Here is a 106,432-nt window from a genome sequence, read left to right as displayed (position 1 = left end):
CTAGAGTGCAATGGCACAATCTCAGCTTACTGCAACCTCCACCTCCCCGGTTTAAGTGATTCTCCTGCCTCAGCTGGGATTACAGGCGTGCGCCACTTGCCTGGCTAATTTTTTGTATCTTTAGTAGACATGAGGTTTCACCATGTTGGTCAGGCTGGTCTCAAACTCCTGATCTCAGATGATCTACTTGACTCAGCCCCTCAAAGTGCTGGGATTACAGACGTGAGCCACCATGCCTGGCCTAGATTTTATATTTCTTCTTAAGTTTGGTGTTTAAATTCCCCTAGGAATTTGTTCCTTTCATCTAATTTGTTGGCATACAACTGTTCATAGTATTCCCTGATAATTCTTTTACTTATCTAATGTTGGTAGTGATGTCTCCTCTTTTGCTCCTGTTTTGCAGTTTGAGTCTCCTCTGCTTTTTTCTTGGTCAGTCCATCTAAAGGTTCATCAATTTTATGGATTTTTCAAAGAACCAAATTATTTTGGTTTTACTTACTTCCTCTATTTTTTATTCTCTGCTGCATTTATTTCTGCTCATCTTTATTATCTTTTTTTTTTTTTTTTTTTTTTTGAGACGAAGTCTCTTGTCGCCCAGGCTGGAGTGCAATGGTGAGATCTCAGCTCACTGAAAACTACGCCTCCTGGGTTCGAGCGATTCTTGTGCCTCAGCCTCCTGAGTAGCTGGGACCACAGGCATGTGCCACCATGCCTGGCTAATTTTTTTATTTAGCAGAGACAGGCTTTCACCATGTTGGCCAGGATGGTGTCAAACTCCTGGCTTCAAGCTGTCTGCCCGCTTCAGCCTCCCTAAACTGGGATTACAGGTGTGAGTAATCCTCTGCCTCTGGGAGGCAGAAGTTGCAGTGAGCCAAGATCACACCACTGTACTACAGCCTGTGCAACAGAGCGAGACTCCACCTCAAAAAAAAAAAAAAAAAATTAGCCGGACATGGTGGCACATATCTGTAGTTCCAGCTGCTTGGGGGACTGAGGCAGGGGGCTTGCTTGAGCCTAGGAGGTCAAGGCTGCTATAACCCATGTTTATGCCACTGCACTGCAGCCTGGGCAACAAAGTGAGAACCTGTCTCAAAATAAAAATAAAAATAAGTAAATAGGCCAGGCATGGTGGCGCATGCCTGTAATCCCAGCACTTTGAGAGGCTGAGGTGTGAGGATCATGAGGTCAGGAGTTTGAGACCAGCCTGGCCAACATAGTGAAACCCTGTCTCTACCAAAAATACAAAAATTAGCCAGGTGTGGTGGTGGGCACCTGTAGTCCCAGCTACTCGGGAGGCCAAAGCAGGAGAATCGTTTGAACCCGGGAGGCAGAGGTTGCAGTGAGCCGAGATCATGCCATTGCACTCCAGGCTGGGTGACAGAGTGAGACTCCGTCTCAAAAAAAAAAAAAAAAAAAAAAAAAAAAAGGAAATAAATATAGCTTCCTAGGGGATTCTGTTTGCAGAGTGTGTCGAGAATATGAAGCCCAGAATTCAAGACTGCATTATGGACTGTGAAGGCTGAGGAGGGCTGTGAGGAAAGAGTGGGTAGGTTAAAGGAGCAGAAGCAACTGTCATGCCCTTTGGCTCTTCTATAGGAAAAGAGGAAAGAGTGAGCCTTGGGCTGTGTTTTGTGAGGGAATAGTGCCCTCCCTTTGTGGGTAAGCAAAGTTGGCTCGGAAGATGAAGACAGATGAGTCAAGAACGTCAGGGTGTCAGGGGAAGCACAAAAAGAAGGCGAAATATGCCCTTCTACACTCAAACTTGAAGGTATTCAGGGCCTGGTGGCTGGATCTGAGGCCATGCTGAGTCCTGAAGAGGGGACCAAAGTCTTGCTTTGTGAAAACTGTCTAGACTGTCCTAGCAATTCCATTTGTTTTTGACTGTCCTAGCAATTCCGTTTTTTTTTTTTTGACAGCATGTCACTCTTGTCACCCAGGCTGGAGTGCAGTGGCACGATCTCAGCTCATTGCAACCTCCACCTCCTGGGTTCAAATGATTCTCCTGCCTCAGCCTCCCAAGTAGCTGGGATTACAGGCACCTGCCACTGCGCCCAGCTAATTTTTGTATTTTTGGTAGAGACAGGATTTCACCATCTTGGCCAGGCTGCTCTTGAACTACTGACCTTGTGATCCACCCACCTTGGCCTTCCAAAGTGCTGGGATTACAGGCGTGAGCCACTGTGACTGGCTTTTTTTTTTTTTTTTTTTTTTCTGAGACGGAGTCTCGCTCTGTCACCCAGGCTGGAGTGCAGTGGCGCAGTCTCAGCTCACTACAAGCTCTGCCTCCCGGGTTCGCGCCATTCTCCTGCCTCAGCCTCCTGAGTAGCTGGGACTACAGGCGCCCGCCACTGCGCCCAGCTAATTTTTTGTGTTTTTAGTAGAGATGGGGTTTCACTGTGTTAGCCAGGAGGTTCTCGATCTCCTGACCTCATGATCTGCCCGCCTCGGCCTCCCAAAGTGCTGGGATTACAGGCGTGAGCCACTGCGCCCGGCTGCCTTTTTAAATTTAAAAAACTTTTTTTTTTTTTTGAGACAGTCTCTCTCTGTCCCCCAGGCTGGAGTGCAGTGGCGGGAATCTCAGCTCACTGCAACCTCTACCTCCCAGGTTCAAGCAATTCTTCTGCCTCAGCCTCCCAAGTAGCTGGGATTACAGGCACACGGCACCACACCTGGCTAATTTTTGTATTTTTAGTAGAGATAGGTTTTCACCATGTTGGCCAGACTGCTCTCGAACTCCTAACCTCAGGTGATCCTCCTGCCTCGGCCTCCCAAAGTGTGAGTACAGGCGTTAGTCACCACTGCACCTGGCCTCCATTCTCATCTTTTCTGATTGGAGAACTCGGTTCTCCAGAGCACAGAAGTAGCACTTCTTTCCCCTGGTCCCTGGAGAGTAAGGTCTTGTTCACATCTGTGCATGGGGCTCAGATCAGGGCCTGGTGCAGAGAAAGTGCACAATAAATGGGTGTTTAAGTCTGGGCATGGTGCCTCATATCTGTAATCCTAGCACTTTGGGAGGCCAATGTGGGAGGATCACTTGAGCCCAGGAATTCAAGACCAGCCTGGGCAACAAAGCAAGACCCCGATCTCTACCAAAAAATAGAAAAATTAGCCAGGTGTGATGGCACATTCCAGCTACCCGGGAGGCTGAGGTGAGAGGATTGCTTGAGCTGGGAGGCTTCAGTGAGCTGTGCTTGTACCACTGCACACCAGCCTGGGAGACACAGTGAGACCCTGTCTCAAAAAATATAATAAAAGTCTAAAAAATAAATGGGGGCTGGGCGTGGTGGCTCATGCCTGTAATCCCAGCACTCTGGGAGGCCAAGGTGGGCAGATCACCTGAAGTCAGGAGTTCAAGACCAGCCTGGCCAACATAGTGAAACTCTGTCTCTACTAAAAATACAAAAATTAGCTGGGCATGGTGGCGGGTGCCTGTAATCCCAGCTACTCAGGAGGCTGAGGCAGGAGAATTGCTTGAACCCAGGAGACGGAGGTTGCAGTGAGCCAAGATCACGCCACTGCACTCCAGCGTGGGCAACAGAGCAATACTCTGTCTCAAAAATAAATAAACATAGGCCAGGTGCAGTGGCTCATGCCTATAATCCCAGTACTTTCAGAGGCTGAGGCAGAAAAATCACTTGAGGTCAGAAGTTCGAGACCAGCCTGGCCAACATGGTGAACCCTCATCTCTACTAAAAATACAAAAATTAGCCAGGCGTGGTGGTGCATGCCTGTAATCCAGCTACTTGGGAGGCTGAGGCAGAAGAATTGCTTGAACCCAGGAGGCAGAGGTTGCAGTGAGCCAAGATTGTGCCACTGCACTCCAGCTTGGGTGACAAAGTGAGACTTTGTCTCAATTAAAAAAATAATAAGATAGCCAGGCGTGGTGGCTCGCGCCTGTAATCCCAGCACTTTGGGAGGCCAAGGCGGGCGGATCAGCTGAGGTCAGGAGTTCAAGACCAGCCTGGCCAGCATGGCGAAATCCCATCTCTACTAAAAGTACCAAAATTAGCCAGGTGTTGGGGTGGGCGCCTGTAATCCCAGCTACTCAGGAGGAGGAGGCGGCAGAATCACTTGAACCCAGGAGACGGAGGTTGCAGTGAGCTGAGATCACGCCACTACACTCCAGCCTGGGTGACAAGAGCAAGACTCCGTCTCAAAAAAATAAAATAAAATAAATAAATAAAATAAAATAACAAATGGGTGTTTAAATGAATGATGTTCATGGAATCTCTCCCCAGTGCTTTGCTTTCCACAAAGTTCTGCATGGAAGTCTCAATAAATTGTGGTTGAATGCTTGACAGTAACTGTGATGAAAGCAGAATTCACCTTTCATCACCTGGCCAGCAAATGTTTTGTTGTCTTATTATTATTATTATTATTTTTTGAGATGGAGTCTTGCTCTGTCGCCCAGGCTGGAGTGCAGTGGCGTGATCTCGGCTCACTGCAAGCTCCGCCTCCTGGGTTCACGCCATTCTCCTGCCTCAGCCTCCCAAGTAGCTGGGACTACAGGTGCCCGCCACCATGCCCGGCTAATTTTTTTTTGTATTTTTAGTAGAGATGGGGTTTCACCATGTTAGCCAGGATGGTCTCGATCTCCTGACCTTGTGATCCGCCCACCTCGGCCTCCCAAAGTGCTGGGATTACAGGCTTGAGCCACCGCGCCCGGCCTGCTTGTCTTATATAGTATTGACCAGTAAAATGTTTTTTTTTTTTTGAGCCAGAGTCTCACTCTGTCACCAGGCTGGAGTGCAGTGGCGTGATCTCGGCTCACTGCAATCTCCACCTCCTGGGTTCAAGCGATTCTTCTGCCTCAGCCTCCTGAGTAACTGGGACCACAGGCTCCCACCACCATGCCCAGGTAATTTTTGTATTTTTAGTAGAGACAGGGTTTCTTTTTCTTTCTTTCTTTTTTTTTTTTTTTGGAGACGGAGTCTCGCTCTTTCACCCAGGCTGGAGCTCAGTGGCATGATCTCGGCTCACTGCAACCTCCACCTCCCAGGTTCATGCCATTCTCCTGCCTCAGCCTCCTGAGTAGCTGGGACTACAGGTGCCCGCCACCACACCCGGCTAATTTTTTGTATTTTTAGTAGAGATGGGGTTTCACCATGTTAGCCAGGATGGTCTCGATCTCCTGACCTTGTGATCCACCCACCTCGGCCTCCCAAAGTGCTGGGATTACAGGCTTGAGCCACCGCACCCGGCCTGTAGAGACAGGGTTTCACCATGTTGACCAGTATGGTCTCGATCTCCTGACCTCAGGTGATCCACCTGCCTCGGCCTCCCAAAGTGCTGGGATTACAGGAGTGAGCCACCGGGCCTGGCCAAGATGTCTTTCAAATAATTAAAGCCACATCTTTTTGTAGTTCATAAACGTGATGACTGTGTTTTCATGCTCATGCGTGAGTTGCACCTCCCTCAAACCTTGTTTTGACATTGACACATTATCTGCCTGATGTAAAAATAATGAAATCCAATATACTAAGATCAGGAGATTTCACAATAAAATCCCAATTTCTGTTTCTTTTAAAAAATCAGGCCAGCCATGATGGCTTATGCCTGGAATTCCAGCACTTTGGGAGGCCCAGGCAGAAGGATCACTTGATCCTGGAAGTTCAAGATCAGCATGGTTAACACAGGGAGACCTGGTCTCAATTTAAAAATTAGCTGGGCATGGCACTTTGGGAGACTGAGGCAGGTGGATCACCCGAGATCAGAAGTTTGAGACCAGCTTGGCCAATATGGTGAAACCTCATCTCTGTATTAAAAAAAAAAAAAAAATTAGCCAGTTGTGGTAATGAGCGCCTGTAATCCCAGCTACTCGAGAGGCTGAGGCAGGGGAATCACTGGAACCTGGGAAGTGGAGGTTGCAGTGAGCCAAGATCTCGCCATTGCATTTGAGCCTGGGTAACAGAGTGAGACTCTGTCTCAAAACAAACAAACAAACAAACAAAAACATTAGCCATAGCCCCAGTTATCTGGAGGCTGAGATGGAGGCTGAGAACCCACGAGTTCGTTCAAGGCTGCAGTGAGCTATCATTGCACTCCAGCCAGGATGACAGAGCAAGACCCTGTCTCAAAATAAAATAAATACTTTGGGAGGCCAAAGTGGGCAGATCACCTGAGGTCAGGAGTTCGAGACCAGCCAGGTCAACATGGCGAAACCCATCTCTACTAATAAAATACAAAAATTAGCCAGGCATGGTGGTGTGTGCCTATAATCCCAGCTACCCAGGAGGCTGAGGCAGGAGAATCACTTGATCCCAGGAGGCAGAGGTTGCAGTAAGCCGAGATTGTGCCACTGCACTCCAGCCTGGGCAACAAGAGCAAAACCCCATCTCAAATAAATAAATAAATAGAAATAAATAAATAAAATGGTTACTTTATGTTATTTCACCTCAATAATTTTAAGTAAAATAAAATTAGATAACTGATAGCCAGGCATGGTGGTGGATGCCTGTAATCCCAGCTACTCAGGAGGCTGAGGCAGGAGAATCGCTTGAATCCGAGGCAGAGGCTGCAGTGAGCCAAGATCACGCCACTGCACTCCAGCCTGGGTGACAGAGCAAGACTCCGTCTCAAAAAAAAAAATTTAGATAACTGATTAGAAGGTACTGAAGTTTGCCATCCTTTGGAAACGATCCTCTTCATTAGAAAGATGAGGATCCTGAGGCCCTACAAGGGAAGTGTCAGGTCAGTGGAAGAGACTGAAAGGGAAGTTTGGTTCCCACCCCGGCAGCACAGTCGCTGCCTCCTCTCCCCTTTACTTAGGCTATGAACTCTGGTGTGATACAGACCACAACCCGTTCACCATAGGTTACACCCCACATCTTTTGGCTCGGACCCTGGCACTTGAACTGTCAGCCTCCAAGTAGCTGGGACAATAGGCCAGCTCAACAAATGCCCCCTGCTCATTAAAATTTTTTTTTTGTAGAGTTGGGGTCTTGTTATGTTGCCCAGGGTGGTCTCAAATTCCTGATCTCAAGCAATTCTCGCCTTGGCCTCCCAAAGTGCTGAGATTACAGGCATGAGCCACTGTACACAGTCTTGATGTATTACCTTTTATTTTTTAAAAAATTTTTATAAAGACGGGTGTCACCATGTTGTCCATGCTGGTCTCAAACTCCTGGGCTCAGGCAATCCTCCCGACTTGGCCTCCCAAAGTGCTGGGATTACTGGTGTGAGCCGTGCCTGGCTTGCTTTTTTTGTTTTTGTTTTTGAGATGGAGTCTCACTGTTGCTCAGGCTGGAGTGCAGTGGCGCAATCTCGGCTCACTACAACCTCCGCCTCCTGAGTTCAAAGGATTCTCCCGTCTCAGCCTCCCGAGTAGCTGGGATTACAGGTGTGTGCCACCACACCTGGCTTATTTTTGTATTTTTAGTAGAGATGGGGTTTCACCATGTTGGCCAGGATGGTCTTGATCTCCTGACCTCATGATCCACCTGCCTACGTCTGGCTTTTTTAATTAAAAAAAAATTTTTTTAAGTACTTTTTTTCTTTTGAGATGGAGTCTCACTCTGTCACCCAGGCTGGAGTGCAATGGCACAATCGTGGCTCACTGCAACCTCCACCTCTTGGGTTCAAGCAATTCTCCTGTCTTAGCCTCCCAAGTAGCTTGGACTACAGTCATGCACCACTATGCCTGGCTAATTCTTGTATTTTTAGTAGAGATGGGGTTCCACCATGTTGGTCAGGCTGGTCTCGAACTCCTGATTTTGTGATCCACCTGCCTCAGCCTCCCAAAGTGCTGGGATTACAGGCATGAGCCACCATGCCCAGCCTAAAGTACTTTTCATTAGAGACAGTACTTTATTCAAACTGCTTCTCTTCTCGTGCTTTTGTGTCTTGAGACAGTCTGTCTGTCACCCAGGTTGGAATGCAGTGGTGTGATGACAGCTCACTGAAGCCTCGACCTTCCAGGCTCAGGTGATCCTCCCACCTCAGTCTTCTGAGTTGCTGGGACTATAGTTGTGTGCCACCATGCCTGGTGGATGTATGACTGTTTATGTAGGAACGTCTGTTAATTGTAAATTTCCTCCAAAACCACCCTGTTGTTGCAGAAATGACAGGCTGTGAGCACTGTAGCCACCTATACATTCCTTCCAGAGCACTATGCTTTTGCTCCAAGACATAAGCGGTAGGTCTTGGGGCTGTGGTGTGGAGATCTGTCATGGCGCAGCCCAAGACCATGCTTTTGTGTGTAAGTTCCTTAATAAATCACCCAAAACTGACAAACTGGATTTGTCTGCTTCCTTTTTTTTTTTGGCTCCTTTGGCATGAGGGTCACTTGGCATATACGGCCCTTTCACGGAATGCACAGCAACTCCAACAAAGAGAGATGATCTTTCACAGATGAAGCCGCTGAGGCTTAGAGAAGCGAGATTGTCCCAAGGGTGGCAGCTTCTAAGGGAAGGGCTGGAATGTGAACCCAGGCATCTTGACTTGAGCCTTGTCCTTTTGGCCCCTATGCCCTCCCACCTTCCAACCCAGGGGATTAGCTAAAATTTAGGAAAGCAGTTCATGTTATTTAAAGGGAGGGGAGGCCGGGCATGGTGGCTCATGCCTGTAATCCCAGCACTTTGGGACGCTGAGGCGGGCAGATCACTTGAGGCCAGGAGTTCAAGACCAGTCTGGCCAACATGGTGAAAACCCATCTGTACTAAAAATATGAAAATTAGCCGGGTGTGGTGGCGAGTGTCTGTAGTCCCAGCTACTCGGGAGGCTGAGATTGCAGTGAGCTGAGATTGCACCACTGAACTCCAACCTGGGTGACAGGGCAAGACTCTGTCTATAAAATAAATAAATTATAAAATAAATAAAATTTCAGAAAGCAGCTCACTTTATGTAAAGGGACAGGAAACAGCAACAGATGACATAGATATAGGATGATTCCAGTCTAGTAATAAATATACACACACCAGAAAGAGAGGCATTAAAATGTTAACGGTAGTTAACAGCCTGGGCGACAGAGCGGAGACCCTGTCTCAAAAAAAAAAAAAAAAAGTTAAGAAAAGGAGTGACAATCCACGTGTGGCCCACAAAGCTTAAAATATATACTATCTAGCCCTGGGCAGAAAAGGGTTTGACAATGCTGTTCAAAGGTCACCATTGGTAGATTGGAAACTGAAAAAGGTATATACCCTGGCATTGGACAACACAATGGCTGTGCCTCCTGCCTAAGAATGCTGAACTGGCCAAGTGAGGTACTTGGCAGCCCAGCCCTGAAATGCATAAGCTCTCCAGCCTTTTCATCACTGCTCCTCCCTGGTTCTTAACCTCTGGCCACTCGATCCTCTGGCTTCCCTTCCACCAAGCACTCGCACGTTGAGTCCAGTCCCTAGGCCTCTCCTCTAGGCTGCCCCCTCTGGAAATGTAAGCAGCACCAGGTATAAGAGCCAGGCACAGGCTGCCTTGACGTGCACCTAGCCCCCTTACTTCCCCATTGTGTGGAAGGTAAATCACTTCTCTTTGGGTCTGTTTTCCCATCTACAAGTTGGGAATGACAATAGGGTTATTCTGAGATTAAGTGAGATAAGGCAGCTAAAGCACGCAGTATGGAAGTGGTCAACATGCTGGCTCTGATGTCAGCCACGACCAGACTTCGGGTAACTATTTATAAGTCATTCCCTTCAAAACCTTTCTCTCTGTTCTTTCTCTTCTGTGACAGACTAATACTTGTGCCCCTTCCCTTCATTTAGAAACAAAATGACCCAAGTTTAAATGAACATGTAACTATCCAGCTAGAGGCATTTTAGTCTCGCATATAGGGTGGTAAGAAGGTGAGACTAAGTTCTGGCCAATGGGATCAGTGTAATTTCCAGGCCCTGTATTTCCGCTTCCTTTTACATGGGCTTGAACGAGGACTTGGGGCTGGTGAGCCGCTTTAACCACACAGATGACAACCTTGGGGATGCAAGAGCAACATGACAGCGCAGCCCTGGGTCCCTAGATGATTTTGCATAACGGTTGTTGTCTAACCCTAACCCTGGACCAATCACCTCTGAACTGTCACATGAGAAATAAGCTATTTTGCTGAGTCACTGTTTGGGGCTCCTTGTGACAGAAGCTGAGTCTAGAATCTAGTTAGTGCACATCAGAAGGCTTCTCTTCAACTTCAGTATCAGTCCGCCCTCCATATGTGCTGTTCTTGTACTTCTGAACACAAAGAATATTCCAGCTATTTCTTGAAAACAGTCATATTTGTTTATCCTCCAGTCAGGAGAATGTGTCATTCTTGACTCCTTCAACTCCCGAATCCACTGGTCACAGTAGCTTCAGTTTTTTACATCTGCACCTCTTCAATCCTCCCCCCACCTCTGACCCCAGGCACCCTGACTTCAGATGGTTTTTTTTTTTTTTTTGGGCTTCATGCTCTTTGCTTCCAATTTCATAGTCTTACACAATGATGCTTCATTCTCTTAAAATGGAATCCATTCATGTTATTTTGTTACCTTTTTTTAGAGACAGGGTCTTGCTCTATTCCCCAGGCTGGAGTGCAGTGGTATAATCACAGCTCACTGTACCCTTTACTTAAATAGACCTTAAGTTCCTGGGCTCAAGTGATCCTCCTGCCTCAGTCTCCCCAGCAGCTTGGACTACTGGCACACACAACCATGTCCGGCTAAATTTTAATTTTTTGTCCTCTCCCTCCCCCTCCCCCTTCCTCTCTCACTTTCCACAGTCTCCCTCTGATGCCGAGCCGAGGCTGGACTGTACTGCCACCATCTCGGCTCACTGCAACCTCCCTGCCTCATTCTCCTGCCTCAGCCTGCCAAGTGCCTGGGATTGCAGGCACGCGCCGTCTGTGTTTTTTGGTGGAGACGGGGTTTCGCCGTGTTGGCCGGGCTGGTCTCCAGCTCCTGACCGCTAGTGATCCGCCAGCCTCGGCCTCCCGAGGTGCTGGGATTGCAGACGGAGTCTCGTTCACTCAGTGCTCAATGGTGCCCAGGCTGGAGTGCAGTGGCATGATCTCGGCTCGCTACAACCTCCACCTCTCAACCGCCTGCCTTGGCCTCCCAAAGTGCCGAGATTGCAGCCTCTGCCCGGCCGCCACCCCGTCTGGGAAGTGAGGAGCGTCTCTGCCTGGCCGCCCATCATCTGGGATGTGAGGAGCCCCTCTGCCTGGCTGCCCAGTCTGGAAAGTGAGGAGCCTCTCTGCCCGGCCGCCATCCCATCTAGGAAGTGAGGAGCGCCTCTTCCCGGCCGCCATCCCATCTGGTAGGTGAGGAGTGTCTCTGCCAGGCTGCCCATCGTCTGAGATGTGGGGAGTGCCTCTGCCCGGCCGCGACCCCGTCTGGGAGGTGAGGAGCGTCTGAGAAGTGAGGAGACCCTCTGCCTGGCGACCGCCCCGTCTGAGAAGTGAGGAGCCCCTCCGCCCGGCAGCCGCCTCGTCTGAGAAGTGAGGAGCCCCTCCGCCCGGCAGCCACCCCGTCTGGGAAGTGAAGAGTGTCTCCGCCCGGCAGCCACCCCGTCCGGGAGGGAGGTGGGGGTCAGCCCCCCCGCCCGGCCAGCCGCCCCGTCCGGGAGGGAGGTGGGGGAGTCAGCCCCCCCGCCCGGCCAGCCGCCCCACCCGGGAGGGAGGTGGGGGGATCAGTCCCCCGCCCAACCAGCCGCCCCACCCGGGAGGGAGGTGGGGGGGTCAGCCCCCAACCCGGCCAGCCGCCCTGTCCGGGAGGTGAGGGGTGACTCTGCCCGGCCACCCCTACTGGGAAGTGAGGAGCCCCTCTGCCCGGCCGCCACCCCGGCTGGGAGGTGTGCCCAACAGCTCATTGAGAACGGGCCATGATGACAGTGGCGGTTTTGTGGAATAGAAAGGGGGGAAAGGTGGGGAAAAGATTGAGAAATCGGATGGTTGCCGTGTCTGTGTAGAAGGAAGTAGACATGGGAGACTTTTCATTTTGTTCTGTAGTAAGAAAAATTCTTCTGCCTTGGGATCCTGTTGATCTGTGACCTTACCCCAACCCTGTGCTCTCTGAAACATGTGCTGTGTCCACTCAGGGTTAAACGGATTAAGGGTGGTGCAAGATGTGCTTTGTTAAACAGATGCTTGAAGGCAGCATGCTCGTTAAGAGTCATCACCACTCCCTAATCTCAAGTACCCAGGGACACAAACACTGCGGAAGGCCGCAGGGTCCTCTGCCTAGGAAAACCAGAGACCTTTGTTCACTTGTTTATCTGCTGACCTTCCCTCCGCTATTGTCCTATGACCCTGCCAAATCCACCTCTGCGAGAAACACCCAAGAATGATCAATAAAAAAAAAAAAAAAAAAAAAAAAAAAACATGGTTTCTCCATGTTGGTCAGGCTGGTCTGGAACTCCTGACTTCAGGTGATCTGCCCACCTTGGCCTCCCAAAGTGCTGGGATTACAGGCATGAGCCACTGTGCCTGGCCCCAAATGTGTTTTACATTTTCTTCCTATTTGATTCATCTTTGTCCTGCAACATAAATATGCTACTTTTCCACCGATAAAAAGACAAAATGGAATTTAAATCTGGCCTGGACTTCTCAAAAAAGTCAGTGTGATGAAAACATGTTCTAGATAAAACAGAAATGAGACTGGGCATGGTGGCTCATGCCTGAAATCCCAGCGCCTTCGGAGGCCAAGGCAGGAGAATCACTTGAGGCCAGGAGTTTGTGAACAGCCTGGGCAACATAGTGAGACCCCAGATCTACTAAAAATTTAAAAATTAGCTGGGCATGGTGGTGCATGCCCATATGTCTGGAGGCTGAGGCAGGAGGATCGCTTGAGCCCAGGATTTGGAGGCTGCAGTGAGCTATGATTGTGCCACTGCACTCCAGTGTGGGTGACAGAGTGAGACCCTGTCTCTAAAAAAAAAAAGAGAGACGAGATGATCAGGATGAGCGCAGTGGCTCACGCCTATAATCCCAGCACTTTGGGAGGCCAAACCAGGTGGATCATATGAGGTCAGGAGTTCAAGACCAGCCTGGCCTAGATGGTGAAACCCCGTTTCTACTAAAAATACAAAAATCAGCTGGGTGTGGTGGCGCACACCTGTGATCCCAGCTACTCGGGAGGCTGAGGCGGGACAATTGCTTGAACCTGGGAGGCAGAAGTTGCTGTGAGCAAGATTACACCACTGTGCTCCAGCCTGGGCAACAGGAATGAGACTCTGTCTCAAAAAAAAAAAAAAGGGGGAAGATCAAACACAATGCATCAACCTCCCGGAGCCATATAAACCCTAACCCTAACCCAGGAAGCAGGCAAGCCTGTGTGTGAGTTTCCACTCTATTGCTGGTACCACTCGGCTCTGGCAACCCGGAAGGCCACCTTCCCCTGTTGTTACTGTGTAAGGAGGAAGGAGCACTGCTTTGCAAGTCAGAAGCCTGGGTTGAAGCCTCTGCTTGGGTTCCTGCTGGCTGTGGGAATGTGGGGTTACCTTTCCCAGCTGGCCTCGTTTCCTTCATGTCCAATGCAGGGGTTCCAGTCACATGCGTTGGGCACCATTACATGTCCAAGCTGTGCCAGGATCTAGAAAAATGGCTGGACTCAGGCCAAGGGGCCTTCCTGTCTGGCAGTGAAAATAAGAGGAGATACCAAGGGCCCTGAGTCTGGAGGGGAAGTCATGAGCACAGGGCAGTGCCAGGGCCCGGGAGCTGCCACAGAGGAGCCCATCTTGGTGACAGACACCTGTAGGCACATCCGTGATGCCCAGTGCCCAACACAGGGAACTGGACAAACGTTTCATGCACGACTCTTTTTTCCCTTCTTGGCTACCTTGAGGACCTTGATTATAATAGTTATCCTTTTTTTCTTTTTCTTTTTTTGAGACTCTTGCTCTGTCGTCCAGGTTGGAATGCAGTGGCAAAATCTTGGCTCACTGCAATCTTCACCTCTCAGGTTCAAGTGACTCTCCTTCCTCAGCCTCCCTAGTAGCTGGGATTACCGGTGTGCACCACTAGGCTCAGCTAATTTTTGTATTTTTACTACAGATGGGGTTTCACCATGTTGGCCAGGCTGATCTTGAACTGCTGACCTCAGGTGATCTGCCCACCTGGGCCTCCCAAAGTCTTGGGATTACAGGTGTGAGCCACTGAGCCCAGCCGGATTATAATAGCCTTTTCATGCACCAGGGGCTTTATACTCATTATCTCATTTCATTCATATGAGTTGAAATCAGCTTATCCCCCATTTCACAGATGAGGAAACCAAGGCCCAGAGAGGTTAGGAATTCATCCAAGGTCACACAGCTAGGAAGTAGGATTCAAACCCAGACAGCCAGGCTGTAACACCTAGGCTCTTCTCAGGCTCATGCCCTTCCCAGGGGTCTGGGAAGCCCTGACCTGCAGCCTGTCACCTTTGTTTACCCCCCAGCCTCCAGGATATTATGTGTGCACCGGCGTGGGATCCTGGAACTGGCAGGAATTGTGGGTTGTGTTGGTCCCTAGACTCCCATCACCTATACGAAATATGGTTCCTTTTGTGGCTTGGGAGGCCATGGCCAGCCCTGCGATGCCATTGACTGGTGAGTGCATGCCTGGGACCAGGCTACAAAATCCCTCACACTCTGGGGTAGTCAAGGCTTATGAGGAAGTACCCAAAACTGAAGCTGGGATTTGGTCCAGGGAGATCCCAGTGTGCAGTACTACTTTGCAGGCAGGCAGAGGCCTCTTGGATAACATGGCCAGTGAAGCCAGATCTTGGTACCAGCTGCCCCTTACCCTGGCCATGGGCTGAAAACGTTGCCTTAAAAAATTGGCCAGGAGCGGTGGCTAACTCCTGTAATCCCAGCACTTTGGGAGGCCGAGGCGGGCAGATCACTTGAGGTCAGGAGTTCAAGACCAGCCTGGCCAATATGGTGAAACCCCATCTCTACTAAAAATGCAAAAATTAGCTGTGTGTGGTGGCAGGCGTCTGTAATCTCAGCTACTCGGGAGACTGAGGCAGGAGAATTGCTTGAACCCGGGAGGTGGAGTTTGCAGTGAGTTGAGATTGCACCGCTGTATTCCAACCTGGACAACAGTGCCAAACCCTGTCTCAAAAGAAAAAAATAATAATAATATAAAGTGGCCAGGTGTGTTGACTCATGCCTGTAATCCCACCACTTTGGGTCGAGGCAGGAGGATCACTGGAGCCCAGGAGTTTGAAACGAACCTAGGCAACAGAGTGAGACCCTGTCTCTATATTAAACACAAACACACACACACACACACACACACACACACACACACACACACACACACACACACACACACAAAGGCAGCCAGACTATGCACTAGGAACTGCCCTGGGAATCCCTTTGTGTTCTCACAACAATCCCATTTCACAGATGAAGAAACCTAGGCACAGAAATATTCAGTAACGTGTCCAGGTGCGGTGGCTCACGCCTGTAATCCCAGTACTTTGGGAGGCTGAGGCAGGCAGATCATGAGGTCAGGAGTTCGAGACCATCCTGGCCAACATGGTGAAACCCCGTCTCTACTAAAAATACAAAAATTAGCTGTGTGTGGTGGCAGGTGCCTGTAATTCCAGCTACTCAGGAAGCTGAGGCAGGAGAATTGCTTGAACCCGGGAGGCAGAGGTTGCAATGAACCGAGATCACACCACTGCACTCCAACCTGGGTGACAGAGCAAAACTCCTTCTGAAAAAAAAAAAAAAAAAAAGAAATATTAAGTAACTTGTCTGAGGCCACTTAGTTACCAAGAAGTGGGAGCTGGGACTTGAACCCAGGCAGTCTGGCTGGATTCATGCCTGCAGCCTCTGCACTCCTGCTACTTACTGTGTGAGAAGCGCCTGTTCTGTGGAAGGTTGTGGGCTGAGATCTTTCCATGAGTTCCACTCATTTACCCCCAAGGCTGTTCTTAAAGACGGGCATGACAGTTATGCCCATTTTACAGATGGGGCCCTGAGGCTCACAGGGGCATGCCACTCACCCATTTCCACAAAGCTATAGTTAGTTAGCAGAGGGCAGAATTCGGCCGCCTCTCCCCTAGCTTGAAGGCTGTGATTGACACAGAGGTTTTTTTGTTGTTGCTGTTGTTTGTTCCTTTTTCTTTTTTTTGAGACAGGGTCTTGCTCTGTCATCCCGGCTGGAGTGCAGTGGTGCGATCTCAGCTCACTGCAAACTCTGCCTCCAAGATGCAAATGATTCTCGTGCCTCAGCCTCCCAAGTAGCTGGAATTACAGGTGTGCACTACCACGCCCAGCTGTTTTTTGTAGAGATGGGGTTAGTAGAGATTTGTTTTATAGAGACGGGGTTTCACCATGGTCTCTACTAAACCCTGTCTCTACTAAAAATACAAAAATTACCCAGGCGTGGTGGCACATGCCTGTAGTCCCAGCTACTCAAGAGGCTGAGGCAGGAGAACCACTTCAACCTGGGAGGTGGAGGTTGCAGTGACCCCAAATCATGCACTCTAGCCTGGGGTCTCGCTTTTGCCCAGGTTAGAGTGCAGTGGCACAATCATAGTGGCTCACTGCAGCCTCAAACTCCTGGGCTGAAGGGAATCCTCTCATGTCAGCCTCCCAAGTAGCTAGGACTATAGGCATGTGCCATCATGGCGAGTTAATTTTTTGTGTGTTTTTATTGTCTTGAGACAGAGTCTTGCTCTGTTGCTCAGGCTGGACTGCAGTGGCATGATCTTGGCTCACCGCAACCTCCACCTCCTGGGTTCAAGCAATTCTCCTACCTCAGCCTCCCGAGTAACTGGGATTACAGGTGCGTGCCACCATGCCTGGCTAATTTTGTATTTTTAGTAGAGACAGGGTTTCGCCATGTTGGTCAGGCTGCCCTCGAACTCCTGACCTCGTGATCCACCTGCCTCGGCCTCTCAAAGTGTTGGGATTACAGGCATGAGCCACTGAGCCTGGCCTGGTGAGCTAATTTTTAAATTTGTTATAGAGACAAGAGTCTCTCTTATGTTGCCCAGGCTGGTCTCGACCCCCTGGCCTCAAGTGATCCTCCCACCTCAGCCTCCCAAAGTGCTGGGATTACAGATGCGTGTCACCGCACCTGGCCTCTGAGGAGGATTTCATTATAAACCTGCCCTGAAGGGAGGGAATCCAATTTTACGAGAGGTTGTAGCCTGGTGAGGCCTGGATGACCTCCGGAGGCAGGGGCTTGTGCCTGGGCTGAGGCCTAAGGGACAATGGGCAGACATGAAGTTGCCCCAGGCAGAGGGTACAGTGTGGGCAAAGTCAGGAAGTGGCAGGGCTTGGATCACTCCAGGAAGAGAGAGGAGTCATGTGTCACAGGAGCTCGAGACCCAGAGAGTGAGGCAGGCAGGCAGGGACCAAGCTTGGGCACAGCCAGGAAGGCAGGACAGGGCATGGTGGGGCCAATGGAATCATTATCGAAGTCGGGGATTTTCAGGGAAACAGCTTAGATAAGGCCAGGCATACAGTAGCTCCCACCTGTAATCCCAGCATTTGGAGAGGCTGAGGTAGGAGGACTGCTTGAGCCTGGGAGTTCAAGACCAGCCTAGGCAACATAGACCCCATATCCACAAAAAATTTAAAAAAGGAGTTTGTGTTCCTGTAGTAGCATACTTGGGAAGTTGAGGTGGCAGTATCACTTGAGCCCGGGAGTTCAAGGCTAAAGTGAGCTGATGGAGCCATTGCACCCCAGCCTGAGCAACAGAGAGATACGCTGTCTCAAAGGAAATACAAATTAAAAAACCAGCCGGGCATGCTGGCGTGTGCCTGTAGTCTCAGCTACTTGGGACACTGAAGTAGGAGGATCGCTTGAGCCCAGGAGTTCAAGGCTGCCGTGAGCTATGATTGTGCCTCTGCAGTCCAGCCTGGGCGACAGAGAAAGACCCTGTCTCTTAAAAAAAAAAAAAACAAAAAAAAACAAAAAAAACTTAGATAAGAGGATGCTGTGCCTCCCTGGGGGTCTTCAGTCACCCATGGTCCTGGCAAGAGAGGAGGGCCAGGAGAGAGCTTCACCCACCTGCTGTCCTGCCCATGTGACATCCGCAGGTGCTGCCATGGCCACGACTGTTGTTACACTCGAGCTGAGGAGGCCGGCTGCAGCCCCAAGACAGAGCGCTACTCCTGGCAGTGCGTCAATCAGAGCGTCCTGTGCGATGAGTCCCCAGCAGCACCATGCCACCCACCCCGAGTATCCCCTGGGCACCCTGGCATAGCCAGATGACTTCCGTGCCCCTGTTGCAATAACCACTGCTTCCAACTCTCTATAGAACACCCCTTGGGTATATCTAATGTAAGTGATATTTATTTTATTTATTTTTTGAGTCAGAGTCTCGCTCTGTCACCCAGGCTAGAGTGTGCTGATGTGATCTTGGCTCACTACAACCTCTGCCTCCTGGGTTCAAGCGATTCTCATGCCTCAGCCTCCCAAGTGGCTGGGACTACAGGCATGCACCATCACGCCCAGCTAATTTTTGTATGTTTTTCAGTAGAGGTGGGGTTTCACCAAGTTGGCCGGGCTGGTCTCAAACTCCCCACCTCAAGTGCTCTGCCCGCCTCGGCCTCCCAAAGTGCTGGGATTACAGGCATGAGTCGTGGTGTCTGGCCCTAATGTGAGTGATCTTTAACAATGAGGACTTGAAAAAGAAAACCCTGAAGAAACCTAATTCTTTGATGTCTGGACGACAAGGAAGAAGATAGAAATGGCATCAGATAATAAACAGTGTAAATGTTTATCAGAAAGAGGCTGGTGGTCGGGACCAGTAGGAGGATCGCTTGAGTCCAGGAGTGCATCTCTACAAAAAAGTTAAAGGATTTTTTAACATTGGCCAGGCGTGGTGGCACACATACATCTGTGATCCCAGCTACTTGGGAGGCTGAGGCAGGAGGATTGCTTGAAGCCCAGGAGGTTGAGGCTGCAGTGAGCTGTGATCGAGCCACTGCACTCCAGCCTGGGTGACAGAGCAAAACCCAGTCTCAAAAAATAATAATAATAATAATAATATTTTACATAACCAACCACTTCTAAAGATTAAAAAAAAAACCCTACAATTAATTAAAAACCTCAGGTCCCTCAGGCAATCATACCAGATATTGAAACAAAGCAATAACATAAGGACTGCAGTATTTATTTTATTTTTATATTATTTATTTATTCTTCGTTAGTTTGTTTTTGGAGCGTGGGTTTTGTTTTGTTTTTTGATTTTTTTCTTTTTTTCGACCTACGGATTTATTCTTATTGCCCAGGCTTGAGTGCAATGGCGTGTTCTCAGCTTACTCAACCTCCGCCTCTTGGGTTTGGGTAATTGTTGTGCCTCGGCCTCCCTCTGCCTCTTGGGCTTGGGCGATTGTTCCACCTCATCCACCCTCCACCTCTTGGGTTTGGGTGGTTTTTCCACCTCGGCCTCCTGAGTAGCTAAGGGAGGAGTCTTGAGATTATCATCCACTGAGGGTGGAAGAGGAGAGGGTGGAAGCGGGACAAAGAGACATTCCTTCAGATTATCATCCACTGAGGGTGGAAGAGGAGAGGGTGGAAGCGGGACAAAGAGACATTCCTTCAGATTATCATCCACTGAGGGTGGAAGAGGAGAGGGTGGAAGAGGAGCAAGAGGACACTCCTTGATATTATCATCCACTGAGGGTGGAAGGGGAGTGAGCAGACACTCAGGAGGTGTCTTGAGGCTCAGGGAGTTATCAGTTATAGAATGTTGTTGAGTTGGAGGAGGTGGCTGGCGGCCCATCCTGTTTTTTAAAGTTTCAGCTGTGAGGTAGAGCCAGTAGGGCAATCCTGAAGAATGACGATGCTCCGCTGCCGCCATTCTGACCTGTAGGGCCAAAGGAGGGAATGTTTTCACACATATTCATTTGATGGACAAAATTACCACCACCAACACAGTCTGCACCTTCTGTTGCTGGTGATAGATTTTTGCACCTTTCCATCCTCCAGGTTTCAAAATAGCAGTATCAGTGTCATAATATCACCCTTCCACTGAGTACTGCCGACAGCTGGAGGGTAAAGGAAAGTCATTGGGACACACTGTTGTCTCCACATGCCACTGTGTCTGTCTGCAAATGTAGGCAGGCTGGGGTCCTGCCCCAGGGAAGACAGAGTCATAACAGAGTAATAAAGAAGCATGTTTGAGACACAGGAGTGTCTATGTCTATCCTCATTCCTCCCTCACAGCCATCACCAGAGCATGTTTCTTGCACCAGGTCAACAGACAGTAAGAGACAGTAAGAGAGGCATGAAAAGCCCATTGTCCACACATGTTGCAGCTTCTTTTTGGAGAATGTTTTCCAGGCCTTTTATGTTCTGTCTCTGACTCTCAGAACTCTGCAAGGTCAGTGTGACCACCCTGCTCCAAATCTAAGAAAACAGAGGTTTCCAGAGGAAGGAGAAATTGTGCCCAGGGTCACACAGCTTGCAAGAGGCAGAGTGGAAGTTGATTCCAGCTCTGCCTGAAGGACCCTCTCATTTCCCCTCTGTTTCCCTTCTTGACAAAGGATCTTCTTCACTCTGGAGGTGCCACCCATGAGAACAAAGAGCTCTGGAGAGATGTGGATTCCTGAAGAGCTGCAGGGGAACTGGGAGAGGGTTTTCTGACAGAACAATCTCACCTCAAGAAGTCACTTAGGCATGGCTGTAATATTTCTTTTCACTCCCAGGTAATACCAAATTGTAAGTGCACTAGGACATAAAGAATACTTTTGTCCATGGAAAAATGAGGTGGAAATTCTAAACAAAGCAAGTTTTAAAACTGTGTTTCACTTCAAGTGTACAAGTCCCATCACGTGTAATCATAGGACTCGGCAGCTTTTGAAGGTACAGAGGCCACACAAGAACCAGCTTAGCTGAGCATCATTTAAGGCCTTCATTTGGAATTGTCCCTGTGGGTAATAAGTTACATTCACTCTTCACTAATTTACAGTCAGGGCCCATTTGCTATTACAAATATGGAACCTCTGACACTTTGAATTTAGATCAGGGGCCCCACTGGGTGGGGATGAAGGTGTTTTTGCACAACACGGTTACCAACAGGGATGGGACTGTGATGCCTGTAGGCAGCCTTCCTCTCTGCCATCTCCCTCTGCAGGGCTTGAGCACAGAGCTGTAGGGAGAAAAATGTATCCATGTCCTGACCTGGCAGACTATGTTCAAAAGCAAGGAAAACAAACAAACTTACCCAGTTGCAAAGAGGCTTTCTTGCAGAAGGGGGGATCTGAAAAAGCCAACACATGAGAAATTGAATGTTGAGAGAGTCTAAGAGCCGTGGCATCATCTGCATCAGCACTGAACTATCCTGCAACTGCGGGGAGGAAGCTCCTTACTTTGCATTTGTGGTAGTCCTCTGCCCGCCGCCGCAACTCTTGCGCACGTTGAAACATTTTCCTATGGATTACAATCACTTTCATCAGATAAAGCACCACGTTCAGGATGATTTTAAATAATCTGCCATGTTTCTGTTATCCTCACAACTGTACCCTTACACAATCTATCTCTACCTAGAAAACGTATTTCAGATGGCTATAAGAGTACAGTCTGAGCCGGTCACGGTGGCTGATGCCTGTAGTCCCAGCACTCTGGGAGGGCGAGGCGGATGGATCACGAGGTCAGGAGATTGAGACCATCCTGGCTAATACGGTGAAACCCCGTCTCTACTAAAAATACAAAAGATTAGCCGGGCGTGGTGGCAGGCACCTGTAATCCCAGCTACTCGGGAGGCTGAGGCAGGGGAATCACTTGAACCTGGGAGGCGGAGGTTGCAGTGAGCCAAGATCACGTCATTGCACTCCAGCCTGGGTGACACAGCGAGACTCCATCTCAGAAAAACAAAAACAAAAACAAAAACAAAAAAACTGTACGGTCTGATCCAAACTGTTGCTGTATTGATTCCTCCTCTTGCTTACTGCCTGTTGACTTCTGAGATGATAGTTTCCTTCCCCATTCTCAGTATATCCCTAATTCATCCTTCATTGAGCATCTTTTATCATAAAGCTGTATTCTCTTTGTATTAATATCCTTACCGTGTTTCACAGGGCAGAAACAGCTGGGCTTATAAACAGGCATAGTCCTTTTGAAGGATGTGGTTGATCCTACAACAACACACTTTCCTAAGGATGACAACAACTCACCCCACCCCTAGAATGGCTGGTATGAACCGAGTTTCCACACAGTCTAGCTGGCAATGGGGTCAGGAGCCGTTTTGCTACTTCACATCTTTTGGTCACTGGTAAATATTAAGGTACTTTGTTTTCTGTTTTGTGAACTCTCTCTCGCTCTCTCTCACGATATGTCTTCTGACCGTTTGTTTCTATTTCTGCATTTACCGGGTCTAAACATTGTACAGAGGTTAAAAACAGCACTCCAATGGGCGTTTCCCAGGAGGGTGGGGTTCAGTTTCTGAACTCACTTGTAGGTGTGTATTTCTTTCATATCCAATTTCCCATTTTCCTCTGCCTCTGATACCTGCCTCTCCTTTTCTGCGTGCTCACATTCTTTCATGCTTAGTTTCCTCAGGTTAGAAGGGAGAGAAATGCACACACATGATCCACCAGTCCATGTGGGATTCCCTCTGCCCTTCTGGCATCTGAAGGCTGTGATTCAAAGATCCCCCCTGCAACCTTCCCACAAATGAACCAACTGATTCTCACAACCGAAGGGAGAATGGACACCTCCCATTGAGGGACCAAAAAAAATCACACTCTGGCCTGCTGGCAAGTCACCTGTCATTTCCAGCTCATCTTCATAGTTCCATAGTTAGTCCTATTCTTTAGTAAATATAAAGACTATTAAAAGCTTCTATGAGGTGCACTATGTGTGTCTCTGGGGTCAGTCTTGTGCTTGACACAGCGAAAGATCATTTTAGTTCAGTGTGAAAAACCAGACCTCACCAACTCATCACAACTAACTCCATCGGAAGCAGAGGATTGCTCCTCATCTGACTCTTCCTGTGTGAGACCTGCTTCTCAGTCAGAGGCTGATGCCGGAACTGAGACCATCAGCCATAGAGAGATCCTTCCAGAATATGGTGTCATTAACCCCGCAGTTCACTACTGCACTTTGCCATGATTCAGGACTGGAACTCTTGTCATCGACTTTAAAGATCCTGGTTGAGAGAAAAGGCAATCTGAATGCTGGGCGCATCTATTGAATTAGAAATGATCGGAATGGCTCCTAAGTCAGGGTGTTATGTCCTGAAAATAGGTGACAACGGCAAACCATCCACCCTGGTGTTGACTGACTTTAACAAGGTTCACTTCACGGACATTGAGGGCAGAAAAAGGAAATGGCCTAAAAAGGGTAAGTTTGCTGTGTTGCCCTCACACCACTTGATTCATGGTCCTGATCCTAAGGATCTCACCTGATACTTGGTTTTATAGGAAGGATGTGTAAAATTCCCAGAACGCTAGGAAACAGGGGCGAAAACACTTCAAAGAGAAAGTTAATGAACTTGTTTCTGACCACAGGGCATCCTTCAGCACATGCTGTCTGGAGTGGCCTCCAACAAGGAGTGTGTGGTGTGGTGCTGAGAATGCAATGGGAGCAGGGTCCTGTCCCCACGGTAAAGAAGCTCACAGCTTAATGCAAATGAGAAGCCAGTGAGGACATCACTACTCCTGCTGTCCACTTGGGAACTAGAAACACAAAACCTGACTCTGGAGGGAAGCTAAGGAAGCATTCTACTCTTGAGTTGACATAAGTGCATCTGAAGCTTCTGATCTCCGATGAGAACAATGGGGGACACCAAACAGAATATAAAACCCATGATTGAATACATCAAATTGCTAACATGGCAGTAAACAGACATGAGGTGAAGATGGAGAAGAAGGAAACCCAGGACGAAAGTCAGCCTCGCATTTGGAACCCATTTCCCTGAGTTTCATTGCTGAATTCCAGAAGGAACTACTGAGATGCAAAGAAGCACAGCAGCTTTTGCACACATGCGTGGGATTAGATGGAAAACAAGTGGATTGAGGGTCTGCCAATGAAAGCGACCCGTACTGAAGTCCACTGGCTCTGGTTGAGACCCAGAAGAGTCATGCATCAGAATAGAGGTGGACAGGAAATACCCTGGCCTTTGTAGGGACTGAGCCTGCACCGACGACCTCAATTGCAGCCTGTATGGAGGACCCGTGACCATCCCCCAGAAGTAGACTCCCATCTCTTCTGCAGCAAGATAACATGCCACTAGGCCTCAATTCATTGCTAAATATTTTTTAACGAGTATCTCACATTTAACAAAAAGAGATCAGTCATATGGCAGCAAAATACAATGTAATATGACCAAAACATGAAAGACTGTGAAAATGAATCTGGAGGTGACCCAAGCATTGAATTCAACAATCCAGGCTGGGTGCGGTGGCTCACACTGGGAGGCTGAGGTAGGCAGATCACCTGAGGTCAGGAGTTCAAGACTAGCCTGGCCAACATGGTGAACCCCTGTCTCTACTAAAAATACAAAAATTGGGCCGGGCACGGTGGCTCACGCCTGTAATCCCAGCACATTGGGAGGCCGAGGTGTGTGGATCATGATGTCCAGAGTTCTAGACCAGCTTGGCCAATATGGTCTAGAACTACTCTACTAAGTCTATGCCTCTACTAAGAATACAAAAATTATCCGGGCATGGTGGCATATGCCTGTAGTCCCAGCTACTCAAGAGGCTGAGGGATAAGAATCACTTGAACCTGGGAAGCAGAGGTTGCAGTGAGCCAAGATCATGCCACTGCACTCTAGCCTGGGTGACAGAGTGAGACTCTGTCTCAAAAAAAAAAAAAAAAAAATTGGCCGAATGTGGTGGCACACACCTGTAATCCAAGCTACTCAGGAAGCTGAGGCAGAATTGCTTCAAACTGGGAGGCAGAGGTTGCAGTGAGCCAAGATTGCACCATACCACTCCAGCCTGGGCGACAGAGCGAGATTCTATCTCAAAATTAAAAAAAAAAAAAAAAAGCCTGGGTGTGGTGGCTCACACCTCTAATCCCAGCACTTTGGGAGGCTGAGGCAGGTGGATTACCTGAGGTCAGAAGTTCGAGACCAGCCTGGACAACATGGTGAAACCCCATCTCTAGTAAAAATACAAAAATTAGCTGGGCGTGGTGGTGGGCACCTGTAATCCCAGCTACTTGGGAGGCTGAGGCAGGAGAATTGCTTGAAGCCAAAAGGCAGTGAGCTGAGATTGTGCCATTGCACTACAGCCTGGGCAACAACAGCAAAGCTCCATCTCAGGAAAAAAAAAAAAAAAGAGAGAAAGGAAAACCAATGCCAGTACTAGCAACTCCTCTTCCCCCGAAAAAATTACAAACAAGAATGTAGGAAGGGAAAGGAATTATACAGCTTAAACTAATGAAGCAGAAAGGACAAACTCAATTTTGAGCCCACTGAATTTGCCACAAATATTGTAGAAAATATTCTCAAGGAATTTACAGTTGTCTACTTTGATTGGCACATGGTTCATACAACAGTATTTGTGTCAAGGCACATCTTACTGTTTTCTGGCGGTCTTCCTCTTTCCATTGATTTTGTCATGACGGTTGATTTTCGTTGTCACCTTCCTCTTACGGATTTTAGCTCTAACTTTTGTTTCCACATGCCTCCGTAGAGTAATGACGTCTTTCAGGCCAATTTTATTTCCTCGAAAGGAAGAAACTCTTTTCTTTGTGTGCATACAAATGGACCTCAGCCCTTGGTGAGAGTGAGGAGAGGAGAAGGTGAGAAACCTGAGGTCAAGAAGCTGTTCTTTCCCTTTCCAGGGCAAACTCATTTCCACACTATGGGGACTCCAACAGAGCCATACCTTTCTGTCTACTGCGGTTGGACCTCCAGGCTCTCTGCTGTACATCCATGGATCCATCATGTCCATTTCGAGACCAGAAGATAGTCTTCAGGAAAGACACCTAGGAAATAATAATATAAGAATGACGGCTGGGCACGGTGGCTCATGCGTATAAATAATCCCAGTACTTTGGGAGGCCGAGGCAGGTGGATCACGGGGTCAGGAGTTCAAGACCAGCCTGGCCAAGATGGTGAAACCCTGTCTCTACTAAAAATACAAAAATTAACCAGGCATGGCAGCGGGCGCCTGTAATCCAAGCTACTCGGGAGGCTGAGGCAGAGAACCATTTGAAGCTGGGAGGCGGAGGTTGCAGTGAGCCGAGATCACACCACTGTACTCCAGCCTGAGCGACAGAATGAGACTCTGTCACACACACACACACACACACACACACACACACACACACACACACACACACACAAGAATGACATGAGGCTGGCACGGTGGCTCACTCCTGTAATCCCAGCACTTTGGGAGGCCGAGGCAGGCGGATCACCTGAGGTCGGGAGTTTGAGACCAGCCTCACCAACATGGAGAAACGCTGTCTCTGCTAAAAATACAAAATTAGCCAGGCATGGTGGTGCATGCCTGTAGTCCCAGCTAGTCAGGAGGCTGAGGCAGGAGAATCACTTGAACCCAGCAGGAAAAGGTTGTGGTGAGCTGAGATTGTGCCATTGCACTCCAAACCTGGGCAACAAAATTGAAACTCTGTCTCAAAAAAAAAAAAAAAAAAAAAAAATAGCCCAGGTGCGGTAGCTCACGCCTATAATCCCAGCACTTTGGGAGGCTGAGGCGGGTGAATCACAAGGTCAAGAGATGGAGACCATCCTGGGCAACATGGTGAAACCCCGTCTCTACTAAAAATACAAAAATTAGCTGAGCATGGTGATGCACGCCTGTAGTCCCAGCTACTCGGGAGGCTGAGGCAGGAGAACTGCTTGAACCCAGGAGGCAGAGGTTGCAGTGAGCCAAGATCCCACCACTGCACTCCAGCCTGGTGACAGAGTGAGACTCCGTCTCAAAAAAAAAAAAAAAAAAAAATGACATGAATATACTTCACACAACTGAACTGTACACTTCAACACGGTTAGATGGTAATTATCATCTTATAAGTATTTTACCACAGGTTAACATGTTTCACAACTTGAAAAGGAAGTAATTACCTTCAGCTCTCTGAGTTCTAGAATTTGTAACATTTCACCCCCTGCTCCTTCCTGATCTGCACTGGAGCATCTTCCTTCTGTCCCTGCTCTACTCAGAGTTCACTTTCCCTTCCCTCACATCAGCTTCATTGAGGCTGGTTTGAACTTAACGCAAAACATTCTCACTAATGACTGAATTCCCACCAAGATTTCCATATTATCACAGTATGCTTTTAATCTTCTAAGATATTAAATATTTGTTCTCATCATAGCGAAAATGCAATGCAAATCCCATCTCAGATGTGGGTCAGATACCTATGAATCTCCTGAGGTAGTCATTGAAATGACTTTTTTCTTGAGATGGAGTGTCACTCTCAACCATGCTGAAGTGCAGTGGCACTACCTTGGCTCACGGCAACCTCCACCTCCCAGATTCAAGCGATTCTTGTGCCTCGGCCTCCCAAGTAGCTGGGATTACAGGTGCCTGCTACCATGCCTGGCTAATTTTTGTCTTTTTAGTAGAGATGGGGTTTCACCATGTTGGCCCATCTGGTCTTGAACTCCTGACCTCAAGTCATCCACCTGCCTCAGCCTCCCAAAGTGCTGGGATTACAGGCATGAGCCACCACACCTGGCCTGAAATAATATCTTTCAAATTCTTTGTAGAATTTGTTTTTTCCTGATTTCTGCACATAGGATAAAAAAAAAAATCATGTACTAGGATTTCGAGAGAAGCAATGGGTAATCTAAAAAGATGAAAAGAGCAACCACGTCAATCCCACAGCTACTACTAGATTTCACAGGAAAGGTAGCTGGCCCAGTTTGGAGCTAGGAGAAATGTCAAACACATGAAGAAATGACAAGCAAAGAAATGCCATCACGCATGAATGCTTCATGGCACCCATGATGTCCCTGCTTAGGAGGTAATGGTATAGATGACTAGATGACAAGGACAAAGATGAGAGGTGCGAAGTTGTCCAAGTCCAGCAGCTCAACTGAACTTTCCTAAATGGAACTGTTAAAAAGTGGTAAGTTTAAAAACTTCCCCTGGCTCACGTGGTGGCTCACGCTTGTAATCCCAGCACTTTGGGAGGCTGAGGCGGGTGGATCATTTGAGGTCGGGTTTTGAGACTAGCCTGGCCAACATGGTAAAACCCCGACTCTACTAAAAATACAAAAATTTGCTGGGCATGGTGGTGGGCACCTGTAATCCCAGCTACTTGAGAGGCTGAGGCAGGGGAATCGCTTGAAGCCAGGAGGTGGAGGTTGCAGTGAGCCGAGATCACACCATTATACTCCAGCCTGGGCAACAGAGGGAGACTCGTCTCGGGGGTGAGAAAAGGAAAAAAAAAAAAAAAAGCTTCCTCCAATTTATACCAAAAATTCTCTGTTCAGGACTAAGTGGCATAGAGAATGTTAAATGTGCCTAGATATCTTCATAACTCATATATTTTCTGTTTTCTACATATCTTGAAAGGCAGTGCCAAATGACGTGTAATTATCTAGGTGGTAAAACTGAAACATACTTCCTCTTCCCTTGAATATAAAAAAGCATTGTGGTATTAGTACTTTTATCTTGGATCATTGTTCAGAAGGAGGTTCAGCCCCCAGACAACCACATTTTTACTGTCATGAATGGCAAGACAAAATGTAGAGCTCAACTTACCCAAAGGAAAAAAGGCTCAAAAGACAAATTATGGCACAACTTAGCAGCCAAATTCTTACCAAGTACAGACTTTTGACATACTGATCTCTCTCCAGTTGCAAGTGGGAACATGCACTTTGAATGATGTCATTCAAAATTACCCTGCCCAGACACACTTTTCATTGATTCTCTTGGAGGGCAGTTCTAAGAGATTCTCTGGGGCTTTCTCTGCATCATGAGACGCAGTGCAGTTCTGCCCTTCACCTTCCGGCAGTTTGTCACCTCGTCCCTATGACCTCAGAGGAACTTTGTCTCAGGCCAATTGTTTGTTCCTTGGCCTCTTTCATTTCCCCTAAAAATCATTTGCTGCCCCTCTAAATGGCCTACATCTCCATCTATCTCCCTCTCCCCTCAGAAGAGGGTGCTCTTTAAGCATCAACCATCCGGCCCTTCTAGCAGTCTCATTTTTCAGCTGGTTCCCATGTTTATGCCTGTTCTATGTGTTTCTTTTCCTGTTAAGCTGTCTGTTGTCAGCTCATTTCTGCAGTGAATCTTCAGAGAGGAGATTGGAAGCTTTCCTTCCACCCATACGATAGAACTATAAAGCAGAAGAGTTTAGAAAGAATTTCCTATTTAAGTGACGAAACCTCATACTCCATTTGTGATAAATAGCACAAAGGCTAAAAAAACTTATTTTTGACCAAAAGCTCTGTTGACATTCTATTAAACAAACACCGACCTATTTAATTTTCATAATGTAAATGGCAGACATTTTCATAATTCTTATGCTAATAAATCATTTCCCTGATTTTTTGGGTAAAACCACATATTCATAATGAAGTCCAGAAACGTGAATTGTTTTATATAATTTATTCTTATTTGTGATTACAAGTATACCTCTACAGAAAGTTAGTATACTCACACAAAGGCAACTTGTGCAGAAGAGAATGTTAAATGTGTAACGTCTCAGAAACCCAATAATGATAATTATCAAATTATCCAATTTTTGTGGAGATGGGGTTTTGCCATGTTGGCCAGGGTGGTCTCGAACTCCTACACCAAAGTCAGTCTCACGATGACGATAGACAGCCAGACTATTGATAACCTGGAATAATAATAGTTGAAATAATGAAAAGGTCAATGACACCGACAATATTTCACTCAGAAAGAATCATCCTTAGAAACCGTCAACCTCCTCCAAAAGGTAACCACATCCCTCAGATATCACCGTGGGATTCCACTGCTACAAAAAAGAACAGAAGTTAGAAGTCTCATGTTTTTCAGATGGCTGGTAGTGTTTTTAGGCATTGCAAATGTGGGGTGTTGTCTTTCTTGGTATAAAGCAGGGATATCCAATCTTTTCACTTCCCTGCCTATATTAAAAGAAACAAAGTTGTCTTGAGCCACACATAACATACACTAACACTAACAATAGCTGATGATCTAAAAAAAAAACTCTTTTTTTTTTTTTTTTGGAGACAGAGTTCCGCTCCACTCAGTCGCCCAGGCTGGAGTGCAGTGGTGCAATCTCGGCTCACTGCAACCTCCAGCTCCTGGGCTCAAGCCATTCTCCTCCCTCAGCCTCCCGAGTAGCTGAGATTACAGGTCTCTGCCACCATGCCTGACTCATTTTTGTATTTTTAGTAGAGATGAGGTTTCACCATGTTGGCCAGTCTGGCCTTGAACTCCTGGCAGGCGATCTACCTGCCTCGGCCTCCCAAAGTGCTGGGATTACAGGTGTGAGCCACCGTGCCCAGCCATTTTTTTTTGTTTTTGTTTTTGTTTGGTGTTTTGTTTTTGAGATGGGGTCTCACTCTGTCACCCAGGCTGGAGTGCAGTGGCGTGCTCTCGGCTCACTGCAACCTCGGCCTCTCAGGTTCAAGTGATTCTCCTGCCTCAGCCTCCTGAGTAGCTGGGAGTACAGGTGCCTGACAATGCACTCAGCAAATTTTTGTATTTTTTGTGGAGATGGGGTTTTGCCATGTTGGCCAGGGTGGTCTCGAACTCCTGACCTCAGGTAATCTGCCCGCCTCAGCCTCCCAAAGTGCTGGGATTACAGGCATGAGCCACTGTACCTGGCCAAAATCTCCTAATGTTTTAAGAAAGTTTACAAATTTGTGTTGAACTGCATTCAAAACTGTCCTGGGCCACATGCAGCCCGTCACTCATGGCTAAGACAAGCTAAGTATAAAGTAATTATCTTTTCTTTTTGTTTGGAGACAAAGTCTTGCTCTGTCACCCAGGCTAGATTGCAGTGGCATGATCTCAGCTCACTGCAACCTCCGCCTCCCGGGTTCAAGCGATTCTCCTGCCTCAGCTACTGAGTAACTGGGATTACAGGCGCCTGCCACCGCACTCGGCTAATTTTTGTATTTTGAGTAGAAACAGGGTTTCACCATCTTGGCCAGGCTGGTCTCCAACTCGTGACCTCTTGATCCACCTGCCTCGGCCTCCCAAAGTGCTGGGAATACAGGTGTGAGCCACTGCACCTGGCCAGTAGTTATCTTTTCTTTAAAGTTATTTACTTGTTTTTTAAATTGATGTATAACATTGGATGCATTTATTATATATCACATGGTAAAAGAATCCCTCTAAATAATACTTCTCTCTTGGATTATATGAATCTTTGTCATTTGAAGCTCAGCATAAGTAAAAAAAAAAAAAATACAATGAAGAGATTACTTCATTCACAAATAAGTGTCAAATTTTAGTGCTTAAAAATTAACAAGGTGGGCTGGGCGTGGTGGCTCACGCCTGCAATCTCAGCACTTTGGGAAGCCGAGGTGGGTGGACCACGAGATCAGGAGATTGAGACCATCCTAGCTAACACGGTGAAACCCATCTCTACTAAAATTACAAAAAATTAGCAGGGCATGGTGGCACGTGCCTATAGTTCCAGCTACTTGGGAGGCTGAGGCAGAAGAATCACTTGAACCCGGGAGGCAGAGGTTGCAGTGAGCCGAGATCGCACCACTGCACTTCAGCCTGGGTGACAGAGCGAGACTCTGTCTCAAAAAAAAAAAAAAAAAAAAAAAAAAAAATTACCAAGGTGGAGATCATGAAAATGGCATGAATAGTGTGGGATTTCTCTAAGATTGTTGATATTAATTCCAGTAGACTCTTATGTGAGTGAAGACGAAGACTTCCCCTGAGTAAGTTCAGACAGCTTGTGATAACATTTCTACGTCGATTCCTCAGGATTTAACTATATATTCTTGAAAACATCTCAATTTTAAATGTTTCTTTCAAGATGGTGAATTAAACAGAGATAGCCCTTCAACAGGTTGAACTCAGCATATGCTGAGTCTGAAATGGAAATGATGGAGTTAGAGAACCATACAACAATGGTAATGATTTCAGAAACATGGTGTTGAGCAGAATAAAGCAGACACAAAAGAGTACCTATGGCATGGCACGCATCTGTATACGCGAAATTCCAGAATAAGCAAGCTAACCTATGATAAGAAAGAGACTGGCTGGGAAGAGTGAGAGTTCACTTTCTGGGGTGACATAATAGTGTAGATCTTGGCTGGGCACGGTGGTTCACGCCTGTAATCCCAACACTTTGGGAGGCCGAGGCGGGCGGATCACCTGAGGTCGGGAGTTCAAAACCAGCCTGACCAACATGGAGAAACCCTATCTCTACTAAAAATACAAAATTAGCTGGGAGTGGTGGCACATGTCTGTAATCCCAGCCACCCGGGAGGCTGAGGCAGGAGAATCGCTCGAACCTGGGAAGCAGAGGTTGCGGTGAGCTGATATTGCCCCATTGCACTCCAGCCTGGGCAACAAGGGAGAAACTGTCTCAAATAAATAAATAAATAAATAAAATAATGTAGATCTTGAAAGGGGGTCGGTTTATGCTGGTGTAAGTACTTTCCAAAGTTAGTAAACTTACACTTAAGGTTATATATTTTGGCCAGGCGCGGTGGCTCACGCCTGTAATCCCAGCACTGGGAGGCCGAGGCAGGCGGATCACGAGGTCAAGAGATGGAGACTATCCTGGCGAACATGGTGAAACCCCGTCTCTACTAAAAATACAAAAATTAGCCAGGCGTTGTAATCTGAGCTACTCAGGAGGCTGAGGCAGGACAATTGCTTGAACCCCGGAAGCGGAGGTTGCAGTGAGCCGAGATCTTGCCACTGCACTCCAGCCTGGGCGACAGAGTGAGACTCTGTCTAAAAAAAAAAAAAAAAAAAAGTCATCAAACCAGATGACACAAATCAAATGACATTTCACTTTGTTTTGGTCCATTTTGTTTGTTAGAGACAAGAGTGCAGCGGGGCCATCTCGGCTCACTGCAACGTCCAGCTCCTCGGCCCAAGCGATCCTCCCACCTCAGCCTCTCCAGTAACTGGGATAACAGGTACGCACCACCAGGCCCGACTAATCTTTTTTGGAATTTTTTGTAGAGATGGGGTTTCGCCATGATGCCCTGGCTAGTCTTCAACTCCTGGACTCAAGTGATCTGCCCACCTCGGCCCCCTAAAGTGCTGGGATTACAAGGCCTGAGCTGTGTAATTTCATGCCGCGTGACACAGCCCAGTAAAAAGGAAGAAACCCCGCGGGTCCAGCGTCTACTCACAGGGGTGGGCTGATGGCTGATAAATCCCAGCAGGAGCCAAATGAGGAGCCAAAAGCGCAGCCGCATGTCATGATCCTTTCAGGGTGCCCTGAGGCGGCCAGGACAGAGGTGGAGGTGGCTTAGGGCAGGGGGGAGGGAAGGGGACGGGGACCGGGGCCGGATCTGAGTTGGGGAGGGGCAGGGGAGGGGGAGGGGAAGGGGAGGGGGAGGGGAAGGGGAGGGGGAGGGGAAGGGGAAGGGGAGGGGAAGGGGGGAAGTAAGGGAAGGGAAAGGAGAAGGGGGCTGTTGGGCACCTGGAGGAGGTGGAGGAGGAGGAGGAGAAGAAGAAAGGGGTCTGGGAAAGGATCCGGTTCAAATTAAGTTCTCAAGCGCTGGTGGAAGGTTTAGCTACAGGTCACGGAGAAGATCAGGGAAGCAACAGGACACGCGGGGCAAGGGAGCGTGAGGCTTAGGAGCAATTAGAGGGAGACAAAAAGGTTCTGCTATCCGCCAAACCTTCTTCGGTCTGGGCCCTCCCTTAGCAAACCTGGGGCTTTATACTCCCTCTCCACCAATCCCTGATGACCCCGGTGGTGCCTCACAATGGACAATGCCAAGTAGCGCCCGCATCATTCCAATGACCCCTCCCCCATCTCAGTCTCCCACACTCCTCGCAAGGACAGGTCCTCTCTGGAACCTTCACAAACCTGATTTCTGGTCCTCCCCAACCAGCTCCCTGTCCCTGCTTCTGGGCGCTCCTTCCTTCCTGAGCTCCCAGGGTTCCTCAAGGTCACTTTTGGTGACAAAACATAAAAAACAAATGATGGCAGGATGGCAGGAAGAACCTCATACCCAAGCAGAGTGCCAGGTTTTACAGCCTCCGCTCAGCCATTCATATCCTAAGCAACAAAACATCAGCAGGATGCGGAAGGTCCCGATAGTAAACCATCTCCATCACATCCATGTAGCCATCCGTCCATCAACCTGTATCTCAGGAACAAATGTAGATACATTCATTTTAAGCATGCATGGTACATTTACAAAAATTAACCTGACTTATTTTGTTCCAGCAAATCTCAATATATTTGAGAGCAATCAAATCACACAGCACGTTTCTGATCATATAACTGTGCTAGAAGTCAATGATTAAAAGCTAATTCAAAATTATTATTTGCTTGGAAATTCAAAGTGCCCTTATAAGACATAAACATAAGAAAGAATCCAAAATGAAACAAGATTGCCTTTCAACTCAATGATAAGATCATAACATGGCAATAAAATGTCTCCCTCTGGCCTGGGAATTCCTCTTTGTGGCACAAGGTTGTGTGATCTCAAATCACCCCTAACCCACCTAGACATTTTAACATCCGAAACCGAGTGATGATGTCCTTATCTATAATCATCTTACTGCCTGTGTGTGTGGACTTTAAATTCTGAACCCAAATGAGGGGGAGAAAACCAAGTTGACCTTCATGATTGACCTCTCAGGGATGTCCAAGGAATCTGTGCATTTCAAGAAACAAAGTTCAGCAGCTTCTCTCCTAAGGTATTTGCCCACAATACCCAGAGGGCTTGGCAGCATCATGTGTGATGGGTGGGGAGCTCCAAGCAGGTGGGCAGGACGCAGGGGTCTGGTGACCAGGACAGACCCCCACTGTCCATCACCTTTCCTGGCCCTGTCCTCAGCTAAACTTCCCACAGGCCTTCTGCCTGATCACACAGAGTGTGCCCAAACTCACTCAGGCCTCTGGGAGCTGAAAACCACTGCTTTAAATCCCTTTACCATTTACTATGACATAAGGTTATTGTAAACAGGAAATATTCTATTGATGCTACAAATGGAAAGCCAATGCCTTTACCATAAATAGAAAAACAACCCTAAGAAACAAGCAAAACAAAAACAAAACAGGGGCTGGGTGTGGTGGCTCACGCCTGTAATCCCAGCACTTTGGGAGGCCGAGGTCGGCGGATCACAAGGTCAGGAGTTCCAGACCAGCCTGGCCAATATGGTGAAACCCTGTCTCTAATAAAATATAAAAATTAGCCGGGTGTGGTGGTGGGCGCCTTAGTCCCACCTACTTGGGAGGCTGAGGCAGGAGAATAGTTTGAACCCGGGAGGCAGAGTCTGCAGTGAGCCGAGATTGCACCACTGCACTCCAGACTAGGCGACAGAGAGAGACTCTTGTCTCAAAAACAGCAACAACTACAAACAAACAAAAAACAGGGTTAACAAAACTATGGAATTCAATTCTATTTATATGCTGCAGCCATGTTCCAGCCCTAGATTTGGCTGGGCATGGTGGCTCACGCCTGTAATCCCAGCACTTTGGGAGGCTGAGGCAGGCGGATCACGAGGTTAGAAGTTCGAGACCAGCCTGACCAACATGGTGAAACCCTGTCTCTACTAAAAATACAAAAATTAGCCAGGCATGGTGGCACCCGCCTGTAATCCCAGCTACTCAGGAGGCTGAGGCAGGACAATCCCTTGGACCCGGGAGGCGGAGGTTGCAGTGAGCCGAGATCGTACCATTGCACTCCAGCCTGGGTGACAGAATGGAATGAGACTCTGTCTCAAAAAGAAAAAAAAAAAAAAAAAGCCCTAGATTTCGGTTGTGTTGGTTGTAAAAGGAGAGACCAAGTAAGTGGGGGTTGAAGTCAGATTAGACCAAAAGTGAATGGCAGAGAGTACTATAATGTCCATGAAGGGTTGCTAGAGTCACCGTGATCATAGCCCAAGCAGAGACAGGGAAAGGAAGATGTGAGCAGAGTTTGGGGTCTCGAACAATGGAGGTTATTCGTGCAGCCCAGGAAAGGCTCCCCAAAGCCAGGATCAACCTCCCTTGCAGGCGGTCCCTCATGGAGGCATGGCCAGGCACCTTAGATTTGAGACCAGCTATGTTGCTGCTGACCAGCTGTGTGACCCTGGGCTGGTTTCCTTCCATACAATGGGAGTGCCAATGGCTGCATGAATGCAAAGACCGTCTGAGGATAGGAGGAAGCAATCTGTTGAGCACCCGTGTACCTGAGTGTCATCACCTCCCAAGGGCATCTTTCGTTCCAGAGCTGGCACCTTGGAAGGCCCTTGGTCACTGAAGGCAGTGATGATGGTAACAGCAGTAAATCATCATTTACGGCTGATGAGGGAAGGCCAGGGGTAGGGCTCCTAGGTCCTGGATAAGAATGAGGGTCTGGGCACTCCTGGGGACAGCTGAGTGGTAGGACTCCTGGGTCCCCAGGGTGCAGGTCCATCTTCAGTGGCATTGGGCCTAGGCTGGGATGCTGAGTTATCCACTGGAGCATCAGCAGTACAGGCAGGCACAGAGGCAGTGGATCCATTGGAGGTGGCAGGTGTAGGATCATCTGGTGAGCAAGTAGAGTCACCAAGCCTGGCTGACCACTACCCCCACTATCCCCACAGACGATGCCCTGTCCCTTGCCTCATGCTCCGGCAGGGTACAGGCTCGCACCTGGGGCCTCATGGAGCATCTCTCTAAGACCTCTGTGTCCTGGTCATTGAATGGGCACTTGAGTCACCCAGGGCCATTGGAACAAAGAGGAAGAATCAGGCCCCACGCTGTTTTGGGAGAGTGTTTAGCACAGGAAAATGCACAGAATACATGCACGACACGGGGGCACTGTCAGTGTGGGAGCAATAGTTTACAACCTCCAGCCCTAATCTGAGCACTCTCACCTGTGCAATCTGAAAGGAACAGGAGACTTGCAGGAAAGACAGTGCCTGGATTTAACTTAAAGGAACTAAAAATGTTGGAATTTTTACTCTTGATATCCTTCCAAATCAACTCTCTCAATGTTCCCATCCTCAAAACTATCATATGGGGTAACTGAGGCAGTCAGAGATTTACTGACTCAATGTCACTCAATTGATTCTGAGTTCACTGCTGATTACATCCGACCAAACTGCTTTTTCTGAAGTCTACTCTGTTTCATCATGTTGGTGATGATTTTGTGCAGCTCTGGGACAAACTCCACCTGGCTGAGGATAAAGCAAATCTGCGGTGACTTAGTCCTCCTGTCATTTCCCATCAGTTCCCCACTCTCCTCCTCTGCCCCTCCACAGTCTCCCATGCAGGCTGACACCATATGACAGCCTTAATGGAGTCCACCGAGTATTTCAGGTTCTCTCTTGGGCCACTTGAAAGTGGATGTACCCATGGGATTTGCTTTGACCCAAGAGATGTGAGTGGAAGTGAAGCGTGTCACCTCGAGGCAAAAGAGTTGGGAGCCATTGAGACTGGCCACCCTCTCCTTCATCTCTTAGAGCAGCTGACAGCTCCCATATGGAGGCTGCTCCTTTATTCTCGTGGCAGGATGAGGGCATGTGGGGCACAGGGCACAGGAGAGCCATGGAGGATGTGCAGCATGGGCAGGAAAAGAGCCTTCAGTGGTGTACATTTCCATCGTTTGGGGCTGTTTCTTACCTACAGTGATACCTAGCCCATCCTAGCAGGCATGCACCATCTACCCCACACTCTGTGATGCAGACTAGCCTGCCGTCAGAACAGGAACTGGTGGTCAGACACACGTAGGTTTCAGTTCCAGCTCTGCCTCTTATTGACTGTAACCTCAGGCTTAACTTTCAGTCTCTGAGCCTCAGTTTCAACTCTGTAAAATGAGGTGGCTATACCATCTCAGGTTGCAGAGAGAATTAAATGAAATATAAGTGCATGTAGAGCATTGAACCCAGGGCCTGGCACACACAGTCAGTACTCAATGTTAGCCATGTAGCTTCATGATGCATACTGATTGTCAATATTCAGACAATCCAGTAAAGTATTACCAAAAATAAAAGTAAACTTATTTGCATATGTATTCTTTCAATCTTTATTTTTAAACAGGGTAAAACTATGCATATTCTTTCATAGCCAGTGTTTTTCTCTTCATAGTATATTGTTAAAATAATTTTATCTTGGACCGGGTGCAGCGGCTCACACCTATAGTCCCAGCACTTTGGGAGGCCACGGTGGGCAGATTACGAGGTCAGGAGTTGACACGAGCCTGGCCAATATGGTGAAACCCCATCTCTACTAAGAATACAAAAATTAGCTGGGCATGATGGTGCACACCTGTAGTCCCAGCTACTCAGAGGCTGAGGCAGAGGAATTGCTTGAACCCGGGAGACAGAGGTTGCAGTGAGCCAAGGTTGTGCCACTGCACTCCAGCCTGGGCGACAGAGTGAAACTCTGTCTCTCTCTCTATATGTGTGTGTGTGTGTGTGTGTGTGTGTGTGTGTGTGTGTGTATGTATGTGTGTGTGTGTGTGTGTATCTATATAAATCTCAAAAATAAAAGATCATTTTTGAGATTATCATTTTAAAAGACAAGATAATGTTCAACTTAATGACTAATTTAATTATTACCATTGGACTTTTTGTAGACTGCACAGAGCATTCAAAACAAATGAAGGAGAATAAAAAATATGTATTACATGTAGTAAAATAAATGTGATGTGGTTAATTCTTTTATTCAAAATTATAGAACATATATATGTACTATAGAATGTATTTCTTATTATGAGTCATGTTAAAAAGTAGTTTAGAAGCTGTTGATTTGAATTTCCTTTTCAAATTTTGCAGGATAATTTTTTTTTTTTTTTGACAGAGTCTCGCTCTGTCGCACAGTCTGGAGTGCAATGGCATGATCTCGGCCCACTAAAACCTCCACCTCCTGAATCTAAGCAATTCTCCTGTCTCAGCCTCCTGAGTAGCTGGGACTACAGGCTCACACCACCATGCCCGGCTAATTTTTGTATTTTTAGTAGGGACGAGATTTTGCCATATTGGTCAGGCTGGTCTTGAAGTCCTGGCCTCAGGTGATCCACCAGCCTCAGCCTCCCAAAATGCTGGGATTACAGGCATGAGTCACCATGCCCAGCCTAAACTTGGCAAGATAATAAATAAACTTTTTAAGTGTCGTTGGGCACTTGTCTGGTTGTTTTTCTTTAGGTTACCATGCCAGCAATGATTCCTTTTGAGTTTCTGACAGAAGATAGTGGTTTTCATCCAAATAAGTCAACTACTCTACCCCATCCCTAAGCCACTTGTATGGAAAGAAAAAGAGGAAGAAGCCAGTACTGTGACTGCGTAAGCTTCCCCCAGCATCACCCGCTATGAGATGTGTGGCAGCTGAGACCCGGGAACTGCTCAAGGGCACCAGGCCCCATCTGTCTGCACTCACTCACCTTCCTCAGGTACTCGCATGGGCATGTCACTGACTTTACATGCTGCTGCAGCTCCTTGGTGAACTGGCTCTGGTCATGCGACAGGAACTGTGGGGTCAGGACAATAGAGAGCTTCACCATTTGCAGAATGAGAACAGGGGCTCATCATGAGTGCCAACCTATTAGATAATTTAAAAAAAAAGTGTTGAATGAGTGGAAAAACAAGGTGATGTTTGAGTCTATAGTGGTCAAGGGCTTCAGAAAAGGACAGAACCAAGTTCAAATTCCTGTACTTTGAATTTCTACTTCATGCCATGCAAAATTACTTTACCCCTTTTAACCTCAGTTTTCTTCTGTGTGAAACAGGAACAATAGTTTCATTCGTCATTCAGTTTCTCTCAAGGTTTCACGAGATCATACCTATAAAACATCCAAGTCATTTAAATGTATCATCATTTCTGTCATAATTAGTGGGATCCATTTCACTATTATTGGATATACAGTTCTGTGCCTGAAACCTACAAAAAAAGAAAATGTTAAGTCTAAAAAGCATTAGTGATTTCTCATTTTTATATTACTAATTATAACCCTATTTAATCACACAAGGCCTTGTCCGTGGCAGGTGCTCAATAAACACTTGTCGAATCAATGCATGTGGGCTCCGGAGCCACACTGTTTAGATTCTATTCTGCCTCCACCACTTATCAGCTGTGTGATCTGGGTAAGACAATTCACCTCTTTATGTCTGCACTTCCCTCTCCATAAACTATATATAATGAGAATCCTTAGCTCATTCGGTTGTGGTGAGGGGTGAATGATTTGGCACACAATCCCAGCTACTCGGGAGGCTGAGGCATGAGAATTGCTTGAACCTGGGAGGCAGAGGTTGCAGTGAGCCAAAATTGTGCCACTGCACTCCAGCCTGGGCGACAGACTGAGACTGTGTCTCAGAAATAAAAATAAAAATAAACAAAAATCAATGAACTAAAAACCAATTTCTAGTGGTTTCTAATAAGGAAAAAATGGTTCAAAAAACTGCTAAGCGAGATCAAGCAAAACAAAAAAATCTATTACGATAATGTTTTTATAACTGGTATTTAAAACATTGTTGATTCATTCTTTATTTTTATTTTGAGACAGAGTCTCACTCTGTCACCCAGGCTGGAGTGCAGTGGCAGGATCTCCGCTCAGTTCAAGCAATTCTCCTGCCTCACCCTCCCGAGTAGCTGGGATTACAGGCGCCCGCCACCACGCCCAGCTAGTTTTTGTATTTGTAGCAGAGACCGGGGTTTCACCATGTTGGCCAGGCTGGTCTCCAACTCTCGATTTCAGGTGATCACCCCCTGCCTGGGCCTCCCAAAGTGCTGGGATTACAGGCTTGAGCCGCCGCGCCCGGCCCTTGTTTTGTTTTCTAGATTGAAGAAAGGTTTTTCTCAGAAGTTATCTAGAATTTACACCGATTTGGTAAAGCACACTTTTGTGAACAAAGGTGGGTGGAAGCGTTTGTTTTTCCTCCCTATCTGATCCTTCTAAAGTTTGGAAACTATTCATAAATATTCTTATTTTCATGTACATATGTTCTCTTTATAAGCAGGCTACAATCAGAAAGATTGGTTATATTATCAAGGCTTTGACTGAAACATCCTATTTAAGAATATGCAGAAAATTCCTGGCTTCGAGTTTGCAGCCTTACGTTACAGTCAGGGGGAAACTGTCACTCCCTGCAGGCCTGAGAACCTTAGAGCTTTTCGGGGAGCAACTTGGCAAGGGGGGGTCCCAGCAGCTGCTCGCGGGCCAGGAACCATGGGGCACAGCCCCGGGCGACCCTCGGGCCGGCGGGGGCCTTCCGCTTCCTGGCGTCTTTCTTCCCCGCCCCGCCGGCTGCTGGGGAAGCGGCGGGCGCCCAGTGCCTGGAGGTCGCTCCCTCGCCTCCTCTGGCTGCGGGAACGGAGAGGCGGCGGCGGCCGGAGCAGGGTGGGCGGCCTGAGCCGAGAGCCCGGCCGGCCCCCGCGAGGAATATGGCGACCTGCGGCGACCGGAGCAGCAGCGGCGTCAGTTGCTGCACCGCCGACTTCTTGGAGCAGCGAAAGCGACTCGCGAGAAGACGCCGCCAAGTGGAACCCGGGCCCTGCGGCCCTGGGAGGGGGCAGCAGCGACACAGCCATGAAGCCCCGGGCGCGGCGCTGGGCGCCAACGAGAGCCACGGCAACCTCCAGACGGCGCCACAGCAACCTCTAGGCAGTGCCCACACCAGCCTACAGGTGGCGCCCCTCGCACTGCACCTGCCGCGGCCGCCCCGGGTGTGAACTGCGCTGTCAGCAGGGCCGCGCTGACACGGGTGGCCCAGGCCCGCAGCAGCCGAGGAGCCCAGGGGCACTGCCCGGGGTGACGAGAAGGAGAAGACGGTGCCCCAGAAAAAGGCAAGAGCTCAGAGCTCGGGTCCCCGTGCCAGGAATGGCCAGGAGCAGAAGATGGAGAGGTGGAGATGGAGAAGGAGAAGCAGCAGGTGGGAAGGAGCGGCGCTCCACCGGTGGGGTCAACATGCGCTGGCTGAGCTTAGAGTATGAAGAGGATGAAGCAAGTCAGAAAGAGCGGAAACGAGAAGGTGCAATGACACAGCAGAGCACAATGCAGAATCCAGCCCTAGGACTCCAATAAAGGCTGGGTTTAATTCCAACTCACACCCTCCCACCCCTAATCAGAGAGGATCACAGGAGAGAGAGGACCCAAGGAACACTGGAACCTGAAGGACAGGAATCTGAGGCCAAGACTGATTGCTGGAAATTGTGGGAATCAGGAAAGGAGAAACTGAGGCAGAATGGGGGGATGGAGGGTGGTGGTGGGGGGCAGTGAGCTGGGTTAGGAAGGATTAGAAATCAGAACCCTAGGAAGGATCCAGAAAGGAACTGTCCTTAAGAAGGTGCATGCTGCGGCTGGGTACTGTGGCTCACGCCTGTAATCCCAGCACCTTGGGAGGCCGAGGCGGGCAGATCACCTGAGGTCAGGAGTTCGAGACCAGCCTGGCCAACATGGCGAAACCCCATCTCTACTAAAAATACAAAAATTAGCCAGGAGTGGTGGTGTGCACCCGTAATCCCAGCTACTTGGGAGGCTGAGGCAGGGAGAATTGCTTGAACCTGGGAGGTGGGAGTTGCAGTGAGCTGAGATCGTGCCACTCCATTGCAGCCTGGGCAACAAGAATGAGATTCTGTTTCAAAAAAAAAAAAAAAAAAAAGAAGAAGGTGCATGCTGGGGATGAAGGAATGGGTTCTAAGACTCAGGGAGTGAGGGAAGGGGAGGGACAGGGGTTGGGGGTGCAGTGGGGTGCTAATGCAGCACCCAAACAGAAGAAGACTGGAGGAAAGCAGGGCCCTTCTCCTCCAACTCCAGCTGCTCCTCTGAGTCCCAGGCCACCTGCTCCTGTGTCTGCCGACCTACTGGCCTATCTCTGAATCCTGCTGGAATGCCATTCCTCCTGATCTCTGCCCTGCCTCAGACCTTTCACTAACACCACCACCCCTACTGCCCAGGGCCCACCACCCCCACTGTCCCCGACCATAGCCTGCCCCTATCCAGAAGCCCCTGCTTCCAGCCACATGCCCTAGGTGACCTAAAGGGGACCTGGACATGCAGGGGAAGAGGGTGCTCTTCTGGTTCCTCCTGCTTAGGTATCCCAGTCTCGCAATCATGAGTGTGAGTAAATGTTGGATATGACACAGATTCTATTTCTCAAGCTGTTTCACACTGTGGTTTACCTAACAGTGTTTTGTGGGGTCATCGATGGGGATTTGGTTCTCCCTGCAGACCAAGGACCTCAGCGCAGATTTCTTGAGCAGCCTAGAGAGGCTCTGGCCTCACCTGGCCACATCAAGTTCTGGGTCCTGCCTGCCCTGCTTGGCCCAAACACAGCAAGGGTGACAGGAGGGAAACGGGAAAATGGTGACTTTATAATATTGGAAAGGAAGGATTTCATGGCCCAGTGGAACACAACAGAGAACCCAGAAATAAATCCATGCATTTACAGCCAGCTCATTTTGCACCGAGGCACCAAAAACATACCATGGGGAAACAGATGGTGTCTTCAATAAGTGGTGCTGGGAAAATGAGATATATCTATGTGTGAAGAATAAAACTAGACCCCTGTGCTTCACCATATATAAAAATCAAATTGAAATTAATTAAAAACTTATATGTAAGAAACTACAGGCTGGGCACTGTGGCTCACACCTGTAATCCCAGCCCAGGCCGAGGCGGGAGGATTGCCCGAGCTCAGGCGTTCGAGACCAGCCTGGCCAACATGGCGAAACCCCGTCTCTACTAAAAATACAAAAATTAGCCAGGCGTGGTAGCGCACACCTGTAATCCCAGCTACTAGGGAGGGAGGCGGAAGAATTGCTTGAACCCAAGGGGTGGAGGTTGCAGTGAGCTGAGATTGCACCACTGCACTCCAGCCTGGGTGACAGAGTGAGACTCCATCTCAAAAAAAAAAAAAGAAAAGAAAAGAAAAGAAACTATGAAAATATTAGTAGAAAACATTGGGGAAATGCTTTATAACACTTGTCTAGGCAAAGATTTCTTGAGTAAGACTTCAAAAACACAGACAACCAAAGCAAAAATTGATAAATAGAATTACATCAAGCTAAAAAGCTTCTGCACAGAAAAAAAATTTGTTTAATTAAAATTAAAAATAAACAAAGTAGACCAGGCACGGTAGCTCATGCCTGTAATCCCAGCACTTTGGGAGGCCAAGGCGGGCAGATCACTTGAAGTCAGGAGTTCTAGACCAGCCTGGCCAACATAGTGAAACCCTGTCTCTACTAAAATACAAATAATTAGCTGGGGATGGTGGTGGGTGCCTGTAATCCCCAGCTACTAGGGAGGCTGAGGCAGGAGAACTGCTTGAACCCGGGAAGCGAAGGTTGCAGTGAGCCGAGATTGTGCCACTGCACTCCAACCTGGGCCACAGAGTGAGACTCCGTCTAAAATAAATAAAAAAACAAAGTGAAGAGACAACCCACAGAATGGGAGAAAATTTTTGCAAACTATTCATCCATCAAAGGATTAATACCCAGAACATATAAGAACTCAAAAACAAAAATCCCAAATAATCCCATTAAAAAATGGACAACAGCCACGGCGGGCCGGGCCAGCAGGTCCACGCCTCGTCTGGGGCCCAGGCCCGCTGCCCCCAAGCGCGGCGCCCAGCCCGGACCGCATGGACTCGGCCTCGCCCGGTGCCGCCCGCGGCTTGGACCCGCAGGACTCTCCGCGCTCGCGCTTCTGGTCCAACTTGTGTCCCTCACCAACTGCCCTGCGGGGCCCAGGCTGGCCCGGGGCGGGGCGTCATCCAGACCAAAGCCCTGTCATTACGCTGCCCCGGCCGCCAGCCCCTCAAGAAGCTATAGATGAGACGTAGGTAGCCGTAGTCGGACTGACTACACTGGCCGGGGAGCAGTCCCCTCCGAGCCCCCGGCCGTCCCCCCTCATCGCCCTGCGCCCACCATCGCCCCTGCCCCTGGCGGCGGCCTCGCGTGCGAGAGGGCTTCCTTCACCTCGGTGCCTCAGTTTCCCCAGCTGTAAGATAGGGACAGGGCGACCCAGTGGCGGAGAGGAGCCGGCTGTGGAGCCCTGCCCGCCCCCTGCCCTCTAGGTAGCCCGCCGTCTGATGAGGATTGTTATTCTAAGTGCAATACTTGGCCCTCCGGCTTCCCGCTGCTCCCACCGTGCTCACGCAATAACCTGCCCAGCCGCCGTCCACGCGCGTCCCGCGGTGACCTCCTGGAGCAGTGCCCCAGCTCCCTCCAGCACCTGCGCCGAGGGGCGGGCCGTCCTGGCTGCGCAGGGCGCGTGGGCGAGGCTGCAAAGGCTGGAGTCCCGCCGCTGTGATTAATGTACTGACGAACCGAGGCAGCAGTGCCCCCATCACGACCCCCACGCCCCACTAACCCCCACGCCCCCACTCCGCGCAATAAACGACAGCATTGGCAAAAAAAAAAAAAAAAAAAAAAAAGGCAAAAGATCTCAATGGCTATTTTCCAACAGAAGACATACAAGTGGCCAACAGGTATATGCAAACTTAACATCACTAATCATCACGGAAGTGCACATCAAAACCCAGTAAAATTTCATCTAACCTCAACTAAAATGGCGACTATCAAAAAGTCAGAAAACAACAAATGCTGACAAGGACGCAGAGAAACAGGAGCACTCAAACACTCTTGGTGGGAATGTTTTTTGTTTGTTTGTTTTGAGACAGAGTCTCTCTCTCTGTCGCCCAGGCTGGAGTAGTGCGATGGCGCGGATCTCGGCTCACTGCAACCTCCGCCTCCCGGGTTCCAGCATTCTCCTGCCTCAGCCTCCCGAGTAGCTGGGACTACAGGCGTTTGCCACCATGCCCAGCTATTTTTTGTGTTTTTAGTAGAGATGGGGTTTCACCATTTTGGCCAGGATGCTTTTGATATCTTGACCTCGTTATTCTCCCGCCTCAGCCTCCCAAAGAGCTGGGATTACCAGCGTGAGCCACCACGCCTGGCCGGTGGGAATGTAAAATAGCTTATCCACTATGGAAAACTGCATGGAGGGTCCTCAATAAGCTAAAAATAGAACTACCGTATAATTCGGCAATCACACTGCTGGGTATAAGTCCACAAGAAAGAAACTCAGTATCTCAAAGACACATCTGCACTCCTATGTTTATTGCAGCACTATTCAAAACAGCCAAAATACAAAATCAACCTAAGTATCCATCAACAGATGAATGGACAAAGAAAATGTGGTACATATACACAAAAAGAAAGGATTTGTGAATATACTAAAAGCCATTGAATTGTATGCCTTAAATGGGGAAGTTGTATGCTACGTGAATTCTATTTCAATAAAGTTGTTTTTAAAAAACGTAAGGGGTCAGACACAATGGCTCATGCCTGTAATCACAGCACTTTGAGAGGCCTAGGCGGGTGGATTACGAGGTCAGGAGTTCAAGACCAGCCTGGCCAAGATGATGAAACCCCGTCTCTACTAAAAATGCAAAAATTAGCCAGCGTAGTGGCGGACGCCTGTAATTCCAGCTACTCGGGAGGCCAAGACAGAGAATTGCTTGAACCCAGGAGGCGAAGGTTTCAGTGAGCTGAGATTGTGCCACTACAATCCAGCCTGGGTGACAGAGCAAAACTCAAAAAAATAAATAAATAAAATAAGGAGCCGGGCACCATGGCTCATGCCTATAATCCCAGCAATTTGGGAAGCTGAAGTAGGTGGATCTTCTGAGGTCCGGAGTTTGAGACCAGCCTGAGCAACAGGGTGAAAGCCTGTCTCTACTAAAAAGACAAAAAATAAGTCAGGCATGGTGGTGCACACCTGTAATCCCAGCTACTCGTGAGGCTGAGGCAGGAGAAGCACTTGAACCTGGGAGGCGGAGGTTGCAGTGAGCTGAGATCGCACCATTGCACTTCAGCCTGGGCAACAAGAACGATCACTTTGGGACTGTGATTTTTGAGATTTTAGATGTGAGGGATTTTGATCTTTCAGGATTTAACCTATTTTACAGTTGAGCAGACTGAGCCACAGAGAGGGGATGTGAACTGCCCAAGGTCTCACAGGTGGTAAGTGTTTGTAGCTGGAACCTGAACTAAGGAAGGAGACCACTACTACTCCGGCTGCCCTCCTCCCACCATCTTGCCTAGTTCACAAGACAGGAGGAAAGAGAGAAAGCAAAAATTTAGAAACAAAAGTAAGATAAGTAGCCAGACACCTTGGCACCACCACCTGCCACAGGAGTTAAAAATAATAATAATAATGACATCAACCCCTGACCTAAACTACTTGTGTTATCTGTAAATTCCAGACCTTGTATGAAAAAGCATTGCAAAGCTTTCTGTTCTGTTAGCTGATGCATGTAGCCCGCACTCACCTTCCCCATGCTTGCTCGATTTATCACGACACTTTCACGTGGACCCTTTAAAGTTGTAAGCCTTTAAAAAGGCCAAGAATTTCTTTTTCGGGGAGCTCGGGTCTTAAGACACAAATCTGCTGACGCTCCTGGCCAAATAAACCTTTTCCTTCTTTAATCCGGTGTCTTGAGGAGATTTGTCTGCGGCTCGTCCTGCTACAGAACCAGGGTCTACCTTGGCAAGGGATTCCACACTGAGTCTCCTCCTGAGAAGCCTGCTCTCTGGGGTTTTGAGGAAATTCATGGTCAGTAAACTGTGTCTCAGGAAATTGTTCCTCTCATGCCATTAGTACCTCTAATGCATCAGTCAGCATAAACAAGATTATGATGCAGTAACAGGCAACCTCCATTCTCTCTCCCTTTGTTTTGCTTTGTTTCATTTTATGGAGATAAGAATCTCGCTCTGTTGCCCAGGCAGGAGGGCAGTGGCGTGACCTTGGCTCACTACAACCTCCACCTCCTGGTTCAAGCAATTTTCCTGCCTCAGCCTCCTGAGTAGCTGGGATTACAGGCATGCCCCACCACACCTGGCTAATTTTTGTATTTTTAGTAGAGACGGGGTTTCACTGTGTTAGCCAGGCTGGTCTTGAACTCCTGGCCTGAAGTGATCCACCAGCCTTGGGCTCCCAAAGTGCTGGAATTACAGGCATGAGTCATCCTGCCTGGTGCACCCCCCATTCTCCATAGAGAAATAGACAAAGTCGATTTCTCTCCCATAGGACACATCCACAGCAGCCTTGGATTAGTCTGCATTGGAAACATCCAGAGTCCTGTGGCACAAAAAAAAGAGAAATGCCTGGCCACTTACTGACTCTGAAAGTTTCTGCTAAAAAATGACAGGGGTTCAGGCCGGGCGTGGTGGCTCACGCCTGTAATCCCAGCACTTTGGGAGGCCGAGGCGGGCGGATCACAAGGTCAGGAGATCAAGATCATCCTGGCTAACACAGTGAAACCCCGTCTCTACTGAAAACACAAAAATTAGCCAGGCGTTGTGGCGGGCGCCTGTAGTCCCAGCTACTCAGGAGGCTGAGGCAGGAGAATGGTGAGAATCCAGGAGGCGGAGCTTGCAGTGAGCCAAGATTGCGCCACTGCACTCCAGCCTGGGCTACAGAGTGAGTCTCAAAAAGAAAAAACAAAAAGTGACACAGGGTTCCTCCCAGCCACATTTCACTGATCAAAGTGGGACACCAGCAAACATTGTAAATGCCAATACAAGCCAGACAGCTGGAAGCTTTTGTTTCCTTTTGCTTTCCTTCTTTTTCCTACCAAGATTCACGCTCTTTCTTCCTTCTTTCAACAACCCGTGGTTTCACTTTCTTTACTATAAGAAAATGCTGGCCGGGTGCAGTGGCTCACGCCTGTAATCCTAACACTTTGGGAGGCCGAGGTGAGTGGATCACTTGAGGTCAAGAGTTCAAGACCAGCCTGACCAACATGGTGGAACCCCATCTCTAGTTAAAAAAAAAAAAAAAATACAAAATTAGCCAGGTGTGGTGGGGTATGCCTGTAATCCTAGCTACTTGGGAGGCTGAGGCAGGAGAACTGCTTGAAGCCAGGAGGCGGAGGTTGCAGTGAGCTGAGATCACGCCATTGTACTCCAGCCTGGGCAACAAGAGCGAAACTGCATCTCAAAAAAAAGGGGGGCCGGGTGTGGTGGCTCATGCCTGTAATCCCAACACTTTGGGAGGCCAATGCAGGCAGATCATGAGGTCAAGAGATGGAGACCATCCTGGCCAACATGGTGAAACCGTGTCTCTACTAAAAGTACAAAAATTAAGCCGGGCACAGTGGCTCAAGCCTGTAACCCCAGCAGTTTGGGAGGCCAAGGTGGGTGGATCACGAGGTCAGGAGATCGAGACCATGGTGAAACCCCATCTGTACTAAAAATACAAAAAATTAGCCAGGCGTGGTGGCTCATGCCTGTAATCCCAGCTACTCGGGAGGCTGAGGCAGGAGAGTCGCTTGAACCCAGGAGGCAGAGGTTGCGGTGAGCCGAGATAGCACCATTGCACTCCAACCTGGGCAACAAGAATGAAACTCTGTCTAAAAACAAAAAATAAAAGGCTCCGCATTCCATGACTCATCATGGAAAAGATAAAATGATCCAAATTAAATATGTATTTCTATGCTGACTTATAAATTGCTAAAATAGTTCATAACCAATGTTTCGTTTGTCAAATCCATGTTCCTGGGAAGACAATCAAAGCTTCAGGTGCATTTGGCTACCTCATGGGCAATTTGAACATTTCAATTGTCAACTGTCATTTTCAATGCATGTTTTCTGGTTGCTTTCCCATGCAAGAGGGCTGATATTATAACAGTAGATCTATGGTATGGTGTATTTTCACCAGATACTGAAAGCTTTTTATGGCTCACTGACTGGGGACAATCAATTCCTTCACAATCTAGAACCTGAAGATTGGATCTTCTGAGAACATCAGAGAAAGAATGTCCTTGCCATCCACACTACAGCAGAACTTCAGGACCTTGAACTTTGGGTTCATAATCTCACAAGAGGGAAGTTTTTCACTGGAAGAAGATGGCATCCTTGATGTGAACAGCTTTTCCCAAGATCACAGATCAAGACTTCTGGTTTTTATTGTTTTTTTTTTTTTTTTTGAGACAGACTTTTTTTTTTTTTTGATATGGAGTCTCGGTCTTCTCGCTCCAGCTGGAGTGGAATAGCGCAATCTTGGATCACTGCAACCTTCACCTCCCAAATTCAAGCGATTCTTGTACCTCAGCCTCCTGAGCCGCTGAGACTACAGGCACATGCCACCATGCCTGGTTAATTTTGTGTGTGTGTGTGTGTGTGTGTGTCTGTGTGTGTGTGACAGGGTTTTACTCTTGTTGCCCAGGCTGGAGTGCAGTGGTGCGATCTTGGCTCACTGCAATTTCTGCCTCCTAGGTTCAAGTGATTCTCCTGCCTCAGCCTCCTGAGTAGTTGGGTTTATAGGCGCCCAACACCATACCCAGGGAATTTTTTGTATTTTTAGTAGAGACAGGGTTTCACCATGTTGGCCAGGCTGGTCTCAAACTCCTGACCTCAGGTGATCCACCCGCCTCAGTGTCCCAAAGTGCTGGGATTACAGGCGTGAGCCCTGTGCCCAGCCTCCGTTCCCCCCCACCCTTCTCTCGACTGAGAGAGACTGACTGGGGACAATCAACTCTCTCTAGACTGACAGAGAGAGAGAGAGAGGGAGGAAGAGAAAGAGACGGAGTCTGGCTCTCACCCAGGCTGGAGTGCAGTGGAGTGATCTTGGTTCACTGCAACCTCCACCTTCCGTGTTCAAGCGATTCCTGTGCCTCAGCCTCCCAAGTAGCTGGGATTGTAGGTCCGCACCACCACGCCCTGCTAATTTTTGTGTTTTTAGTAGAGACGGCTTCGCCATGTTGGCCAGGCTGGTTTTGAACTCCTGACCTCAGGTGATCCGCCAGCCTCGGCCTTCCAAAGTGCTGGGATTACAGGCGTGAGCCACCTCGCACCCGGCCAAATGAAATAAAATGCTAAAGTAAATTCAGGACTACCCCTCCTCCAAGTCTTCTGTCCCCTTTGGGCGCCCAGGTGAGCGGGGGAGGGGCTGGGGGAATAATAACATCAAAAGAGCGCCTTTTCCTCCCTTATTCCGAGGAGACTTTCCTGGGCCTGACTCCCGGTCCTGTCCCCAGCGCCCCGCGGCCTCTCGAGCCCCTTCAGTGACCAAGATGCAGAGATCAGGATGCCTTTGCGCCACCCCAGGTGCCCACCCCTAGCTGGTTCCGCCTGGGCCCCGAGGGAAGGTGAGGTCGAGGGCCGGGCCGAGGCGTGGCATCCAGGGTGTGTGTCCGCTGGGCTTGCTGCCTCCGGCGGCCCGGCAGCACCGCCCCACCTCTGCCACCCTCCGATGGGGCCGCTACCTGTGCGCCTGCCAATCAAGCTGCTCCTGCGGCTCCCGTAGCTGCTGCTGCTGCTGCTGCTGCTTGAACCTGGCCCCAGGTCCGGCGAGGGTAAGTGAGGAAGGGGCTTTCCCGGAACTCAGGCGTTCCGGGATTCCTCCAGCCCTTCCTAGGGACCCAGCAGCCCTGCCTCCCATCCCTCTTCAAGTTCCTAGTTGCCCTAGAGCCCCCAGCTCGCTCTTCTAATGCTCACCCACACTCTGGGTCCCAGCCCTCTGCAGGGCCCCCAACTCACTCCTCCCAGGGACCCAGAACTAGCCCAGCCCTTCCCCGGGGCCACAGAGTCCTCTCCTGGCTCCCTCCCCTAACCGGCTGTGACCCTCTCCAGCAGCCCGGAAGCTTCCCGCTTGTCCTGATCTGGGGTCCGCGAACTTATCCTTCATTCCACCTATCCCTGAGATGTGAGACACCAGAGGGTGGGAGGAGCAGGGGCAGAAAGGGCCCGGCTTGGGGGTGGGAGAAGAATATATTGTGCCCCTGTACAACAAACCCCTGTGACCAAAAAAAAAATATAGATCATACTGTCCCTATCTCACTATCCATCATTTGGGGTCACTGTAGAGAGGTCTCCTGGGTGACTGCCCATTTCTGGGGTGCACAGATACATGTAGCCACAGAATACTATGCAGACACCGCCAGCACACAGATGCGCAGGCACAGGACCAGCCCCAGACTCACCTGGCCCTCAGGTGTGCAGCTCACGGTGTGCAGCTCCCACAGGCAAAAATACTGAGATACCGCTAGGGGGACACATGCACACACAGCTCAAGGATACCCGAGACAGCACTCAGGACAATTCAGATGCGCCGTGTATATACACACACACACACACACACACACACACACACACAGAGCAGCACAGACACACATATGTGCACATAGACCCTGGGGCTCACAGGATGCACAGACAACCCTGGCCCTCCCCGAGGAGGCTGCAGCGGGCAGACAGGGCAAACAGACCCCAGAGTGACCTGCCCCACCTATGTTGGCACAGAGGGAGTGTTTTGCTTGGTTATAAGCAGTGCTCATGCCTGCCCCATACCTAGAACCCTCCCTCTATAGGGCTGTTGCTAGGGCTCTGAGATACCAGAGTGTGGTCAGGGAGTGTGGCAGGGGAAACTTTGGGGACAGCTTCAGGGTACTGTGTTGGGACTGGGACATTGTCAGGGTGCTCAGAGTGGGCGTGTTCCCTGGGTCTTGGTGGATTTAGAGGTCGAGGGACCATTTCTGGAAGCTCACTGTGTGCCAGGGGAGCTTATATCAGAGATCTTTTTTTTTTTTTTAAGACAGTCTCACTGTTGCCCAGGCTGGAGTGCAGTGGCACCATTTCAGCTCACTGCAACCTCCACCTCCCGGGTCCAAGAGATTCTCCTGCCTCAGCCTCCTGAGTAGCTGGGACTACAGGCGTGCACCACCACACCTGGCTAATTTTTGTATTTTTAGTAGAGACGGGGTTTCACCATGTTAGCAAGGCTGGTCTCGAACTCCTGACCTCAGGTGATCCACCTGCCTTGGCCTCTGAAAGTGCTGAGATTACAGGCATGAGCCACTGCACTAGGCCAGAGATCTGCTCTGGAAGACCCCCCAGGCCGGAGGGCACTGCCACAAGCAGACAGTATGGCGAGGGTCCCTATGGCCACCTGGCAGGCAGGGTGGATTCTGGAGGGAGGTGGCCTGGGAGCAGGCTGAGGATGGGGTGAGGGCACTTGAGCAGCAGAGTGTCTGCGTGACCAGGCATAACTGGAGGAACAGTAAACAACTCTTGTGTGAGAGGATGAGGGAGGGGTGAGAGGGGTTGACTACCCCCAGGACTTGGGGTGCGTTGAGACTCCTTAGCTTTATCCAGACTCTTGGGAGCTATGGAGGTTTGAGGCAGAGGTGTGGGCTGCTGGGAGAGTGAGGACTCACCATCCAGAGAGGAAGGCGAAGCTTTCAACTCTAAATGCCGTTTTATTTTCGTGTTTTTTTTTTTTTTTTTTTGAGATGGAGTTTCACTCTCGTTGCCCAGGCTGGAGTGCAATAGCACGATCTCAGCTCACTGCAACCTCTGCCTCCTGGGTTCAAGCGATTCTCCTGCTGCACCCTCCCAAGTAGCTGGGATTATAGGTGCGTGCCACCATGCCTTGCTGATTTTGTATATTTATTAGAAACAGGCTCTCCCTCTCCCTCTCCCTCCCCACAGTCTCCCTCTCCCCCTCTTTCCACGGTCTCCCTCTGATGCCGAGCCGAAGCTGGACTGTACTGCTGCCATCTTGGCTCACTGCAACCTCCCTGCCTCATTCTCCTGCCTCAGCCTGCCGAGTGCCTGTGATTGCAGGCGCGCGCCGCCACGCCTGACTGGTTTTCGTATTTTTTTGGTGGAGACGGGGTTTCGCTGTGTTGGCCGGGCCGGTCTCCAGCTCCTAACCGCTAGTGATCCACCAGCCTCGGCCTCCCGAGGTGCTGGGATTGCAGACGGAGTCTCGTTCACTCAGTGCTCAATGGTGCCCAGGCTGGAGTGCAGTGCCGTGATCTCGGCTCGCTACAACCTCCACCTCCCAACCGCCTGCCTTGGCCTCCCAAAGTGCCGAGATTGCAGCCTCTGCCCGGCCGCCACCCCGTCTGGGAAGTGAGGAGCGTCTCTGCCTGGCCGCCCATCGTCTGGGATGTGAGGAGCGTCTCTGCCAGGCCGCCCATCGTCTGAGATGTGGGGAGTGCCTCTGCCCGGCCGCGACCCCGTCTGGGAGGTGAGGAGCGTCTCTGCCCGGCCGCCCCGTCTGAGAAGTGAGGAGACCCTCTGCCTGGCGACCGCCCCGTCTGAGAAGTGAGGAGCCCCTCCGCCCGGCAGCCACCCTGTCCGGGAGGGAGGTGGGGGTAAGCCCCCTCCAGGCCAGCCGCCCCGTCCGGGAGGGAGGTGGGGGGGTCAGCCCCCCCGCCCGGCCAGCCGCCCCGTCCGGGAGGGAGGTGGGGGGCAGCCCTCACGCAGCCGCCACCCCGTCCGGGAGGTGGGCACCTCTGCCCGGCCGCCCCATCTGGGAGGTGAGGAGCCCCTCTGCCCGGCCGCCACCCCGTCTGGGAGGTGTACCCAACAGCTCATTGAGAATGGGCCATGATGACGATGGCGGTTTTGTCAAATAGAAAAGGGAGAAATGTGGGGAAAAGAGAGAGAGATCAGATTGTTACTGTGCGTGTGTAGAAAGAAGTAGACATAGGAGACTCCATTTTGTTCTGTACTAAGAAAAATTCTTCTGCCTTGGGATGCTGTTAATCTATAACCTTACCCCCAACCCCGTGCTCTCTGAAACATATGCTGTGTCCACTCAGGGTTAAATGGATTAAGGGCGGTGCAAGATGTGCTTTGTTAAACAGATGCTTGAAGGCAGCATGCTCGTTAAGAGTCATCACCACTCCCTAATCTCAAGTACCCAGGGATACAAAAGCTGCGGAAGGCCGCAGGGCCCTCTGCCTAGGAAAACCAGAGACCCTTGTTCACGTTTATCTGCTGACCTTCCCTCCACTATTGTCCTATGACCCTGCCAAATCCCCCTCTCCGATAAACACCCAAGAATGATCAATAAATACTAAAAAAAAAAAAAAAAAAAAAAAAATTTTTGTGCCCTGCTACTGGCCTCAAGTGATCGTCCTGCCTCGGCCTCCCACAGTGCTCGGATTTCAGGTGTGAGCCACTGCGCCCAGCCCCAGCTGTGAATTTGTTTATAAAAACCCAGAGCATTGAAAGTTTTAAGAGACGGCCCGGGTAAGTCTTCAGTGCATCTCCTGCACATGCTCCACACCTGCGTTACACTAATCATGCCACTATCTCACTTCTCCAACCCTTTGAGCTTGCACTTTTTCCCTCTGCCTACATCAGTGCTTCTCAAATGTGGTAAAGGATCATTTAAAAAAAATTTCCAATCTAGACCAGGCATGGTGATGCATACCTGTAGTCCCAGTTACTTAGAAGGCTGAGGTGGGAGGATTGCTTGAGTCCAGGAGTTCAAGACCAGCCTGGGCAACACAGCAAGATCCCATGTCTTAAAAAAAAAAAACAATCTACTGTGGACCCATACTTATGTAAAACACAATAAGGCTGGGCGCGGTGGCTCACGCCTGTAATCCCAGCACTTTGGGAGGTGGAGGCGGGTGGATCACGAGGTCAGGAGATGGAGACCATCCTGGCTAACATGGCAAAACCCCGTCTCTACTAAAAAAAAAAAAAAAATACAAAAATTTAGCCAGGCGTGGTGTTGGGCGCCTGTAGTCCCAGCTACTTGGGAGGCTGAGGCAGGAGAACGGTGTGAACCCGGGAGGCGGAGCTTGCAGTGAGCTGAGCTCGCGCCACTGCACTCCAGCCTGGGCGACAGAGTGAGACTCTGTCTCAAAAACAAACAAACAAAAAACAAGCAAACAAAAAACACAATAAACTTAAATGATCAGAAAATAACCACATGCTTAGATATCAGAGCAAAGGCCCAGTCTCTCAATGCACCCTCTTACTGATGGCACCTGTCTTGTTATGAACAGGTAACAGTGCATCCACGCTGGTCTGGACCAGCTCTCCCTTCTCCCTGCCTGGTGAACCCTCAGGGTCCAACTGTCACTACTGTCTCCACTATGTCTTCCTGATGTTCCACCCCCGGTCACATCCTCAATACATCTGTGACTTTCTTTTTAAAACGGCGTCTCGCTTTGTTGCCCAGGCTGGAGAGCAGTGGTGTGATCTTGGCTCACTGCAACCTCCACCTCATGGGTTCAAGCGATTCTCCTGCCTCAGCCTCCCAAGCGGCTGCGACTACAGGCATGTGCCCCCATGCCCGGCTAATTTTTGTATTTTTAGTAGAGAGGGGGTTTCACTATGTTGGCCAGGCTGGTCTGAAACTCCCAACCTTGTGATCTGCCCACCTGGGCCTCCTAAAGTGCTGGGATTACAGGCGTGAGCCACTGCGACTGGCCTTTTAAAACACCCATTATAACTTATGTTACTATAATTTTCTGTTAAATGTCAAAAAGCAGCAGGCTCTTTGAGGTCAGGAACGTGTTCAATTCACCTCTTCATCTGAGCCTTGTGTCTGTCATGTGGTAGCAGCTCAGAAATATAATCAGCAAATGAATGGGCTCAACACACCTTTGTGGCAACAAGCAATCAACCAGAACAACTTTAAACAGACCTTTAGTGACTGAGGTGTGGTTTAGGACTTCAAGGTTGGATGGCCCAGGCGGGAAACAGAGTGGAGAGCTCAGTAGGCCGTCTGAGACTGCTGCTGGCGGTAGCCACCGCGGCGCATGTAGCCCTCGTTTTTGCGGTAGCCGTCCTTCTGGTCTGTAGGAGAGAGATGGGAAGGAAGGGCAGGGAATGCCAGGTGAGAGGCGGTGAGGGCACCAGGAGTGGGCAAGGAGAGGAGCCGAAGTACTCACCTCGGAAGTAGCCCCCGTAGGTGCCCTGCTTGTGGTCAAACACCCGTTCGTTGTTCTCCACCAGGCTGCCCAGCTTCTCGGCCAGCTGCAGAGCCAGGTTCTGCTGGGCAGTGGGCTCAGTGCGGTGCATCACCACTGTCTGTGTTGGCTGGTCCAGGGAGGCCTGACAGGCGCCAAGGCAGAGGAGGGGACACGACACAGATCAGGCCCCTCTGCTCCAATCCCTCCATGGCTCCACCTGCCCGCTTCCCACCCCGGCCCCTACGCTCCAATCCCTCCATGGCTCCACCTGCCCGCTTCCCACCCCGGCCCCTACCATCAGCTCCTCATTAATGATCATTTTGCTGATGATGGAGTGCACAGTGGGCAGATCCAGCTCAAACATGTCTGACAGCGTCTCCATGCTGGGAAGAAAGAAGGCAGAGGGCAGGGGCAGTCAGGACACTTGCCCACAAGGCTGGGGCCCTTCTGTGTCCCCAGGGCCCCGCCTACCTGATGGAGTCATAGACACTGCTGTAGGTGAAGAGGTAGGTCCTCAGTGACTCTTCCTGGATCTTCCTGTGGGAAGAGGGGACAGAAGACACAACAGGGCCTCAGGGAAGGGGACCAACCAGTCTCTTCTTCCCCGACCCATCACGGCCTCTCTGTCTGCTCACCTAACCAGCATGGTGCGGACTTTGTCAGCCTCGGGGAAAAGGTCCCACACTTTCCCATTCATCTTCTCATTGATGATAAAACTGTGACAGGTCTTCCAGTCACCCATCTTCATGGCCTTGGAGGCAGCGACCACATGTTCCCGCATGGACTCAGGGGGACCTGAAAGGGTGGGAATGAGGCAGGGCCTAGGGAACTTGGGACAAGTTCCATTAGCACTCTTTAAGGAGGAACAGAGGCTGGAGGAGCAAACCATACTAGAGACTCTCCCCGCCTCTCCACCAAACAGCCACGTAGTCGCCCAAGCCACTCCATCTGCACAAATGTTTGAACTCAATCAGTCCATAGATGCACTTCAGGGGACTGCCGAAACCCTCAAAAATGTTGACAAATTGTGCACATGTCCTCATGTACATTCTTCCTAGGAAAAAGGCCCATGGCTTTCATCAGATTCTCGTAAGCTTCCTTGACCTAAAAACACCTCTTCCAGCCAGGCGTGGTGGCTCACACCTGTAATAATCCCAGCACTTTGGGAGGCCAAGGCAGACGGATCATCTGAGGTCAGGAGTTGGAGACCAGCCTGGCCAGCATGGCAAAACCTCGTCTCTACTAAAAATACAAAAATTAGCCAGGCATAGTGGCACACGCCTGTAATCCCAACTACTCGGGAGGCTGAGGCAGGAAAATTGCTTGAACCCGGGAGGCAGAATTTGCAGTGAGCTGAGATCTTGCCACTGCACTCCAGCCTGGGCTACAGAGCGAGACTCTGTCTCAAAAAACAAAACAAAACAAAACAAAACCACCTCTTCCAGCTCAACTGGAATGGAATTTACCAACCCTTCCTCACTCACATCACCTTCATGAATGGTGCCATGCCCATGCATCAATTACACTGTTGCCAGCTTATTATTCTTCCAAGCAGCTCACTTCTTTTCCTTAAAAAACTTAGCCCCGGTCAAAATTATCTCTAAAATCACAAGTTTATATATTAATTATGAACTCAGGCCCCCAAATACAATCCTAAGACAAGCCAGGAAGGTAAGACATGGTACGCCATAGTAACTGGAATTCAGGGTAGACAAAGTGCAAAAGTTCTACGGCTAGAAATGGGTGGCAGACAGTGAAACACAAACACGCAGACTCCACAGCAAGAACGGCAAGCTCAATGCGAACGGGGATCAGGTCCAAATGGAACCATAGGAGCAGGGCTAAGTGTTAAGAGTGTAAGGAGAGGCACACAGCCCTCCTGGATGAACCTCCATTTTAACCATATTAACACTTGCAAAAGGCAAGGTTGGTCTGGGCGCAGTGGCTCACACCTGTAATCCCAGCACTTTGGGAAGCCGAGGTGGGCGGGCCACCTGAGGTCAGGAATTCGAGACCAGCCTGGCCAACATGAAGAAACCCCATCTCTACTAAAAATACAAAAAATTAGCTGGACATGGTGGCGGGGGCCTGTAGTCTCAGCTACTCGAGAGGCTGAGGCAGCAGAATCACTTGAACCCAGGAGGTGGAGGTTGCAGTGAGCTGAGACTGCGCCACTGCACTCCAGTCTGGGCAACAGTGAGGCTCCGTCTCAAAAAAAAAAAAAAAAGAAAGAAAGAAAGAAAAAGGCAAGTTTAGGGGCTCAAAGAATATTTCTCTATAGGCCGAACAACAGTGCAGGGCTGATGGAAACTGGCTTTTGGAACCACTGTAGGGAGAAATTGAGAGGCAGGGACTGTGGAGAAGCAGACAGCCCTTTCCCATCGCTGCTACTTCAGCTCCAGCCAAGGCTAGCTCTGCAGGAAGGCAGGGCCAGGAGCGACAGACTGCCAATATTCTAAGACATGAAAATTCCGATTTTCATGGGAAATTTCCCCACAAAGTAAATCTCACTACATAAGCCAAACAAAATGTGCCTAAGGGAACTTGCCCTTTAGCCCAAACATATACATGACCAGGAGAGGACAAATCTGTAGGGGGATGTGGCTGTGGACACTGGGCTCAGCTCACTCGTCAAGCCCTCCTGTGGGCCAATGTCACAGGAAGGGCGCAGCTCAATTCCTTTCCAGTGAGTCACCACTCACTGCAACCCTGCAGGATCTGTCTTTCAAAAGGGGCCAAAGGAATCAACGTTAGCCTCTTGAACGATAAGGCTCTATGATAGTTGGTTTGGCTGGAATATAATGTACATGAAGGGAAGAAAAGGGAAAGAAAGATCAGAGGTACACATGAGCTGCATTAAACTCGGGCAAGTCACTTAACTACTCTGTGCCTCAGTTTCTCCACTGGGAAAAAGGGTATTACTAGTACCTACCGGCATAGGGTTATTACTAATGCAGATTAAATAATTATTTGTAAAACACTTAGCACAGTGCCAGGCAGAGGAGGTGTCATTAAATCAGATGGAGTCGAGTGGTGGGAGAGTTACTCCCTTCACTTCTCTTAATCCTTATGTGTAATCAGGGAGCAAGGCAGCCTGCTGAACCCTGGAGCTCCACACTCACCCAGCAGGGGCTGTCGCTCGCCCACGCGCAGCTGGTGGTGGAACTGCTTGCTGATCATGCGTCGGCGGGCATCGCTCTCATGGGCGGCCATGTAGGGGATCTCCAGGAGCATGGCAGACACCAGGTAGACACACTCCAGCAGCTCCAGGTTGATGTGCAGGTGGAAGGGGACCTGACGGCGCCGCTCCACCTTCTCCTGCTCCTGGTTGCGCTCCTGCAGGCTGCGCAGCAGCAGGCCCTGGCCCAGAAGCTCCTTGGCTCGGCCACTCGACTGGATGTCCAGCAGGGCGTTGTGTGCGTCCTTGGTCAGGCCTTGGCGGAAGGCACAGATGCCCAGCTGCACCATGGTGCGGTTGTAAAGGATCTGGGGGCAAAGGGTCATAATGCACTCAGAGATGACAGCTGCAAGACAAGTCTTCATTTATTCCATAACTAAGCCGGGTGCAGTGGCTCACGCCTGTAATCCCAGCACTTTGGGAGGCTAAGGTGGGAGGATCACTTGAGCCCAGGGGTTCAAGATGGGCCTGAGCAACATGGAGATACCCCATCGCTAAAGATAAAAAACAAAAACAAAACTAAACAAATCTACTTCAAGTGCCTACTATGTGCTGAGCACTAGGCTGGGGAGGGAGAGCAAAACAGACAAGTCCCCAGTCTGCATGGAGCTTATGTCTAGGGGTGGGGTGTGGTGGGCAAGAGAGCTGCACTACAAGGATGGTGACTCATGCTGAGAAGAAAAATAAAGCAGAGGACGGAGCCAGGAAGGCAGTCTGCGCAGTGGTGGAGGCTCAAATGTTCATATAACTACAGAAGGCCTCATTGGGAAAGAATGTTTGAATAAAGACCTAAAGAGAGAGCAAGTCATGCAGGCATCTGGGGAAAGAATATCCTATAAAAAGGAAAAATAAACGCAGTGATCCTGTGGAAGAACCGGGCCAGGCATATTCAAGAAACAAGGGGCGCAACACAGCTAGGGCTGGGAAAAGATGCCACCACAAGCTGGGGGATGGGCGAGCACCAGCCATTTATGAGTTTTTTTTTTTTTTTTTTTTTTGGAGACGGAGTCTCACTCTGTCACCCAGGCTGGAGTGCAGCGGTGTGATATTGGCTCATTGTAAGCTCCGCCTCCCGGGATCACGCCATTCTCCTGCCTCAGCCTCTCCGAGTAGCTGGGACTACAGGCGCCCGCCACCACGCCCGGCTAATTTTTTGTATTTTTAGTAGAGACAGGGTTTCGCCGTGTTAGCCAGGATGGTCTCGATCTCTTGACCTCGTGATCCACCCGCCTCGGCCTCCCGAAGTGCTGGGATTACAAGTGTGAGCCACCGTGCCTGGCCTTGTTATGAGTTTTAAGACAAGAAACCATGGGAAGGTTTTGAGCAAACAGGTAATATGATCTGACATAACTGAACAGGGTTAATCTGTATTATGAACAGAACAAAGGGACTGAAGGGACACAAAGGCAGATGATGGTGGCTTAGAGCAGAGGGTACAAGCAGAAGTGACAGAAGTGTTCTCATAATGGACTGTAAACAGGAATGGCTGGGGAATCAGATACAGTATATGAGGGAAAAGTTCAAATCAAGAATGACTCCAAGGTTTCTGGTCTAAGCAACTGGGAAGAGGGACTTGGCACTAATTAAGACAGGGGAGACGGTAAGTGGTACAAATCTTGGGGGAAAAGGCTAAGTGTAGTCATAACAACAAAAATGTGGAGATCAATACCAGTCATAAGCTTACATGCAAAAAGCCTTAAAAATGTTAGCGACAGAATCCAGCAATATATAATATAAAAGAGACAATATACATGACCAAACTGGATATACTTCAGGAATAAAAGGTTGGTATAAAAATGTAATGAACTCGGCTGGGCGTGGTGGCTCATGCCTGTAATCCCAGCACTTTGGGAGGCTGAGGTGGGTGGATCGTGGGGTCAGGAGTTCAAGAGCAGCCTGCCCAATATGGTGAAACCCCGTCTCTACTAAAAATACAAAAGTTAGCCGGGTAGTGGTGATGTGCACCTGTAATCCCAGCTACTCGAGAGGCTGAGGCAGGAGAATTGCTTGAGCCTGGGAGGCAGAGATTGCAGTGAGCCGAGATCGCGCCACTGCACTCCAGCTTGGGTGACAGAGTGACACCCTTTTTCAAAAAACAAAAAACACACAATAATGAACTCATAGTTATTCATTATATGAATAGAATGAAGGAGAAGTAACCGGGTATTTCTTTTCTTTTTGAGACAGTCTTGCTCTGTTGCCCAGGCTAGAGTGCAGTGGCGTGATCGTGGCTCCTGCAGCCTCGACCTCCTGAGCTCAAGCAATCCTCCTACCTCAGCCTCCTGAGTAGGTGGGACTACAGGCGTGCACCACTATGCCTGACTAGTTTCTGTATTTTTTGTAGAGACAGGGTTTTGTTATGTTGCACAGCAATGAAGATAGTATGGGACTTGCATAAGGACAGACAAAAAGGTAAATGAATGGGACAGAGGGAATGACCTGAAAAACACCTACTCTTATAGGTAATGTGGTTTTTCATATTGTTTTCCACAAAGACACCAAAGCAATACAATAGGGGAAAGGAAGTCTTTTCTACAAATGATGCTAGAACAACTAGGTATCCATATGGAGGAAAAAGAAACCCTGATCCCAACCTCAGCAGATGCAAAAATCAAACCAAGACCAACTATAAGACTAAATGTAAAAGCTAACACCCATAGCAACTTACAAAAAAAAAAAAGAGAGAAATTTAAAAAGTCTTCATGAATTTCAGTTAGGCAAAGGTTTTTTAGACAGGATCCAGAAAATAATTACTATAAAAGAAAAAACTGGGCCGGGCGCAGTGGCTCATGCCTGTAATCCCTGCACTTTGGGAGGGTGAGGCGGGCGGATCATGAGGTCAAGAGATCGAGACCATCCTGGCCAACACAGATACTAAAAAATAAAAAAAATTAGCTGGGCATGGTGGTGGGCGCCTGTAGTCCCAGCTACTCGGGAGGCTGAGGCAGGAGAATTGCCTGAACCTGGGAAGCAGAGGTTGTAGTGAGTCGTCAAGATCGCGCCACTGCACTCCAGCCTGCCGACAGAGCGAGACTCCGTCTCCAAAAAAAAAAAAAAAAAAAAAATTCTGACACAGGACTAGCTATCCAGGATAGATAAGGCACTCCTACAACTCAATAAAGTGAACAATCCAATTGTTTTAAATGGGCAAGAACTGACTAGATATTTATTATTTCATGAAAGATAAATGGCCAATAAACATAAAAAAGTAAAAAAGTAGCCAATATCAATAGTCACCAGGGAAATGCAAACTAACACCACAATGAGATACCATTAGACAACCAACTAAAATTTAAAAGACCTTTGAGTGGCCGGTTGCGGTGGCTCATGCCTGTAATCCCAGCACTTTGGGAGGCTGAGGTGGGTGGGTCACCTGAGGTTCAAGACCAGCCTGGCCAACATAGTGAAATCTTGTCTCTATTAAATATACAAAAATTAGCCTGGTGTGGTGGCACGTGCCTATAATCCCAGCTACATGGGATGGTGAGGGAGGAGAATGGCTTGAACCTGGGAGATGGAGGTTGTAGTGAGCCAAGATTGCACCACTGCACTCCAGCCTGGGCAACAGAGCGAGACTCTGTCTCAAAACACACACACACACACACACACACACACCCCTAAAAGATACACACACACACACCCCCTAAAAGATACACACACAACCCCTAAAAGATACACACACACCCCCTAAAAGAGACACACACACACCCCTAAAAGATCTTTGAGACCAGCCTGGGCAACATAGTGAGACCCTGTCTCTACAAAAAATAAAAAATTAGCCAGGCATGGTGGCACATGCCTGTAGTCCCAGCTATGGTGGCACATGCCTGTAGTCCCAGCTACTATGGAGGCTGAGGTGGGAGGATCACTTGAACCTGGGAATTTGAGGCTACTGCGGGCCATGATCATGCCACTACACTCAGTCTAGGTGACAGTGCAAGACCCTGCCTCAAAAAACAAAAACAAAAAAAAGTTTAAAAGACCAATACCACCGCCGGCATGATGGCTCACTCCTGTAATCTCAGCACTTTGGGAGGCTGAGGCAGGCAGATCACTTGAGGTCAGGAGTTTGAGACCAGCCTGGCCAACATGGTGAAACCCTATCTCTACTAAATTACAAAAATTAGTCGGAAGTGGTGGCGGGCACCTGTAATCCCAGCTACTCGGGAGGCTGAGGTAGAATCGCTTGATCCTGGGAGGTGGCAGTTGCAGTAAGCCAAGATTGCACCACTGCACTCCAGCCTTGGCGACAGAGCGAGACTCCCTCTCAAAAAAAGACCAACACCACCAAAAGTTGACAAGGAACTCCCAAACACTAACAGGAGTGTAAAATGGTATAACCACTTTTGAGTTTCTTACAAGAATGTTCACAGCAGCTTCATACATTAGAGCCAAAAACTGGAAATAAACTGGGTGTCCGCCAAGAGGAAAACAGACACAGTGATATGTTCATACCATAGAATAGAAACACAAATAGGAGGGCTGTTTAAAAACCAGCAGTACCCCCAGACAGGTTCACCAGGTGCTCTACACATAAACATTTCCTAGTTGCCTCAAATATACTTTTACATGATCTACACTTCCAGACACAGCTTTTTTTTTTTTTTGAACAGTCTTGCTCCATTACCCAGGCTGGAGTGCAGTGGCACAACCTCGGCTCACTGGAACCTCTGCCTCTTGGGCTCAAGCACTACCAAGCCTGGATAATTTTTTTTTTTGACACGAAATTATGTGTTTACATGCAGGAGGACTGCAGGATGCTGGCAACTGGGAAAGACCAAGTGTCTACTTAAATTTGCACCGGCCAGACAGGTGGCTGTTCTGGTTAAGCCAGTTTGCCAAGAGGCCAGGGGCCTGGCACTCCTTCACCTCCAAGGCCTCCCCATCCTACCTGCACTGGCGGGTCTGCATGCTGAATGTTGTCCTGCAAGTGGCTCATGAGCATGAGGTCGCGGGCCTGGTACCAGCGCGAGTGCAGAGCATGGTGGTAGATGTGGCAGAGGATGGCACATGTGCGGATCCGGTCTGTGCGGTCCTTGGCGTAGATGTACTTGCACAGTCTCTCCATCAACACAGCCGAGTCCTCGCCCTCATTTTCTGCCTGGTCTTGCTCAGACTGGGGAGGAAGGGAGGTTATTTGCAAAGGAGATCCAGCTTTAAAAGGCACAGGCTCTAGCAACTAAAGATGAGACTCTATCCAGTCTCATTCTAATACCTCAGTTTCCCTCCCTGCTCCACCTGCGGAAGTCTAGAGAGTAACAGATTTGCTGTCAAGTCCTGACAGAAGTGGAGGACAGGTGGACACACCCATTCCCCTCTGCCATGACTGCCACGTGCTCACCTTTGAGGAGCCCTCAGGCGGGGTCAGCTGTCGCTGATGGGCCTTGTAATCAAACTTGTAGTAGGTGTGCAGGATGCGCAGCAGGTAGATGCGGCAGACCTCCTCGGTAGTGCCCTTCTCCTCCAGGTAGCGCTGCACACGCTCGATGATGGCACACACCTGGGCCTCATCCTTCAAGTGCTCCACGTACTCTGGCAGGGAGAGCACCCACCCTTGTCTCAGCTGGGCAGCCAGGCTTTCCCATCTGTCCCCACTCATTCCAATCAACCCGTCCCTCTTCTGCACCCGTCAGAAAAGTCTAGTCAGTGTGCCCCAGAAAGGCCATCTCCCACTCCCAGGACCCAGAACCTTCCAGTCCCACAGCTTAGGAAAAAAATCCCAACTGCCAACCTCTGCCAATAAGGGTCTGCCAGGCCTGGCCCTTGCCTGGTCTCCCACGATTCTCCCTCTGGCTTCCTGTGCTGGAGTCCCACTGGCCTTTTTACTCCTGGAACATCAAGCTCGCTCTCTGCTCCTCCTGTCAGGCGCTGTCTTCAGCTGATTCTTCCCCTAACTCCTCCTCATTGGATCTCACCTCAGGTGGTCCCTACTTAAGGGTGCTTTCTCCAGCTGTTAGCTACAGCAGCCACCCCTCCAGCCACTTCTTACCACAGGGCCCTAGTTTAACTCTGAACTTTATATCATCTAGAATTATTATTATTATTTTTTGAGATGGAGTTTCACTCTTTCGCCCAGGCTGGAGTGCAGTGGTGTGATCTCAGCTCATTGCAACCTCTGGCCCGCTGGGCTCAAGGGATTCTCCTGCCTCAGCCTCCCACATAGCTGGGATTTACAGGCACCTGCCACCATGCCTGGCTAATTTTTGTATTTGAGTAGAGCCAGGGTTTTGCCACGTTGGCCAGGCTGGTCTCAAACTCCTGACCTCAGGTGATTCACACACCTCGGCCTCCCAAAGTGCTAGGATTACAGGCGTGAGCCACTGCACCTGGCCCAGAATTATCTTAACATCATACTATTTTTTTTTTTTTTTGAGATGGAGTCTTGCTCTGTCGCCCAGGCTGGAGTGCAGGGGTGTGATCTCGGCTCACTGCAAGTTCCGCCTCCTGGGTTCATGCCATTCTCCTGCCTCAGCCTCCCAAGTAGCTGGGACTATAGGCGCCCAGCACCACGCCTAATTTTTTTTGTGTGTGTGTGTGTATTTTTAGTAGAGATGGGGTTTCACCGTGTTAGCCAGGATGGTCTCAATCTCCTGACCTCGGGATCCGCCTGCTTCGGCCTCCCAAAGAGCTGGAATTACAGACGTGAGCCACCACGCCCGGCCATATCTTACTACTATTATTTTTCAATCTGCCTTTCTCCATCCAGCACAAAAGGTAAGCTTTTGGCTGCCTTGTTAATCACTACACCCTTGACTTGATGGGCACATTCACACTTTTACTGAGTAAACTATGCTGCACTTTCACACCCCAATGCCTCTCATCCAAGCTAAACAAGAGAAGTGAATAGATGCCTTACCCCAAAGGTTCTCAAAGTATAGCCCTGAGACCAGCAACCTGGGAGCAGGCTAGAGGTGCAGGTTCTCAAGCCCCACTCAGACCTATGGAATCAGAAACGATGGGACTGGGAGCCAGCATCTCATCAGGCCCTTCCGTGTGAACGCTAGGTAAGTTGAAAGGCTGGCTTTTCAAGCACTCTGACTTAGTATAATCCTCACAAAGCTCTAAACCTAGTAATATTCCCCACAATTTTCCTCTCAGCAAAGCCCACGCTTGCTCAGGCTCACCTTGGGAGTGAGGGTCAGTATTTTGCATTATTTTGGTAAATTCTTCATCCATTCGTTCCACCAGAGTTAGGATGCAGCCACGGACACGCAGTGGCTGAAAAGGAAGGCGAAGGAGGAGTCAACAAATTAGCCCAGATCTCAGTCTCAAACCTCAACCCTCGGGTCCCACTGAGCCTTCCCAAAGCATAAAATACACACCTCCAGTTATCCTGCCAACTCCTCCCTTTACCTGGTCAGCGTTGTGCAGGTTCTCACTCTCTTCCAGAATATTCTCTCCAACAAAAATGTTGGGATTTGCAAACAGGATATCCATCAGCTCATTGATGCAGTCCAGGCACTTCCCCCACATCTCTGGCTGCCAAGATTTCAGGCCACATCAGAGTCAGAGGTGTGAAGGTAGAGTAAGCGGATGCCTCCCCCTTCAGCAGGAATCATGGGGCCTTCCACCACCAAGACTGCCTCCATAGCCCCTGAGTCTTAAGATGCTAGGTACCTTCTTCCCCCAACCCACCAGCGATGCCCTGAGATGAGCCTCTTCACTGCTCTCACCTTCATGTAGGTTGCCAGGTTGGGGTTGTAGTCATAGAGAGAGGCGATGATATTGAACTTGATCTTGACAATGACGCCCTCTCCCAGGTTGTTTTCCGCTGCAATCTGAACCAGCAGTTGCAGCAGCTCAATCTGGGCAGCACTAGAGGGCCAGAGAGCTGGGTGAGGCTTTGGAGACAAATCACAAAGTCTCTCCCAGCATGCCCGCTTCGGATAACGCGCCCTCCTCATCACCCATATCCCTGCTTCTCCTTTATAAATTCCAAACAGAAGCAACAATAATCCCAACCATCCTGGAATGCTGTGAAATGCTTCACACCTACCACCATCCTCTGTTACCTAATAACTAAAGAAGGTAAACACTCTTTTACTTTTTTAATCTTAAAAAAAAAAAAAGCCAGGTGTGGTAGCTCATGCCTGTAATCCCAGCACTTTGGGAGGCTGAGGCAGGCGGATCACTTGAAGTCAGGAGTTCGAGACATGGTGAAACCCCATCTCTACTAAAAGTACAAAATCAGCCAGGGATGGTGGCGGGTTCCTGTAATCCCAGCTACTCAGGAGGCTGAGGCAGGAGAATCGGTTGAACCCAGAAGGCAAAAAGGTTGCAGTGAGCCGAGATCGCGCCAGTGCACTCCAGCCTGGGCAACAACGAGACTCCATCTCAAACAAAAAAAAAAAAAAAAAAAAAAAGAGGAGAACATTATCTCATTGTATAGATGGGAAAACAGATCCAAAACGTTAAGTGATTGGTTTTAAGTCACAAGAAGAGTAAACAGCAGATAATGGACGGGGATGCCCCAAGCATACAATTCCCTCTACTACAGCCACACACAGACCCTCCCAACAATCCCTTCCCCCAACCTCCACCCTCTGCCACCCTGCAATCCCACTGCCCAGGCCCACGAATCTTACCGATCAGTTCCCTTCTTGCCTCGTGCCTGTAGGATCTCATTCAGTTTCTTGATAACAACAGCATGGGTGATCTCAGTTCCCTTGGCAAACATTTTTGGCTTCTCCTGTATCAGCACATATCCCGTCATGTACATGCCAGCGGGAAACTGTCCTTGCCTTTTCCCCACAAGGGGACCTTTATGTCCTCCCAAACTGTTCCCCAATTCATTTTACCTCTGAAACCCTCACCTTAACCAACGGCACTCCGCCCCGGACCCTTTCCCACTCCCCGCCTTCATTGTCCTCCTCCTCCTCATCCAGGCGCTTGGATTTCCTGTCGTGCTTCTTCTTAGCTTTGTCCTCCCGTTTCTTCTCGGCTGCCTTCTTGTCCTCATCTGTGGTGGGTGCCCTGCCGACAGACATGGGAGAAGATGACAGATCAGCCCCTCCCCACCTCTAAGGCTTCTTCCTCCCATCAACTTCCTCTTTTCCTCCAGCAGCTCCTGGGTCCAAGTTATGCTCTACAACAATGACCTAGAGGGCACAGTGAACCATAACCATAGCCATCTCTAACAAGACAGAGTACTAACCAGGCCACTGTAGACATATTAATAGAAACAACCTGTCAGCTAAGCATGGTAGATCACTTGACGTCAGGAATCCAAGACCAGCCTGGGCAACATGGTGGAACCCCATCTCTACTAAAAGTACAAAAATTAGCCAGGCATGGTGGTGCACGCCTGTAGTCCCAGCTACTTAGGAGGCTGAGGCACGAGAATCACTTGAACTTGGGAGGCAGAGAAGGCTGCAGTGAGCCACAATCATGCCACTGCACTTAAGCCGGGGTGACAGAGCAAGACTCAGTCTCCAAAAAAACAAAACAAAACAAAACAAAAAAAAACCAACCTGTCATTTTGCTCCAAAGCTAACATCTACAGTTTTCCAAAGAATCCACAAACAACTTATTTTCTTTGATACCAGCTGCTTTCTCCAGACTGACCAACTAATCAATGAATCAGTTCCCCCAAATATATAAAAACATTTTTTTCTTTTTTACTATTCCTAAACTGTTTTATCGCTTTCTCTCCTCTCTTGACAACCGATTAATCTAAATTCTGAATTTAAAAAAAATGTTCATTACAAAAAAGGTCCCCACAAAACAGAAAAAGATCACCAGCTACCTTAAAATGGTCTTAGGCTACTGGATGTTGCCTGAAACCATCTCCAGACTTGAGTATGTATTTATGTAACAAAATACAAACCAAATGGCAAAGACAAATTACTTCAAACTTTGCACAGATACTGAAGAATAAATCTTTCCAGAAAGACTCAACATTTTTGAAAACTCATATGTAATAACCATAATCTACCATTTGAACATTTATAAATAAATTTCATTTTCACTGCTTAAAAGGTTTGAATATGTTTTTGGAATAGTCTATAAGTTTACCAGTTAAATTAAGTCTTCCCTTGCCAGAAGACCAATGCCATAACTCTCAACAAAAGTGTATGGACTGGCCAAGCACGGTGGCTCAAGCCTGTAATCCCAGCACTTTGGGAGGCCGAGGTGGGCGTATTGCTTGAGCCCAGGAGTTTGAGACCAGTCTGGGTGACAAGGTAAAAAGCCCGTCTCTATTAAAAACAACAACAACAACAACAACAACAACAACAAAAGCTTATGGATCTTTCCCCTGTACCACTGCAAGACTCTAATGATGACTCACTTTATAGGTAAAATCCTTTGCAAATATGCAAAGCATGTTCATTAAACTAAAACCTCTTGGTCCAAACCATCTGTATAGCTCTGAGATCAGAAGAACTAAAGCTATTTTTTAAAATGAATGCTTCAAAAGAACTTAAACTTCCTTGGCTAAAGTATTACTTCTAGCACTAAAGATAGTATGATACACACCTCAAAAGGGAAATGTACTATTGTATGAAATTCTAACTGAAAGACCTAAGACTTGGCTTGACCTCTCCTATGACAGATTATACTCTGGTATATTCATATCTTGTTAGAAATTATCAGATAACAAATGTTTATATCCTCAGCTATATAATCAACAGATAAAAGCAACATTTCTAAACGAGTATTACCTCTACTTAATACATAGTTAAGAGACTAAAAACTCATTATTGAGAGACACCAACGGAAGTCAGGCCTAACTACACTGCAGAGGACCACACCATTTTCCCATGCCTTCCCAACCACAACTACTGATGGAAAGCCCTAGATGTATACCCTTGCTTAGGATCCTAACTCGGACATTCAGTCTCACTAGAGATCCTGGGGTTCACTTAAAAAACAAAAACAAAAACAAAAAAACGCCTCCAGAATCAGGTAACTCTTAGAAGTAGACAGCAGCTCTGTAAGAGTTCACAGGTCGCTGGGCGCAGTGGCTCACGCCTGTAATCCCAGCACTTTGGGAAGCCGAGGCAGGCAATCAAGAGATAAGGAGATCGAGACCATCCTGGCTAACACGGCGAAACCCCGTCTCTACTAAAAATACAAAAAATTAGCCAGGCGTGGTGGCACGTGCCTGTAATCCCAGCTACTTGGGAGGCTGAGGAGAACTGCTTGAACCAGGGAGGCGGAGGTTGCAGTGAGATGAGATTGCACCACTGCACTCCAGCCTGGGCAACAGAGCAAGACTCCATCTAAAAAAAGAAAAAAAGAAAAAGAGTTCACAGGTCAATCATGACATCAGGTATAGATGAACTTCCCCCTAATACCTTCAGATCACCATAAGACAACAGATGGCCTTATCCCACATCAAAGAGGCTGAAGCTCATGAGAATAAACCCACTCCTTTACAAGCTTGTTTTGACCAAAAGATGAAGGCTGAGAAATGCTGATGATGGAAAGGGTATATTTAGACTGGCTGAATCTGGAGTTGCTGAAAACCCTTACTGGCAGAGGGCCTATCGTGTTTTCTAGAGCATCCACCAACCCTGGGTGGCATACTCAAGGAGAGTTAATATCAGAGTTTACACAGAAAAACGGGCAAACAGAATCCACTGTTCTGTGGTTTTGCCCTCTCTCCTTGTTCCTCTTTCTCCTATATAAATCCTGCTTTTGCTCGGTTGGAAATTAATCTGAAAATCTGTCTCCCTTGTTACACAAGTGAAATAGTGTCTGTGAATTATTCTTCTACACTACAAAGCCACAAACTCTCAATGTCAAAAAGATTCTGACACTTGAAATTCTAACTTTATTTTCTCAAGGGTTTTCCTCAGAACATTGATTCAACTAATTTTAGACTATTCTGATTAGGTATACAAGTTAGTTTACAGGTTAACAAAAAAAAATTTGGCTGGGTGCGGTGGTTCACGCCTGTAATTCCAGCACTTTGGGAGGCTGAGGTGGGCAGATCACGAGGTCAGGAGATCGAGACCATCCTGGCTAACACAGTGAAACCCCGTCTCTACTAAAAATACAAAAAAATTTAGCTGGGCATGGTGGCAGGTGCCTGTAGTCCCAGCTACTCAGGAGGCTGAGGCAGGAGAATGGCGTGAACCCGGGAGGCGGAGCTTGCAGTGAGCCGAGATTGCGCCACTCACTGCATTCTAGCCTCGGCAACAGGCTAGTGTCTCAAAAAAAAAAAAAAAAAAATTCAAGAATAACCTCTAAAAGCATAGCACGTCTAACTCCCAAACCAGCAGAAAAAAACAAAATGAATAATAAGAAAATATATATAACTAGAAACGGGGAAAAAAAAAAGAGGATGAGAAAATACATGTAGGCTAGGTGTGGTGGCTCATGCCTGTAATCCCAGTACTCTGGGAGGCTGAGGCGAGCGAATCATCTAAGGTCAGGAGTTCAAGACCAGCCTGGCCAACATGCTGAAACCTCATCTCTACTAAAAATATAAAAATTAGCTGGGCGTGGTGGTGCTCACGTGTAGTCCCAGCTACCCAGGAGGCTGAGGCCTGAGAATCACTTGAACCCAGGAGGCAGAGGTTGCAGTGGGCCAGGATTGCACCGCTGCATTCCAGCCGGGGCAACACAGTGAGACTCCTTCTCAAAAACAAAAACAAAAAACACACAAATAAAAGAAAAATAAAATACAGGCTGAATATCCCTTATCTGAAATGCTTAGAACCAGAAGTGTTTCAAATTTCAAATAATTGCATATATATAATGGGGTATCTTGGGAAGGGCTCCAAGTCTAACTATGAAATTTGTGTGTTTCATCTACACCTTATACAAACAGCCTGATGGCAATTTTACATAGTATTTTAAATAATTTTGTGCATGAAACAAAGTTTTGACTGCAACCTGTCACATGAGGTCAGATGTGGAATTGTCCACTTATGGTGCTCCAGAAGTTTCAGACTTTGGAATTAGAGATGCCCAATCTTTAGAAGACAGAATGAATTTCAAAATAATTATGATTAAAGAAACTACCCCCTCCAAATTATATACCGTTGATTCCATTTACATAAAATTCTAGAAAATGCTAACTTACCTAGTGACAGAAAGCAAATTAGTGGTTGCCCAGGGATAGGGTGAGGAAACTGAGGCAGGGAGAAGTATTACAAAGGGGAAGGTGGAAATGTTTAGGTGTGAAATTTTTAGGATATTATGTTTTGATTGTGGTGAGTTCTATGGGTGTAAACATATGTCACAACTTATTAAATTTAACTTTAAGGCTGGGTGCGGTGGCTCATGCCTGTAATCCCAGCACTTAGTGGAAGGCCGAGGCGGGTGGATCACGAGGTCAGGAGATCGAGACCATCCTGGCTAACATGGTGAAACCCTGTCTCTACTAAAAGTACAAAAAATTAGCCAGGCGTGGTGGCGGGTGGCTGTAGTCCCAGCTACTCAGGAGGCTGAGGCAGGAGAATGGTGTGAACCCGGGAGGTGGAGCTTGCAGTGAGCCGAGATTGCGCCACTGCACTCCAGCCTGGGCGACAGTGCAAGACTCTGTCTCAAAAAAAAAAAAAAAAAAAAAAAACTTTAAACAAGTGCAGTTATTGTATGTCATGTACACCTCAATAAAGCTATTACAAAATTTAAAATAAAGAGGATAAACAGAAAGTATAAGATACCATAAAATGGTAAGAATAAATGCATTGATAACCACAATAGGCTGGGCGCAGTGGCTCACGCCTGTAATCCCAGCACTTTAGGAGGCCCAGGCAGAAGGGTTACTCGAGCCCAGGAGTTCGAGACCATCCTGGGCAACAGGGCAAGACCCCATCTTGATAAAAACTAATTATGTAGACACATATATAAATAACCATCATATATATGTAAATAACTATAATAAACGTAAATGAACTAAATTGCCAGAGAAGCAGAGATCAAGTTCTGGCGGTCATTGCACAATGTGAACGTACTAAATGCCACTGATTTGTATACCTGAAAATGGTTAAAATGGGAAATGTTATGTATCACAATAAAAGAAAAAAAAAGCAGAGATTTTATGAGATTAAAAAAAAAACAAACCAAAAACCTAGCTGTGCTTAAGAGACACTCTTTTTTTTTTTTTTTTTTTTTTTTCCTGAGACGGAGTCTTGCTCTGTTGCCCAAAGCTGAAGTGCAATGGCGCGATCTCGGCACACTGCAACCTCCGCCTCCCGGGTTCAAGCAATTCTCCTGCCTTAGCCTCATGAGTAGCTGGGACTACAGGCGCAGGCCACCACACCGGGCTAATTTTTTTGTATTTTTAGTAGAGATGGGGTTTCGCCATGTTGGCCAGGCTGGTCTCGAACTCCTGACCTTGTGATTTGCCTGCCTCCGCCTCCCAAAGTGCTGGGATTACAGGCGTGAGCCACCACGCCCAGCCAAGAAACACTCTTAATCATACAGCATGGCAGAGTTAAAAATAAAAGGACAGGAAACGTCCTTTTCATAAACATCCTTTATCAGGTAGAGGGAAGCTCCCTTCTATTCCTAGCTTCAGTCTTTTATCATGAAAGAATATTAGGATTTTTTTCAAATGCTTTTTTTTGCATCTGCTGAGATGACTCTACGGCTTTTGTCTGTTATTCTATTGATATAGTATATTAGTTGATTTTCATATTAAAACATCCTTCTATTATTGGGATAAATCCTCCTTGTTATTAAATTTTTTTTTAAAACTTTTTTGGGAGATGAGCCCACCCATCCTCCATCCCCCTACAGGCAAGGAGGGGGTGCTCCCATATAATCCTTATTGTATGTTGCTGTGTTTGGTTTTCTACTATGTTGTTAAGAACTTTTGAGTCTGTATTTATAAAAGTATAGCTTTATAGTCTTAGAGTTTTTTTTGTTTTGTTTCGTTTTCTGAGACAGAGTCTTGCTCTGTCGCCCAGACTGGAGTGCAGTGGCACGATCTCGGCTCACTGCAACCTCTGCCTCCCAGTTCAAGCGATTCTCCTGCCTCAGCTTTCCGAGTAGCTGGGACTACAGGCGCCTGCCACCATGTCTGGCTAATTTTTTGTATTTTTAGTAGAGACTGGGTTTCACTGTGTTAGCCAGGATGGTCTCGATCTCCTGACTTCGTGATCTGCCCGCCTCGGCCTCCCAAAGTGCTGGGATTACAGGCGTAAGCCACCGTGCCCAGCCTTGATGTCTTAAGTTTAATTTTAGGCCCCATTTGCTCCCTCAGACAGGAGCCTTTGTGTAACACACATGTGCAGTGCACATCACACACCGGAGTCCACACAATGGGAGACTTCAATACACAATTATTCAAAGACAAAAACACAAAGTACAGTAGATATAAAAGACCTGAACCAATAGTAACGCTGATAGTTCTGTAAGATGTCAACAGGTTAAAAAAACGAGTTTCATGATCAAGCAAGTTTTTGAGATGGTTAATAAAACAAAGTTAGGTATATTTATTCTCATGGAACTTTCCAGAGGTGGTTGTAAACCCTCCAAGAAGGGGTGTGATAGACAATGTGGCCCAGACCTTGACCAGTGTTCCCTGAAGCACTGGACAAAAAAGGCCTTCTCAACAAAATGCCCACCAAGTAAGTTGTTCAGCCTCTCTAGACCTCTAGAGGGCTGGAAACTCACTACCTCCCTAAAGCAGCACGACCACAACTTTTAAACACAGGAAAGCAACCTTGAGAGCAATAATCTTCCCATTAAAAGGGTACTATTTGTCTGGGTGCAGTGGCTCACGCCTATAACCCCAGCACTTTGGGAGGCTGAGGCGGGAGGATCGCTTAAGCCCAGGAGTTCAAGATCAGCATGGGTAACATGGTGAAATCTTGTCTGTATTAAAAACACAAGAATTAGCCGGATGTACTGGAGTGTACCTGTAGTCCCAGCTACCCAGGAGCCTGAGGTGGGAAGATCACCTGAGCCCAAGAGGTTGTGGTTGCAGTGAGCCAAGATTGCATCACTACACTCCAGCCTGGGAAGAGTGAGACCCTGTCTCAAAAAAAGCACTTTTTATCTGTAGTTTGTGCAAACTGGCTAAGAAAAAATAAATAAAAGCACTATTTTTAGTGAGCTTGAGATTTCACTCCCATGGGATACAAAAGAGCAGGTATCACTTTTACTTCAAAGGGAGAAACTAAGACTTAAGGTCAAGTAACTTATACAATGTTGTACAGCTGATAAAGGCTGGGAGACAGAATCCACACTGGGATCCTCCCCTATTCTGACTGTCCCAGTAAAGGTCATGAACACTTGCGGCAGTCTGTATGCTGTATGTGTACTAAGAAGTTATCAGGAAGGGTAACACAGTAGCAACGCACACTGAGGGCTCACCACACGTCAGTCCTAGATGAACTACTTTCTTACATCACACCTCCCTGTATTCCTGCAGCTATTCTGGAAGGGAGGGTTCCCTGCCTTATTTTACAGATGAGAAAACTGAAGATTAGACAGGCTAAGTAGTTTGTCCAATGTCACACAGGTATCGGGTGCCAAAGTGAGATTTGCACCCAATCCACACGCAGTGAGTAAGGCTGTGGGTAAATATTTGGACTCTGGAGCCTTCAATTCTCATCTTTAGGACACATTAGCTTCGTGACTTTAGCCAACTAATGTACTTGACTCTCTGATCCTACTGTAAAATGCTAACAGTTGGCTGCTCCAACCTAAAAGGACTCCATGGAAGAATCAATAACCTTCCAGACAATTAAGAGCTTTCCACCAGTTCCAGTGTAACCCTAGGTCCCACTACTTTCCTTACTTTTTAAGAAATCTTGAGGCCAGCGCGGTTTGTTTCCCTTCTTCCTCCTCTGAGTCGGAATCGGAAGATGTGGAACCTGTGTCCCAGTCTTCATCATCTTCGGAATCTTCTGAGTCCTCATCTTCATCCTTAGAGGGAAGAAAAGAGGATCAGCAAGAAGACAGGGAGATTGACTGGTGTCTCCTCCTTACTAACGCATGTTCGAGATTTATTTACATGAGTAGAACAAGAGCAGCTACTCATGGAATCAAGATACCAAGGGCTGGGACTCACCATCAAGTCCCAGAGTGATGCTGCAATTTGGCCGCAGGAACACACACAGCTTCCCCTGGCAGAGCTGGGCCCAGATCCCTGTTTGCCCACTGCTCTGATGTAAGAGGAAGCTTGTTCTCAACTCCACTAAATTCCACCCCTCCCAACCCTAGGGGTTTGAGTCTTGTCTTTTTCCCCCAGGGACTCAGGAACTACCTCTGGCAGGAAATCATCCATCTAACCCTGGCTCTTACATCCATCTTTTTGAGGAACTTGCGACTCTCCCCAGAAGGAGCTTCTGATTTCTTCTTCAAGAAAGTTGCAGCACTGACTCCGTCCTCATCCTCATCCTCATCTGAAGAGCCTAGTGGTAATGGAGGGAGAAAAAGATCCTGAATGTTGAAAAGCCAGACTGGAGGGCAGCCAAGAAACCAGGCGAAGGGCAACACTAACTCTGGACTTCCTATTTGCAACAAAGGTTCTTTGGCTCACCTTCTGAATCCTCCTCATTTTTCTCAGCATCTTCATCCGCAGACTGCTCGGGGTTCTGGACAGAGAGGGAAGTGAGAGAACAATCATGGACGCTGTCCAGCCATCAGCCCACCCCACCCCTCCACCCCAGACAGTTCTGTCATCTTCCTGCTCCAGTCACACCTCCCACTAGCAATTCCATCTTTGGGCCTCAGTCACGGGGTCACTGTTCCCAGTTCAGTAAGTGTGCCTCTAGCCTCCCCACCTGCTTGTAGCTTGTGATATGGGACTCGAAATCACGGTTGTATTTTCGGATCTTCTGACGCAAGGTGCTCAGAGCCTTGGCATTGTTCTTGTTCATCTTCTTCTTCCCTTCCTTATCTTCCCAAAGCTAAAGGGAAGAAGAGGAAAGAAACAGAGAACAGTGATTTGAAACTAAGTAACATTTCCTAAACTCCAGGCTTCTTCTCCACTTTTGAGTCTTGCTATTGGAACACCACTGGTACTACTTATTAACTACATCTGTTAGCTTATTTTTAAAAGATCCTATACATCCCACCACTAAAAGTACAAAACCATGAATAAGTGGTGGTAATAAATATAGGCATCACACCTCATTAAGATAGTCCTCTAGGTCAGCCAGGATGCGGATATAGAACCGGGGGACACCTTCTTTGTCCACAATGCTTTTGGCCTTCCCATATGCTTTTCCCAGGAGCTCAAACTCTTCCAGGCACTTGGTGACATCACGAATCTTCATGGCATTACGGATGGTCCGGATAAGGTTGGTCAGCTCCTCAAACCTGGGTTGGGAGCCCGATACCACATTGAACGTGCCCACCGAGGGAAAACTCACCACTGCTCCCAGAGACTCCTATCACCCAGCCTCCCCACAGCTTCATTGCTCCCAGAGACTCCCATCACCCAGCCTCGCCATGGCTTTACCTCTTGTCCTTGGCACTGCGGACAACTCTCTTGGTATCTTCTTCATCCTCGCTCAGCAACAATGGCCTGTTTGGAAGGAACAGAGGCCATTAACCTCCTTTCCCAGTCTTTCCAAGAGATCCGTATTTCCCTACTCAGGACAGGTAGAACTAAGTAATCCAGGCCATCCACACCACACCCATCCTCTTTTTGACTCCTCCTCAGGGCCACTTCATATACAACTCAATCTTTTAAGTGTACACTAAGTAAGGCCTTTTGCTCAGTGTTGTAGCAACACAAAGATGACATTCACTATCCTCTCAAAAACAAATGAAAGTGCTAATTTACTGTGTAACTAATGACATAGAGACACAAGTCACCACAGAAGTAATGAATAAAAAAAGAGGTAGAGAAAAATGATACTTGAGCTATAATGAACAGAAAAGGCTTTAGGGAGGTGGTACCTAAACTAGATCTTAGCAACATTTCCCAAAGTATGAGAGGCCAACAGCAAGGAGAAAGTCTCAATGGTATTAACACCTCCACTGCTAGTATTTTTCTACGATAATAAGACCAGACCACAGGCTCACAGTCAGCAACAGTATCTCTACTCTTTTTGTTTGTTAAGAGATAAGGTCTCACTATGTTGCCCAGGCAGCCTCCAACTCCTGAGTTTCAAGGGATCCTCCCACCTCAGCCTCCAGAGTAGTTGGGACTACAGGCATGCACCATCTTGCCTGCCTCTTTTCCCTTTTTATTATTTTTTGGATTATTTTAGCGGTGTTTTTTGAGGTGGAGTTTTGCTTTTATCGCCCAGGCTGGAGTGCAATGGCGCAATCTCGGCTCACTACAACCTCCGCCTCCAAGGTTCAAGAGATTCTCCTGCCTCAGCCTCCTAAGTTGCTGGGGTTACAGGCATGTGCCACCACAACCGGCTAATTTTTGTATTTTTAGTAGAGACGGGGTTTCACCTTATTGGCCATGCTGGTCTCAAACTCTTGACCTCAAGTAATCAGCCTCCCAAAGTGCTGGGATTACCGGCTTGAGCCACCTGCCCAGCCTGGATTATTTGGTATTTTATGGCAAATGACACTGGTTTCCACCTGTGGAAGTGATACGAAACCATATGCATATTGGCATATACATGTGCAATACATACTTTTAAAACAGTAGCACAAACGTGGCAGATGTTTAAGAAACACCATTCCAGTGGGGCACAGTGGCTCATTCCTGTAACCCCAACACTTTAGAATGCTGGGCGGGAGGTTCACTTGAGCCCAGGAGTTCAGAACCAGTCTAAGCAACACAGTGAGACACCTTCTCTACAAAAAATTAAAAACAATTAGCCTGCTGCGATGGCGTGCACCTGTAGTCCCATCTACTTGAGAGGCTGAGGTGGGAGGATCGCTTGAGATCTGAAGGTCGAGGCAGCAGTGAGCTATGACCCCTCAAAAAAAGAAAAAAAAAAGGAAAAAGAAAAACCATTCTATTGTTCCAAAGGGTAAAAAAAAAAAAATTAATGTACAGAAATGGCGGATGGGTATTTACGTAGAAGTGAACAGGCATAGAAAATGTTTAAGCACCTGCGTACACAGCAGGTGACCAGACTTCAGAGTCGCATCAGGGGGCTCCCAGATACCAATCAAGCATTTTGCATTTCCTTCTGTGAGCAGTGAGAAGTCACTAAGGACTTCTCGGCGGTAAAATGAGAGGAGACAGGTAGAGGCTGTAGACTTAAGGCCAGTTAAGAAGCTGATGCAACAGATCTGGCTTGGGAAACCTCTGTGATTCTATCCCTTGTGCCTGGTGGGTGGCTACCGGCTATCACAGCCCTCTAAGGCTGTCTCTCTCCAACACCGCTCCGATCCTGCAAACTCTGGTCATTGTCCAAACCCACTCTCCCCGCCCTCACCTCCATCCCCTCCCATGTGCACTGCGTTCCACAGCCTGCCTAACCCCGCACTCCCAGAATGGTCACAGCCACAGCCCCCGCAACTCACTGTTTGCCATAGTTGCCTCCGACAGGTTTGGTGACGAGCTCCTCCCCGGACAAGGACGACTCGGACTCGCTGTCCGAACCGGTGGTGAAAAACCGCGACATGGCGACGGCGCGGAGGTGCTACGGCCGGACCTGCGGGGGAGCCAAGGCGTCACCGGCCACGCGAAGAGGCCCGAGCCAACACCTCCCGACGCCCAACCCCTCACCGGCCCCACCCGGACCTCGACCTGGGTCTCCCACCACGAAGCACGAGGCCCAAAAAATACCAACCAGCTGAGCCCGCGAGTCACACCGCAGGGCCCTGACAGCGGAAACGCCGAGAGAGAAGGCGGGTCCTCGCGTCACTTCCGGGAAGCGCCGACTAACTACACTGGGAGACTACAACTCCCAGTGGCCTTCGCGCCATAAGGGGGCGGGGACAAGCCTGAGGGAACCGGGCGCTGAGACCTTGGCTGCAGGCGTCGCGAATCCTACCGCGCGTTGGTGTCGGGATTTAAAACACGAAGATCGGCGGGGCGCAGTGGCTCACGCGTGTAATTACAGCATTAATAGGCATTAATAGTATAGAAGTAGATAATCCTGCCGGGTGCGGTGGCTCACTCACGCCTGTAATCCTAGCACTTTGGGAGACCGAGGCAGGCGGATTACCCGAGGTCGGGAGTTCGAGACCAGCCTGACCAATATGGAGAAACCCCATCTCTACTAAAAATACAAAATTAGCCAGGCGTGGTGGTGCATGCCTGTAAGCCAAGCTACTCGGGAGGCTGAGGCAGGAGAATCGCTTGAACCCGGGAGGCGGAGGTTGTGGTGAGCCGAGATCGAGCCACTGGACTCCAGCCTGGACAACAAAAGCGAAACTCCATCTCAAAAAAAAAAAAGTAGACAATGCTAGCCAGGCACAGTGGCTCACTCCTGTAATTCCAACACTCTGGGAGGCTGAGGTGGGTGGATCACCTGAGGTCAGGAGTTCGAGACCAGCCTGGCCAATATGGCAAAACCCCGTGTCTACTAAAAAATACGAAAATTAGCCTGGCACAGTGTCACCTGCCTGTAATCCCAGCTACGTGGGAGGCTGAGGCTGGAGAATCACTTGAACCCAGGAGGAAGAGATTGCAGTGAGCAGAGATCACACCACTGCATTCCAGCCTGGGTGACAGAGCAAGACTCTGTCTCAAAAAAAAAAAAAAAAAAAAAAAAAGTAGACGATGCTAGATCTTGCAGGTCTTTATAGGCCTGTGGTTTGGAGCCGCCATCGGCAGAGGTTTTAGTGCAAGGGACTGTGTTACATTTTTCAAGGTGGTTTTGATATGGGAGCGGGACAGGGAAGTGCTGGGAAGGGAAGAGCATGCTCTTCCAAAGTGCTGGGATTATAGGCATGAGCTACCACACCTGGCCGTTTTGTTTTTTATTGTGAAATATTTCAACAGACAAGAATAAAGACTATTCCAATGGACATCTATGTACTCACAACCCACCCAGCACCGTCAAAACTTAATATGAGGCTGGGCATGGTGGTTCATGCCTGTAATCCCAACACTTTGGGAGGCAGAGGTGGGCAGATCACTTGAGGTCAGGAATTCGAGACCAGCCTGGCCAACATGGTGAAACCCCATCTCTACTAAAAATACAAAAATTCGCCTGGCATGGTGGCAGATGCCTGTAATTCCAGCTACTCAGGAGGCTGAGGCAGGAGAATTGCTTGAACCCTGAAGGTGGAGGTTGCAGTGAGCCAAGATCGTGCCACTGCACTCCAGCCTGAGCGACAGAGCAAGACTCTGTCTCCAAAAAAAAAAAGTTAAAAAAAAAAACCAAGGGGTTCATTGTACGTCTGTAAATCCATAAATATCTTTTTTTTTTTTTTTTTTGAGATGGAGTTTTGCTCTTGTTGCCCAGGCTGGAGTGCAATGGTATGATCTTGGCTCACTTCAACCTCCGCCTCCCAGTTTCAAGCAATTCTCCTGCCTCAGCCTCCCAAGTAGCTGGGATTTACAGACGTGCACCACCACATCCAGCTAATTTTTGTATTTGTAATAGAGAAGGGGTTTCACCATGTTGTCCAAGCTGGTCTCGAACTCCTGACCTCAGGTGATCCACCCGCCTCGGCCTCCCAAAATGCTGGGATTACAGGCGTGAGCCACCACGCCCAGCTCTCTTTATTTTAAATAATATGTGTACATTTTTACAAAATGAAAATGGTACAACAGAATACACAGGAAGAAAAAATATACAGGAAAAAATGTTTCCTTCCTGCCCTGACCTCATGTTCATCAGCTTTTCTCTCTAGAAGCAAACACAATTGTCAGTTTATAGCGTTATCTTCCAGATGTCACTTTGTGCCCTCTCTCTCCTTATCTCTCTTTGTGTATACACACACACACACACACATACACACACACACACAGAGTTGACTCTTGAAGAATGTGTAGGTCTACGTATATGTGGATTTTATTCAATAAATACAGTCAATCCTCCATACAGGTGGGTTCCACATCTGGAACGAAATGTCAATCAAAAATAACAGTATTCACTGGATTTGAAACCCATGTATACCAAGGGCCCAAATTTTGTAACTACAGGTTCCACAGGGGCAACTGCGGGACTTGAGTATGTACAGGTTTTGGTATCTCCCAGGAATCCTAGAACCAATCCCTTGAGGATACCAAGAAATGACTAGATAGAGACAGAAAGGATATAGATAGATGTATTGTATGTGTGTATGTATATATATATGTGTGTGTGTATATATATATATTCAATATATGTATATGAATTATATAGATCAGGGTATGTGTGTGTGTGTGTGTGCGTCTACCTGGAACATATCTGTCTCTACCATTGTTTCCTGCATCTTATTTCATTATTCATCATATATCTTGCAGCTCATTCTGTATCAGTGCATATGGCTCTGTCTCATTCTCTTTTTTTTTGTTTGGTTTTTGAGACAGAGTCTTGCTCTGTCGCCTAGGCTGGACATAATCTTGGCTCACTGCAACCTCCGCCTCCTAGGTTCAAGCGATACTTCTGCCTCAGCCTCCTGAGTAGCTGGGATCACAGGTGCCTGCCACCACACCTAATTTTTGTACTTTTAGTAGAGATGAGATCTCACCATGTTGGCCAGGCTGGCCTTGAACTCCTGACCTCAAGTGGTCCGCCTGCCTTTGCTTCCCAAAGTGCTGGGATTAAAGGCATGAGCCACCACACCCAGCCTGATTGCCTTTTAAAAGTATTCATAATAGGCTGGGTGTGGTGGCTCACACCCGTAATTCCAGCACATTGGGAGGCTGAGGTGGGTGGATCACCTGAGGTCAGGAGTTCGAGACCAGCTCGACTAACAATGGTGAAACCCCATCTCTGCTAAAAATACAAAATTAGCTGGGTGTAGTGGCACATGCCTGTAATCCCAACTACTTGGGAGGCTGAGGCAGGATAATTGCTTGAACCCAGGAGGTGGAGGTTGCAGTGAGCCGAGATCACGCCATTGCACTCCAGCCTGGGCAACAAGAGTAAAACTCCATTTAAAAAAAAAAAAAAAAGCATAATAACCCCAGAAGGCAGGCCACACTGTTCCACTTTAGAGAGGAGAATGTTGATGTCCTAAAAGGTCAAGTGACCTGTCTAAGGTCAAATCGATAGTTTGCATTCCAACCCAAACATTATTCCACAGCTATCTAAACTGTTGAGAGATGTGTTGTTTTAGAGCCAGACTCCAACAATTTTTGAGTGAATTCAACTTAGTCTTTTTTTTTTCTTTTCGAGACGGAGTCTTGCTCCATCACCTAGGCTGGAGTGCAGTGGCGCGATCTTGGCTCACTGCAAGCTCCACCTCCCGGGTTCATGCCATTCTCCTGCCTCAGCCTCCCGAGTAGCTGGGACTACAGGCAACTGCCACCACGCCCAGCTAATTTTTTGTATTTTTAGTAGAGATGGGGTTTCACCGTGTTAGCCAGGATGGTCTTGATCTCCTGACCTTGTGATCCGCCCACCTCAGCCTCCCAAAGTGCTGGGATTACAGGTGTGAGCCACCGCGCCCGGCCTTTTTTTTCTTTTTTCTTTTTTCTTTTTTCTTTTTTTGCAATTTCTGCTGCCCAGGCTGAAGTGCAGTGGTGTGATTACGGCTCACTGCAGCCTCAAACTCCTGGCCTCAAGCGATCCTCCCACTTCAGCCTCCTGAGTAGCTGAGACAACAGGCACACACCACTACACCCAATTAATATTTTTACTTTTTGTAGAGATGGAGTCTCACTATATTGCCCAGGCTGATCTTGAACTCCTGGCCTTAAGCAATTCTCTAGCATTGGCCTCCCAAAGCTCTGAGATTACAAGACTAAGCCACTGTGCTTGGCCTCAACTTCATTTTGTAAATAGGAAAAATGGGAATGAAGGCAGCTGACTTAAAGAAATCCTAGGTCGGGCATGGTGACTCACACCTGTAATCCCAGCACTTTGGGAGGCCGAGGCGGGTGGATCACCTGAGGTCAGGAGCTCGAGACCAGCCTAGTTGACACCGTGAAACCCCACCTCTACTAAAAATGCAAAAATTAGCCGGGCATGGTGGTGCACGCCTGTAATCCCAGCTACTTGGGAGGCTGAGGCAGGGGAATCGCTTGAACCCAGGAGGCAGAGGTTGCAGTGAGCCAAGATCTTGCCACTGCACTCCAGCCTGGGCGACAGAGCAAGACCTTGTCGCCAAAAAAAAAAAAAAAAAAAAAAGGGAAAGAAAACCTAGTAATTTACCTAATAATTTCTTCCTTTATGAGTGTAGTAGGCTCTGTGACTGGAGACAAACGTAACATGGGTGTATTTAATAGGTGAATTTTGTTAATACCCAGATTCTGATGGGGTCCTTAATGGTCCCAGAGTGGGAACGACACCCTGGAAGAGCTTTGATCAGTCTGGTGTCTCCAGTTCATGTGGGCGTACGTATTTCTCACAGCAGATTGACTCTCTTCATGTGCCTGTAATAACACAGCCAGCAAGCAGGAAGATGATAACCATAACTGGCATTTGAATAACAATTTCAAATGCATAGAGGTGCTTGAAACTCATGAAAACTTATAGGTGGGCAGGAAAAGCAGCTATTACTAACCTCATTTTACAAATGAGAAAAGCAGGACTCTGCAGTGCGGGGGAGGGCTCTGTTGTGACAGCATGAGATTCTGAAACCAGGTCCTCTAACTCGCAGGTCACAGAAGACGCTTCCAAGTATATTATTTTATTGCAGAAGGGGAATGAACTGAGCGGAAGGAGAGGACAGAGCGTGGGAAAAGGGGAGGGAGTGCCATGGGAACCCCTCTGTGGGACAAAATGCTGGGTACCACACTCCCCCTCACTCACGCAACTCCAGCCACTGATATCCCCCCTTTTTCTTTTATTTTTTCCTTTTCTTTCTTTTTTTAATCTTAAAAATTATTATTATTACTATTTGAGAGAGGGTGTCACTCTGTCACCCAGACTGGAGTGCAGTGGTGTGATCATAGGTCACTGCAGCATCAAACTCCTGAGCTCAAGTGATCCTCCCATATCAGCCTCCCGAGTTGGGACTACAGGTGCACGCCACCACGTTGGACTGTTATTTATGTATTTATTTTGAGACAGGGTCTTGCTCTTTCACCCAGGCTGGAGTGCAGTGATACAATCATTGTCCTGGAACTACAGGCGCCCGTCACCACACGAGACTTATTTATTTTTATTTTTTATTTTTTGAGATAGAGTTTTGCTCTGTTGCCCAGGCTGGAGTGCAGTGGTGTGATCTCGGCTCACTGCACCCTCCACCTCCTGGGTTCAAACGATTCTCCTGCCTCAGCCTTGTGAGTAGCTGGAATTACAGGCATGCACCACCACATCCAACTAATTTTTGTATTTTTAGTAGAGACAGAGTTTCACCATGTTGGTCAGGCTGGTCTTGAACTCCTGACCTCAAGTGATCCACCCACCTTGGCCTCCCAAAGTGCTGGGATTACAGGCGTGAGCCACCGTGCCTGGCTGAGATTCATTTTTTAAATTTTTTTAGAGATGGATTCTCGCTATGTTGTCCAGGCTGGTCTCAAACTCCTGGGCTCAAGTAATCCTCCTGCCTTGGCCTCCCAAAGTGTTGGAATTACAGGTGTGAGCCAATGTGCCTGGCTTCAATATCCCCTTTCTAAAATAAATGTCTCAAAAGACTTTGAAATTCAGGCTGGGCATAGTGGCTCATGCCTGTAATCCCAGCACTTTGGGAGGCCGAGGTGGGAGGATCACGAGGTCAAGAGATAGAGACCATCCTGGCCAACATGGTGAAACCCCAACTCTACTAAAAATACAAAAATTAGCTGGGAATGGTAGCGCGTGCCTGTAGTCTCAGCTACTCGGGAGGCTGAGGCAGGAGAATCGCTTGAACCTGGGAGGCGGAGGTTGCAGTGAGCCGAGATCACGCCACTACACTCCAGCCTGGCGACAGAGCGAGACTCCATTTCAAAAAAAAAAAAAAAAAGAAAAGTCAAGACTATGAAATTCACAGATAATATAACTTTCTGATACACACAATTTTATTGTATTTTGCTTTGTGTTTAATTTTCTCAAATAGACCTCAAGTACCTTGAAGACAGGAATGTCTTAGTATCCCCTCAGTGCATTTCACATAGTACATGTTCAATGATATGTTTCTATTATTATTATAAATTTTTCGTTTGGAAACAGAGCCTTGCTGTGTCGCCCAGGTGTGAGTGCAGTGGCACGATTTCTGCTCACTGCAACCTCCGCCTCCAAGGCTCAAGCAATTTTCCTGTCTCAGCCACTGGAGTAGCTGGGATTACAGGCATGCACCACCACACCCAACTAATTTTTATATTTTTAGTAGAGACAGGGTTTCACCATGTTGGCCACGCTGGTCTCAAACTCCTAGCCTCAAGTGATCTGCCTGCCTCGGCCTCCCAGGATGCTGGGATTACAGGCATAAGCCACCACACTCTGCCTATTATTGTAATTATTAAAAGACAACATACATATAGCTAAATGAATCAGCTGCACTAATCAATCACTGGTTTGGTGTCTATCATCATCTATTAGTTTTGCCTGTTTTTTGATTTTTTTTTACTAGAGACAAGATCTCACTCTCTTGCCCAGGCTGGTGTGCAATTGCAAGATCCCAGCTCACTGCAGCAGCCTTGAACTCCTGGGTTTAAGGGATCCTCCTGTCTCAGCCTCCCAAGTAGCCAGGACCACAGGTGTACACCACCGAGTTCAGCTAATGTTTTTTGTGGGGTTTTTGTTTTTTGTAGAGACGGGGGGGGCCTCACTATGTTCCCAGGCTGGTCTCGAACTCCTGGCCTCAAGCAATCATCCTGCCTCAGCCTCCCAAAGCATGGGATTACAAGCGTGAGCCACCACGCCTGGCCAGTTTTGCCGGTTCTTGAGCTTCATATAAATAGAATCATAAGGCATATCCTTTTTTGTACCTGGCTTCTATTGTTGACCATAATACTTATTATGAGATTCATCCGTGTTAAGTGCACCAGTATGGTAGGACATTCTTTTTTGTTTGTTTGTTTGTTTTTTGAGATGGAGTTTTGCTTTTGTTGTCCAGGCTGGAGTGCAATGGCGCAATCTTGGCTCACTGCAACCTCTGCCTCCCGGGTTTAAGCGATTCTCCTGCCTCAGCCTCATGAGTAGCTGGGATTACAGGCATGCACCACCACACCTAGCTAATTTTACAATTTTAGTAGAGACTGGTTTTCTCCATGTTGGTCAGGTTGGTCTCGAACTACTGACCTCCGGTGATCTGCCCACCTTGGCCTCCCAAAGTGCTGGAATTACAGGCGTAAGTCACCGCGCCCAGCCCAGTCATTCTTTTTAAATTCCTGAATGGTTTTCAATTGAATGACGATCGATACCACAATGTATTCATTCTCCTGTAGATTTTTTTTTTTTTGATGGAGTCTCATTGTGTCCTCCATGATGAAGTGCAGTGGCATGATCTTGGCTCACTGCAACCTCCGCCTCCCAGGTTCAAGAGGTTCTCGTGCCTCAGCCTCCCAATTAGCTTAGATTACAGGCGTGCATCATCACACCTGGCTAATTTTTGTATTTTTAGTAGAGATGGGGTTTCACCATGTTTAGTAGAGACCAGGCCAGGCTGGTCTGGAAATCCTGACCTCAGGTGATCCTCCCACCTTGGCCTCCCAAAGTGCTAGGATTACAGGTGTGAGCCACCATACCTGGCCATATTATAAATAAAGCTTGTATCAACATTTTTTTCAATATTTACATCATATGTTTTAAATTTTTATTATTAGGTACAGAGTAGTTTTTGTTATACATCCCTGTTAAATTGAATATTTTATTTTATTTTTTATTTATTTTTTGAGATGGAGTCTCACTCTGTCACCCAGGCTGGAGTGCACTGGCACAATCTCGGCTCACTGTAACCTCCACCCCCAAGGTTCAAGTGATTCTCCTGCCTCAGCCTTCCAAGTAGCTTGGATTACAGGAACGTGGCACCACACCCAGCTAATTTTTGTATTTTTTAGTAGAGACGGGGTTTCGCCATGTTGGACAGGCTGGGACTATTTTATTATTATGAGATGACACTCTTTATCTGCAGTAATACTTTTTGTGAGTCTATTTTTTCTGATACTAATATAGCTTTCCAACTTCATTTTAGTTGGTTTTGGCCTGATGTATTTTTTTATTAATTGCTTTTCAATATTTCTGTATAATAATGATATTTATATACATCTTGAAATAGCATATAGCTAGTAGCTAGTTTTTTTTTTTTTTTTTTTTTTTTTGAGATGGAGTTTCACTCTTGTTGCCCAGGCTGGAGTGCAATGGTGCAGCTCGCTGCAACCTTTGCCTCCCAGGTTCAAGCGATTCTCCTGCCTCAGCCTCCCAAGTAGCTGGGATTACAGGCACACACCATCATGCTAAGCTAATTTTTGTATCTTTAGTAGAGACAGGGTTTCACCATGTTGGCCAGGCTGGAATCGAACTCCTGATCTCAAGTGATCTGAGTGCCTCAGCCTCCCAAAGTGGTGAAATTACAGGCATGAGATACTGTACCTGGCCTATACTTAGCATTTTTATACTTAGAATCATGGTGACTGAGGCACTGCAGTGCAGCTGGTAAGCAATGGATTTTAATGTGTGTGTTGCCTTCAGTAAAGGAATTGTCCAAGTACAGCTCTTGGTAAAGATCCCAACGAAGCAAAATACATCTTCCTTCAATGACCTGAGATTTTAGTCAGCTCAGGCTGCTATAACAAAATACCATAAACAGGGTGGCTTAAAAAACAATATTTATTTTTCACAGTTCTGGAGGCTGGGAAGTCCAAGATTAAGGTGCTGGCAAAACCGATTTGGTGTCTGGTGAGGGCTCTGTTTCTGGTTTGCTCACAGCTGCCTTCTTGCTATATCCCCACTTGGTGGAGAAAGAGATTGCTTGTCTCGTTCTCTTTCTGTGAGGGCATTAATACCATCATGAAGTCTCCCACCCTCATGACGTAATCTAGCCCCAATTACCTTCCAAGGGCCTCACCTTCTCACCTTCAAATGCTATGACATTGGGGATTAGGGCTTCAACATATGCATTTGGCAGGAGAACACAAACATTTAGTTCATACTAATACACGATAGTCGAATTCTTGAAAAATTCAGTGTATATTAAAACCAAGCAAGAAATACTTTGGGTTTAGGCTGGGCGCAGTGGCTCATGCCTGTAATCCCAGCACTTTGGGAGGCTGAGGCGGGCAGATTACCTGAGGTCAGGAGTTCGAGACCAGCCTGGCCAACATGGCGAAACCCTGTCTCTACTAAAAATACAAAAATTAGCTAGGTTTGGTGGTGCATGCCTGTAATCCCAGCTATTCAAGAGGCAGAGGCAGGAGAATCGCTTGAAGCTGGGAGGCGGAGGTTGCAGTGAGCTGAGATCGCGCCACTGCACTCCAGCTTGAGTGACCAAGCAAGACTCTCTATCTAAAACAAAACAAAACAAGCGACTTTGGGTTCATATGTAAAATGAAGTTAGATTCTTAGCACATATTGTTGGATGTCTGGCGGGGATATTAAAAAAACCACTCAAACGTAGAAGAATCTCTCTTCATCCAGGACCATACTGTGCATGGCAGGATGGCTTTGCTCTCTCCCTCTAAGGACATTGTCACATTCACAGTGAGATCAAAGCCCCCACAAACAAGCTTCCAAAATGGCCCTAGGGGGCAGTACTACCTCACTGAGAACCACTGTTCAGGGAGTTAGCTGGGTCGCAGAGGCAAAATGTTGGACTACAGCGTGTGGGGCCACACTGAGCGATGATGAAGAGGAGAGGCATCCCAACACCCACCGGGCTAACCTCTTCCGCTGGCAGCACCAAGCCCGGGTGGAGCTCATGGAGCAGTTCCAGAAGGAGAAGGAGGAACTGGACAGGGGCTGCTGGGAGTACAAGTGCAAGATGGCCGAGTGCCAGAGGAAGCTGAAGGAGCTGGAGGTGTCAGAGGGTGCCAGGGTGGAGGTGGAGTGGCTACACGAGGAGCTGAGCTGGGAGCAAAAGCTGGAGGAGATGCCCAAGAAAAAGAGCATGACCTGGAACGTGGACACGCTCAGCAAAAGCAGTTTCAGGCTGGGTGAGGTGGCTCACACCTGTAATCCCAGCACTTTGGGAGGCTGATGCGGGGCGATCACTTGAGGTCAGGAGTTTGAGACCAGCCTGACCAACATGGCGAAACCTCGTCTCTACAAAAATACAAAAAGTAGCTGAGCGTGGTGGTGGGCGCCTGTAATCCCAGCTGCTCGGGAGGCTGAGGCAGGAGAATCGCTTGAACCCGGGAGGCGGAGGCTGCAGTGAGCCAAGATCATGCCATTGCACACCAGCCTGGGCGACAGAGCAAGACTCCGTCTCAAAAAAAAAAAAGAAAAGACGGCTTTAGCAGGAGCATGGTGAACACCAAGCCTGATGAGAAGATGGTCAACTACCTGGTCATCTGGTGTGCTGATCTAGAGGTGCAGGAGAAATGCGCCCTCATGGAGCAGGTGGTCCACTAGGCAATTGTCACGCAGTTCAACCTGGTGTTGGTCAGGAGCCGGAAGGGGTCCCCCGGGTCTGCTTCTGGCAGTTCTTCACTGAGATTCAGACGGCTGACTGCTAGTGCATGGAGAGCTTCAAGGACGAGCTGGAAGCCTCCACGGAGCCTGTGCGGGGCTGCGCCAAGCTGCGCGTCTAGAAAGCAGGTGGAGCAGGAGTACTAGGAGGAGGAGCTCAAGAAGCAGCTTGGCCCTGATGGCCTGGAACCCGTGGAGGTGACGAGTTCCCCCCTGAGGAACTCCAAAAGGGCTTCAATGCGAAGGACGCGCAAATGCAGCAAGATGGACCCCACCAAGGCCAAGTTCCCCATGCAGCAGTGTATCGACGCCGGCCTCCGGGTCCCCAACTCTGAGGTCAGCGAGGCCAAGGAGGGAGAGGAGGAGTGTTCAGGGACCGGCTGCTGGAAGCTGTTCCCAAGACAGGCGGGGATGTCAGTGCGTGACCCACCCCAGCTGCAGCTGCCACCTGTGTGCAAGCCCCTAGGCGCCCCTTTTCAGAAAACAAAAATAGACACCATCTCCCCAGCTCCTGGCTTCCTCCACTTCCGCTGCTCCCCCTAGCCCTGGGGGCCTGCCAGGCCTTCCCTGCCCTCTCCCCCTCCCCGCCCTCTCCACTGTCCCCACTCTCCAGCACCCATTCAAGTCTCTGCTTTGAGTCAAGGGACTTCACTGCCCACAGCGCCCCATCAGCATCATGCCAAAGGCCCAGGGGCCCGGGGAGGGGCAGAGGTCGCCAGGCTGGTCCGCCAGGTAGAGGGGAGGGTCCCCAGCCACTAGGTGGCTCAGGTCACCGGGTTCTGTTTCCACTGTTCATCTGCTGTCTGTGTCTTCTATTTGGCAAACAGCAATGATGTTCTAAAAAGGATTTTAGATATTAAAAGAAAAAAAAAAGAGGCTGGATGAGGTGGCTCACACCCGTAATCCCAGCACGCTGGGAGGCTGAGGAGGGTGGATCACTTGAGGTCAGAAGTTGAAGACCAGCCTGGCCAACATGGTGAAACCCCATCTCTACTAAAAATACAAAAATTAGCCGGGCATGGTGGCACCTGCCTGTAGTCCCAGATACTTGGTAGGCTGAGGCAGGAGAATCACTTGAACCTGGAAGATGGAGTTTGCAGTGAGCTGAGATAGTGCCACTGCACTCCAGTCTGAGCAACAGAGCGAGACTCCGTCTCCAAAAAAAAAAGTTGGAGGATTCACATTTCCTATTTTCATGCCCTCTCCCTCTCCCTCTCCCTCTCCCTCTCCCTCTCCGTCTCCGTCTCCGTCTCCGTCTCCCTCTCCCCACGGTCTCCCTCTCATGCGGAGCCGAAGCTGGACTGTAGTGCTGCCATCTCGGCTCACTGCAACCTCCCTGCCTGATTCTCCTGCCTCAGCCTGCCGAGTGCCTGCGATTGCAGGCACGCGCCGCCACGCCTGACTGGTTTTGGTGGAGACGGGGTTTCGCTGTGTTGGCCGGGCCGGTCTCCAGCCCCTAACCGCGAGTGATCCGCCAACCTCGGCCTCCCGAGGTGCCGGGATTGCAGACGGAGTCTCGTTCACTCAGTGCTCAATGGTGCCCAGGCTGGAGTGCAGTGGCGTGATCTCGGCTCACTACAACCTACACCTCCCAGCCGCCTGCCTTGGCCTCCCAAAGTGCCGAGATTGCAGCCTCTGCCCGGCCGCCACCCCGTCTGGGAAGTGAGGAGTGTCTCTGCCTGGCCGCCCATCGTCTGGGATATGAGGAGCCCCTCTGCCTGGCTGCCCAGTCTGGAAAGTGAGGAGCGTCTCCGCCCGGCCGCCATCCCATCTAGGAAGTGAGGAGCGCCTCTTCCCAGCCGCCATCACATCTAGGAAGTGAGGAGCGTCTCTGCCCGGCCGCCCATCGTCTGAGATGTGGGGAGCGCCTCTGCCCCGCCGCCCCATCTGGGATGTGAGGAGCGCCTCTGCCCGGCCGAGACCCCGTCTGGGAGGTGAGGAGCGTCTCTGCCCGGCCGCCCCGTCTGAGAAGTGAGGAGACCCTCTGCCTGGCAACCACCCCGTCTGAGAAGTGAGGAGCCCCTCCGCCCGGCAGCTGCCCCGTCTGAGAAGTGAGGAGCCTCTCCGCCCGGCAGCCACCCCATCTGGGAAGTGAGGAGTGTCTCCGCCCGGCAGCCACCCCATCTGGGAAGTGAGGAGCGTCTCCGCCCGGCAGCCACCCCGTCCGGGAGGGAGGTGGGGGGGGTCAGCCCCCCGCCCAGCCAGCCGCCCCATCCGGGAGGGAGGTGGGGGGTCAGCCCCTCCGCCTGGCCAGCCGTGCCATCCGGGAGGGAGGTGGGGGGGTCAGCCCCCCGCCTGGCCAGCCATGCCGTCCGGGAGGGAGGTGGGAGGGTCAGCCCCCCACCCGGCCAGCCGCCCCGTCCGGGAGGTGAGGGGCGCCTCTGCCCGGCCGCCCCTACTGGGAAGTGAGGAGCCCCTCAGCCTGGCCAGCCACCCCGTCCGGGAGGGAGATGGGGGGGTCAGCCCCCCCACCCGGCCAGCCGCCCCGTCCGGGAGGTGAGGGGCGCCTCTGCCCGGCCGCCCCTACTGGGAAGTGAGGAGCCCCTCTGCCCGGCCAGCCGCCCCGTCCGGGAGGGAGGTGGGGGGGGTCAGCCCCCCCGCCCGGCCAGCCGCCCCGTCCGGGAGGTGAGGGGCGCCTCTGCCCGGCCGCCCCTACTGGGAAGTGAGGAGCCGCTCTGCCCGGCCAGCCGCCCCGTCCGGGAGGGAGGTGGGGGGGGTCAGCCCCCCCGCCCGGCCAGCCGCCCCGCCCGGGAGGTGAGGGGCGCCTCTGCCCGGCCGCCCCTACTGGGAAGTGAGGAGCCCCTCTGCCCGGCCAGCCGCCCCGTCCGGGAGGGAGGTTGGGGGGTCAGCCCCCCGCCCGGCCAGCCGCCCCGTCCGGGAGGGAGGTGGGGGGGGTCAGCCCCCCTGCCCGGCGAGCCGCCCCATCCGGGAGGTGAGGGGCGCCTCTGCCCGGCCACCCCTACTGGGAAGTGAGGAGCCCCTCTGACCGGCCACCACCCCGTCTGGGAGGTGTGCCCAACAGCTCATTGAGAACGGGCCAGGATGACAATGGCGGCTTTGTGGAATAGAAAGGCGGGAAAGGTGGGGAAAAGATTGAGAAATCGGATGGTTGCCGTGTCTGTGTAGAAAGAAGTAGACATGGGAGACTTTTCATTTTGTTCTGCACTAAGAAAAATTCCTCTGCCTTGGGATCCTGTTGATCTGTGACCTTACCCCCAACCCTGTGCTCTCTGAAACATGTGCTGTGTCCACTCAGGGTTAAATGGATTAAGGGCGGTGCAAGATGTGCTTTGTTAAACAGATGCTTGAAGGCAGCATGCTCGTTAAGAGTCATCACCAATCCCTAATCTCAAGTAATCAGGGACACAAACACTGCGGAAGGCCGCAGGGTCCTCTGCCTAGGAAAACCAGAGACCTTTGTTCACTTGTTTATCTGCTGACCTTCCCTCCACTATTGTCCCATGACCCTGCCAAATCCCCCTCTGTGAGAAACACCCAAGAATTATCAATAAAAAAATAAATTAAAAAAAAAAAAACTCAAATAAAGTTTGCACTTTAGGAATGCAAAAAAAAAAAAAAAAAAAAAATTAGCCAGGCGTGGTGGCGCATGCCTGTAATCCTAGCTACTCAGGAGGCTGAGGCAGCAGTATCTCTTGAACCAAGGAGGTGGAGGTTGCAGTGGGCTGAGATCACCCCATTGCGCTCTAGACTGGGCAACAGGAGTGAGACTCTGTCTCAAAAAAAAAAAAAAAAAGATAGTAGTGTGCATGCTATAAAAAAGAATCCCAGCCTCTGTGCGGGGTAAAAAACCCAAACCATTCTTTCTGGGGTGTGGTCTCTCCAGTGGTGCCTTAACTGAGTCTTTATTTTTTTGAGATAGAGTCTTGCTCTGTTGCCCAGGCTGGAGGGCAGTGGCATGATCTTGGCTCACTGCAACCTTCACCTCCCAGATTCAAGTGATTCTCCTGCCTCAGCCTCCAGAGTAGCTGGTATTACAGGCATGCGCCACCACGCCTGGCTAATTTTCATATTTTTAGTGGAGATGGGGTTTTACATGTTGGCCAGGCTGGTCTCAAACTCCTGACCTCAAGTGATTTGGCCTCCCAAAGTGCTGGGATTACAGGTGTAAGCCACCACATCTTGCCTTAACTGAGTCTTTAATACATCATTGCACCACACTAGGGGTCATGTTGATTTCTTCTGCTGTCTAAAGATACCACATGTGAGGCAGCAGCTGCAATTGGAGTCACCATCTAAATGAGTTTCCCATAGTCCACAGTCATTCTCTAAGATCCATCCAACCAGCATATGCCAAACGCCTGCCCATTCAAGTCTTTTTTTTTTTTTTTTTTTTAGACACAGTTTCGCTCTTTTGCCTAGGCTGGAGTACAGTGGTATGATCTCAGCTCACTGAAGCCTCTGCCTCCCAGGTTCAAGGGATTCTCCTGCCTCAGCATCCTGAGTAGCCAGGATTACAGGCACCTGCCACCACACTCGGCTAATTTTTGTACTTTTAGTAGAGATAGGGTTTCACCATGTTGCCCAGGTTGGTCTCGAACTCCTGACGTCAGGTGATCCACCCGCCTCGGCCTCCCAAAATGCTAGGATTACAGGCCTGAGCCACCCCACCTGGCCCCTTGTAAGTCTTTGAGGGTGGCACTAGTCTGTGCGACTCTCCAGGGATGTGATAATGCTTCTGGTTAACTGTCTTTTTAAAATTTTTTTTCTTTGAGACAGAGTCTCCCTCTGTTGCCCAGGCTGGAGTGCAGTAGGATGATCTTGGCTCACTGCAACCTCTGCCTCCTGGGTTCACGCCATTCTCCTGCCTCAGCCTCTTGAGTAGCTAGGACTACAGGTGCCCGCCATCACACCTGGCTAATTTTTTGTATTTGTAGTAGAGATGGGGTTTCATCGTGTTAGCCAGGATGGTCTCAATCTCCTGACCTCGTGATCCGCCTGCCTTGGCCTCCCAAAGTGCTGGGATTACAGGTGTAAGCCACTGCGCCCAGCCCTCTGGTTAACTGTCTTGACAGGAAGTGGAAGTTACAGGAACTTTCCCTTAGCCCTTTCCACCATGATTCTCTCACTCCATGGGTGGGAGAGCCAGTGTGGAGATTTGTCAGTTGCCATAGATGGCTATTCCTATTATACTCTCAGGAATTTGGAAATAACCACAGGGTGGGACCATAGATCAACGGAGCCCTCTGTGAGTTGGGGCTGAGCTAAGACTCCATCTAGCACCTGACCATCTATCTTTAAGCCCCTACTTTTAGTGATGAGCCACAGTGGCATTTTGGATCCTCAGGACTTGGCGTTAATTCAGAGCCAATGTCTAGGAATCCTCAAAAGGTTGGGTATTTTCTTCTCCCTGATGCACACTCTAGTAAACAGGGCATGTTCCTCTCTCAGGGAGAACCAAACTTCTCTCCAATTAAGTGACTCTGGATCTATGCTGACTTAGGTCTAAAATCCAGGCGAGAGACTACAACTCTTCACTATGGCAACTCAACTTAGGTTTTTGGCTACTAGAGCAAGTTTTTTGTTTATTTTTTTGAGATGGAGTCTTGCTCTGTCAACCAGGCAGAAGTACAGTGGTGTGATCTTGGCTCACTGCAACCTCTGCCTCCCGGGCTCAAGCAATTCTCCTCCCTCAGCCTCCCGAGTAGCTGGGATTACAGATGCACGCCACCACACCTGGCTAATTTTTGTATTTTTAGTAGAGATGGGGTTTCACCATGTTGGCCGGGCTGGTCTCGAACTCCTGACCTCAGGTGATCTACCTGCCTCAGCCTCCCAAAGTGCTGGGATTACAGGTGTGAGCCACTGCGCGCAGCTTATTTATTTATTTATTTTTAACAAGGTCTTGCTCTGTTGCTCAGGCTGGAGTGCGCTGGTGCAATTATAGCTCACTGCAGCCTCGGACTCCTGGGCTCAAACCATCCTCCCACCTCAGCCTTCAGAGTAGCTGGGACTACAAGTGTGCACAACCATGCCCAGCTAATTAAAAAAAAAAAACCAAAAAAACCTTTTTTTGGTGGAGACATGGTCTCACAATATTGCCCAAGCTAGTCTCAAACACCTGGCCTCAAGCAAATCTTCCTGCCACAGCCTCCCAAAGTGCTGGGATTACAGGCATAAGCCACTGTGTCCAGCCAGAATTTGATGTTTTGACATATATTTTATATCTATAGCCGTGAAGTCATTACCACAATCATGATAGCGAAGGTATGCATCACGCAGAAGTCTCCTTGTGACTGTAATCTCTCCCACCTGCCTCTCTCTGACCCCTCATACCCAAGAAACCACTGATCTGCTTTCTGTCACCATAGGTTGATTTGCATTTTCTTTTTTTCTTTTTGAGATGGAGTTTTGCTCTTGTCACCCAGGCTGGAGTGCAATGGTACAGTCTCAGCTCACTGCAACCTCCGCCTCCCAGGTTCAAGCAATTCTCCTGCCTCAGCCTCCCAAGTGGCTGGGATTACAGGCACCCACTACCACACCCAGGTAATTTTTGTATTTTTAGTAGAAACGGGGTTTCACCACATTGGCCAGGCTGGTCTCGAACTCCTGAGCTCAGGTGATCTGCCTACCTCAGACTCCCAAAGTGCTGGGATTATAGGTGTGAGCCACCATGCCTGACCTGATTTGCATTTTCTAGAGCAGGGGTTGGCAAATGTTTTTTGTAAAGGGCCAAATAGTAAATATTTTAGGTGTTGTAGGACAACAGATAAAAAGTAGTATATTATGGCAGGGCACAGTGGCTCACGCCTGTAATTCCAGCACTTTGGGAGGCCGAGGCGGGCAGATCACTTGAGGCCAGGAGTTTGAGACCAGACTGACCAACATGGCAAAACCCAGACTCTACTAAAAATACAAAAATTACCCAGACATGGTGGCGCATGCCTGTAATCCCAGCTACTGGAGAGGCTCAGGCATGTGAATTGCCTGAACTCAGGAGGCAGAGGTGGCAGTGAGCCGAGATCACACCACTGCACTCCACCCTGGGTGACAGAGCGAGACTCTATCTCAGAAAAAAAAAAAAAAAAAAGAACAAAGTTAGTGTTCCCTATCATCAAAGTCTATGACAAATGTTTATCTGTTAATTCTAATCTGTAATGAGATTTGGCAAAAATAGTTTTTCCTGAAGATAGGTATTGCCAAATACAGATAGCAATCCACAAGCATATGATGTCACGAGCACATTCATCATTTGAAAGGCATTTATAGAATTCTATTTGGACTCTGGCCAGGTGCGGTGGCTCACTTAATCCCAGCACTTTGGGAGGCCGAGGTAGGTGGATCACTCGAGGCCAGGAGTCCCAGACCAGCCTAGGCAACACGGCAAAACCCCCCTCTCTACTGAAAATACAAAAAAATCAGCCAGGCCTGGTGGCGTGTGCCTGTAATTCCAGCTACTTGATGCTCAGTATCATTTGAACCTGGGAGGTAGAAGTTGCAGTGAGCTGAGATGGTGCCACTGCACTCTGGCCTGGGCACCAGAGCAAGACCGTGTCTCAAAAAAAAAAAAAAAAATCTATTTGGATTGGATTTTTCTCTTGCTATCTGCCTTTTAGCATGTCACTACATTATGGTTTAATCACTTGAGATGTGTCTCAATTTCACTGAAGTCCTAAAAATGCTACTGGAACTGCAGTTTGAGATTGGAAATGTAGCTCCTAAAAATTTATATGGGAATGGACATCTTGCTCCTTGTTTTAACTTTGATATTATGGGCTGTGTATAAGGCAGCTTGACATCGCTTGTGATTCAAACAATATACCATCAATGAAGTTACTTTACAGCAGCATACGTTAAACATATACGTGCTGTTTTGCCTTATAATTTTAGGTTGAATTATTAAGAGATATTATCAAAACTGCTTCAAAAGCTAGCTAACAAAGCCTCTCAGTGTTTGATAGCAGTGGTTATGTGTGGTTCTTCTTTGTTGTTGTTGTTGTTGAGACGGAGTCTCGCTCTGTCGCCCAGACTAGAGTGCAGTGGCATGATCTAGGCTCACTGCAACCTCCACCTCCCCAGGTTCAAGCGATTCTCCTGCCTCAGCCTCCGGAGTAGCTGGGACTACAGGTGCCCGCCACCAAGCCTGGCTAATTTTTTGTATTTTTAGTAGAGACGGGGTTTCACCATGTTAGTGAGGATGGTCCTCAAGTGATCTGCCCACCTCGGCCTCCTAAAGTGCTGGTAACACAGGTGTGAGCCACTGCACCTGGCCCGGTTCTTATTTAGAAAAATTTCAGGCTGGGTGCAGTGGCTCAAGCCTGTAATACCCGCAATCTGGGAGGCCGAAGCAGGTGGATTACCTGAGGTCAGGAGTTCGAGACCAGCCTGGCCAACACAGTGAAACCCCGTCCTTACTAAAAATACAAAAAAAAATTAGCCAGGTGTGGTGGCGGGCACCTGTAATCCCAGCTACTTGGGAGGCTGAAGCAGGAAAATCCCTTGAACTCGGGAGGCAGAGATTGCAGTGAGCTGAGATAGCACCACTGCACTCCAGCCTGGGTGACAGAGTGAGACTCAGTCTCAAACAAAAAAAGAAAAGAAAAGAAAAAAAAATTCAATCTCAGCCCGGAGTTAAAAACCATATGTCTGTGTGTGGTGGCTCATACGTATAACCCCAGCACTTTGGGAGGCTGACACAGGCAGATTACTTGAGCCCAGGAGTTCAAGACCAGCCCGGGCAACATGGCAAAACCCTGTCTCTGCAAAAAATGCAAAAACTAGCCAGGCGTGGTGGCACATGTGTGTAGTCCCAGTTTCTTAGGGAAGTAACCTTAGGTGGAAGGGTCGCCTGAGCATGAGAGGCAGAGGTTGCAGTGAGCCAAGATCACACCACTGCACTCCAACCTGGGTGACAGAGTGAGACCCTGTCTCAAAAAAACAAAACAAATCAAAACCATAAAATTTAGCACTTCCAAGACATCAAACTACTGTATGGCATGGCAAGTCAGGATATTCAGCTTGTATTTCTAACAAAAATTTATGGAACTGACAGTTAAATCCACACAAGCAAATGAAGTTCACAATTGACAGTACTGGTTCAATATCTTATGACAGATTCAAAAATGTGTGCAAAGTACCTGCTGATGAATCATACAGTTAATAACCATAGGCTTTTTTTTTTTTTTTTTGAGATGGAGTCTCCCTTATCGCTCAGGCTGGAGGGCAGCGGCGCGATCTCCACTCACTGCAACCTCCGCCTCCTGGGTACAAGCGATTCTCCTGCCTCAGCCTCCTGAGTAGCTGGGATTACAGGCATGTGCCACCATGTCCGGCTAAATTTTGTATTTTTAGTAGAGATGGGGTTTCATCATGTTGGCCAGGCTGGTCTTGAACTCTTGACCTCAGGCAATCTACCCGCCTCAGCCTCCCAAAGTGCTGGCATTACAGGCGTGAGCCACCGTGCCCAGCAACCATAGGCTTTAAACACCTTACATTTGCACAAGCTTTGTAAATTCGTCCAACAAAGGCTTTTTCTGCTCCATATATATATATATAATATATATATTATATATATATATATTTTTTTGAGACGGAGTCTTGCTCTGTTGCCCAGGCTGGAGTGCAGTGGCACTATCTCGGCTCACTGCAAGCTCCGTCTCCTGGGTTCACGCCATTCTCCTGCCTCAGCCTCCCAAGTAGCTGGGACTACAGGCGCCCGCAACCACACCTGGCTAATTTTTTTTTTTTTTTTTGAGATGGAGTCTCACTCTGCTGCCCAGGCTGGAGTGCAGTGGTGTGATCTCAGCTCACTGCAAGCTCTGCCTCCCAGGTTCACGCCATTCTCCTGCCTCAGCCTCCTGAGTAGCTGGGACTACAGGCACCCGCCACCACACCCAGCTAATTTTTTTGTATTTTTAGTAGAGACAGCGTTTCACCGTGTTAGCCAGGATGGTCTCGATCTCATGACCTCGTGATCTGCCCACCTCGGCCTCCCAAAGTGCTGGGATTACAGGTGTGAGCCACCGCGCCCAGCCTATTTATTTTTTTTTGAGATGGACTTTCACTCTTGTTGCCCAGGCTGGAGTGCAATGACAAGATCTCGGCTCACTGCAACCTCTGCCGCCTGGTTCAAGCAATTCTGCCTCAGCCTCCCAAGTAGCTGGAATTACAGGCGCCTGCCACCAGGACTGGCTAATTTTTTGTATTTTTAGTAGAGGCAGAGTTTCACCATGTTGGCCGGGCTGGTCTTGAACTCCTGGGCTCCAGTGACCTGCCTGCCTCAGCCTCCCAAAGTGCTGGGATTACAGGCATGAGCCACTCCGCCTGACCCAGATATTATTATTGTTTTTGTTACTCTTATTATCGCAAAGACTCTCTCCCAATTTATGGCTTATCTTTTCATTCTATTAAGTGCCTTTTTTCCCCCAAGATGAAGTCTCGCTGTGTTGCCCCAGCTGGAGTGCAGTGGTATGATCTCAGCTCACTGCAACTTCTGCCTCCACGGTTCAAGTGATTTTCCCACCTCAGCCTCCTGAGTAACTGGGATTACAGGTGCCTGCCACCACGCCCAGCTAATTTTTGTTTTTTTAGTAGAGACTGGGTTTCACCATATTGGCCAGGCTGGTCTCGAACCCCTGACCTCAAGTGATCTGCCCACCTTGGCCTCCCAAAATGCTGGGATTACAGGCGTGAGCCACCGTGCCCAGCCCGGCCCACATGCATTTTAGAAACAGTACATTGATTTGTATTCTACTCCCTTTCTAAAATCACTTATCAGTTCTTGGAACTTTTTTTTTTTTTTTTTTTTTTTTTTTTGAGACGGAGTCTCGCTCTGTCACCAGGCTGGAGTGCAGTGGCGCGATCTCGGCTCACTGCAACCTCTGCCTCCCAGGTTCGAGCAATTCTCCTGCCTCAGTCTCCTGAGTAGCTGGGACTACAGGTGTGCACCACCACGCCCAGCTAATTTTTTAGTAGAGGTAGGGTTTCACCGTGTTGGCCAGGATGGTCTCGCTCTCCTGACCTTGTGATCCACCCACCTTCACCTCCCAAAGTGCTGGGATTATAGGCGTGAGCCACCATGCCTAGCCAAGCCTGTGGTTTTCTTTCTGGAAGTGACGCAGTGCACTGAGAAGAATCCGTCCCACGCCACAGCCCTTACAGTCATCGTTATTGACATCACAGTCAAGTACAGCAGCCACTTGGGCTCCCGGGACATGCGCTGGAGTTGGTACTTTATAAAGACAAGCTGTAGGCAACAGTCTGATTAACTCGATGCCACAGCACATCACAGATTACCGACGTCCAGTTCCCATTCCCTTGGAGCTCAGACAAAGCTCAAACCCAAGGGCATGGACAAACCAGTCCCCAAATGCTATCCTTGTGGATCTATCTCCAGGCACCCCTCTTGTAATAATGCTACATCGATCGGGATCCACTCACAAGGCGGAAACCACAGAGTCATTTAAACAGGGAAGTTTTAACAGAAAAATGAACTATTTACAGGGGATTGTGACTAAGTGTGAATCAAAGAGAGCTCTAAAAAACACCCATGGGGCCGGGCGTGGTGGCTCACGCCTGTAATCCCAGCACTTTGGGAGGCTGAGGCAGGCAGATCAAGAGGTCAGGAGTTCGAGACCAGCCTCGCCAACATAGTGAAACTCCGTCTCTCCTAAAAATATAAAAATTGGCTGGGTGTGGTGGCACGCAACTGTAGTCTCAGCTACCTGGGAGGCTGAGGCAGGAGAATCGCTTGAACCCGGGAAGCAGAGGTTGCAGTCAGCCGAGATCATGCCAGTGCACTCCAGCCTGGGTGACAGAGGGAGACTCTGTCTCAACACACAAACACACACACATACACACACACACACACGCAAACAACAACAACCAAAAAACACCCAAAGGGTGAGGGAGAGAGCCCAGAGAAAGAACAAACCTGGAAGGGGGTAGCCTCGTTAAGGCTGGGTCTCAGACCTCACTGGAGAGAGGTGGCTGCAGCCCATTGGACGGTGAGGTTGGCTGGGTTGCCCCAGGTCACGGCTGGTCCACAACCAGCTGGCCGAGGCTGGTGGCCAGGGGACCACAAGCAGAAACCCCTCCTGCTGGGGTGCTGGGGTGCCAAGGTTGTCAGGCTGGGAACCACACACTGGGGCTGGCAGGCAGGAAGTTGAATGCCACTGTGTGTCCGGTGCAGGGCTGCCTGCCACGGGGGTGGGACAGAGGAGGAACCAGGACAAGCCCCTTCCTCCTGTGGTGTCCCTCCGGCGCCCTCTACTGGCAAAGAAGAAATGTTTGCCAGTTCCACATCTGGTAGCAAGCGGTGCAATAAATGGATTTGGAACTGGGAGGCAACAGATAGAAAACTGGCACCAGTATGTGCTCATGGTAAAAAAAAAAAAAAAAAAAGGAAAGGCAAGTTTTGTTTCTCTTTCCTTCTTGCTTGCTTGCTTTCTCTTTCTTTCTTTCTATTATTATTTTGAGAGAGATTCTTGCTCTGTCGCCTAGGCTGGAGTGCAGTGACAATCTGGGCTCATTGAAGCCTCGAACTCCCAGGCTCAAGTAACCCTCCCACCTCAGCCTCCCAAGTAGCTGGGACTACAGGTGTGTACCACCATGCCCGGCTAATGTTTATTTATTTATTTATTTATTTTTGGTAAAGATGAGGTCCTCACTATGTTGCCCTGGCTTGTCTCGAACTCCTGGGCTCAAGCGATCCTCCCACCTTGGCCTCTCAAAGTGTTGAGATTATAGGTGTGAGCCACCACACCTGGCCACAGTTTCATTTCAGAATGTCCTTGTTGAAGCAGTAAAAATGATCAATTTTATTAAATCTCAACCGTTGAATATATTTCTTCTTAATATTCTGTGTGTCAAAATGAGAAGAATGGATAAAGTGTTTAGATTAATCATAAATCCAATGGTTACCTCTGGAAAGGCTCTCAGAGATGGAGTTGTGGGATGAGCCAACCACCACCTGTCATGGAACACCATTTATACATGGAAGAACCAAGAACAATTTATTATTATTTTGAGACTGAGTCTCACTCCGTCGCCCAGGATAGAGTGCAGTGGCGCAATCTTGGCTCACTGCAACCTCTGCCTCCTGGATTCAAACAATTTTCATGCCTCAGCATCCCAAGTAGCTGGGATTACAGGTGCACACCACTACACTGGGCTAATTTTTGTGCCTTTAGCAGAGATGGGGTTTCACCATGTTGTGCTGGGATTATAGGTGTGAGCCACTACGCCCAGCCAAATTATTATTATTCAGACTTGGGTAGCTGGCAGACATTGTTTCAAAAATGAACTGAGTCGGTCACATCAAGAAAAACAACTGACAGTGCTACCAATGATGAAATTCTTTTTTTTTTTTTTTTTTTTTGAGATACAGTCTCGCTCTGTCACCCAGGCTGGAGTGCAGTGGCACCATCTCGGCTCATTGCCAAGATCTCGGCTCATTGCAACCTCCATCTCCTAGAAGGGTCAGGTGATTCTCCTGCCTCAGCCTCCCAAATAGCTGAGATTACAGGTGCGTGCCACCACACTTGGCTAATTTCTGTATTTTTAGTAGAGACAGGGTTTCACCATTTTGTCCAGGCTGGTCTCCAACTCCTGACCTCAAGTAATCTTCCCACCTTGGCCTCCCAAAGTGCTGGGATTACAGGCGTGAGCCACTGCGCCTGGCCAAAATTCTACTTTTTAAGTGAAAATTAGAATTTAAAAAAATGAAAAAAAATATCTGTTTTCATTAGCCTGGCGGCTGCCTACCACTTACAGATTTTATCCTCTCCTTTATTATTATTATTATTATTATTATTATTATTATTATTATTATTATTATAGAGATGGAGTCTCGCTCTGCCCCCCAGGCTGGAGTGCAGTGGCATGATCTCGGCTCACTGCAAGCTCTACCTCCCAGGTTCACGCCATTCTCCTGCCTCAGTCTCCTGAGTACCTTGGACTACAGGCACCTGCCACCATGCCTGGCTAATTTTTTGTATTTTTAGTAGGGATGGGGTTTCACCGTGTTAGCCAGGATGGTCTCGATCTCCTGACCTTGTGATCCACCCACCTCGGCCTCCCAAAGTCCTGGGATTACAGGTGTGAGCCACCGCACCCCGCCTCCTTTTTTTTTTTTGAGACAGAGTCTTGCTCTGTTGCCCAGGCTGGAGTGCAGTGGCTCTATCTCAGCTCACAACCTCCGCCTCCTGGGTTCAAGTGGTTCTCCTGCTTCAGCCTCCCGAGTAGCTGGGATTACAGGTGCCCACCATCACGCCTGGCTAATTTTTGTATTTTTAGTAGAGACAGGGTTTCACCATGTTGGCCAGGCTGGTCTTGAACTCCTGGCCTCAGGTGATCCACTCACTTCGGCCTCCCAAAGTGCTGGGATTACAGGAGTGAGCCACTGCGCCCAGCCAGTTTAATGTGTTTTATTTTATTTTATTTATTTATTTTGTTTTTTGAGATGGAGTTTCGCTCTTGTTGCCCAGGCTGGAGTGCAATGGCGTGATCTTGGCTCACCACAACCTCCGCCTCCCGGGTTCAAGTGATTCTCCTGCCTCAGCCTCCCGAGCAGCTGGGATTACAACAAGCATGTGTCACAACGCCTGGCTAATTTTGTATTTTTAGTAGAGACGGGGTTTCTCCATGTTAGGCTAGTCTCAAACTCCCGACCTCAGGTGATTCACCCGCCTCGGCCTCCCAAAGTGCTGGGATTACAGGCGTGAGCTACTGCTCCCAGCCAGATGGACTATCAATTATTAATAGACACTTCCTGGCCAGGCACCGTGGCTCATGCCTGTAATCCCAGCACTCTGGGAGGCTGAGACGGGCAGACCATGAGGTCAAGAGATGGAGACCATCCTGGCCAACATGGTGAAAACCAGTCTCTACTAAAAATTAGCTGGGCGTGGTGGCACGCGCCTGTAGTCCCAGCTACTTGGAAGGCTGAGGCAGGAGAATCGCTTGAACCTGGGAGGTGGAGGTTGCAGTGAGCCGAGATCGCGCCACTGCACTCCAGCCTGGCGACAAAGTGAGACTCCATCTCAAAAAAATAAAAATAAAAATAAAATAAAATAAAATAAAATAAACACTTCCATCTATTTGTCTGAGACCTTCTATCTCATATGCAGGCAATTCTAGGAGAGGTTGGGGTTACAAGGAAGTTGAGGGCAATGGTGAGAATAACCTAAAAGCTTGGGAGTGGTTATTCCCAAGAACTCTCATCTTGTGGACCAAGGAGGGTTGGAGAAATAGAGCCTTTGATTCTATTTTAAAAGGCTCAGGGAGGCCAAGCAAAGTAGCTCATGCCTGTAATCCCAGCACTTTGGGA

At 48.8% G+C, this 106,432-nt stretch overlaps 3 protein-coding genes, 2 non-coding genes and 3 pseudogenes across 24 annotated transcripts, besides 5 other annotated features; 4 read left to right on the top strand and 4 right to left on the bottom strand.

Annotated features, from left to right (window-relative positions):
• The first annotated feature begins 5,351 nt into the window (after positions 1–5,351).
• Positions 5,352–5,455, top strand: LOC124903792 (small nucleolar RNA U13). Its single transcript, XR_007065237.1, has one exon. It is a non-coding gene; the product is annotated as a small nucleolar RNA U13 (small nucleolar RNA).
• Positions 10,558–11,197: an enhancer, noted in NCBI's record as "H3K27ac hESC enhancer chr16:28791989-28792628 (GRCh37/hg19 assembly coordinates)". NCBI's record gives its function as "activates a minimal SCP1, AML or CMV promoter by ChIP-STARR-seq in naive H9 embryonic stem cells {active_cell/tissue: H9 hESC(naive)}" and the evidence as "EXISTENCE:reporter gene assay evidence [ECO:0000049][PMID:30033119]".
• On the top strand, positions 14,331–18,041 carry PLA2G10KP (phospholipase A2 group XK, pseudogene; annotated as a pseudogene).
• On the bottom strand, positions 19,001–40,078 carry NPIPB9 (nuclear pore complex interacting protein family member B9). Of its 12 annotated transcripts, XM_017022825.3 has the most exons (9): positions 39,273–39,359; positions 33,782–34,058; positions 33,096–33,183; positions 29,432–29,614; positions 25,684–25,783; positions 25,376–25,571; positions 21,217–21,277; positions 21,072–21,107; positions 19,004–19,712 (listed from the first exon to the last, which is right to left on the bottom strand). In XM_017022825.3, the coding sequence occupies exons 3-9, from the start codon at positions 33,159–33,161 to the stop codon at positions 19,110–19,112; spliced, it is 1,245 nt and encodes a 414-aa protein (XP_016878314.1). In that variant the 5' UTR covers positions 33,162–33,183; positions 33,782–34,058; positions 39,273–39,359; the 3' UTR covers positions 19,004–19,109. The 12 variants fall into 12 exon arrangements, 11 of the variants coding, with proteins under 11 accessions (NP_001274179.1, XP_016878314.1, XP_011543995.1 ...); NR_176858.1 differs by lacking the exon at positions 33,096–33,183 and having other exon boundaries at positions 19,001–19,712; positions 33,782–33,867; positions 39,273–40,078; XM_011545693.4 differs by lacking the exon at positions 33,096–33,183 and having other exon boundaries at positions 33,782–33,868; positions 39,273–39,392.
• Positions 32,339–32,839: an enhancer, noted in NCBI's record as "H3K4me1 hESC enhancer chr16:28770347-28770847 (GRCh37/hg19 assembly coordinates)". NCBI's record gives its function as "activates a minimal SCP1, AML or CMV promoter by ChIP-STARR-seq in naive H9 embryonic stem cells {active_cell/tissue: H9 hESC(naive)}" and the evidence as "EXISTENCE:reporter gene assay evidence [ECO:0000049][PMID:30033119]".
• On the bottom strand, positions 39,582–42,810 carry LOC124903761 (uncharacterized). Its single transcript, XM_047435035.1, has 3 exons — positions 42,750–42,810; positions 40,945–41,678; positions 39,582–39,671 (listed from the first exon to the last, which is right to left on the bottom strand). Exons 1-2 carry the CDS (start codon positions 42,808–42,810, stop codon positions 40,990–40,992), a joined length of 750 nt encoding a protein of 249 aa, XP_047290991.1. The 3' UTR covers positions 39,582–39,671; positions 40,945–40,989.
• PAWRP2 (pro-apoptotic WT1 regulator pseudogene 2) lies at positions 41,270–41,903 on the top strand (annotated as a pseudogene).
• Positions 50,473–51,015: an enhancer, noted in NCBI's record as "H3K4me1 hESC enhancer chr16:28752171-28752713 (GRCh37/hg19 assembly coordinates)". NCBI's record gives its function as "activates a minimal SCP1, AML or CMV promoter by ChIP-STARR-seq in primed H9 embryonic stem cells {active_cell/tissue: H9 hESC(primed)}" and the evidence as "EXISTENCE:reporter gene assay evidence [ECO:0000049][PMID:30033119]".
• Positions 51,016–51,559: an enhancer, noted in NCBI's record as "H3K4me1 hESC enhancer chr16:28751627-28752170 (GRCh37/hg19 assembly coordinates)". NCBI's record gives its function as "activates a minimal SCP1, AML or CMV promoter by ChIP-STARR-seq in primed H9 embryonic stem cells {active_cell/tissue: H9 hESC(primed)}" and the evidence as "EXISTENCE:reporter gene assay evidence [ECO:0000049][PMID:30033119]".
• Positions 56,135–103,307, bottom strand: EIF3C (eukaryotic translation initiation factor 3 subunit C). 9 transcript variants are annotated; one of them, XM_047434828.1, is made up of 22 exons: positions 103,037–103,307; positions 80,298–80,546; positions 80,078–80,208; positions 78,099–78,164; positions 77,767–77,956; positions 77,419–77,544; positions 77,175–77,229; positions 76,937–77,046; positions 76,431–76,558; positions 68,542–68,701; positions 68,314–68,417; positions 67,402–67,543; positions 67,082–67,207; positions 66,853–66,946; positions 65,070–65,260; positions 64,620–64,844; positions 59,673–60,036; positions 57,186–57,345; positions 57,022–57,087; positions 56,846–56,933; positions 56,530–56,692; positions 56,135–56,434 (listed from the first exon to the last, which is right to left on the bottom strand). In XM_047434828.1, the coding sequence occupies exons 3-22, from the start codon at positions 80,176–80,178 to the stop codon at positions 56,352–56,354; spliced, it is 2,742 nt and encodes a 913-aa protein (XP_047290784.1). In that variant the 5' UTR covers positions 80,179–80,208; positions 80,298–80,546; positions 103,037–103,307; the 3' UTR covers positions 56,135–56,351. The 9 variants fall into 9 exon arrangements, with proteins under 9 accessions (XP_047290784.1, XP_047290783.1, NP_001186071.1 ...); XM_047434827.1 differs by having other exon boundaries at positions 80,347–80,546; NM_001199142.1 differs by lacking the exon at positions 80,298–80,546.
• Positions 59,843–60,395: an enhancer, noted in NCBI's record as "H3K27ac-H3K4me1 hESC enhancer chr16:28742791-28743343 (GRCh37/hg19 assembly coordinates)". NCBI's record gives its function as "activates a minimal SCP1, AML or CMV promoter by ChIP-STARR-seq in primed H9 embryonic stem cells {active_cell/tissue: H9 hESC(primed)}" and the evidence as "EXISTENCE:reporter gene assay evidence [ECO:0000049][PMID:30033119]".
• MIR6862-2 (microRNA 6862-2) lies at positions 67,544–67,613 on the bottom strand. Its single transcript, NR_107058.1, has one exon. It is a non-coding gene; the product is annotated as a microRNA 6862-2 (primary transcript).
• Positions 90,299–90,666, top strand: CDC37P1 (cell division cycle 37 pseudogene 1; annotated as a pseudogene).

Source organism: Homo sapiens, chromosome 16 (assembly GCF_000001405.40).
Source record: "Homo sapiens chromosome 16, GRCh38.p14 Primary Assembly".
Taxonomy (NCBI): Eukaryota; Metazoa; Chordata; class Mammalia; order Primates; family Hominidae; genus Homo; species Homo sapiens.
Note: the sequence above shows the minus strand (reverse complement) of the source record. Positions and strands in the feature narration are given on the sequence as shown.

Excerpts from the sequence above, each read along its gene's own strand:
- NPIPB9 (XM_017022821.3), bottom strand. The coding sequence starts at position 33,161 with ATGCGGCTGCGCTTTTGGCTCCTCATTTGGCTCCTGCTGGGATTTATC. Across the intron at positions 25,784-29,431 it reads TCTGCACAAGTTGCCTTTGT|GTGTCTTTCCTGAAGACTAT; the intron begins GTGAGTATACTA and ends ATTATTTCCTAG. Across the intron at positions 19,713-20,924 it reads GGCATCACAGTCCCATCCCT|GTCAGAATGGCGGCAGCGGA; the intron begins GTTGGTAACCGT and ends TTGGCCCTACAG.
- EIF3C (XM_047434828.1), bottom strand. The coding sequence starts at position 80,178 with ATGTCGCGGTTTTTCACCACCGGTTCGGACAGCGAGTCCGAGTCGTCC. Across the intron at positions 68,418-68,541 it reads GCGGAGTGCCGTTGGTTAAG|GAGAAGCCAAAAATGTTTGC; the intron begins GTGAGGGTTTCA and ends GTGCTGATACAG. Across the intron at positions 60,037-64,619 it reads ATGCAGACCCGCCAGTGCAG|ATCCTTTACAACCGCACCAT; the intron begins GTAGGATGGGGA and ends CTTTGCCCCCAG.
- LOC124903761 (XM_047435035.1), bottom strand. The coding sequence starts at position 42,810 with ATGGTCGGGGACAGTGGGGGTGGTGGGCCCTGGGCAGTAGGGGTGGTG. Across the intron at positions 41,679-42,749 it reads GGTGGTGGTGTTAGTGAAAG|CTCTTGCCTTTTTCTGGGGC; the intron begins GTCTGAGGCAGG and ends CCGAGCTCTGAG.